We start from the raw sequence: 144,179 nt of genomic DNA on the forward strand, positions 1-144,179 counted from the left end.
TCATACTACATAAACCATTATCAGATGGACAATTTTTTATGTTATTTTAAGTGCATAATAGCAGTACAGCACATGCACTTTCACTTTAAATATATTATGGCACACTAAGCCAAACACTGTGCAGAAATTGCTGCTATTATAAGACATCTTTCTCCTTGTGCTGTGTGAAGATCTCTTTGAAGCCTTAAAAAAGCTTCAAGAGAAGGTCTGCAAATTATACATTATAAACAGCCAATGAGTCTCACATAAATCTTTAACTGTTCTGCTCTTGTTTCATTTTTCTTATCCTTTTAAACCATCATTGTTATATTATCAAATGCTACTTCTGTTAGAGTTGAAATTGGAGAAGTATGTTTTGTAGGTCACCATAAAAGCTTTTCACAACCCTTGAATCTACTGTGAGATGCAGTGAACTGATCACCACTGTTATCTTTTCTAAACCTTGGTCTCATTATTAACCTTAATCTGTGAAGGGCACATCAATAAATTAGTAAATAAATTCAAAGATTTACAGCTGCAGTAAAACCCATCAGATCTTAAATTTAACTGCATCATTCAGTATTTTAAATACTATAATTACATCTAACATCCCTTACTGACTTCCAATTTGGTCATATAGTTCACAAGAAACATTAGCACCAGTCATAAAATTTTACAACCATTCTAACAACATTCAATTGTAAAGTATCTCCCCGGATCACCATGGCAGTTTCAAGACTACCAAAACACCGTCCTTGGACAGATTCAGAATACATTTCAGCCTTAGATTACATCATGAGCTTCAACATAATCTACTGCCTTCTTTTGCATGTAACCTTCTTCCCAGATATTCCCAGTGAATCACAAGTGCAAGCAACATCATTCTTGAATCATCTAAACATTGTGCTAGAATCTTACCCATTATAATTATAATAATACCAAACACATACTGTATATTGTAAAATCTTTGATCTTAAAGAATAATACCTTACAGATTAAACTCAATTTATGAATTGTTCATATTACAAACATTTAGAAGATACATTTCATTTTTTTAATCTTTACTTTTAATTTACTATGTTTCGCATTTTAATGTTTAGTATTATTTCTGTGTTGTTGTTATGACTTGATAGTCTAAATTCAATTTTTAAGTTTGTGGTTTACATAACAGGTCTCCACTGTGTTAGACTAGTAGATATTATTATAGTTTACATTCCTACAATGTATTAATCTACTGTCCATTTATAAAAAGAAAAAAATAAACTTAAAAAAAATGTTTTATGAAGTCTATTGGCTGGAATTTCAGTTCAATGCTATCCTCCCACAGATCAATAAATGGATACATCACTGGCATCTGAAAAAAATTAACAGCATGATGAGATTTATGAAGGACAATTGGAAAAATGTCAAAGAAGAACTTGTGATGAACAGCGGAAAAAAGTACCTCAATGATCAAATGCATAAATAAATTGATGGTAAGATTAAGGGAAGGTCTGTCAAATAAATTAAAGAATAAATGAATCAGACGACTCAGTATTCATCTAGCTTACTGTATAAGGTATTGCAGCAAGAGGTCTTTAAATCTGCACTTGGCAGCAGCTTCCTTTGATCTACTAACAGTTGTGAAGCTAATTAAAGCATGGGAAAAGAGTGATCTATAATCTTATGTCTGCCATTACACTAATTTAAAATGGCAAAAAGCAAAAAAGCATTTACTCGTTCATATACAGTATTAACATTTTACCTTTTGTACATGTTTGCACAGACAAAATGTACTTTTAGAAGAAAACTTTCATTCTTGGTCCTTTATTGAATGGGGTACAAAGTGCGTTTACAGAATATTTTTTGTAGTAAGCTACTAACATGTGTCTTTTGAAGAAAGAACCACGAAACCCTGGTGTATAATGCCTAAATCTTAATGCTATTTGAAACCAGTAACACAAGGACTGATTGCACAGGTCCAGAAATTTTTTGTATGGAATGAAACCACTACCACTTTCTCACAGTCATTGACATCAACTCTTATCACAAAGCAACTCTTATTTATTTCTGCCTAGGATGCTCCACCTTGGCCTGGCATTGTCAGAATACCTTAGATTGTTATCATAAGATGCCAAAGAAACAGGAATATAGTACAAAATTTACTGCATGTATATACAGTACAGTGTATATTCATGTCTCTTCTTAAACCAGATTTAATTTCCTTTTTGTTTTTTATGACTATGTGTTTTCTGCAAAAGAAGACACTATGGTGACTCTTCCAGTCCTCCAGTTTTTCTTAACCCTTTAATGGGTATTTTATCAGTTTATTGATGTCCTTCCATATATTTCCTTAATATGATACATAAAATAACACCACTCTTTGCATCATTTCCTTCACAAACCAATCATGGTATCTAGTGAGGTCTGTTGCTCAGTGATGGGTAGAAGTGATATTCAAAAGTGTGACGTTCAGACAGGAGTAGCGAAACAAGTAGGTTTCAGCAATTAACATATTCAGTGTAAAAATCAAATAAAAATAGTGATTGTTTATGGGATAACTGGGTAAAACTTGAACTGCATATTTGTCATAACATGTTTATCAACATACTGTATGTTTCATGTTATGAAAGCCAGGTTAGCCTCAACTACAGCTATAACCTAAGTGTGTCTTTTCCCACCTGTCTTCAGTCTTTTATCGTTTTTTTTGCTAAATGCTTTTTTTTAATACACTTGGAAAGAAAACCTGATGCAGACACACTTTCAACAGTGGATTCCTGAATTGGTAGTTTACCTCCTCTTCTGGTGTGTTTCTATAGTAACACTGTAATAACTCTAGTAGCTTTGACTTATGTGACAGCTACTCTAAGAAAGGCCTCAAAAGGTGAAGGGTTGCATGTTTCTGTATGACTTACAGTATAAATTACTTTCTGTGACTCATGTAATTACATTTTTCCTTGTTGATTTTTGTGCCTATCAATTAGAATGCACCAATAAAAAATAAGACATAATCTGTAACAGATACAGTATGTGACATTTGCTTTTTTGCACTTCAATAACTGATATTCTTAATAAAACATGACTCACAATTGATCTCTGCTTGTTTAAAAATATTCAAAAATATTAAAACCAAATTAATTTTTGGAGCGGCAGTCCCAGGTAAGACATATTGCAACTTCTTACATCAACAGTTTAAGAAACTGAACAAAGGCATTGATAAAGGCTATAATAATTAATTGTAACATGTTTACATGCCTATATGGGTACATGATAGACTGTTATTGCAATACTTCAATCATTTAAAGGCTAATAAGTTAATAAATGTTTGTGTTATACTGGTCTACTGAAAGCTGGCACTACACAGTAACAGTTTGATGAGTATATCACCAAAGAAATGTAACTGTCTCACACCATTGTCAGATTTACAGCAAATTGAATTATATTCTAGTTTTCTGGAGGATGTTTTGAGGGACCGTACAGTACATATTTAAAAATGTGTTGTCCATTCTGTTATGTATGAATATTCCAATTTCTTGTCATATTAAAAGTTTTCTGAGTTTTAAAGAATGGTCACTTTTTTAAACACCGAAATTTTAAATAACTTTATAGTAAATAACTTTATAGTTATCAGGCTTTAACCTTACAGATTCACGCGACACATCCCTGATGAAATCAAGCACTAGGGCAGCAATGGGCAGATGTGACCCTAGGAGGATGCTATTTTTCTTGAAGTAAACACATTGTTTTTGGAAGAAAATAGCTGGTATCTTGTACCCCAATAAAAAGTAAAAAGATTGAGAGGAGTAAGCCCACCTATCCATCCATTTTCACTCCACTTTATCTGGTGAGGGTTGCGGTTGCAGCAAGACGAATGGATCAGCCCAGACTTCCCTGTCCCCAGCACGGGGTCTCCGCCCAGTGGGACATGCCCGGAACAGCTCCAGCGGAAGCCGACTGGGGGGGCATCCTAATGAGATGCCCAAACCACCTCAACTGGCTCCTCTCGATCTGGAGGAGCAGCGACTCTACTCTGAGTCTCTCCCAGATTGCCGAGCTCCTCGCCCTGTCACGGAGAGTCAACCCAGCAGCTCTACAGAGAAACCTCGTTTCTGCCCCTTGTATCCGCGATCACGTTCTTTCGGTCATTACCCACAGCTCATGACCAAAGGTGAGGACAGGCACGTAGATCGACCGGTAAACCGAGAGCTTTGTCTTCAAACTCAACACCTGCTTCACCACCATGAACCTGTACAGTGCCTGCAAAACAGCTGATGTTGTCCCGATCCGCTTGTCTATCTCACGCTCCCCTCTTCCATCACTCGTGAAGAAGATTCCTCATTTATCACAATTATTTTAACTCATGTAACAAATCCTTCAAAAAGTTTTCAAGAGTTTAAGAATATGATAATGAAATTTCATCATTATAAAAATTAACTGTTATCAGATCAGGTCACTTTATTGGCCATATACAATTTCTTGTATTAGGAATTTGTCTTTTCGCAGACCCCAACTTGTTATCCATGAGACACACAGACAGGGAGAGAAGCTTGGGGTCAGAGCGCAGGGTCAGCCATTTATACAGCACCCCTGGAGCAGTTGGGGTTAACGGCCTTGCTCAGAGGCCCAATGGAGTAGGATACCTCTGCCGGCTGCGGGTTACAAACCAACAACCTTCCAGCCACAGGCGCAGATCCTTGGCCATTTTGGAAAAGCCGTTAGTGGGCACCTGTGGAACTTTGCAGGAATGGTATTTTTCTTGTTTATATAATGTTTCCCAATGGTACACAGTGGATTGTAATGTTCTATTTATGGTTGAATTGTCAAGAAGTATTTTATTCTGTATCTGCACTCAAAAGGTGATACTCTGGTTATGTATACAGATAGCCAAAAGCATTTTTTTTCTATTTTTTATTTACAGTCTTTGAAATTGATGGTTTGATGCAATATTTTTATTAAAAATAAAACCCTTTCTAATGACAAAAAAAGAAAAGATAGAGCCTTTTGAGTACTGACAAAAAAGTTCTAGGTCATAGGACTAGGTCTAGGGCATCTATCCAGGAACGGATACTGGATTAATCAAATGAAGATGAATGAATCTAAAAAGGCTAGTACAACATACAGTACTGTAAGTGAACATATCTTTTAATTAAAACATAATCAACGGGGTCTCTTTATGAATGTGTTTTTTATTATTTTTACATCTTGCTCATTATTCTATAAATGTTTTTTTTAAAAAAAAAACATTAATCGTATTATAGTAACCTAGCAAATGCCGTGATTGAATTTTTGTGATTTCATAAACTATTCTATGGGATTAGTGGCAGAATGGGAAAGGTGTTTATAATATTAGAATGACAAAAAAATCTGTAGCATTTGTACAGTACCTGCTGAAACTGAGCTATCAAGGAAATGTAGTTTTGTTAATGATTTTAGTAACAAAAATATATTTATTTTCTGACAATTATATGGGTTGATGATAGGGTATATTGACACCTTGAAGATGTCAAATAGAATTAGATTTTAAAAAAGTTGGGAAAAATGCACACCTCAATTATATTGTATGTACAGGCCACTTTTCCATTTTTCTGGTGAGATGTTTGCAAGTTGTAACACATAATCAGCTCAGGGAATATTTACTGGAGAGGAAAACTGAAAAGACAATCATTACTCTTGGTAAAGGTGACACTGACGGTGACATTGACTCTGATTCCATGGTTTTGCACAACAATGAGAGAGGTCAGAGAAGTAACAGAACAAGGCTTTTCAAGGTCTGTCTTCTAATATTGATCAAAGTAAGTTTTTTTTGTATGTTATTTATCAGATGTTTGACCATTTGTCAGCAGACATACAGAAAGTGGATGTTTCAGCCTATGGATGCAATATTGAAAATAGTTTTGGTTTGCCTTAGGATTTACTCTCTAAAACAGCCCTCTATATTCTGACAGACATCTTCTAAAATAACAAAAATGCCAAACAGTTTAAGCAGTTTGCTTGAAGAAAACCTCAATTCCGGTCGCACTGTTAGTAGAGAAGAATCCATAGTATTGTAAGGATGCAAAAAGTCATAAGAAATTTGGGAATTTAATAAAAGGATGGGCCTTTCCAGAGAGCTCCCCAGAATATGATTGATGTAAATACAATAATTTTTACAGGCCTCTTATGAAATAAAGTACATAAATATAGCCCCGTTCATCCTCTTGTGCAACCATAATTGTCAAGACAAGCACAGAACATATATTTAACCACAGAATGTAAAATTGCAATAATTCATTATATAAGTTTATTGTACAACAATCACATATTCATATCATATTCTATCAATATGTGATTGTTGCATAGTGATTACAAATTCTAATGTCCAGATATTCAAGAATATCCCAAATTAATTCTGTCAGCTAATCTAGTCACAGCCAGAGTCAAACAACAGGTTTGCTATCTGCTTTTATCTGCCTGATTTTTTGCCGTAAAGGATTTATACTCCACGTTATTTCAGTCTACTGTTGCATCTGGAGGATAATGTGACTTTTACAAAGTGTAGATGCAGTCCCCACATTTCTAAAGTTGAAAAAGCCTACCATTTAAATTTGTGTTTACTGCAGCAGCTTGCCATTTAGATCCCTTGTGTGGAACAGAAATAAAGTCCATACTACTGTAGGTGGGAGTTGGCAAGTCATGGATCTCCATGTCTTACTGTACAATGACATGGGACCTCCTTGTCTCTATGTACTTCACCACACCCCCAGCACCATTCTTGTTGTTTTTTGACTCAAGTATTGATTGTAACCCCCTTACCTTACCCATTGAAACATAAGCAAAATTAATAAGAATGTATGGTCTGAGCAGATAATGTAACATGGGATTGATTTAAAAAAAACAGAGGCACAAGAACAGATCGACGATGACATTTCTTTAATTTTCATACTCAGAGAAGACACACAAACCTCAATTTCTTCTAGGAACCCATTATACTGCTTTTAAACCCCAGAAACTGAAATGTAAAACTTGAATTATGCATAGGGTTGCATCAATAGTTTAATTTTTATATTTCCACAAAACATATGACTGCATCACTTTTCAAGGTTCTGACAGGGTTTGGCTTTGGCTCAACTGTCTTTTTTGAAAGGGATACAAATCTGTGCATTCCACAATTTGTGACGGGCTTGCATTCTTAACAGCTGTGGGGTAGCAAATATTGTGCAAGTCAGGAAGAGTGCTGACATATGAGCTTGTCTGTCAAACACAACTTCAAAATGCTGTTACACTAAAAAAACTTATAAAATTAAATTTTAAATACTGTTTTTGTTGTAAGACGGATTGCAGAATATTGCATGTACATTCTTATATTCTGTACACTACCCTTGTACACTTTCTTATTATTACAATTGCAATCTGCTATTGTTTAACACATTTGTAAACAAATGCCTACACACTTTAATCCTAGCTATTTTTACAGTTTTAATAATATCTATTAAAAACTAAATACTGTGAGCCAGAGAGACCATTAAAATAGAGTAAAAAATAATTAAAATGTTAATCAAGCTGCTTGATGAAAACAGTTTAACTCCCACCTCCATCTCTATGGTGAATTTCTCCAGAGGTGAAAATACAGCTCTGCTTCTGGTGCCAGCTGCCTTTATCACATAAATCTGATCTTCCTCAACAACACAAACTAATATGTTGGCAAAGAAGCCTGTAAGTTCCTGAGAAACAGCAAGTCAATCCAGACAGACACATTAACACAAACAGCATTAAATTAAACTCCATCATAAAGCCTGCCTGAATTGTAAGATTCTTAATATGTTGGCTTGAGCTGATCGCTTTTTTCAAAACAACAATCTGTCATGCAATTTTTGACACCCCCCCACCACTTCCACACACCTCCCTCACTGGTCATTTGGGTTAGCTGTGCAAAATAAATTAAATATGAACCGTTGAGCATGCTAAATGGCTTGCAACACATAATCATTTAAATAATAATGAGGCAATCATTTAAGTGACCTAGATGGATCATGTATGCATTTTATACAGACAAGGTAATGGTGCAAATTTTTATATGGGAAAGGGAAAATGCAGTTTTTTCTTCCTTCTTTTACATTATCCTTTCTGTTCTTCTGAGACCTACAGAGAGAGTGTTGTAAGGACAATGAAGTGATTAACCTAATCAAAGCCATAGTGAGATGGAAGGACTGATGCTGTGAACCTTGCTTTTATCCTTCACATGGCATTAATAATCACCTTGAGCATACGAATCACGTGCTATTTGGTATACCCATTTACTTTAATGAACATTATTCAAAGTGCTGCAAGTTACAATGTGCAACCCTCGAGTGTACTGTATGTTTTGGGCATTAAATAAAATATTGCTGTATTATGTCTAAGCTTCTTACCAGCCAGTATTTATCATTCTTCTTAATACATATTTCAAGACACATTTCATTCCCGCATGAACATTCACTACTTTTCCTCTGAATATTTTATTCTTGCTATGTTAAGACAAGTGTTAAGCTGTACATTATAGTTCATTGATTTTAAAGTAGAAGAAAAAAAAGTAGAAATAACAGTACCTCAAAATGGGTATTCTTTGGAACTTCTGTGTGTCTATACATGCATGTAATAAGTTTGAAACATATTTGGCATCACATTTCAACTCTTATTCTTATAAGGTGCACAAGGGATCATCCCTACACAAGTGGAATACTTCCTGTTAGTAGTTCCATTAGGAGATATAACTTATCACAATCCAAAGAAAATACAAAGGGCAAGCCTGAGTACAGCATAAAAAATTCACTTATAGAAGAATAAGCATTGGAAAATGTATTGTACATTCAAGCCTTGGTAAGCTTTCACAAGGATGATGATACATTCTACATTTAAGCATACTGTACCTGAAATTCATACAGTAGAAGAAATGACTTTGTGGCTGACACAGACCACAAACTGGGCACCCGCATGATGATTCAAATATTTCTCATTCATATCATAATATTCTGTTTACAAAAAAAGACTTTGTACACTTTTGCTGTTAAGTGAAATGTAGAATATACAGTACAGTCTCTGTATTTGTTAATAGGCATTCATGTCATAGGCCTCTCTGACCAGCAGGGGGTCTCAAAATACTGTATCATTGTACAGAGGTTATAATAGATTCGGTGTTGTGCAATTACACAATTATATATGAACCCATTTTGCACTGAATCTGTATAAATTAATAGGAGTGTGTACTAATAGTATATTACACTTTAAATGAGTTTCAATTCAATGTGTTCACATTTAGAAAAGTCTTGAAAAATGTATGTTAATGGTTAATCATTTAAAAATAAATAATGTGATGCATTGTTTTAAACATAAAATAAATTATGTGGAAAATAACAACTATGCTACCCCACATCTAATCTCTGCTATCTTTCATACAATAAAACTGCAACAGAACAGTTTTCAGTGATGAGTCTGCAAGAAGATCCCTTTGCAGGTATAGGAGAGATTGCAATTTTCTTACATACATGATTTTACACATTTAACAGACAGACACAAATCACAGATAACAGTATTGGTGGCATAAAAATACTGAAGACAAAAGTGAGGCTTATGTTAAAAATGGACAGCATGCCCTCTTGTGGAAATGATTAAAATTGTATTTGCAAGAAAGAAAGGAAAAACACTCACATGGCCTTCTCTAAAAATCATCTCGCTTTCCAATCTAAATAAAAGGCACTCACTGAAATTGGGGGGGGGTGACATTAACCAAATTCAATGCGCACATCAAGCCATCATGAAATTCCTTAAGTAGCCTCCACAAGTTTTCAAAAAGTATTTGTAAAAGCACCAGTTGCATACATTCACAGAATATAACTATTTTGTTTCGTTGATCTGACAGGTTTATATTTTGGTTACAGGTAAAATGGCTTTAGCCTACATGTAATACACACCTTTGCCCAACTTTAACAGGAGAAAGCTAGGAAATGTGGGTTGCAAAGATGCAGATAGCAGCATGTTTGCCCCTAACAACAGTATCAGGGATACCATTGTTCAGGATGAATCCAGAGGATTGATGGGGGTCAAAAACACATAACTTCACACCTTGACACATTTTAAATGGGACAAAATAAAAATGCAAAATCAGTGACAACTTTAGTATTTTTTGATAGATACTGGATTATTAACCATTTATCAAAGACGTGTAGAAATCACACAATGATCAGGTTCTTGAGGTGAGCAGGAAAGCAGAGCTTTTTTGTATGCTTACAGGAGGCACAGTTCTGCCTGTAGCTCAACTGAATACAGCAATGTTTCCCTTTTAAAACAGTGAGAGTTACACTAATTTAGCCATACAAGAGGACACCAAAACAAAAGCAGATATTCCGGCAGAAAAACATCTACAAGATATGTTCCTAAGCAGTTTCAGGTGTTTGTGTACTAAGAGAACATTTAGTTTCACAATGGAATGTCTATTACAGTATCTGATAAAAGAGAGTCATGAGTGATTGCAGCTATCAGCCAGCTACTCGCCAAGGCTATGGATAGTTATGAGACAGAGCCCATTGTTCTTTGCTCAGAGCACAAAATTATTAACCCTTTAGATTTCCTCAGAAGGAAAGGGGATCAAACATTCCACTCTAAGAGCTGTATGCATAATTAGGGGCATCACAAGGGAGAGGGGGAGTTCAATAACAAAATTAAATGAGAGCAGAATATTCCATGGCTGTAGGGAAGACAGTTACACCTTTAGCTTATATGGGCAGTTTTAGCATAATTGAGATACTGCACATTATTTGCCTCCAACATGTCTGGCATCAATATTAAAAAGCAACACACATCGTTCATTTATTATGAGAACTTACAATTTAACCAGTTTGGAATCAAACTCCACCACAGGTGACGTTATATTTGTCACTGTTGCAACAATTTGAAATGGACGTTTTTGAAAGTCCTTTTTTGTCAGTTACCAACATATCATTTTAAAATACTACAGCACTTACTGTAAGTGCTTAAATTGGTACAAACAAAGACAGAAGACAGTTATAGTCTTCAGTATAGTTTTGTATAGAGTTTTGTATGTATAAATATTGGAACTGTTATTGTCAGTTAAATATCAATGATTAAAAAAGTTAAAATATGTTTCATACTTATATCAAATTTTATGATGAAATATTCTCTATTATTTGCATTGATGTAACGTAAAATTATCAAGATTAAGTAATGCGATGATTCTCTAATGTATATCTAGCACCATCTATGGGCCATTCAGAGAGTTTTTTTCTGTGTTTCCATAAATTTATCCTTAAAAAAAACGTATTCACACTACGATATTTCAACTTTGAAATCCATTAATCTTTAAGTGATGCTATTAATATTATTATTTTAAAATCTCAAATAAAACCAATAGAAAACTGGTTTGCATGTTTTTTTTTAATTTTGCATGTACAGAAGAGCAGTACAAAATTTATATGATGGGGCTTATATATAATCGGGACTAGAATTTATTAATACTTTATGTATGTTTAACAGATGGTTAATGAAGAAGTTATACAATATACAGAATATAAAGTAAATGGTTAAAGTAATTAACTTGGTAAGAATTTTCTGACAATTTCTCCACACCAGTAAGTACAATATTTATATAAGCAGTCCTTTTCATTACAACATAGAATTTATATAACATAGATTTGTCTAAATCTTTTAGTGTGCAAAAACAATGCTATCAAATGGGATAGAAAGAAAAGATGTTGATGTGAATTTGTGAAATGAAGTGCAAATAACTACATTGCAGTTTTATACATTTTAAATGTATAAAGCTACATTCAGTCATTTGCTTTACATTTACAGTAATTAATTTACAGCTTTCTAAAATTATATCTCATGTGGTATACACTACCAACACTGCCATCTACTGCTTCTTTCAAGAAGTGCTTAAAGTGTTGGAAATAGTTATGTTCCAGTACAACGGTCATTCTTCAAAATCTTGAATAGCTTCTGATTAACAATATGCATCAACATTTAATCTTTTCTGAAATAGACATGACAAATGCATTGCTGCTTTTTAATATCACAAAATCTGTATAGGTAAACAACACTAGTGCAACAAAAATTTTAAGATGTGCCTCTACATATGCAATTTGCTCTTGAAGTTCTCCAATTCATTCTTTAATGAGTGCAATGACAATAAACTTGAACTTGAACTTGAACTTTAAAGGATTTCATCATTATCACACATTAGGTCAGGGCTAACATTGGTAACATTGGTTTTGTTTTGGCTGCAACAGTGGTTGACTGTGTATCTTTGGCTTCACTTTTTCTTCAGAGAATTTAAAACCTTACTAGATCTGCCATGTGATATTCTGTAGAGAGTTGACCGTTTTGCTGTGTTGCTAGGCTTTTCAATCTACTTTTTCTCTCCTACTGTCCTTCTTAACTTTATACCAAAGCCGGCCTTCAGAAGGCCAGTAGAGCTCCACTTGCTTCTGCAGTGGAGAATGTAGTGTGTTTTGCTCATGAGGTTTCACTAAGATCTAGTTTCTTTATTGACCCCATCCCGAGGTTTCAGAATGTCTTCACACTCCCAAAAAAATTATACTTTTTATGTTGAGGCAGAGATTATTGTTTTGAAGACATGGCAAAGTCTCAGTCTTCACTACAAGCTTCTGCTTCAAGGAACCTGAAGCTTTGACACTCCCTAACCTTGCAAGTCCTAGTCCTTGATGACTGGTTTCACATTTTTTCAGTGCACCAAAGACTACTCCTGAGCAGAGTTTTGCGCCACAGTTTAGTAAAGTCCCCATTTCATATGACGTCTTTGAGGTCTTGCCAGGCTATGATTTTCTCCCAGAATAAACAACATTGCGGTTGTCTGCTACATGAATAACCACTGTACTGGTTAACTCTCTTTATGCATCACGGAGTGTGTGGCTCAGCCCCTCCTTTATGAATTTACACTGCTCCCTTATGGGAGATGCCTCTGTGTCCCCAGGTGTAATGGTAACAGACTCAGGAAATATTTAATGCCCTCAATAATCCTACTCTCAAACAGTGTAAAATAACTCTCCTGTCTCTCCCAACACTAATTTACTGACTTATGTTTTCCTGGCTGTGTCTTATTGTTGCATTGGACTATGCCGTAAGACAAATTTCCACCCAGAAATAATAAAGCTTGAACTGAATTGAATTATAGTCAACCTCAAGATCTTCATGTGGACATAAAGGCGTTTTGACTTGTGGGCATACTTAACCCTGCAGCAGATCTTGTGTTTCACCACAAACTTTGGTTTCACCCTGCGGTCTATGTGGGTCCTAATGCCCCAGTATAGTGACGGGGACACTGTACTGTAAACAGGTGCTGTCCTTCGGATGAGACGTAAAACCGAGGTCCTGACTCTCTGTGGTCATTAAAAATCCCAGGGCGTTTCTCGTGAAGAGAAAATTTCCCATTGGCCCTTATCAATCATGGCCTCCTAATAATCCCTGTTTATGAATTGCCTTCATTACTCTGCTCTCCTCCCCACTAATAGCTGATGTGTGGTGAGTGTTCCGGTTCACTATGGTTGCTGTCGCATCATCCAGGTGGATGCTGCACATTGGTGGTGGTTGAGGGGAGTCCCCATTACCTCTAAAGCACTTTTAGTGGAGTGTCCAGAAAAGCACTATATAAATGTAATCAATTATTATTGTTATTATTATACTGTATATCCTGTTGATTGGTATCTCTTAGACTGATTATGTACCCAATATATTTGGTGGTGACGAACTCTATTTTCTCCTTTCTCCAGAATCAGCTGGCTAGTACTTCCTTACAATGTTACAGGTGGGTAACCCAACCCTAAACCAAGAAGAGAATCCCAGTTTGTGTGGCATCTCCATTCTTGGTTCACGTCCTAACAGGTGTAGATTGAAAGCTGTCCCTAGTATCTGTTCTGGTGGTTCTGGTTCCAACTTTTTGTTTGTTTCTGAGAAGGTGTCACAAACACCTTGGAACTAAAATGAAAGAAAGTCATCTCTGTCCAGATGTGATGTATCTGGGCTCTCCTGGGAGAAGGAGTTATGGAAATCTGGGAAGTCTAAACTGGTTAAAAGAAAAATGTGAAGCAGTGAGGTAACTGACTGCCTGACAACTTCTCCTGCTCACATGAGGTAGGATTTATGTCATATTCAGAGTATTATTATATATGGGGTTTCTATTTTTGTCCTGATCAACTTATGCATAAACTGATGCATACAATGCTTCTTTTGATGCCCAGTACAGTATGTTTTCACGGGCAAACTGAAAAGCAGGAGCAAACCCTAAAATGCTCTTCTTCAGAATATGGGCAGCTTTTAGGCACTTGATTAATAAAAATCTTATTTGGCTCATACATCTTTATTAAACAACTTCATCAATTCTGTTGCCATGTTTCAATATAAACATTTTCACATTTCAAGTTTTCTAAACTATGTCTACAGATTCATATTTTTTATCCCATTTCACCTGGCATTTATTTATACTGTAGGACTAACTGATTAGTAGCCTCTTTGTAGGTTTCACATTCCTTCTATGGTGTCAGTTTACCCAAAGTCACCCAGCAGCCTTTTCTGTTACTCTGTGGGAATCCACAGAAGGAAGTAGTTACTTTTACGGTATTGTCAAAGAATGTACTTCCCACCTACACATACAAAACCATCAAATATAGGAAAGGAAACCTGGTGAGCTTATTGTGAAAACAGCTTTTCAGTTTCAATATGTACTTTTTTTGTGGGGTTTTATCCTCTCTGTGGGGAAAAAGTATAAATGTTTCATGTAAAATTGCTTCAAAACTCTAGTTGATAAAGAAAAAGTATGTTAAGGTTTACTAATGCAGACATTAAAAAATACCAGTACTGACAGGCACCTTCCATCATTTGAGATTTTAAATTTGTGTACAATTTAAAATAGTGTAGAAAGTGAGTGTGCTGCTTCATTACTATGAAAAAGCGCAATGCTACAATTGTTCTCTCAGGATAAGCGTTTAACATCTGTTGCAAAATAAACTGCTTTGGTCATTGGGCCCAGCATTCAATTACACATACTGTACATCTTGATTGTGGTTTTTAATTAGCCTGAGAGTTTTCTTGTACACATCCATTGTAGACTACCTCTACACAGCTTTAAGTATGCAATTAATTTTTAAAAAGTAGGTGAAGATTTTGGTTAATTCTAGGCTCCTATCCCTTCTCAAATACTCACTCCAGGATCTATGATCTGTAAGCAGTGCAAAATGCATGATTTAGAGAGCTTCTGTACTGTCATACAAATAATAACAATAAAACATTAAATCATTCAAAATTGTAATTTTAATCATTAAAGGAAAATAAGAGAAAAATGCTTATGAAATACCCTCATCAAACACAAGAGAACAGAATTAAACACTTGGGATACATACAACATTTTAAGAAATAAAAATGACTGATCCTAATTAATGTGAACACAATAATGACTAAAAACACAAAATGAGGTATACAATGCACCATGTTAACCATCTTTGAACAAATCTCACTTCAGCATGAAGCCATAGCATCCAGACTGCATTTGTGGTCCTCATTAGGAAGGCACTGTAAAAAAAATGCATTGAGTGCCTTATCCACCACTGGTATTGCTGATGAGGGTGACTCATTTGTAATGGTGGCAATCGTACATCTTCCTCTTCCAGGCTGAAAAGAAGTCCTCTGTAGTATTGAGAAATGGGGACTGCGCTTTCAGGAATATTGTGATGTACTCTGGATGTGCTGCAAACTACTCTCATACTACTGATGCATGATGGATGTTTACACTACATAGATCATGATAAATGTACAGTAATTGCAGCCATTAGATTGGTACTCACATTAGATTATATCCTTCACTGAAAAAAAAGATTTATTCATATAGTATGTGTTGCTTGGTTTTACATTTGAAATAATAATGTTCACACCCCTCCTTTCGTACTATTGAACATAGCTCACACACCACAAGTACAGTATACCTGTATGCACACAGTTTACAAAGCATCCTACTGTTCATACCAGTACTGTAGTACCTACTGTACCTAAACTATAAATAATACCTTCACTAATTTCTTTGAACATGCACCCAATATAATAAATTCATAAGTGTCTGGTACCTTTTCCAGATTTTCCCATTTGTGCTTATGCAGATGGCATCTTTTTAAATGTTGTTGTGTGTAATGATGCTGTACTAGATGTCTTTTAAGCTAACACAATTCAGTTTCAGCAGCATTTTTACTACGGCCCTCTTCTGCTCTGCAATTAGAATATTTCCACTGATGTCTTTTGTTTCAATGCTGATAAACACTGCAATGCAAATACAGAAATTTCACATCAAGACTACAATAATGTGAACCTTCTTTCAGCAATTTCTGTTATACATGTACTGTACGTTATGTGCAATTTCAGAACCAATATTTGACTTACCACCAATTCTCAGTCTGAAATATTTTGGTAATCGAGGTTAAAGCTGATAAATCAACAAATCTAGCTGCCCACATGAGACTTCTATGATATGGTCAACAGTTGCTGTATTTTCATTTGAGATCTCCATCACAACCATGTCCACATCCAGCACCCTCGTCTCCTCACTCTTGTGTAGTAATGTAGTGATTATCAATTCTGATACCTTGCATTCTCAAATGGGCAAGGCCATTTGTGATAAGGAACCATAATTGTTACAAAAAGATAATTAGTTTTAGGTATAAATAGTAACTAACATTTCAAACAACTACAATACTTACGTGAGACAATATTATTCAAAGAACTGAGCAGGTGATGAAGAGGTTCACATTTTCTATGGAAACTTGACATATTGTGTAAGATTGATAGACCATTTTACAGCGTATTGTGAAAAATGTGTTGAGTCAGTTGTTAAAAAACTGTAAAGGGTTTCACCATGAGCACTCTGTTCATAATTCCTGAAACAGGGTACAATATAAATATTTTTTTCACAATTTTGTTGAGCCTATTGTTCATTCCTCTCTAGTTCTCTGCAGATCCCAGTACCTTCATCCTTAGCGATACAGTATATAAGCTTCCAGGGATGGATTTCAATCAAATTTATTTTTGCACTGAAAAAGTGTATGCATTTTCATATTTGTAAAACACCTGAGCCCACTGACTTTTATTTACATTTGCAGTTTTCCTTAAGCTAAGCCAAAAGTGGATCATGCAGCAAAATGATGATTCTGAATGTATACTGTAAGTAGATCTACAACAAAATGGCTGAAGAAAAATAAATTGAGCATTTTGGCTTTAGCCAAGTTAAAAAGCAGACCTAAATACTACTGAAATGTGAAGGCAGGGTCTGACATTTTTATGTTTGAGGTCTAAATTAGAGTACATGAGAATACAGATCAACCTAGGGAGTCCACAAACCTTTTTCTGCACTTAATGTCTTATTTTACTGATAATTTCTATTGAATTGTATATTGTACAGGTGAAGATATTTTTAGCATTTTGAATATGAAACAATCCTGGGTCAGCCTATTTCACAAAAATGTAGTAAATAACTGCCACAAAAAAGATCAAAACCTTTTCCTTAAGTATTATTTTTTGTCCTTTCTTCACTATTTCTTAGTTGCTAAGGAACTGCAATGTTTACGTATCAACTAAGATTTGATTGACATAAGACCTAAAGGAGAAACTGCTTATAATCTTCTATGCCTCACTATTTTCTCAGCCTAAGGCTGTGCCTCATTTATTGAAAACATTATTACTCATCCTAAGACTACACGTCCTACACTTCATACAAGCATAAGTGCTCCTTTTATCTAACGTTTATGATATTATCATCATGCACACAGTAGTGCTTATACTGTCTCTTCAGTGTGCTAGATTTTATGGGATGCTGTTTTTCTGTATTGATTCAACTACAGTACATTAGTGTAGTTTTGTTTGTAACCTGTCATAATGTATATCCGGAGTCACAAAAGACTGCTATTACCATGTGTTGAAGATTTTTCCAAACTAAGTGTACAGTATAGTCTGTAAAGTGTCTAGTTAATGTGTGGTGAGCGTTCTGGCACACTATGGCTGCCATCGCATCATCCAGGTAGATGCTGCACATTGGTGGTGGTGGAGGAGAGTCCCCATTACCTGTAAAGCGCTTTGAGAGGAGTGTCCAGAAAAGCGCTTTAAGTGTAAGCAATTATTTATTATTATTATTATTATTATTATTATTATTATTATTATTATTATTATTATTATTATTATTATTATTATATTCCAGAAGATTATCATGTCAGGGTTGCTTGCTCACCTTTAGAACTTTCTGACCAAAAATAAAACTCAGTGGTCAACATTTGTGCATAGTTCACATGCATTTCTTTCCATTATAGTCTTCTGATAACAATTTTTTTTCCATTTGAGGCTTGTCACTTAATTTCTCCTTAATGTCTTATTATTTTTAAAGTCACACAAAATATATTTTATTTAACATACTTACTGACCTGGCAAGTACAAGAAATATGCCAGGAATTCCCATAAGAAAACAAAGCTCCTACATGTCCTGATACGATTTTTTGCACCTTGATAACTTCTTTGTCTAAGTAACACACTTGTTTCCCATCTAGAGATTTTTCTAAAGCACACCCTGAAAGAGTTTCCACAAGGACTTTCAGTGACTCCTACTTATTAGTATAAATTCATTCCAATCCTATTCCTGTAAGAGACAGCCATTCACTGTACGTCCTTTCACATACCAGACTTTAGCATGGAAGAAGCATATTTCCTGTTTCATTTATAAAGTGTAGCATAAAAACGAAGATTTGAAAGATGACACATTACTGGATTGAGTCCAATACACACATTTTCTTTTTATACTGATCCTAACTCATAAAAAGACCTATCAAATAAGGTTAAATGTAATTGAAATTGAATTATTTCTGGTTATAAACCTACTAAATTGAAAACATTTTTGATTCATAAAACTATTCCTTCTATCTTATACATTTGAAACATTATAGGGAAATGTGCAGTAATAATAAAAATCCTGGTTAAGGCTCCTTAAAAGCTCTCAGATCAGCCAGGACTGTTTCTTGGGAAAACTGAGACTATATTTATAAAGCTTTTTTTTGAAAGTATATAATAGAAACTATAGCTGTACATAACATTAACCAATGACCAAACAACATATTGTTTTCAATTTTATACCAAGAGGATTTATCAATTAGAATATTTGAAAACTAAGGCTTGTTCCACTTTAACAAGAACAATATTAGGACTCTCTAATAAGGTATGAGACAGTTTTGTATTAAAAGTTTGGGTGATGTCAGAGATGAAAAGCAAGTAGATTCCTTGCTGGAGCATATAGAGATACAGTAGCCCTACTGTATGTGTTTTGTTTAGTAACTTTGCATCTCACATCCATGGATAAATGCATCTTCTAAGGAATTGTAAGAGTTGTGAATTATAATAATTCCTTACACTTATATAGCGCTCTTCTGGACACTCCACTCAAAGTGCTTAACAGGTAATGGGGACTGCCCTCCACCAACACCAATGTACAGAATCCATCTGGATGGTCTGGATGGTGCAGCGGCAGCCATAGTGCACCAGAACGGTTACTACACGGCCAATGGGGAATCTGGCCAGGACGCCGGGGTAACTGGGTAACCACAGAGAGTCTCATCCAAAGGATGGCGCCTTTTTACAGTATAGTGTCCCCATCACTATACTGGGACATTAGGACTGCAGGGTGAGCACCCCCTACCGGCATCACTAATACCTCTTCCAGCAGCAACCTCAGCTTTCCTAGGAGGTCTCCCATCCAGGTACATATCGCTACCAATATGTGTTACATAATAAGCATGACCTTATCTACACTTGGCAAGGAGTTGTAAGCACATTTTGCATTGGACTAGTAGGAGAGATCAAAGGTAATGCATGCTTACCATATCAATCCATTGAATCCATTGTGGCCTACGCTTCTATACAGTATGTTTCTATTCTTGTGTGATAATTTGTGAGATAATTCATTTCACAACATTTGTATATACATACAAAACACATCTGAACTTTGACTTTCAGCAGCAATGTTTTATTATATAGCAACATGTATGGAACAGTTTTGAGAGGACTGTTCAGAGAAATTTATGTAGATGCTTTTAAAAAAGACCAATCCAATTGCAACAAAGTGCCCAATCAACATGTCCTGAACAGGTTCACATCTTGGACATGGGATTTAATTGGAAAATGTTTAATATCTGAAGTTGATTTAGTTCCAAAACTAATCACCTGATTATAGATAATCACCTATTGCTACTTTAAAGTCTCATGACTGCAAGCTTTTAAGGCATCAACATCTGAAAACTGTCCGAGGGTATAAATATTTTTGCAATGCACTGTCCATATAATCAAATAAAATTAACTATTTAATGTGATTATTCAAGTAAGACTGGTGAACACATTTAGCCATCCCCCTCGGACCACACCTACACCATCACCATCTACCTCATTGTAATTTATTTATTGTACGTCTCCAGTACGTCTGTATTGTTTACATTCAAACTGTCTGCATGTTTACTTGCACATTGTCTATTGTTTGTTTGTAGATTGTCTTGATGCACTGTTTGCACTTTGTTTTGTTTTTTACACTTGTTTTACAATCGAGAGACTTTCTGTAAGTAAGAATTCCATTGTACCAGTACCAGTTACATATGGCAATAAAGTTCAAGTTCAAGTTCAAGTATATTCAAACTTCCAACATTTTTATCTCCAGAAAGATTTGAATGAAACAAAAATATGTTTAGTCTTCACAATATGTGTTGGGAGACAAGAAAAAGAAATAAAAAGCTTTGACAATCAGTTTGTATATGTTTTTGTGCCTGACCTATCACTGCTCCTGCCAGGGTTATTCTTTTAAATGATTTACATCTGCTAGAGATATTTTTTAGAAAGGAAGTAAGTGATGGAGTAATGTTCTGTCCAAGTACACGTCAGTGTGATGAGTTCAGGGAAGTCTCTTTTGGCATGGCTATATCTCAGTCACACTCTACTTACTTTTAATTACATGCAAAGGCTAACAGAAAATTACGCTTATGCCCACACCCACATAGCAGGTACAGAACAAATTGAAACTTTATTCACGTATCTACTTGTTTCCCGCATGTTCTGTTCAAGTTTGCACAATTCGGTCAAATAAATTATAATCTTAGAAAATGTACTTTAAGTACAAATTCCTAAGATGAGATATAAAGTTACAAAGCAATAAAAATAATGCTCCAGAACTATGTCTGACCATAATTGGAATACTTCCAACCAGTCTCCAAGCTGTCTTATATGTAAGTGTACTTCTAGTTAAGTGAATGCTTTTTAAACTGAAAGGCCATTACCTCTTTATTTACTATCTATAAGAAATATAGCATTTCTCACATTGGAACACAGACCAGAAGGAGCTACACCCTTAAAGCAGTAGTATTTGAGACTCCTGGTGTAGTATCAGTCTGAGGTTATATAATACATATATTAGGCTACACTTAAAATATTGCATATGATTCTGATTGCCACATTACAAAGAGGGCATTAGTGACTGTAACGTCTTAAAAAAAGAGTAACCAGAATAATTCCAGGTCTAGAAGGATTGTCAAATACAGACAAATTAGTTGAACACCTCCAAAATACTAAAGAGGCAAAAAATGTCCCCTGCTTGCCAGAATGTTCTCTCTAATTTTATGTATAAAATACATTCTTTTTTACTCCTGCTTACCTTTTCTCAATTTTAACAACAGAAGGTGATCTTTGTCGTCATTACTGTTTGTCACATTGATAGATGGACATTTGTTAAAAGAGGTGATTACCATTGAATACATATCAGTATATTGGTGTTCTAGCTTTTTCTGCCTTAAATGCATCAAAACCAATTTATAGTTAAATACTTTGCATTTTTTTAATTTACTTTACAATGACATGTCTAACTGTAAAATATAATTGGTGTTCATTTTTCCTTCACATGATCCGAATATATCAAAACTTATGTATTGCCTCCTGAATATACATAGGATAAATTACCATGTTTAACTAGAACTATTTACAATACCATGGTTGCAATTATTATGCAATTTCCCTCACGGGATCAATAGAGTATCAATCTATTACTGTATATACTGGATATATTGTACATAATAATACATACATATGCACATACCATATTGTACAGTACATCAGTAAATTGAAGAACTGAAAACAGAGTTAAACGGGCTTTATGATTAGTGATCAGCAGCATCTCCGTGAAGAACTAATAAGGACAAAACAATCACAAGCTCTTTGACTGGTTGCAATGTTCAGTGAAAACCAGCTTACTTTCTTTCATAAGATAGGATCACTTTATTGGCCATATACAGTTTCTTGTATTACAAATTTGTCTTTTCACATACCACAACCACAACACACAGACAGGGAGAGAAGCTTGGGGTCAGAGCACAGGGTCAGCTATTTATACAGCACCCCTGGAGCAGTTGGGGTTAAGGGCCTTGCTCAGGGCCCAACAGAGTAAGATTCCTCTGCCAGCCACGGGGTACGAACCGGCAACCTTCCAGTCACAGATGCAGATCCTTAGCAACAGAGCCACTAAATTAGCAAATTTAGTGTTTTTAATATGGAAAACAACATCAATAAGTGTCAAGATTAAAGAGACATTAGAGTGTATTATGAAATGTAAACACTGAAAATGTTTTTGAAAATACTATCACCTACCTGTGTATTAGTACGCATATATTAAATATTTATTATTGAAAGAAACAAGCAAAAGTTACTGGTAAAAATATCTGGTGGAATTTACAAGACATGTAGTAGGCATTTATATATCTGATTAAACATATGTACTGTACCAAGAAACCTTGATTCATTTTCTATCCATTTGGTGCCAGCATGCCAGCCATAGAACATATATGTGAATGTAATAGGTTTCTGCTTCATTAAATGTTTTCCAAAAACGAATCTGACAAGTGGTTTATATATTTAAATGATTCGATCACCTTTATGATAAAAAACTGTTTTTCTGTACGCCGTGACTACTACTGTGAGACCCACTCCCTACCTCACTATGAGCAATCAATGTACTGTAATGTCTTTATTCTAAAAATCACTGATGGAATTTTGATGGGTTAAGGATAAATAATTTCCCTTCATATTGTGGTGTTTTAGAATCTAACATTTTTGACATTGTAAGAATAGGTGTTATACTGGAATTAACATAAAATTATAATTTCATTTAATTTATTTGTGGAAATATACATTAATGCATTTAATGTGGAAACTCCATAAGAATGGCATCACCATCAGAGAGAAAATATAATTATTGGTCATTTTAAAGGCAATAGACTTTTGATTACATCTTACATATACAGTAGACATGCAGCAAACATAAATCAAGCCTAAGGCTGGAAAAGGTGTGGGTGATGTAATACACTCTTTTTCTTGCTTTTACTGTACATAATCTCATTTTCTAAAGTACAGGAATTCACAGGATTTACTTTCACTTTTCTTCTAAGACACCTGCTCAACCTGCTCCACTTCCTTGTTCCCAACACTTGACATAGGTTTCATTACTCTTTGTGACAAGACAGTACAGCAGGTCAGACTAATTTAATAGAAATGTAATAGAGCTGTTTTAAGTAAAAGCTAAAATATCATTCTGATTTTCAAAATTGCATTTGCATATTAGGACCCAATATGGTGAGACACATAAAACGCAACTAGTTGTACTCCAACCTAGATCTTTCTGACATTACTTATAAAATTGAGCTTGTCTCCTTTCATGTATTGTCAGAACGTTTTGCCTTTGGAACAAATATTCTGCACATTTTGTAAAAGTTATTGCAAGTGATTGAAAGTGATTATACCAGTACATGTTCACCGAGAGATAACACTAATATATGAAAAATATGAATATTTGCTCCATGAAAAAAAAACTTTAACTTTGCTGGATTAAAAAGGGTTTAAAAATGACAAAAAGGAACATTTAAAGGGAGAAAACAGGAAAAACAACGCTAAAAAATGAACCATAGCCTATGTACATGTCCATTTACTTTTGAGTCACTGAGAAGTTGCATGCAATGTTCCAGAAATAATTAATTGTGTCAAAATATACTTTTGAATTATTGAAGTTTTTTTAGAGTTAACTTTTTCATAAGCTTTTCTACAGGTAATCTAGAAGAAGAAGCTTTTCTTCTGCTTGTTTTATTACTAATATTATAATAATTGTTAATTATTGTACAACTACAGCATGCAAATGATTATGTTAATATTTTCTTAATTAATTATGAATATTAGTGGCAGTTGTAGAAATTGTGATTGTAAATGTATTGGCAATATTAGTGTAAAAATAGCTGAGGATTTTTTTTTCTTTTTGACAACTTACCTTTATTGCTTCAACTTCTGTAGATCTGAAAATGTATTTAAGTTACATTTGCACACAGGTGACTTGCCAACCAAAGTCTTTACCTGACTTGACCTAGTACTAATATTGTAATAGAGTCTTATGCTATAAAAATGTGGAAAACAAAATGTGAAAGCCTCCCACCTACACAGAGTTTTCCACTGTGTGGGCATTTTACCTGGAAATAACTGTTCCTGCCTAGTGCAAAGTGACACAAATATGTTTCATTTTGTGTAAACCTAACAGGTGCGGTGTCCCCTTAGGGTTGACAACATGGTATATAAGAACTACAACAGTGCACAGAATGGCAACAAAGATCAAGGAAAGACATCCAAAACCAAAGATCTTCACCTGTAAGGTAACCTTACTCTCTAACCTATGATGCGTTTCTTCTTACAGTTCTTACAGTATTCTTGCATATTTTAAAGGAGGATGACTGAATTCTCTATAGGGGTCTGTGTTATTTTAATTTAGGACAATTTTACTTTTATCAATCATAAACTGACTTTCCTGTTGTTGAATATTCCAACTTATTTCCACATAATCAATATATAATTTGCATATTAATGATCTCTGATTGTTTTACAAAGCTAGAAAAATTCAACATCAAAGCAAACAGCCATGGACAGCTGTTTCATCTTTATTAAGGATCATGATAGAGCTATGGTATACTTTGACAAGAAAAAAAAGAGGCTTTTGAAAAATGTTATTGTAAATAAAAGAAATTTACACCCAAGAACATTCTAAATATGACTGAGTGATGAGTTAAGTAAGGGTATAGTTTCAAGCTTAGGTAATAATCCAGGCAATAGAGCTGAAAGTTCTGAGGACCTCTCGTTATTCAAATATAGGCTTTGTGAGTGTTTTACTAGATGTCAAACGTTTTACTAAAAGTAGTGTCTATTACAAGTTTAATATGTATTAAAGATTATTTCTGCCATCTCCCATTACAATATAGTTATGTTATAAAGATTGTTTTGTTTATGTAGATTTAGGTTTTATTGATAGATTTCTGTGTTGTTGTTTGATTTTCAGGAAATATGTGTTGGATCAGAATTGCGTTTCTTGCTGCCCTCATCTGCTTTCTCCTCCCGATTCTTCAAGCACACAAGCATTGTTTTGAACATATTAAATGGAGGGATCTATTGTGGGATCTGGACAATCTGGTAAATAGTTATTTTTCATTCATATAACCGATGTCATGCTGATAGAATAAACAATTATAAATCAACTTGTTCTAGTTACAAATTATTTTTTAAAATAAATTTAATTAGCTTTTATATATTTAAGCAGCACACCAATAAATATTATATGCATTTCATATGAAATAAAAAATATATATTGTTCTTCTTGGGTTTTTCTTACTAGAATACAAACATCTCCCCAGAATGTGAACATTACTTTGATGATGCAAATCTCTGTGATGTCACTGCAGTGATAAATGTGGTAAGTTAAAAACAGTTAAACAGAATTTAAATTGTTTAGTTGCAATATTGTTAACTTTACTCTGTTTCAATGTAAAATGTATCAATTGATTATTGATACAAATTAACAAAAAATATTCATATAGCATTTTTCTTTTCAGGTGAAACATAACAAAATGCTGCTCACCAACATCATTGATAAGACTGCAGTGATTTACCGGAAAGAAAATCCCTTCAAGAACTCAAAGAAATTTGTTGATGGGGTGGTTCATACTCACTCTGTGCTTAGTCCATGTGTGAGTACTTACTTTACATTCCTGTAATATGCATCTATACATACTGTATATATATATACTGTACTATATGTAAGATACAGTACCTTAGCTCTGCTGTTTGTACACTGGGCTTCCAGTGCACAAAATGGATATGGCTTTAATGGGTAACATCTTATTAAAATAATGGCATTATTTTAATTCTCAGATGCACTCTCCTCACTCAACACACCATGAAGCAGTAACCACATGCTTTGACAAACTTGAGACCTTTCTAACCAACAAGGTAGGTCTGATGTTTTGTTAGTTAATCCTATATTCTCACTTATATTGAATCACTCATATTAGTACTTCTTGCTTCTCCCAAGCTTTTATTTAATTTGTTTATTATACATTTTAATTACTGTGTGTGATTCTCTGTCATATTAAAAAGGCACAGGTGTTATAGTGTCTAAACCATATATAATTGAAATATTAGGCAAATTAACAGTTACAAAGCATTATTTTCAATAGCATTAGTTTAAAATTATGACAGTATTATTTATTTAGGGTGTTCTACAGTGTTAAATCACAATTATATACCTCTCATTATAATAAGTAGTCTTCATATACTGTAAATATATTTTATTTAGCTTTAGTATTTTAGCTTAAGTATTTAAAATATCATAGTTTTGATTATTATATGCTACGTAAATATATCTGTTCCCTTGAAAATTATATTCTTAAGTCATATTGATCAACAACTGCCAAAAATGAATGGACAACTCTTTGTAGCCAATTACCTTTTGCTTTCACTCAATGATTTGACCATGCTCCTTATTTTTAACATCATGTCAGAAAACTAATATTGATAAGACTAACACAGAGCATTTTTGATGAGTGAAAAGCAATTTGCCCTTTCTCATTAATAGCAGTGTTTTGGTGTTTTTAACTGGGAAACAAATGGCCAGATTAAAGGGAAATGTTGAGACAAAATGTAAACCCCAAAAATACAGAACACTATTTATTTGCTAAGCATCAGCTATATAAAAACAGCATTCAATTCACTTCTACAACTATTGCTACATATTTCTCCACTTCTTTTTCTTCTGTAACATGACTACAAGGACCTTATCACTATTTTCAAAATATTCTTTTGAGATTTAAAAAAAATTGTATAGATTCTCTGACATCAAAGGGGGTTCAGTTATTGAGCTTTTCTCCAAAATTAGGAGGTGGATTTGAGTGAAGTGAGTGCCCCTGTCAAACCTTTTAAATCGATATGATACAGTATGATGATAACATCAAGCAGGGGCACTCTGACTGGATAAAGGTAGAGAACCAAATGGTTTACAGTATGTGGGATTCCTAACCAATGGCTCTGATCTCACAACTGTCACTCAGGCTGGACAAATGATCTTGGCAGGCCATACACAACACATAGGCCTTATGCTTGACACCTCTGAATTAGAATCTATATTAATGTATTTCTTTATTTCCCTTTCATGGTTTGAATAACCATGGCAGTTTGTATTTAGTGCAAACATGTGCACTTCCTGAAAGCAAGCAATGAAAGATACTTTTCAAGAGCTAGAGGTAATATCCCTAAGGATAAATCAACAGAAAATCAGGTGAAATAAGAGAATCAGGTGAAATAAAAATCCTGCTAAAAGTTACACTAAAGTTGAAATTAATTATTTTAATACATTTTAGGAGAACACTATCAGGACTTTTAACACATTTTTACTTTAGATGGGGAATCAGCTTTAGTTCAATATCTTTGAATACCACTGAATAAAATAAGAGAACTTGTTTTTCTAAATAAAAATGTAGAATTTTACTTGCTTTAATTTTTCTGAAGAAATAACTAGTTTTTGTTTTTGTTTTTTACTTTTTTAGGCCAACAGCAAGTGTGCTTGGGAAATTGTGCATGTCAAAACAAGAGAGATGCTTCAGAGGCTTGCACATTTCACTTCAAGACGAAGACGGTGAAACTTGATTACAACCACTGGCTCCATTTATTTTATTGTCAAATTCTGTCCTGTTGTGCACCTATCTAAAAACAGTTGTTGATCTAACAGATCAGTTGTTGAAAGCAATAGAAAATGAAACAATAACACTACTGTACTTTATATATATATTTATATTATCAAAACGTATATTTTAAATGTTTTTTTTCTATTTACTATTTTTATATATTATCTGAAATAAATATTAGAAAAATATTTATGACTTGTCTAATCATTTTTTAATCTAATTCAGTTTTCATACATGGCTTTCAAGACTGTTTTCTTAATACATTTCTTAAACCAATGCATGATCTGTTAGCTTGAGCACAATACAAGTGGTGCACATATACAGGGTCCTGCTATGTCATACAGAGTACAGCATCATTGAAGACCACATTTAACACTCATTTAAGAATGATCAGCTCTCAAAATCGAAAACCCATTGTATACAACCTATGTTATGATATTGCATGGATGTTATAGACAATGCAAAGCAGCTTCTTTGCAACACCTTTTTTTTTATTGGTGTATTGTACACATTGCACTTGTCTCAGCTATGCTTCCCAAATCATGTCACCAAGGCCAAGCACAGTGAGCAGTCTCACCAAAGGTTGCACACTTCAAAATTTTTAATAAAACCTGCTTTATATATCAAATGTCTTCCACATTGATCCTGAATAACAATCATTCTGAGCTGTAACACATCCCAGTGCATTACTATATCATTTTAAATAACTGGTTGGCTGTAAAAAATACTCTCTAGCTTTCTATATTAGGTTACATTTCAGCCTTGATGATAGGACCTCTGTCAAGGTTGAACAAAAAGGAGGTTTTGTAATTACTTGAAATCCAGCAGTGGCATCTCGGACAACTGTCTACAGTATGTTCTTCCTTCTGTCCATGGAGGGTTTTTCTGGATTTTCTGGTTCCCTCTCACTTCCCATGCAAGTTTTGATTAGTTATGTATCCAGGGATTATATGTCATAGTATGTTGAGTACTATGCTTTCCATGACCTTTACCAGAATAAGTACCTTTCTGATAATGAATGCTTGGAGAGTCTAATTAAATATTGGCTTTAAGAAAATTCCTTTAAAAATTTCCTCAAAAAAAGTTAACTATAAGATTAACTCATCATTATGATTATAGCCCCCGCAGTTATCAATAAGCACTTTGGATTCCGATTCTGTACCTCAATTGCTGCAATGATGCATATATTTTCCACAACCTAGAAACAGTATGTGATTTGAAAAACAGGTATCACTTTAACCACACTGCTTTGAAAACAATGATGGATTGTTATTGAAACACATTTTGTAATCATTAAACCATTGTGGATCTGCTTACCTGTTCATCATTAAGTGTTGCTATTTTGAATGAAAAAATCTGAAAATATTATATTATGAACTTTTAATCCATGAAATGTTAAATGAAGGAGTAAACAGATCTCATCCAGCTTTTGACTTTGCATTGTATTGCAAAGAAAATAACCAGGACATATTTCCATTGCATTCCTGCCTTAAATAATTTATCAGTTGGCAATGGGGTTAAAATTGATGTTACAAGCCTTATTAGTTTTGAATGTCTATATTTTAGCGCACAAAATAAGGTATTACATAGAAAATATGTTTGATATAGATAAATCATTAGCATTATTGCATCTTTGATTACACAACATTTTTGTTTCGTGTATTCCACTTTTTTGTGAAAATTTATTTATTTTTGAGTTGTTAAAGATTATATATATTTCATAATAGGTTAAATTGCTTAAAGATTTCAGAGCCTAAAAAGTAGCACAATCACAACTCATTAAGATTGCTGCAAACTTCGTTAAACAAATAAATCATTTAAAGTTATACACATCTGTAGTAGTTATATTTCTTACTGATGTCACGAGCACGGACTGAAATCTGTGTCAGATCTTGTAGAAGACCCTATGCGATGCGGTAAGAGCTGGAGAAAACAGGAGGTGTGGTTAAAGGGAACACACAAGGGTTTAATAGTGCACAAAATAATGGTGACAGTCCGTGAGACAGTGTATGGGGAAGACAAAACTGCATCCAAATCCAAACGGGTCCAAGGGCAGGTCAAAACCAAGTCCAAGAGTCCATCAACAAGGAATCCATTCTGGGAAGCGACAAAATTAAAATCCCCAGGAGGGGGGAACACACGGACAAACAAAACATGGAGGTCCAAGGGTGACGGGGCAAGATCCTCCAGACCCCGGGCTCAGGAAGCGGGAGGTGTCGGGGATGAGGCCTATGCCCTCAGGAGACGGACGTAGGGTTTCCTGGTGCTAGGCGGGCCTCAAGACATCTTACCCTAATGATGAGCCCCGAGGACTGGAGGAGCTGGTCTTTAAATAATAACACTAAAAGGGTACACCTGGAGAGCTTAATCTCACGAACAATAATCGGAGCAGTGGAGCGCCTTCTAGGGAGGGATGTCAGGCGTGACAACTGACTCACACAACAGGCTAATTTTCTTCAATAATGATGGTGATTATCTACAGTTCCTCATTATAAAGAGCATACCTTTCAAATACTCTGTCCAGCCAAAATATTTGAATGTTACTGTTAATATACCAACCTTTTGATGAAAGATCAAAAACATCAAAAGGAGATTGCAGAACTGAATGAAGCACTCACAAGCTTTCAAGACCAAAAAAACAAACATTCGTTTTTAGGAAGATGGCTATTCCAGACACGGTAATTTCTTGTTGCTGGAACTCCCTTGAGACATACTGGCAGTGACTAGAGTAATTTAGATTTTCCAGCCCCTCAGTTACTAAGTTTCTGTAGTAGAAGCGGGAACAGTCTTTGGTTTCACATGGAATTGGAGAAGGAATCTAATATGTCGGTTCAGTCTAAAAAAAGGGAAAATGCCCCTAACAATTTGTGACTGTAGCACTGCACATCCCATTGAAAAGCCTAGACAAATGACAGTATGAAACAACTACGTAGCAATTCAAAAAAACAGGAAACAGTCTCTTGCAATGACAACGAAATATAACACACTGCACATCTACCCAAGATTCACATTCTTGATTCTTGATCCTAACAGACAGACCTTAATTCATAAGAAGTGGAAGAACATTTTTTCTAGTAAGAACAAACAGTCTTGGAAAGACCAAAGTTATATCTTGAAAATGGTATGTCTTTCATGTCATACACATTATGTGAAATGAATAGTGCCACTAGGTTTTGGAACAAGACCACAAATACTAGCATACTGTATGTAGTGACATTAAGGAAAACAATGTTCTGCTAACACTGGTGGATTTTAATAGTAAAGGCACAAACATCTGCTCCCATAAGAACCTACCAAGCTGCAAAGGCGGGGGTGTAAAATGTAATCACTTGAATAGTGATACAAGTACGACACTGATAAGATGGCATTCACAGAGTACTAACCTCAGTTCTACATAATGATGCAAACTGCAGAGAACAATTCATCTGGCTGCAATAGATAGTGCATACGTATTAATGAGCAAATGAACAAGTAAAGATTTATTCCATGCAGAAAAGAAAACAGATAACACTTCTTCCGAAGAAGGCTCCACAGCCGAAATGTTGTACTCTTAACAGTGCTACATGAAAACTAAAGCTGGTTTCCATTGTTCACATGGTAATTCATAGCATTTTTGTTTTGTATATCCCACATTCTTACCATGTATATCATATCTGTGATGTGAAATATTATTCATTTTTTAGTTGTAAAAGATTATATATATTTTACAATGTAACGCAAATGTGATTTTCCACAGAAGTGTACAGTATATGGTTAAATATTTATAAAATCCAAAACTAACACAACTACATTAAACATTTATAACAGAAAGAAATTAAAAATGTCATATTTGTTTATCATAGGTATTACTGATTAAACAGAAATGTATGTTTGTCTGTCCTGTAATAAAGTTAAACAAAGATTTAAAATAAAGACAATGAAAAGAAAATGTGTATTTGTTCATCTGCAACCCTTATCTTTTGTTTTCTCAAAAGAAATGACTTATTCCTGCTTAGTTAACCATGATGCATTGTTCACAGCCATTTCACTTCCCTAGTTTCCCCATGATATGTAGAATTTGTACCAGATCGTGATTTTTAATGATTTTTTAAAGTTGCTTCTTGTATTTGCTGCAATACTTTCTATAGTTTCAATACCTTTTAATAGGGAGGGCCATTTAGTGCAAGAAATGTAATTGGGGCAAGGCAAACACCAGAAAACTCCAGGGTTTTGACTACAAATGCCCAAATATATTAAACCAACTTAATGACCTAATGTCTGACACAACACAAACAAATCTGACATGAACAGGACAAATTCGCCAAGTGTGACTGACATGGGTGAAGTGAAGGATGCAGTCACACTGGTGCACTGAATTTTGCTTTGAAAACAGAGACCCGTATTTGCAAAGTAGCATCAGTAAGAAGGTATTCCAGCCAAACTGGCTTTTCCTTTTAGTACCAAATACCACCAATTCGTTTCTAAATTCTTGACCAAATACAGGGTTGCAGGGGAGTCACAGCTTCGACAGTAACGTATACAAGACAGTGTACACCCAAGAGACACACCAGTCCATTTCAGGGCACACACAAACACATCAGGGCCAGTTTTTTAGAGCCAGTTTACCTACCCGTATAAAGTCTGCACCAGCAGCCATATCACCCTGCAGCTCACAACTGGCAGCCCACTGCAGCTAAGCAGTTGTGAGCCTGGTCAGTACCTGGATGGGGGCCAGCAGGGGGTGCTTACCCTGTGGTCTGTGTGGGTCATAAAGCCCCAGTATAGTAATGGGACACTATACTGCAATGCTCTGTGGAAAGCAAAGTGCATGACAAGGCACAGAAAGGCATCATGCCCCAGTGCAACTGCTTTCCTACTTCCAAATGCTCTCCTGCACAGGTTTCTTCGTGCAACTCATCTTCTAAAGAGATGTGCTGCACAAAGTACAACTGTTATTCACATTGTCTGAAGGAAGACACCTGGAGCAAGCCCACACAAACACAGGGAGAACATATAAATTCCCCGTACCCAATACAAATTAAAATAATTCACGTCTAAATAAAATTGTAAATTCTCATTTTCAGTAATGACCAGGAACCAGGACCAGGTTCACTTTTTTCCAGTAAAGCACATACTGTATAAAGCAATCTGTGTGAAGTAACTTCCTCCAAAGTACAAAAGTAGCATCACACACAAGATATGACCAATTAAAAAAACTGCCTGACATAAAAATTTGGATGACTCAAAACTTCCTTCATCTTAACTGTGACAAGACTGAAGTCATGCTTATTGGTACCCCCCATCAACTTTGTAAAGCCAGTCCTGTAACCCTATCTGTAGATGGCTCTGTACTTGAGCTTCATTCAAAATTGAAAAACCTTGGGGTTATATTCGATTCTGGCTTAACATTCGACCCACATGTACAGCATACTGTCAAAACATATTTTTTTCACCTTAGAAATATCGCAAGACTACGCCCTATGCTATCATTAACTGTGGCTGAAAAGCTGATCAACATATTTGTATTCTCTCGAATTGACTACTGCAATGCTCTACTCGCTGGGGTATCTAAATCTACTCTGAACAAACTGCAGTATGTCCAAAATTCAGCAGCCAGAATCCTGACCAGGTCTAGTGCAAGTGTTCACATTACTGGAGTCCTTGCACTGGCTTCCGGTCAAATTCAGCGTAGACTTTAAAATCCTCATGCTCACCTGCAGTATAAGGCTTTACATGGCTTGGCACCTCAATACCTGTCTGAACTTTTATCGCCCTACTCCCCACCTCGCAATCTTCGCTCTTCTAATTCTGCTCTCCTATATCGTGCCAATGTTTGTATACTGTACCTTGCAATGGACAAACATCCCGGGAGGTCTCTTATCAGTAATTATCATCTTTTTAATAATATATTCATTTTACAATATAAACAATGTAGATTCATGTTTTACATAATTGAAACTTATACAGTATATGGAAATAGATTCAATACGTGGACAATAATCATAAAACCAATGGTTTGCATAAACAAAATCAAGATCTCAATCTAAACAATGAACGAGATCTCACTTTGAACAAACTAACTCATTAATGAAAAAAATCACAATATTCAGCTTTTGGAATTTAACTCTATCAGACATACTGGTAGGAAGCGAGTTTTAAGAATCTTATCAACCACCTTTCTTTATGTTTATGAATTAAACAGGAATTTTAACTTTTTTGTGAGCATGTATAGCAGAATGCTTTCCATCAATCTATAGATGCCCCCCGCAATGGTACAGTATATATCTCTAAGTTTTTGCCAAAGAATCCCTCCAATTTACTCAGTGAGATGCAATAGAAATATCATGAATAACCTATGATAGAAGTAACAAGCACTAAGTATTTGATCACATCATCTACCAAGGTTAACTACAACCAGTAGGCCCTGCTGTAATAGGAGACCACGATTTATCAAAAGTACGTGGTGAGAACAAGGAATATCTTCATTTTGAACAATGGACAAAGAAGAAGAAATATATTTAGAAAAGATATTAACATCTGACATGCACAAACAACCCTGCAGATTGTACTTCTACAAGGATCATCGGTCATGAACAAAACTAAATTATTTGATGATTAGGACTTTTGGAAGCCAAATTTAAATATACAAAGAACCTAAAATGGTTACAAAAGAGATTTTTTTTTCTTTTGCCAGGAGTGTCAAAACCAGGATTAGTAAATACCAGCAGTGTCCTCTGAGGTCTAGTCAAGTATTTGAAAGCATCATGTTAACTTTTCACATGATCATGATACATACATTTATATCAAACATCTCTGGGAATATTGGTGAAGTTACCACTACATTGGTTTTGAATGCATTAATTAAAAAATTGGATACCCCCAAAGTTTTTGAACCTAAATTCTTTTTAGATAGAAGTATTTATTGAAGATTCACATAAACAAATTAAATGGTCAAAAACAGATTTAGGTAACTAAGGTCTCATTTGAAATCCCCAAGTGAAAAATGTTATTAGTTTTGACTTTAACGTTCTTTAGAATTGCACAAGAAAATTACAAAAGTAGGCTAACAAACCCTGTCTCCCTTTCATCCATTACCGTAACACTTTTTGCTGAAATTACAAAACAAACCCTATCATGTATGCTTGCACAACATTCAATCCCAAGCGTCCGTTCTGTGGCAAGAAAGAGAGCAATTAAAGTAATTCTAAAAGGAAAAAGAAAACCCTGGAACAATGGAAATATGTGATCAACTGAATTTGTATTGATAACGCTTAAAATGAAACAAAATGCTTCAGAGGTTGCATGTTTATGCACAATATTTTTTTTTCTTATAAACAATATACAGTGTTAGCACCGCCCATCTGCGCAGTACAGCGGCAACGCATTTTCACCGGAAGTGTCGACACTGTAGTCTTTAGGTATTGTTGCAAGCAGAGAAGCAGAGAGAAGCACTGAAACCTTTATGAAAAAGGCCTTCGTCAAAGAAATATATATAGAAATAAAAAGGTATAGTCGTATTTTTATATTAAATCTTTTTTTCAATTAAAGTTGACCTTATAAATATTTACAGTATATGTAAGCCAGTGCCTATTAAGCATTCATCTCGGTAAATTTACCAGTATTCTTTGATTTTATAAATCTAGGTAAATTGAAATCCCTTAGCAATCAGTTAGTCCCCGATGGACAATTCGGGAGACAGCATATTAATCTTCCTGTATACGATCTGTAGATCTAGTTTAGATATTTATTTAGGTTTATTAACAGGTTAATGACAAGATAGTAGAAGGAAATATATTCAAAAACCGTCAATCTGGAAGTTAAAACAATTTTGATAGCTGTAATATTAATCTACCAATTAATATTGTATAGGGAATACTGTATAGCGCCCCGCTAATAGTTATTTTTTGTGGTGTTTTTATTTTCCTTGTTTAATTCGAAGGAAGCCTTTTCCTACTGGAAACGTCGATTTCCCGAAAGTAGCCTAAACAAAGTACGCTTTATGAAGTTATATTCTACAGTAACAAAATAACAAAATAATGGATTTGCTAGTTTTATTCTTTCACGTTGCTAATGAGCATTGCCACCCATCTAAATGAGGAAAATAGTCATTTAAAGCGCAAAACTAAAACCATGACCAACTCAAAAGTTAAGGATAGATGTACTGAACTTCCTCTACTTAATTTTTTTTTAGGATTTAGATTACAAAGAAAAATGGTTGATTCTTGGCAAGAATGCATGGATTATTGCATTTCTGTGACTAGAGAAGCTGGGAAGGTAAGTGCCCCTGCCTTTAGTTTTTCATTTGTGTAGAGTGAGAGGGCGAATTAAAAACGAATTGATCAGGGGTTATCTTTAACGCTTTCTGTATATAATATATCCCATAACATTTAAGCGAGTCTTACAAAAGTGATCAGAAGAGTCTTACAAAAAAGATTACAAGTATACTCAATTATATTGTGGAAATGCAGAAGTACTCTAAAATGTGAACAATTACAACATGCAATCTAAAGCACCAATCTTCACGTAATTTATATCCAAAATAGTGAAAAGTATATAAAGTTTTACTAGAGTTTTGCTTCAGTAATAAAGCAATAGCAGTTTGCTGTTAGTTTTTGGAATGCACACTTTACAGCAAATTGGTCACAATGCTTAGTACTTAGTATAGATATTACATCTAACACTAGTTTAGATGTTATTAAAAGTATTCAGTTTTAGTACAAAATACAGTCAAATGCATTTAATGAATTATTTAAAACTGAAATGCATATTGTATTCTATTTATCATTCAGATTAACATAATCAAAAATACAAAGTGTTTGACTGTAAAGTGAAAATAACTGTTTTGCTTTTGTGTCCCCATATTTTGAAGGGTACTGTAGTAATGAGTAATAAAATTATTTCAATGAATGTTCATTTTATAAATAATGTAGTTTAATTTAAGTCTGATTATCCAATTTGAAAAAAAAATCATAATGGGGTACAGGCTCAGCAACAACAATAATTAGCTGAACCATTTTAAATAAAACACATTCTCCTAAAAGCTGAAAGTAATTCAGCTTGCGACTAATACCAACTTGTTAAATTATCAGTCTCAATAATACAGTTCTTATTTGTTCACTTTAACTGCTTTCAGGTTGGACAAGAACCAAAGTAATGCCCTATAAAAGTACTTTAAATTAAATTCCTCATTTATGCCTCATTTCATTGATCTTTTTTGGCTAAATACCTCATTAATACTGATGAGTGCAGCAGATTTGTGTGATTCTTCCCAGTCATTTAAGTAACGAATTAAATAGCTTGTGATGTATCTGATTTCTTTGGATACAATTGGGTATATTATGGATGACTATGTGTACACTAAGATTTTTCACTTATCCAATTAGCTATATTAAAGTATGCATGCATATGTTTTGACCTTTTGCCTCTTTTTATACTTTTGGAATTGTAAGAAGAAAAATTGATTCTCCTTGCAGGTGATTCGCGAAGCGCTAAAACATGATGTTTCAATAATGTTGAAGAGTTCTCCTGTAGATCTTGTGACTGAAACTGATCAGAAAGTGGAAGCTCTAATTATATCATCAATCAAGCAAAAGTTTCCATCTCACAGGTAATAGCTTTTTTTACATTTAGTTTTTTTTTTTTAAAGCTGCTTTATATAACCACGATTTCCCCAAATGGTGTCTCACAGTTGAAAACAAATGAAAAACATGTTGCTTCTTCAGTCGGTGATACCTCTCCTGTCAAGAGATGTGTTTGCAGGAGAGCATGTTGGAAGAGCATGTCCATGTGCTTCTTTCTGTCCCAAGCAGTAAGAGTGCCATTGCCAAGTCTTAAAAACAATTGGTAATACCACATTGGGTGGTTATCTAATAAAAAAAATTATAAAATGAAACTGTATATAACGGACACATTTAGTGAGCATGGATAGAACTGAAACACACAGGGAACAAGTACAATGGTGAGAGTGTAAAATCCCGGTTTGTAAAAGTAACAAGCAATAAAAACATCTTCAAATGAAAATGTGATGGGTAAGAAAATGAATGTTGGTCAATTAAAAGTACATAAGGTTTGATTGTGGTTATGGTGCTTTCACAAAATGCTTATCTGGGGACACATTTTTATGACAATCTTGCTAGTGCAGTGTGTAACATGTATTGTATAATAACTTTAATTTTTGTTTCATTTCAGTTTTATTGGTGAAGAGTCTGTTGCTGCTGGAGCACCCAGCATTCTGACAGACAACCCCACATGGATAATAGATCCAATTGATGGGACTACAAACTTTGTACACAGGTATGTCACTGTGATTTGTACTTTACATTACTCTTTTGGCCTCGCCTACAGTACGTAGTTAGCATTCTTCTCAATTGTTAACTTTAAAATGTTATTACTAATGGAAATTAAATTTTAATAATTCACATTGAGTAGCTCACCCAGTGAAAGTATTTTTGTCTACAGAGCACAATGAGATCCATATGTTTCTGGTTGTCCCTTGGTGATAGTCACTGGGATTCCTTGGGCACTGCTAAGGTAAACTGGAATAGATTCAGCAACAGCAACACTTTCATCAGTGACAGATGCATGGGTCCTCCAGTAGGTACTGACACTCCACTAGGTCAGAGTGGTGACAATGGTGGAGCATGTGCACAGTATGGATGGGAGTGGGCTTATACGTACAGAATTAGCAGCAATTTATTCTCTGTGATTGCAATACTAGGATATATTGGTAGACGAAAAAGAGCTGAAAAATATTTTTATTAAAAAATGTAATCCTGCATTTTACTAAAAAGATCACTTAAAAATGAGCTACTGTACAACATCCCCTGCATTATTTTTAATTGAAATGATTGATCCATGAAAAATCAGACTGTGCACTTTCATTCCAGAAAACACATAAGAATGCCTCCTTCTGTGGTTTGTGCTTTTAGAAACATGCTGATTTTAGAATCAGACTGTTAGCAATCAGAGCAGAAGAACAAAGGAAGTCAACCCCATGTTTTTTTTATTGCTTATATGGTCTGCTTGCCGAATAACAGGTGGTTCATTTTAAACTAATTGTCAAACTTGTTTTTTGATGGGTAATGTCTCTTCTTTCGGAGGACCACTACATAGTCCTCTTAATGGTCTCTTTTTCTGTAATGACTTCATCTTGCTCTTTGTTGTATACAGTGCACGTACATGATGCGCAAGGAGAATAAATGTGCCTGCCTCTCCATTATTCATTATTAAGACAAACAAATGCTACAAAAATGAAACAGTGTGATTCTGTATTAAAATACTTTAACAAACAAAAGCAGTGCAAAGCAAGGCACAGAAATTGGGAAGTTCCAAATTGTAGTAACAGTGCAATTTCCACTTAAAGATATTGTGCCAGTTTTTAACTTTACAGTTTAATGTTGAGAATTCTACTTTCACATCCTAAACAAATACCAGGATTTTTTAAGATTTGCTGTATAACATTTCTTTTTCAGATTCCCATTTGTGGCTGTATCTATTGGTTTTGCTGTGAACAAAGAGGTATAGTTTATACTTTTAAGTATCTCTGAATGAGTTAATAGTGCGAGTCATACCCACCTGCTCAACAGATTTAAACATTCACCTGCATTTTAATGTAACTGCTCTAAGCAAAAATGTGATTTTTGTTGATGCTACAGTACTCTTGCCTAATACAGAAAGTTATAGACGGTTATCCTTACTTTACACTGGGAAAGAAGTGTCATTTGTTAACTGCAGACTGGTGTCTCTGAGCCCCAAATAGAAGGAAAATTATAATAGAGTCCATCACCTTTCCTTAAAATGGTTTTGCTTTAAAAACAGATGGAAGTTACCACTTCTAGCCAATTGTTGTTAGTTTTATTAGTGGACCAGTAGATGTCATGCTTCCCTCATGACCAGCATTTCCAAAAACACTGCTGCAGTATGGTGATCTGGGGCTGTGATATAGAAAGTGCATTTCTTTGGATAAGGTGTTTAACGGAGTGTGGCCTGGACTGCTTGGTCATTTACTCTTCTTAACTCCACTGTATCCTTGAACAATCTGGCCTACTTAACACTCCTGCCTTAATCAAATTTGTGAAGCAGTTTTGTACTCGTCTACCTGATCTGGTGTGTAGTAGGGATTTTGGCACATAATGACTGCTTTTCAGGCCCTGGAGCTGCTTTATGTGAAGTGCTTTGAGATCTTGTGGAATAAAAGTGTAAGGGAAATCATTTTATACTTTATGTGCATTTTTTATATATGATGATGAAATTTGTTTCTGCATCGGTTGCTCCCTGGTTTTCACATTATACACTAAGAAGTCATTTTATAATACATAAGTATTAAGAAATGTTCTCTTATGTTCAGTTTCAATAGTAATACAGTACTGTATATGAACTTCAGTTTCAATATGTGTGTTAGGATATATTTGTGTAGGATATTATTGTTGAGATGATGGTGACATTTGAATTTGGGTTTGCCTGGCCTAGGGCCAAAGCTGAAATGAGAGAGTGGGCATTAATGTAAAATACAAACTCTAAGGATTCAATTTATCACGGTAACCTACAAGATGACGTATTCAGTGTCTGAAAAATAATAAATAGAGGAGGCAAGATTTATGTTAAGTAAAATAAACAAAGCTGTATAATAAATCTTCAACACTGTGACTGAGGTAAATTGATTTTGTGTATATTAGCAGCTCAGGTCCTTTGGCTTTTTTGACCTCTTGAGTGAAGCTGGCAAGAGGTTGAGGGTGCATTCTGTAGCCTCACTGCTGAGTGAATTAGTGGTTGTGAATTGAGTGTAGGAGGGTAATAGTGTAATGAATTGTGGGATAGATTAGATTAGAGACCTAGATTACCAAGGATTGTGAATCTACCTACTGAATTTTCATTATAAGCTCCAAATAAATAAAACATTCACAACATTAGGGTTTGCTGACAATTATGGAAGGGCATACTTTTATCCCTTGCTTATTAAGATAATTGCTTCCTACATATTCATTATGTGTTATTTGAGATACTAAAGTAGTATTTGTGGTAATATATCTGTGTAAATTAAATAAAAAAAATAACATACAGTTAATAATATATTATTGTATTTGGTATTACTCAGCATTTACTCAGTGTTAAAATAAATACTGAGTAAATATTGAGTAGATCTGGGAGTCTGTGACCTTTGCCGTGGTAATACAGGAATAAGGAAACCTATTATGACATCATTATGACATGTCAGTGTTGATCAACTACAGTAACACTACACATTACTACTGTAGCAGACAGAATTTTGTGTTATGTAATCATAAATGTGTTAATAAAAGGCAGGACCTCCAGAATTAAGACAGAAGAGCTCTTTAGAGAGATAGAGAAAAGTCTGTCTCTTGGCTGTCCTTCTCATTTTTGAGACAGAGATGGTGAGGATAAGAAGAGCTCTTGACCTGAACCGATGCACTGCTAAACAGCTCGCTCATTTGTCTGGCATTTCTGTACACAGTGCCAGAAAACTAATCAAATTTAGAAAGAGACAGAAAAAAAATGCCAAAAAGGTGGAAGCAGCAGAACAATCCCTGCTGAAGAGAAAACACAAACCAAAATCGGGAGAGACAAGCAAGCATCGAGCTGCAGTTGTGTCTTCACCAGAGGAGGCAGGTCATGATCAGGCTTCTACCATTCAAGATTTGGATTCAGATTCCAGGCTTTCAAAGCCAAATAAGTTAAAAACAATTAAAAACCCAAGTGGGACTATAGAGAATGAAATTGCACAGTTTGGTGAGATTGAAGGACACAAGGAAACCAGGTCAGTTGGAAGGGGCAGTGGTACCATTCTCCTTGAAGAAATCCCTGTCAAAGAATGGCCTGCAGATGTTGCTGAAACAAGAAGAACAAAGGATTTTCAGACCCATTTTTCTGGCTGTAAGTCTCAAATGGAACCCATTTGTGGTCCTTACAGATGTTTTAAAGCTTATATTCAGTATTTAGTCCAGGAGCACTCGCCAAATCATTTCAGAAGTCCTCTGACAGCACTTCCTGAGACAAAGAGTAACAATTCAGAACTGTTGGAACCAAAATCAACTTTGCCAAATGCACCTGCAATTTTACCTCAAACTACTGCTGAAGATTCAGTGGCCCAGGAACCTGAACATTTCTTTCAACCTTCCTCACCAGAAAGCAAGGACAAGCAAGGTCCTGTGACAAGTTTAGGGTATGAGCTATCTTCTGACTGTTTCCCTGAATTGTCTCAGCATCTTAAACAGGATAAACAACTGGATGATAAGGGGAGACAAAAAGGCAACAGGAAGCACTGCAAGAACTGTGGAGCTCGTAAAAAGTATTCGGTGAAAAAAGAAAAAGCACAGGGGACATATCATGCCCCCCATCCAAGCTCATCAGAAAGAGCGAAGCTTCAAATGTTTCAGAAGAACCACAATCTTCTCAGGAGAATGGCGAAGCACAAAAGAGGAATGAAGAGAAGGGGGTCCCCAGAAATAGATGTGGAGAGAAAACATACTGTAAAAGAGGTGGAGGCGGATTCAGGACACTGTGTAATTCTCTAATCTTCTCCACCTTCAACACAGTCAATCAAAAAAGCCAACCCAATTGATCTGAAGACTGATGATGGCTAAAATCTAATTCAAAGGACCAAAGGCTTTTCAATAAAGTGGGACCTTCCCATTCTTGAACAGAAATTTCACAACATGTAGTTGTGTGCTTTATGTTTACGCAAATTTTAGGAATGGGTTTACATCAAAGTAAATCTTCCAAAGGAATTCCGGAAATAAATTTTATATGAGTCACAGAAAGGAAATGGGGTGCACAAGTAGAAGTTAATGTGTATCTTGGCCTGGTGCAGCTATAATAATTCAAACTGTGATTTGCATACTGAAGGTGGGCAAATGCTTATTCAGATTCAAATGTTGATAGAGCTTTTTGCAGAGACTTTTCTACATTCTGATTTTGATAGAAGGAACTTAAAATGCTACTTTTCAGAATCTTTAAAGTGACTTGCTGCTATGTTTTTGAATGTAAACTATGTAAGACAAAACATGAATAAATGTGTGGGACAATTATCCAAGGTATGCAAAGTAAGTGACAGCTTTTGTGTGCAGATAATTAATCTTTTTGGGCCTCCTTGGCATCTTAAAACTGAAAATGATAGAGATTAGCGTAAAATTGGTGGATAACACCGTTCCAGAGATATAAGAAAGACAGAAGATGGGTAGATGTAGCATTATATACCAAAAGAGTATTAAGGCTCAGGAACTAAAGCTAAAGGAATCATGAGTCCCTGAATCTATATGAGTCATACAGTACTTGTCATTAAATAATCTATAGTGTTAGCAGTATGCTATAGACTGCCAAATGCAGATGTTGCTTTTAATTCAACCATGTATAATAAAATTAATATTATATGTACAAAGCCATATCAGTGAAATAACTGAATACATGTATAAATAGATATGCTAGGTATGGAATCAGTTGAGAGCTGATGGGAAGAAAGCACAAAACAATTTTTTTCCAAGAGTGGGTTAGTCAGAATCTAAATAACAGTGCCCCAAATTGTTCAACAGATCAGTTATACAAGGGAAAATTAGTCATTTTAGAAAATAGTTTAAAACAATAGGATCCAGTTAAAGAAAAAAAAATGAACTGCTAGCACTTGCAGACCATTAAGTCTGACTTCAGTTGCATTTAAGGTTATGGAACCAATAATATAACTAAATGAGAGTATGACTTATATGGAAATGTCCCTAGGATTTTAAGTTAAGATTAGTTTACAAAATGCAGGTCTTGCATAACCAACTTTGAAGAAGCAGAAACCATAATGTATACACAGAGAGCTTATGACATTGTGTATTTAGATTTTCAAATAAGAGGCAGTAGGCATTTGGTGAAATGTTTGTAACTGGATTGACAACTTAGGTCTAACAAATGGTCTTCCATTGTCCTCACAAGTCTCTTTTGAAAGTTTTACGCTTTGCTGTAATTAGCTAACTCCAGGGGCAATATGTTCAGGTTTTGTCTAATTTATGAACCCTGTAATACACCTGGGGTTTGATTAAAAAAAAGTGTGCAAGAACACAAAACAAAACTCTAAACTCCTCTTTAAACCTTTCTTTCTACCTTCTTTATATAGTCCACCAGGCAAAAAAGTTGTAAAACATGTAATGTGGCCAGGAATAAAGTGGGACAAGATAGTTTTTTTTTTCTTTTAAATCCAATTATCAGTACATGAAAATGAAATGATAGCAACTGAAATCTGCCATTATCCTTGTTGTGTGTTCCAGATTGAATTTGGAATAGTTTACAGCTGTATAGAAGATAAAATGTATACTGCCAGAAAAGGAAAAGGAGCATTTTGCAATGGGATTAGGATACATGTATCAGGACAAGAAGGTGGGTTTCCCATTTTTATAATCACATTTCTTGATTAAAATATTATCTGATATTTCTCTGTGGTAAACCCCTTTGCATTTTAAATTATTTTTAATATAGAAGCATAGGACACCAAATCTCAAACGTGATTATGCTGCTGGGGTCTCATCTTAATAGACTTGCATGATTGGAAAAAAAAAACTGGTGAGGTTAACTAGGTTCACTGCATCATAATTATCTATTTTAAATCTTGCGATGATTGGAGGTACAGTATGTGGAGATCGGTAATTCTAGCTTTGTCTAATTCCATGTTCGCTATATTTTAGTGTATTATTTAACACTAATCTTGTTTTCAGTAGCAAAAAGTTCTGGAATCAGACTAAATTTCTGCTGCCCAATGATCCCTGTCTGAACAGTCTTCTCTGAAAGTATTGTAATGTAATGTAAAGGAGGACTCAAAATCCACTCATCCAGTCATGGACTGGTGATTGACGAACTCTAGTTGTAGATAGCTTGCCCACACTCAAAGCAGAAACATAAGAATTGGTTCCTGTACAGGTTAGTCCACCAAGAGCCGCATCACACTCACTTTTGTGCACAGTGTGCAAATCGGTCTGTTTGTTCCCTCAATTTCATCTTGCGGTTAGTACACATGACCTCATGAAGTTGGACCATGTGAGCTCAAAGGCTTGTCTGAAGCAGTCAGTAAAAGCAACTCAATAATGTCAATTCATCTGGATTCAGTCTCCCATTATCCATGATAACACTGCATATTTATATTAGTTTATTAATGATGTGTTAGACATATTATCAATCAAGAAGGAGAAAATGCAAATAAATCAGTGATCTGTGCAGATAGTAATAAAAGTGTATTTTTTAGATATATCAAACTCACTTGTATTAACTGAAATTGGATACAAAAAGGATCCAGAGCATTTTAAAACAATGATGACCAACATGCAAAGGATTGTGAGCATCCCAACCCATGGGTAAGCACATTTTCTTTCATGCCTGTTTAATTTCATTTTCAGTAAAGCCGATAGTTCATAAACGAATAAGTGCGTGGTCCAACAAAAATCATTCCTACTACTAATGCTTCTTCTAAAAATTGCTGATTGTTAATGTATAATTGTGTGTATTATACATTGTACTGCATTATGGATTTGTTAATTTTTTAGACTGCATCACATAATTCTGCATTCATTTTTTGCAGTTTAGATGTTGATTTTTTTAAACCACCTTTTCTTAATTTTATTTTGTTTTTCCAAAACAAGAACAAAGCAATAAAAATATGATATCCCTCCCTCTGTCGGTGGTACACCCCTTTGAGGCTGTTCCAAATAAATTAAGTTAGTCAGCTTGGATAGAAGCATGGTACAATAAGGATTAAGAATTCAAAAGCCTGTGACAGTCCAAGGCTGGGTCATGACACTATGTGGCTATGGCGATGATTTCCCAATTGCAGGGGCTAAGGGCTTTCTCATCTACCAGCGAAACATCAATGATTTCAGTGGGGGATGCAGTGAACCTCAAATACATAACTATGGAGTTTGTAGCATGTCAAAAGATGAGCGCTTCACCATGCAAGTGCTCAGTGGAGCCTGTCTGCACATCCTCATTCTCCCTCTTTGGGTCCAGAGGTTGTCGCTGTGAGCTGAGATATAAAAACAGTGTGGAATGCTGGCTAGGGCTCGAGACTCATCCAGATACATCAGTAAGATTTCAAAGACGCAACTGACAATTTTTAGTTTGGTATGTAGTAAAGCATAATCGGCATTTCTTGAATTCAAAGTATTTTTGCAGTATAGCTATATGGAAATTTTTTTGACGCCAATTAACTATAAGAGTTCACATCTTTTCAAAGCTTTTTAAGTCATTTTGTCCTCTTGGTAATTTATACACTTTAAAATTGTTGAAGCCCAAAAGCCCCCTCACACCATTCTCTCCCTGTCCCTCTGTATGTCATTCCACCCACATGTTTCCTGGCCTTGCCATAATTAGCTATGGTAGTATTATCCTATAGGAAACATTGCAGCTTCATAGGAAATAAGATCATGTTTCTGTTTTAACCTAATTACCTCTGCAAGAGGTGGATCCATTGAAACTAGCAGATTAAGATAATTTTAATGTTTTGTATGTGCAGGAGTACAAAAACTACCAATTTTGACAATTTTAATGGAGATTAAAAACAGGAAAACTATGGTGTAGAGCCTACAGTGTATACTGAGAGAGTCCTGCCATGAATGAGGTCTCCCTCCCCCACAAAACTGTAGAAGTATTTTTTAGTTTGTCTTTTCCAGAGGACTTACATGCTCACTGTATAAAGTTCAGGCTTCTGTCTTAATGTCTACATCAGGGCCTACATGTTTTAAACTGACAGTACAACTACTTGACAAGGGGGTGTTTGTGGCATCTCCATTTTGTGCTTTTTTGTTTGTTTGGTCAGATGATATATAGTCTTTGTCTAAAAGGTTGATTTTTTAATGGGTCATATGTTTGTACATTCTATGTTTTCCATAAGCAAGCATGAGATTTTTACTTATTTTTTATTTCCTCCTATGATTCACCTCAGAATCCGGTCTCCTGGAAGTGCAGCTGTCAACATGTGCCTTGTGGCTGCTGGAGCAGCTGATGCCTATTATCACATAGGAATCCACTGCTGGGACATGGCAGGAGGGGCTATCATAGTAACTGAAGCTGGTGGAGTGATTATAGATATCAGTGGTAAGGAACTCTTTGCATGGTGGGTGTGTCACATTAGTGTTACCAGTTGTGTAAATTCAAAGTGATGAATATAATGAAGTGATGCATATGATGATGATGATGACTATTATCATTTTTACTAGTAGTAGCTGTAGTATTAGTATGTCAGAGACCAACTATGTTGAAAGAAAGTACAGTGACAAGGAAAACAGAACCAGTTCAGAACCACAAGCACAAAATGGAACAAACTACAGCACATTCAAATTTGGAAGCTAGGCTGGTAAGAATGCTGCCCTCAATGCTACTTTTCAATCAAAAGGCTGATACAACTTATAAAAGTACATAAATATATGAAAATCTGAAATTGCACTACTTTGATAATTCTACTATTACAGTATTTTACAATGAGGTTACTGTCACGTTTCAGGGTATAGTTTTATTATATTATAGGACCCTTCAGATAACCTTTGCTTGTTTTTTAGGAGGTCCTTTCGATCTGATGTCTCGGAGGCTGATCACAGCGAGCAGCAGAGCTCTTGCAGAGCGGATTGCTAAGGAGATTCAGCCTTTTCCCTGTGGAAGAGACGATGAAGAAGACTAGGATACGTTTTACTTAGGATACTTATACTGTAGTGCCTACTGTATATTTGGTTATTTGATGCCTGAAGTTGGTTTTCGTCAAAGTTATAAATTAATGTCAACGTTTGCAAAATGACTTGGGACCCACAGGTTTAAATTAAAAAAAACTTTGGCTGTTGAGTCATCTTCAGGTTTTTTTCCGCTTGTCAGTGTGGAATTAGCCTCGGCTTGTTGCAGCCTGCATGCCTACCAGAGGGAAAGTATACTGGTTAAATGTCTCCTACCTTTTAAAAAGGTATAAATAACTACAGATTTGTCTAAAGTTAGAAAGCTCCAGAAATTGATACATTTACTGATTATAAGAAAGTCTTTGAAAATATTTGAGAGATCACATTCCATATGCAGTACAACAGCGCTGTTTCTAGGTAGTACCTCGTAATTTCTTCTGCTGTGCAGGATGGGGTTTTGTGAAGGCACGCAATCAACATCAGGTTTGGCTAAAAGAAAATCACCAAAAAGGACAGAAAAGATCACAGAACCCTTTGCATTTTGCATGCATCACAATATACTTCTTATTTCTTTCTCTTGGTCAATATTTGCATTAGTTTATTTGACTTAATCTTAAGAAGATACATCAGTTGAGATTGATTTTTGTAATGCATAAATGTTATCATTCCAAATGATAGAACATACAGATATTTTAGAATAAATTCAAATATTTTAAATACCGTACTTTGGTTATATGTGGATAAAGAATAGACAACTGATTCACTGTGATATGGAAATGCCACTGGCTTTGTCTCTACTGACAACGAGCTTATTTGTTATGGCAGGTGTTATCAGTTTCTATTACATCTTCTGTCACAGTTGTTCACTTGTGGATTCATGAAGGTAACAGTTTGGAGTTTGTGATCTGAGAAAATCACAATCTCGTGCTGGAAGCTTCAAATGTTTATACTTTAGAAATGTCAGATTTACTGCCAAGTATTGATGTAGTCTTCATCCTTGGATGGCAGCTATATTTAAGATTATGGATTATAAAATACAAATGTTTACCTGGTGCCTTTAAATTCAATATTTGTCTGGGTTATTGTGTAGTCAAAGAACTAACGTGATCTTGATTAACGTAACTTTAATATACTGTATCACAGGTGAACAGTTGAATTTCTCAAGGGTATCATGTGTATAAAGGTGTAAACATTCTGTATGATCTACTGTAGTATGGTACAATATTTAAAGATTATATCATATTTAATAAAAAATGTATTTCTCTGCAGTGTGTTCATTTTATAGCAAATGTATACAAGACTTTTTATACAAAGCCTTACACTAGAAAACATAAAGCCTTAAAAACATAAAACAATGCTTTATTTCGAATTATCTTCAACACTTTATTTGTATTTTACTAGTCTTATAGTGCACCCAAGATGTTATTATTGTATTATTCTGAAATGTTTACAATGAAGGCCAAAATTCTACTAAATACAATGTATTGTTATTGTGTCTGCATTTCTTAAAATAATTTCTTAACCTTATTTTGAAACTTTAATTTTGTGATTTTTAAGCCCCCAAAAATAGTAAATGGTATTACTACTTAGTACAATATTGATTAACTTTTGTGACCTGTTGCTGTGTCATGTCTGCTCTTCCATTATGAGACTATGAGAATGACAGATCGGGCACTGCGATGCTCAAAGTTTTCCTGGAACAGGACAAATTTAAAATAAAAAACTAGCCTGTCCATAGCCACAATTTCATGGACGTCCGTGGTGTATGGAAGAGTTTGTCAATTCTGGTCCTGGATTCACAGTATGTCAACACACAGTACAGAAATTAAAGTCAGCTACACATTATTTTTGCACTAATTAACTGATATAACAATATGATTCCAATTTGGTATTCCCAATACTGCATATGGTGTGTTTGTTACAATACTTGAAAAGGTTTATAGGTGCTCAGAGGTTCAGTGTGACTACAGAGAGAAAATGATAGATTCTGAAGTAAAAAGTGATTTTAAATATATTTTATATTAAGAACCCTAAACTGCAAATAGCAGAATGTTCATCTTTACCTAAGAAGCAAACAAAAAGAAGGAATGAGGTGAGCTGTTACCCACACAGGAAAATGTGGGCTATCTTTATTTTTAGCCCAAACACTCATTATCTCCAGTCTTAATACATAATCTTGTAGAAAACAAGAAAATTCTCTTATTTCTCTGTCTTACAAATGTCCAGGTATTATTCCACTTATAGTGGTGTAGTTTGGACACATTTTATTTTTTGCATTTAACAAAAAGATTTGTATCAAAATCTTTCATATAACCACCTCAAGTGAATAGAGGCATGATATTAAAAATTAAAATAATTTGCTCACGTTCCAAATGCAGAACATCAAATACATCTGCAGTCTTATGAAATTTCACACACTGCGGCTATTTGAACTTTATATTGATCTTGCTATTTGTCAAATAATTCAGGAGCTGCTTGCAGAAAAATTCAGTTATGGACTGGATTGGAGTGGGCAGAAGCAGCCCTGACCTTATACATGATACTCCTGAGGGTTTCTCATTTTAACCTATTCTTTCCTTTTACACACGCTTTCCAATGACTAATACTGTAGATTTTGCAATTCTGAATGTTTGACAAGACAGTGCTGCTGTAGTGACGTTGCCTTGCATGACACTAACGAACACAATTATGGACATTACTGTCCATTATGGGTGCACTGCTATACAGCTGAAGCTACCATCATTGCTTCTACTCTGCACAGACTACTGTTTACAGTCTATGGTTTAGTAATTGATTAAAAACAAGAGGCAAATCCTACACCAAATCAAATAAAACTACAATGACTTGCTGAAATGCATAATGCACCATATTATACACTACGAAATAAAGTATTTTCTTTGAGGTGCTATACAGGCATAACATTATCCTTGAATTTAGAGACAGGAGATTCCTCAAAGCTGAGTTGTAATTCAGAGGTCTCCCATTTTATAAACAGCTTTTACCAGTTCACATAGTATCATTTATATCTATATGCTTCCCTTTAAGGTATTCTATTTTTTTTCTTACTACATGCAAATAAACTATTTTACTGTCTGTTGCATATAATTTGTTATTTGCAGTGTTTGCTGCTGTTTATACCACACTTAAGTATTTGACCATTTCAGTAATCTCGTTCCCTCTTGAATTATAAGCGTAGTTTCCAAAACTGCAAAACATTTAAACAAAATGACATACAATTACATCTGCTGCTGAAAAACTAAAGCATTGACATTCAACCTCAGTTCGATTATTGTCACTTGCGGAAGCGCAACAATCATCTTTTGAAAAGCAGAGCACATTAGTTAGGTTTTGGAGTCCATTTGTTCAGTTGTCTGAAGCTGCAAAGCAGTACATGCGTGTGTACACTAAACACTAGTTGTGCCTTTTGTTTAGTGTCCTGTGATGTACACCCTGTGATATTTTCTAAAATCATTTAACTAGTCCGCACCTCAGACATTCATGTTATAATACCTAATAAAATCAAACTGATGTGATTGTACGGAGTGTACTACATAGTACTTGACGATGTACTTACATGTACTGTAGGTTACCTACTCATTAATGTTATTGCAAGCACACATACAGTATAAGTTAGCCTTTTAAAGTGGCGTTACATTCGTGTATTTTGATCTGTCAGCTGAGTACACGTTAAACTTAAAATTTAAGTAAACTTAAATCTTTTTCAGCAGTACGTACAGTAGTACTGTATGTTTTTACATTTTACATTCGGTGGAAACCCGCGTCTTACGTTAAACGCTGTTCCGCTTTAAAAAGGAGTAATCAAAGTAACACATTGTCTAGACTGTACGTTTCAATCTTATGTTTTTTAAGAGATGTGACTCCTTATCAATATTTTGAATTACAAAGACCTCTACCAACTGTCACTGTTTCCGAGTTTATATTTTCAAAGCCAAACGATACTTAATTTAATGTTCGTCCTTTAGATTAACGTTAAATACGTTAAACACATTATCGTTATTGACACCCACCTAAATAATACACTGATTGCAGTTTGGAATCTCTTATTGCTATCTTCTTTGCATAGTTTTTTATTGTCCTTTTAAGACAGTTTTAATTGCACAAGCTATGTGAGCCATCAGGCACATTCGGAGTACATTTCCAAAAGCGATAACACAATTAGTACAATAATTACCATCGAGTCAAAAAATGTTCCTCGTGGGCATCCAAACTAATCATTAACATGGTGTATTCGTCTACGAGCTCTCTCTATATTAGTTTCCTTGTCTTCCAAGGATTGTTTTAGTTCTTCGTTTTTTTTTTAGCAGATTAATAATAAGTTAAAAGGGGTACGTTTTGTAAAGGCTGTTTCATTATTTTTGAGTGTCTTTTCCCTAAATTGGAGTTCTCGGCTGTCGTATTGCATATTAAAATGATAGATTGCTATAGTCGTAAACTGTGGTACTTTCGCCTACTACACATTTTTCTCCTCCCCTTTAATATGAGAATAAAATTGCCATAAGAGATCTGCAGTTGTAGTTCATTCTTCTGTTGAAAGGCATACTACTGTAGCTATCTTACAAGATGAGCTTCTCATCAGGCATTTTTTTCCCCACAGCACCAAAAATGGCAGATGTCTGGCAAGACTGCATGAACTTTGGGATCTCAATTGCATCAAGTGCAAGAGAGGTAGGCTTTTTCTAAATAAACAATTTATTGGAAATGATTTGAGTTATAGAAAACCTTTATACTAAGCTTGTTTGTCCACAGACTATTCTTGAGGCTTCTAAAAGCAAGAAGACTGTGATGTTGAAAAGTTCTCCAGTGGATCTGGTGACTGAAACTGATCACAAAATTGAGGAGATGATTATATCTTCAATCAAAGAGAAGTACCCAACTCATAGGTGAGATGGCATCTCTTCTCTATAATGACTTATGATCCATAAATGGTTTTATAGTTAAGACTTAATAGTTTGCTTTTCTAGTCAGTCCTAAATGTTGTGTACTAATGAGGCAAAATGTAAACTGGGGTCTGGGTTTGCTTGCCATGCTTAGTGAAATTTCCTTCTGGCTTTGAGGGTTAATTTACAGTAAACCATTGTGGACCCCAGCTTTAGTTTTCATTGTATGTTTTTGTTTCCCCCCAGTTTTATTGGTGAGGAATCTGTTGCTTCTGGAGAAACATGCACCCTGACTGATAACCCCACCTGGATTATTGACCCAATTGATGGAACTACAAACTTTGTGCACAGGTTGAATTTCTTATCTTGAATTGAGTAGTGAATTTACATTTTAGTAGAGTGGGTGTTGAAATGTTTCTCCTTTCCAGGTTTCCATTTGTTGCCATTTCAATTGCCTTTGCTGTTAACAAGCAGGTAAGCTGAAGCTTTGAAAGCCATTAAGCTTTCAATTTAGAAGTCCTTGCACACTCTGATGGATAATTCTCTCTTCAAGACGGAGTTCGGGATAGTTTACAGCTGTGTGGAAGATAAACTCTACACTGCCCGAAAAGGAAAAGGTTCTTTCTGCAATGGAGTGCAATTGCAGGTCTCTGGACAGGAGGGTATGTAGCACAAGACTGGTTTCTTCACTTTACTAAAGTGTATAGGCTTGTACCTAAATGCACCTTCTGAGTGATAAAGCCTTTCCTGTAAGTAAAGTATACAATATGAGTACGGTATTGCTCATTGTCTAGATCTACAGTGAACTTTGTTCTGTTAAACAATGCCTCCATACCCTTTTCTATTTCAAGATATAACACAATCACTTGTTGTGACTGAAATTGGAACTCAACGAAAGGAAGATGTTCTGAAAACACTAACCTCAAACATCTTCAAGCTGCTGAAGATCCCAGTTCATGGGTAAGCAGCCATTCCGTTCTACCGCTCATCACAGTTGGTATTAAAGTCCTGCGGGAAGCACGGTTAGCTACATACTCGGTCCCTTATCTCCAATTTGACTTTGTGTGATTCAGTATCCGTGCTGTTGGTACTGCTGCGGTGGACATGTGCCTGGTAGCCACAGGAGGAGCTGATGCTTACTACCATATTGGGATGCATTGCTGGGACATTGCTGCTTCTGCTATTATTGTAACAGAGGCTGGTGGTGTGGTGCTTGATACTGATGGTAAGTTGGGTTTTAAATTCAGATCTTTAATTGTGCAGGATCTCCTGTTTTGTTCCATTTAAGGCTCATATTGATTTAATAAACCAAATTGTTACCCTCCAAGGCTTTTGCCATGAGATAATTGTCAATATAAAAGAAAACGAGGGCAACAACTAGACTGAGTTCTTGTAATCCACAGGTGGCGAGTTTGATCTGATGTCCAGAAAGGTTATTGCAGCGAGTAGCAGAGCTGTCGGAGAGAGGATTGCCCGAGAGATTGAAGCCTTTCCCTGTGAGAGGGATGATGGGAAGCCCCAGGGTGTGAGTGGGAATGTAAATGGTCATCCCAGTGGGGAAAAATGATGTACCCTTGCTTTATAAATGTGAAACTTTGACAAGAACTTTCAGGTTTTCACTAAATAAAGATCTATATTGGAAGGAATTTTGTGCCTTTATTTGGATGCTAATCTCTATTTACCTCTCCTTTTTAGTGTTTTTTTTTTGGGGGGGGGGCAGCAGCACTTGCATTAAGTTAACGTTTTCAATACTCATTCATATTCTATTACTATAGTATTTGATTTTCTCCTCCAAAGACCTGTACTTGTAGTTCCCATCTTCTGGTGCTAGTTCTTTTTTTTTTTTTTTTTTTTTAAGCCTGACGTCTAATCCGTTAAAGTAGATAGTGGTGTCAGCATGCATAGGCTGTTAAGGTTTATTCCATGCTGAAAAGTATGTTTTGTTATGGAGCCTTCTTTGGGTGCTAGTCAGTTTAATGCCCTTGCACTCGGAAGGTGTTGGGGCTAGTGTGAGAATTTCAAAACGCCCTTTCTTTCAGTGTTCAAAATGTAATGTATAGTGTGGGGACTCATTCCTACTGGTTTGTATGATTTCTTAAAACATAAATGCATTTAGTTCAGTCATGAATTAATCCAAATAAGTTATGACTGCATGGTGTCTGGCGAAAGGCAGAATTATCCATTTTGTCATTTAAATGGATGCAATTTTTCCAAAGAACAGCTGTAGCTATGTTGGTAGGACTACAGTCCTCCTGCAATACAGTAGTGGTAGTGAGGGTTCCCAATTCTGTTCCTTGAGAGAAACTATTATGTGCATGGCCCCAGGTTCCCTGTGCTCCTTCCCATTTAGAGGTTGGAGATCTAAATGTTGAAAGCATGAAGTAAAAGTTCAGATTTAAACCCATTGTGGTCTATGAAGGGCTCAATTATTCACATGATCAAAAGGAAACAAAACCCAGCAGGTATGTGGGTCCCTAGGATAAAGATTAGGAATCCCTGTGCTAGTCAGTTTAGTGTTTGTAGATGCAATAACATTTTGAGCTGATTGGCAAGTTCCCATTTACCTGAGTGAGTAGTTGAGTCAAAAATACCCCACACTTCCAGTCACTATTTTTGTTTGATTATTTAAATTTTTGGTAAACATTTGTACAGGAAGAGCTTTTATTTGAGTGTTTTATTTTTGTATAGGTCCTGCCCTCTACTGATCCTTTTGCACTGTTTTTCCAATTCAAAGTGAAAAAGCAAGTCAATACAGAAATGTCTGAAGCATGGTTTACAATAGGGCCCCCCCCCCTTATTAAATTTCCATATTCAAGCTACCGATAATAGTTGAATATCCTGTTTGAACTGATCAGTGCAGCAGCTGTGTTTTTATATTGCACAAAGTATAGGTATCTGTCAGTGACACGTTGTGGTAAGGAAAGCTACTATTATTTTAATTTATTAAGTGAGATGAAACTTAATGCTTGAAATGACAATATAACCTATTGTTGTGGGAAATAAGTTAAAAAGATGAATGCTGTTAATTTTATTTAGGTATCTGCCACACTGACAAAGAGCCTATGACTGTTTAAGTTTAATCTATTAATCAAAAGCTTCAGCTGTGTTTATGAATAATACAATTTTGTTTTCAAACACTTTTCAAGAATCTGAAAGAAATATTTTCTGTATTATGAGAAGTTAATATAAGCTTTAGAATATACTTCAAGGTTAGGAGGAATGCATTTTAGCCAGACCTTTTTTGGAAAAGGTGATTCTGAATTAATTTTTTTCTTTTTACATTGATAAAGAATTTATAAATCCTGTAAATTTTGTGGTGACCCAGAGCAAAGAAAGTAATAATGAAAGTCACTTCAACTCAATGGCTAATTTTGTGCACACATTCAGATCATAAATACTTGTACTGAAGTAAAATATGTTATTAAGTGAAGGTAGATTTTATCAGCCTTGAAGCTGCATGTTTCTGGGGAATAACAGCGTTAACCTTTACAAATCCTGTTTCCAATGTGGGAAATATTTTATTCCTGGTTTTCTCCTGGTGAAAAATGAACTTGGTTCCAGAGATCCAAAGCAGCAAGTAAATGTGAAAGACCTCCAGTAGGAGAGACGGACTGTGTGCAATGTCTCCCCAGGCTGGAGAAAAAATAGCACCTGTACAAATTGTGGACAAATTGTCTAAACAAAGACAAGCAAGACAATGTGAACCAGAATGGGCCTGTGGGTATCCCTCAATTTTTTTTTAAGGGTGCGTCTGGTGCAGTGGGTTCCAGCCAGGTCAAACTCAAACAGGAAAGTCCGTATACTGGGTTTCCCCAAGACTATTTTTTTTTTTCAAACTAGTGTGCCTTTAAGGACAATGTATCTTCCATGATGAAAAAGAGAATCGTGGAGTTCCCACTGTACAGTCGGTATAATCCCACAGCCCTCAGAGGAATCCTACTCTGTTGGGCTCCTGAGCAAGGCCCTTAACCCCAACTGCTCCAGGGGCGCTGTACAATGGCTGACCCTGCCCTGCACTCTGACCCCAAGCTTCTCTCCCTGTCTGTGTCTCATGGAGAGCAAGCTGGGGTATGCGAAAAGATAATTCCTAATGCAATAAATTGTAAAGGGTTAATAAAGTAAAAGTAATGAACAGTAAATTAATAATTCAATTTCACTTAAAGAGGGTACATTTTTAAAATGGAGATTTTGCAGAATTCAAAGGAATTCACTCTCCACCCTAATGAAGGCACTTACAATTGTGTCTAATTACTAGGAAAAAAACACTAAATGTTTTTAATCTCGTTGAGTGTGGATTGTAAAGCAGGGGAGTTTCATCCAGACACCAATTTTCTGGAAAAAATACGGATTATGGCTTTTCTCTTTAGTAAGAACGTCCAGGTTGTTTGTTCGCGTGTGTATTTTGTAATCTTGCCTAAATGCATTTTCCCTTTTCCCAATTTTGTCACTCGTTTCAAAATTGTATGCAGATCTCAGATCTATAAATGTATTATATTAGTCGTAGCAGAATGAGGAAACTAGGATTTTGCAAGTGTTTCCTTTAAGACAGCAATTTAGCCGCATCAGACGAACTCGTGACGTGCTAAACAGGAAGGAGAGACGGAGGTAGGAAGTTCAAAGCTCGTTGTGTTGTGATTCTAGCTTTGCTCGTTAACTCGACCTCATATCCCTTCTGTGGTTGTCTTTTTTTACCCCCAAAGGCGGTAATGTAAATTATACTGATGAATATGAATCTATTATTGTGATAGTGATTTCCCAGTTGTCTGGCCTTCGATTAGTTTCACTGCGGAGGCATAACTAGAGCACTGAGAAGTACAGTAAAGCTGACCACTGGACCAAGGAGGACAAAACTGCACTGAAAAAGGTACAGTACAGTATATGTCTGTAGCCTGATACCACCAGCTGAAACTCGCGCACAGCAAAGCTGAATTAGGTAGTTTTGTGCATCTTTCAGTGATGCTTTGATATTGTAGTCTATATACTTAAAGAACTGCATTACTCTTTGCAACATGAAGTTGATTTTAATTACCTACAAATACGGGGTAACTAGTTCTTAGTCTGTGTTTAAGTAGGTATAGTATATGTCGAGTTTATGTGGGGTGTGAGCTACGGTGTCTTAGATCCTTAAATTTGGAATATTGTGGATACACGTTGTGGGTAATATCTATATCCTAATGCTCTTATATTTGCTCAGTTAGTCTGTTTTATTAGGAAGAAGTGTCTTAGGAACTCGGAAGTCTGTGTGCGTGAGAAAAGTCAACTAAATAATCTTATTTGGCCTACAAAACTAACTGAAATTGTGAAATAGGAATATATGTGTAAGTTGAGACATAAGGAAAGCTGCTATTATTAATAGTGCATAAGATGCACTCACACCTGATTTTACATTTTGGTGTATCTTTTTTAAGTTTAAGTTTTTCTGCTTATTATTTTAAAAACGGTCTAAAATGAGCACATTATTATTTATTATGTTATTACTTTATATTTACAATAAACAATATTGATTTTGCTTCTTTTGCTCTTGAATTGTATATTAATCACATTAAAGCATACCAATGTGAAACTAAAAGGATTTGTTTTTATTTATATTTAGCAAAATTTAAATTTCAGAGACCGCTTAGAATTTCAGATAGGAAGCAGGCTAGATACATACTGTAAGTCAGCAGTCAATGACAGTATCTAATGATATTGTGTAATTTAAATGATCCTACATTTAATCTTTATGAGTTTAATATTTATTTATTTTCAATTTTGTATTTTATAAATGTTGATTTTAGATAGATAATATTACTTTATTGGCCTTATACAATTTCTTGTATTAGGAATTTGTCTTTTGGCATACCCCAGCTAGCTCTCCATGAGACACACAGACAGGGAGAGAAGCTTGGGGTCAGAGCGCAGGGTCAGCCATTTATACAGCACCCCTGGTGCAGTTGGGGTTAAGGGTCTTGCTCAGGGGCCCAATAGAGTAGGATTCCTCTGCCGGCCGCGAGATACAACTGGAAACCTTCCAGCCACAGACACAGATCCTTAACCACAGAGCCACCGCTCCGCCCTTTAGCAGTTATTCCTGAGATTTATTTTCCTTTACAGATAACAGAATAAGAGTCATTTTGTAGATTTGCCATTGTCAAAGGATGCAGTTCAGTTTTTTAGTTGGGATTCATTTTAATGTTTTAATAAGAAGTCATTTATTCATATATTCATTTGACATTTAGAAACTTTGGACAAAATGGCTGACCCTTGGAAAGAGGCAATGGACCATGCAGTGGCTGCTGCAAGGGATGCTGGAGGAGTGAGTTGTCGGCTTGTACTTATTTCACACATAACTGTCCAAGCAAGTATAACCTGTCCCTCCCAGATGTATGATATTTCAGTCTACTAGATTTTCCTGCTAACACAAAATTAGAACACTTTCGTTTCTTAGTAAGAAATTCTTAAAAATGGTATTATGTGTTGTTTTTTCTAAAATGTGCCTTCTTGATGTTTATTTTGAATTAAAAAAGCAACCTTTTTTGTTCACTCCAGGTTATTAGAGAAGCTTTACAAAAGGAAATGAAAATAATGCATAAAACTTCTTCAGTGGACTTAGTAACAAAGACGGACCAAAAAGTGGAACAGCTGATTATAACAGCTATCAGAGAGAAGTATCCATCCCACAGGTGGGTATTCACTAAATGAATTTAATTGGTAGTTAGAACAGCACAGAATAATAATGAAAAATAGAAAATATAATTAGAGTTATATTTTGCTGATTAATAGAATTATTTTTTTTAATTGAATATATTTTCCCATGTGGCTGACCATTATTGTGTTGATAGCTTGTGCTTGAATTCTATACTATGTTATATTATTTCTTATGCAGTTCCCAATACCTTTTGAAGTCTTATTCTTCTTTCTCATCTCACTGTGAAAGATAGTTTCTCCTCCACAATAATGTCATCATTTTTCCTTTTCTGTTCATTTCAGTTTTATTGGTGAAGAGTCTGTTGCTGCTGGACAGCCCTGCATACTGACAGACAATCCCACTTGGATCATCGATCCAGTCGATGGCACAACAAACTTTGTGCACGGGTTGGCATTTAATCTATAGTTCTACTGTTCTAACTCTTAATTTATTCAGTGTCTACCTGAGGCCTTTTACTGAGTGAATGTTTTGCCCTTACCTTAACTCCATCTTTTACCAAAAATCAATATGTCTCAGTTTCCTTCCTCATCTTTTCATATCCCATGTTATCTTTTCAAAATGGGGTTATGTGGTATGCTTTGGTTTTTAAATAGTTGATGTCAGTAGTGCATAATGTTACATTGTTTCTACATTGCCTTGGCTTCTAATAATGCTATTGGTGTAAGGCAAGTATCTGAAAAGGAAAAATAAAAAACCATTGTGTTTTAATTGGTGAGTCTTCTTCAGATGTCAGAAGAAATATGTACGAGAATATGAAAAAAAAGTATTTCCTCATACTCTTCCTACTTTTGAGTGTGGAATGAGTATCTACTTCTTCCTTTGAAGTCTACAGCTGCCTACCTCTTCAATGTATCTGAAATACTAGTATTGAGTAAGGTCTCTGTGTAGGGCTAAGGCTTGTTTATATTGTACAGGAAGTTGCCAGCTTACAAATGTGTTTTGTTCCTTAAGTTCCAAAGATGTAAGTTAGTTGTTTGGAACCCATAGAAACAATGTTATAAGTGCTGGGTATGTTCCTAGGCTAGCCCACAAAAGCCTGTTTAATCTTTTGTGGGCTAAAACATATTGCGAGTGATGTGTGATGAGCTGTGCAAAGTGAAATATTACAAAACAGTACGGTTTAAATACAAGTAATTAAGTAGTAGGACAATAAAATTTAATAGTTTTATTTACCTTGATTGTTGGTGCCACCTTAAACTTTGGGAGTGGTACAGTATTTCTTGTGGAAAAGCAAGTTTCATAATGAAAGGATGAGAAGGACTTCTGTGGAGGTTCTGAAGGGGAACTCTGGGTGCTTTCAAGGACTGGTTCATTTCTGGTTCACTCTGGTTCATTTGATGGGGGGAGGCATTTAAAAATCTGGGGAAATCTGGACAGTAGCCTTCTTTTTCTGAAATTCCTTGCAGCATCTGAGGGCATTTGAGACGTCATCCGTTCTCTGAACACTTTATGATGTTTAATTTCACGTCAGAGCTTACAAATTTCCATTTTTCTTATAAAACTGTATCACTAGCATTCTTCATTTCATCATCCATGATTAGTGTCATTTTCGGGAGACCACACAAATTGAAGGAAAACACAGTGTTTTGACTCTAAACTTACATACTCTACATACAGTATGTGGCAACATAGTGAACTAAGTGCAATTAGTAGTTCCTGAAAGTGACTGGTTCACATGTGTGGGCTGGTGCTGCTATATCCAAACAACTCAAGTAAAATCATCTTATGAAGCTTTGTTTATAAGTCAATTGTAATTTTAGGAGTGTCTGCAAGGTATCCACTTGCAGCATTTACAAGTAGTAACATCAAAGTTAATAGAAAACAGCAGGTTTTCAAATTCAGGGGCCATTTAGAAGTTCTAATTTGTCTGTATGTTCTGTATTTTTTATTAGGTTTCCCTTTGTTGCAGTGTCCATTGGGTTTGCTGTCAACAAGGAGGTAACAATTCTTTTCAATTTCAAAGCAAAGCAAAGATGTCCTGGACGTGAAGCTGAATTAGCTGCATCTGAAGCCTATTGAATAATTCACATTTAGTAATTTAATTCTCTGTTGCGTTTTTTTATCATTTATAATTTTGCTCAAATATGAAAATATGAAAATGCATAAGTAAGTGCAACACAGAATACAGATTTAATCTAAAAGAGCATCTAAGACAGTATTTACCTTTCCCTCAAATAGAATTTAAATCTATATACATGAATGTTATGTCATTTAATAGCTGGGAAGTTTAAGATATTTTAAGATAAAAAAAATATCTTGAAATGTGTTTTGCAGCTGGAATTTGGAGTCGTTTACAGCTGTGTTGAAGATAAAATGTACACTGGCCGGAAAGGGAAAGGGGCATTTTGTAATGGTGTCAAGCTGTCAGTATCAAATCAGGATGGTAAGTGGGAAATATTTTAAACACGTAGGAGACATAAACAAGGAGGAATTCATGACAGAACTCAACAGCTTTACGGTTCCTTTAGTACTGGCAATACAGGCTCCCAGAATATGTTCTCAATGATTGATTTAGCATGGGGTCACTGGGGAGGTCTAATATGTGACTAATAACTACAAAATTAAGTTTGAAGTATTGTAATTTATTTGAGGACTTGAGTCCTGTTTCAGGCATATGGGCAGCAAATGACCTAAAAGGCTGTGCTCCATGAAGTAGCTTTTATAGTAGATAAACAGGATAATAGATTAATAGATTTTCTATTTTTCTTTCATAGACGTTAAGCAGTCCATTATCATCACTGAGCTGGGATCTAACAGAGACCCAGAAGTAGTCAGCAAGATCTTCTCCACCATGCAGAAAATCTTGTCCATTCCAGTACATGGGTAAGTTTTAGTGTAGTTTTATGATTCTTCACGTTTTTGAATGATCATAATGCCAGAACTGTGTAGGGGAGAGTTGACAAAACATGTATTTTTGCACACAACAGGCTTTTGTTGGGGGCTGGTCCCTCTATTACAGGGTAGTTCAAGTATGACTGGGTACTAGTTTCCTCTTCCGCTTGACCTTATTTCCATTCCAGATGAGTAGTCCCAGAAGTCTGTTGTCTATTTTCTTAAATATATTTTTTCTAAAAATTATCTCCTGATTTTTTTTTCTTTATTGCGCATACACATTTGGAAGGTAATGAAACAATATAAGTTTACTTCTGCAGCGTGACTGTCTTACTATACGTGTACCGCCTTCTTCTCACAGTTTTACTTTATTAATACATTCTGTTGTTTCTCCCCAGTCTGATGTGCATAACATATACATGCTTTATTAGAAGTACTTTCTATTTTTGTTACAGTAACCTCAAGTTGATGAAAAGATTGTAGGGTATAGATTTTTTTTTATGTGGATGTGCCTTTTGATTTTGAGTTGCTGTGTGAAAGTCATTTCCTTGATAGTATTGAATGCTGCTTTCTCAGGCTTCGAGGGGTGGGCACTGCAGCAACAAACATGTGCTTAGTGGCTTCGGGGGCAGCTGAGGCCTACTTTGAAATTGGAATCCACTGCTGGGATGTAGCAGCTGGTGCTGTCATTGTGAAAGAGGCTGGTGGTATCTTACTAGATGTGGATGGTATGCAAAAATTATTTTCCCTTACCTGCAAATAGAAATGAAATATAACATTTCAGTGAGAGAACTATTATAGATTAGACATGTTAATCAATTTCCTTATTACAAATATTGTCACCATTTTTAATGGTATATGGCTGGTTTTAGATGATGCAGCAGATTGCTGTCTTCCTAAGTTTATAAGGTTTATAATTTAGATACAAAAAAGAATAACTGTCAAACATAATGCTTAATTTCTTTTATATATAAGGAACTGTTTAACTCTTTGAAATTCTATGCAGAAATATCTATTTCTTACTTGAATTTACAAATACAGGAACAAAGCATAATGTAGGTACTTATCTAGATATAATTATAATTCTTAGTACTGAACACCTTGTAGTTTCAGAAAGTAATTATGTGTTAGCTTCAAGAATGTTGTTGTCAACATCATCTTGAAGACAGCAAAGGTAGAAAAGGTTTCTGATGCCTTCAATATGTTTTATTTTTCAGGCGGGCCTTTTGATCTTATGTCCCGAAGAACATTGGCAGCCAACAATAAAATAATTGCAGAGAGAATTATAAAAGAAATTGAAACGTTTCAAGTTGAAAGAGATGATGTATGAAAGTAAACTTATTTTATAGTTTCTCTTTGAAAGACTTAATTAATATTTTGTGTTTTAGCTTGAAAATACTTTTTATTTATTTCTTAAATTGGCATAGTGGTTAGGACAGTGGACCCTTGATTAGAGGACTTTAAAACATACTTCAGTCAGATTGTTCCAGTAAATGCCATAATATGAAGCATAAATAATATTAAAGATATAAATTATTATCTTGGATGTCACCAAAGATGTGTAATACGTTACCTGTTTAGATAGCACTCATGTTCTTTGGATTTTATATATGTTAAATTAAGCCCTGTCACAACATTTTTTTTACTGTGAAGAACACATCTGTCATTAGTGCAGATTCATGCTTAATTAAACATTCTGCATTTTTTAAATTTGGTATACAGTTCATTTACTCTGTATTTCTGTCAGTATAGTTTCTGGAGTATTTCTGAGTGCTGATCACTCAATACCATGTTCTGTTATCAAGTAAAAAAACAGTGATGACTTGTTAAATCACAAACATATGCTATATGCTCAACTACCCTGATTTGGATGCAACAGTGCAAAGGTGTTTTTGAAACAACACAGTTTCTTTATGCTTTTATCTTAAATTCAGAAATAAGTTTAATAGAATTCACTGTTCTGGTTCAGGAATTAAAAATAAATTATGTAAAATTATTTTTTTTTCTTTTTGAATGTACATGAATTATTTGGTATTTAAAAGGATCAAAGAACACAGCTAAGGTAAACGTCATGCAGTTTACATTATCTTAAAAGAAGGAAAACATTGGTATCTTTGTACCCAATTAGAAATCTACACTATTTTTTCCTATTATAATGTAATCTATTATAATGAAATCCCATATATTACTTACCAGTATGCATTTTTATGTGTTTTTTGAATTCTTGATATATATTAAATAGGTATTCATTTATTTTTACTTTTGCTCTTTTACTCCACCTCATGGAATTGATCTCTACTTGTTCCTTTGCAATATGCATGTTTATGCACCTCTGCTCCAAACTCTTCATACAAATTTGATAATTTCACGGGTGTTAGTTTTGGTGCTTTGTGTTCAATGATGTAGTGTAGCACTTATGCTGTATTTGAGTTATACTTAAAACTTTTAAGTGCAAAATGTATTTTATTTTGTAGAATAATGAAAAAGTTTTTACATCACATAATGTCTCCCAACATCTGAGTTTGAAGCCACAAAATGCATTGATGTTAAAGGACTATAAGTTTTCTTTTTTCCTATTTAACTTGTAGACCACATGCAAAACTCATTATCATGCAGTCTGTTTTCACATTCAAATTGTTTTATTGACTATGCTGCATGAAATAATCTGCATGAAAACAACAGACACACACATTGACTATTTTACAAAATATCAGGTAATTCAACAAAAAGTCAACATCTCGTATATGTAATTTTCCCATTTGGACTGAATCTATTGTGTATATAATATTTAGTGAAAGTATTTTCAAGTGTCTCTGTGACCTTGAAGTGGTTAGAAGATTGATATATTTTGAAATGTTAAAGCAAGCTTACTTGTCTTAAAAATGTATAAAATTAAAACTGCACAATTATAATGCCAGGATTCTCCGAAAACTTACCAAAACAGAAAAAGTACTATTTTATTCATATGATGATCAAAATAGTTGTAGATGGTACCAAATTTACACCATGCAATGAATCCATAATTTGCTGCCTCATTAATGAAAGCTGAGTAGCTAAAACAGGAATAACCCATTAAACAAATGATCACAGGTTTCTTGCCGTCTAAAAATGTTATTTTAAGACATGTAAAGAAACTGTATTTTTTAATTGTTTTTTAAAAAATATATATTTTAAATAGAAAATTACCAGCATTAACTTAAAATATGCATGACACAAGAAAGTATTTAACAGTTTCCTAGTGGAAGAACTAATTAAATAACATTTATTCATTGAGCACCAGCAATTGCAAGTCTGTAAGGAGATCATGCTGCCTCCTCTCTGTTGAAGCAGCATGTGCAGACTCAGGGAACCTTGTAGATGAAAGTCCTGATAAGGTCTTCTTCAGATTTCTCTTGTCTGGCATTAACTTCACTTCCTGAATTAGCTTCTGTTGGATTAAAAAAAATGCACAAATTACTAAAGTCTTCATGTTTTCTGCAAATACCCCCACAATCCCTCGGATTCAAGGTGTATTCATAAACTACAAAGCTTTTCTGAGTATAATGGTAGACTATAGAGTCATGGAACTTGATTACAAACTTTGAAACAGATAAATGTTAAGTTATGGTTTCGAGGGTAGAATTTATAAAACCTTTCTAGCTTCAAATAGACTGTTGAGGTTTACCAAAATGGCAATTGATACCTTGTCCGCAGGGGGGTTAGGGTTAGACAGAGCCTAAGCCTGAAGGCATAGAGTGCAAGGCAGGATCGTACCACAGACTGGATGCTGGTCCACAAACACATGAATTCAACTCATGATTGAACTTCGACACAGTGCTTAACTGTAAAAGTGCTTAAGTGACTAAATATTCACAATTGAAGAATTATGGTAAGAATGTGTTAAAAATGCAGATATCTTTATAACTTTTATTCCACAGTGTTGTAGAGTCCTGGGCAAAAGATTTGTTGGAAGTGGTGTTCTATTCTTGAATACCTATAAAATGCTACTTGTTACTGATCTGATGAGCTTCTGTGTTACTAAGCTGTTGAACTGTTATTTATGTTGTAAAGTAAAGGATCATTAGTCTGCTGTACACTTTGTAGAGTGTGGAAAAGAATAATTATGCCATTGAAAGAAATGATTTATGACTTTGTTTACCATACATTTTGCAAGGTCCTTAAACTTAATGGTTTGAGACTGTGTTAGTCGTAAGAATAACAGAAGTAGAAGGACAAAATCTAACATTAGTAGCAGATAGTAGTTTTGAAGATAAAGGGAATTTTCTATACTGTTTCCGCAGATAAACCAAGTACTACACTTAGCAAAGGTTTTCCTCTATTTTTCATTTGCTTTACAATAGGTTAAAAACACCTGTCACCCAGTCAAGGAGGCCCAGGAAGCCTAATTATTATGTATACCTTTTTTTGTTCATCTAATTGGCTAAGACCTTTCTCCAGGGAAAATTTACTGCCACATTATAAACTTTCCTTTTTCTGTATGTATCTAAAGTAAACTTTTATTATTGGACCCATGAGAGTTTTTATGTGAAGTTAGTTTACTTACATAACCCTGGAAGTGGTTATACTGATAAACTCTTATATATAGCCTACTACAGTAAGCAATGAATCAGTGTACTGTATTGCAGTGCCCCAAAAATAGTCTAATTCCAACAGGTTGAAGTACTGACTGTAGAAAAACTACAGTATATAAAAAGATCTACAGTTAGTGCTTCATAATTACAATATTATTAAACATAATATAAGGAAGTTGTTAAACTGTTGAATCTGCTTCAATGGGATGAATAGCAATGTTTTGCAACTATTCTGCATTAGGCCAAGCAACCAGTGATATGGTTCTATTTTATCACAGTAGTATAATTACTTCAACATTGATCATTTTCATAAGGCGATATGTTAATTATTGCACTCCACTCTCTTCATGACAATTTTTTTTAGAAGTTCTCTATTCATTGTAGGTTTCATTTCACACCTCTCGTCTGTCCCCTGCTCCCGCCTCTCGTTCCTCCTCTCTCCAAGCTTTTGTTCTCCTGCTACATTACCTTTGCTTACTGCCGTGTCTTTCGCACACCTGGAGAAGGCTCCATGGCCGAAATGTTGTGTTTTCTTTCTTCTCTTTTCAGCATGGAATAAACCTATTACTTGATATGTTAATTATTTTAATATGCTGCTCTGTTTGTGGACTACAGCTTCATTCAATCTGGTGACATTAATACTGGTTGTAATTCAATCCTCAAAAATTTGTCTCAGTAAACATTAGAAATATCTTACTCGTCTTAGTCGAAGTTGATAATGTGCCGCAAGTTCTCCTTCCATTTTCTCAGGGACAGAAAGTTTCCAGCGCTGTAATTCAGTAGCAATTTCATCAATAGTGAACATCACTGCAGGATCCAGGGAATGGTTATTTATGAGCTCCACCAAATATTCTTTATAATGCAGTCTGAAAAATGTTTTAATCAGGAAATGAATTAGAATAAAAAATGACATATTAAAATATACCACAGGCATGGCATATTTATATTTTATACAAGCATTCTTTTAATAGAAATGGAGCTTTACTTATCATCTGAAGGTCCTTCTACATAAACAAAGATTTTATCGGAAAAGTTACAACGGTGTTATGTAAGAGCTGTGGGCATCACTTTTTATCCAATCCTATATTTGGGGGTAGGCAACTCCATTGATAAATCACTGTTGGTACTGTATGTGATCTATTTAGCATTTAGTATATTTGTTTTATATAGCAGGTCTCTGGATAAGTAAATTAATAGATGCACATAAAGGGACAAACTGTTTTATGGTACAAAAAAATGGAAATTTAGAAATTTTAATGAAATTCAAATACATCAGTGATGCTGAAACTTACTTGCAGTATCCTGAATAAAGCACTGGAGCTCGTCTCCCACACTGCTCCTCTACCACCCCATCACTTGTTTCTTTATGTTCCAAAACAGTGCACATTCCTTAAACACACACCAAAACACTGAATGCAGTCTTACTTCTAAACATTTAAAGAACATATTTTCCACAGATGATCTGTAAAATTATATTAGTGTTTGTATGTGGCCATACAAATCAATCACTAAGCACAACTGTACTGCAATCTACCTATGAAAAACATCCACTTTGGGCATGACGTATCAAAATAAGTAAATTACTTCAATTCACACAAATGTGAATAATCTATTTAAAGCCTGGTGCAAAACAGTACAGTGCAATACCTGCACTTGGTTTTAGGAAAAAGAACAGGGGTCCTAGACTTGCTTAAACATTCTGCAGTTCCTTTAGAAAACAAAAGCTTCTCCTTTTATCATTTTGATCACTGATTTAGAATAACTTTAGCCAACACTGTTGTCTAAACCGTATGTCCACACTTTACAAACACACAGCACTCATAAGCCTCGTAATAAAACTTCTACTAACGGTGAACACTACCTGTGGAGCTTCTTTTATCCTCAGCTCTGTTTTCAAGAGAGTAAGGTATGTTGTAATTCTGTAAGAAAAAAAATGTTACAGAATATTCCTTTTCTGTCTCAAGAACCAGCAAGAAATAACTGTAACAGCACATACCCTAAGAAGCTGCTGCAATCGTTTCACAGGCCAGTCTCGTAGATGGTAGAGGCAGTTTCTGGGGTGATGCGCATGAAGACCCTTCAAATGGCATTCTTTTGAGAAGCTGCAAGCCTGACGAATGAGGACAATCACACACTGAAAATAATGTTTCTTTCACGAATGATGCGCAATTTAAATGTTCTCTATTGTCCACATTAGGAAAATAATTGTTCAATTAAATTCTGCTTTATTGGCACATACTTTTTCATTAAAAATAAACAACAAGGGCCCTTCATATTTCCCTGTACTGAGGTGGCTGTTCAATATCTTCAGATAGTAGCAGAGTACTGATTATGTAACGGATCAGACAAAAAGCTGAGAAACTTTAAAAATAGCTTTTGTAACGAGAAAAAAGTGAATTTCTTAATACTTTTATAGACAATGCCACGGATATATAGTTTTAATTGAAAACAATTTGCAACAGTCCTATATACTGAGCATTCAAATACACATTCACTCATTTTCTAACCGCTTCATCCAATTCAGGGTCCTGAGCAAGCTAGAGCATATCCCAGCAAGCAAGGTGGGGTATCCCAGAGGGGGGCACCAGTCCATCACAGGGCATACACACACCACAGGCAGTTTTCCCAGAACCCAATTAACCAACCAGTAAGTCTTCGGACTGTGGAAGGAAACCGGAGCACCCTGAGCCAACTCATGCGAACACCGGGAGATCATACAAACACTGCTCAGACAGCATCCCAGATCTGGAATTGAACCCAGGACCCCAGCTCTGCAAGGCAGCAATGCTAATCACTGCGCCTCCGTGCCACAACAAAATAAACAGATCACTTATAATTGCAACAAATCCAAAACATTATAATTAACATAGGAAAATAATATTTTTATACCACGTAAACTGACACTTTGTCTAACATACTGTAAATGGCATACAGTCGGTAAATAATTATGTTGAAAAACATTCGGCATTAACAGGAGAGCTGCTACTAGTCTCTGACTTTCATAGTAGAAGTGACCACTGCTGGAAGCAATACAAGCTGTACATCTGTAATGCAGCCAGAAGCCAATGGTCACATGTGTGAATATGCATTGACAACTATACTCATCCCAAAAGCACTGAAAGTAAAATAAACCTTTAGACAGATGAATCCTGGTGCATACTGCTCATTCTGAATGAAAAATAAAGTAGCAGCAGCCCCAGAAAATGTTTCAAACAGCAGTGCCCTGTCCCCGTTGTTCAGTGTAGAGGTGGCAGTGTTGTACTGTTAGTTTCTTTCTCTTAGTTTGGACAAAGGCTGAGGTTTTGTACTTCACGAAATTCAAGAATTCAATAATTTCACAGCTCCCTTAAGAGTCAGAGTTAAGGACAACTGAAATGGTGAAATGAAACTGAGATGGAATGGAACTGGGAATTGCAGATTACCAATAAATGAGTTCATCATGCAGTAATGAAAACTTGCACTGCTGTACAATGACACAGTACTTCTCTAGCCATCTATCACCTACTATCTATTGATAATCTGTCTACAAATATTTTGCAAACAGAAGTCTTTTATGTTGTCTACAGATTCAGATCTTTCAAGAACATGTAAAAATGCTATCAAGTACTAATAGGTGGCAGATAGCAATCCATTTGAACTGGAGGGAGGCTTTAAATTCTAACAGTATATACATCTGCACACTGATTGTTTCAAGGCTATTTTATATTGAAAGTAAAATCAAGATTTAATATTTTGCAGAATTTTCATACATCTGTAGTACTTCTACAACCCTTTTTTTGTGAGGGACGAAAAGGTAAGTTAAAATCAACACTGAAAAGAATATAAACAAATCAATCACATGCATTTCTACAATTCTATTGCTTGTGCCCAAAATGGTGGATAAGACACATAAGAAATCAGCACCAATCTGAAGAACACAACACCTACAGATCCCACTCTGAATGGCTTGTTGCATCCTCCACAAAACTCATGTTGGCATTGGGTGCACTTGAAGTGTAGACAGCCTCCTTTTGACAGATAGAATCGAAATGTACAATTTGGACAATCTAAAAAAAGAATAAATCCTAGTTAATATTTAACCTTAAGCTAATTAGAAAAAAAAACACTTCAAACAGAGCTAAAAATGTTCACCTTGCTATATAAAAATTGGGTAAAACATATTCCCCAATAAATTATTTGTTATTTAGATCTAAAGAAATCAGGCTTTCTGGTAACTCACAAATCTGTGAATATCTATATGTAGAAAGAAACTGAAGTAATTTAATGTGAAATGAACATTTGTTTTATTAGCTTTGCTGCATGGTTATTACTTTATTGCCAAGCTATTTAAGTAAAAATTAAAATATATCATCTAATGCTCAGTATTCCCTGCCTATAGGGAATGTAATTATTTTTACCTTTTATAATTTGCTTTCCATAGCAAGCTGGGTTCAGAACCCCGTTTTTAGATTAATTGATAATTCATATTTTGCAATTCTTACACATAACATTACACCATAACAAAAAAGTAGCTTTCTTGTCAGAACTCTATATTAACCTGCAAGTGCGATGTGCCACAGTCAATTTCCCCTTAAGCTGTGCACCTTCCATTTCTCTTGAAAACAAAAGACTCCTAAATTGTGCCAGCATTTACTCTTCTTATGAGATACAACAGACTACATATTTGATTGCTTTAAACCACCAGCTTAACTTCAGATTGCTTACCTATTTCATTTCTGCTAAGGAAATGCTCAAGACGATCTGCTTGATATTCAGGATTGTTGTAGAGCTGCCATTCTCTGAATTTCTCACAAGTTATTCCTTCATGCTGTGGAGCCCACTAAGAAAAAGACAAAATAAATTAAAATGGAACTCCTATACATTCTGTTACACTAACCATGAACAGAGAATGGGATTATAACTGTAGAATTAGAGTGACCATGGCACATGTATAAACCTTTTGTTTTTTCAGGTTTTGCATGGCTGTGTGAGGCTGGGTTTAGGGTTATTACAGCATAACTCCAGTTGTTCAATTTATCATGAGCATCTTAAAAAAAACTTATCACTCAATTAATCAATTATTTGTTATCATCAATCATTAATTAGCATAATGAATGTAACTGTACCATTTCTGATCAATACAATTCAGTGTATCTACTACAAAAGATAGTGATGTTCTTGATAACTTAGTGAATTTGTTGCAGTTTTAAGTGTTAAGTTTCCTTTGATGCTCATTATATTTATTTAAACAAATTTAATAAGGTTGAAATTGGAGAAAATGCCTATGAGTTGGTGACATTCAGGTCACTCCATAAAGCCAGTTTATATGCCAAAGTGACAAGAAGGAAGCCATTACTGCAAAAAACACATCACATATCCCACATGGAGTTTGCAACAAAGCATTCACAAAACTGCATAACTGTGGGAAGAGGTTTTGTCAGATGAAAGAAAAACTGAATTTTTCTGGTCTCATTTCAAAGTGTTACATTTGGTGCAAACCCAACAAAGTCCATCACTCATTCAAGACCATTCAACAATCATACGGATTACTGTCAAGCATGATGATGGCAGCACTGTGGTACAGGGCTGCTTCTCATCAACAGGGAGTGGGAGAATGAGAAGAGTGTGAAGACTGAGACAGAAACGGAGGGAGTAAATTACAGCAAACCTTAAAGCAAAACTTGTTTCAGAATGCTAACGATATAAAACTGAATTAACAAAAATTCACCCTTTGGGAAGATAATGACACAAAGCACAAGGCCAAAGCAATACTGCTGTGGCTTAACAAAACAGAAGTGAAAGCCCTCGAGTGGCAAAGCCAAATGTCTCAATTGAACAGAACATCTCAAGCAAGACTTTAAAATTTATTTTCATCAAAGATTTCCATCAAACATGACAGATCCTGAGCAAAAGACTCACTGCTGTAATTCATGCTTCCATCAGGTTTTAATTTAGGGGGTGAATGCTTCCACAATCAACATACAGTATTTCAGTTTTTGATTAAAAATATTAAACAATACAATTTCTATATTTAGTAAACTGGGTAAATATTGGGTAATTATTCAGAAAACTGATATAAGGATGCCATCAAGAACTGTTATAGAAGAACAGAATAATGCCTAATTAGACCATACAGTATCTGCAAAACTGTATATGGTTTTCTACACTATTAAACAGATCACGAATATCTAGAGAATAACAAGTCTCATTCCAAGACTTAAGAAGATGAACTATGAAGACGCACTAAATGAATTGAATCTTTCAGAATCTGTAAAAGATACCTAAAGGGCAATCTCATTAAGGTCTTCAAAACGTTAAATGGAAACAATAAGGCTGATCCTTGCTGTAAGTATGAACAGAACCTTGGGACACATTCTAATTTTGCACAGAGAGTCACTGAAACATAAAACACATTACTGGAACAAATAGTGGAGGTGGAGATGCTGGGAATTTTCAAGTCTAGACTTGATGTTGTGATACTGTGTTAAAAATACACATTGATGGGTAGAACATCCTGTTCTCCTAATCAAACTTTTACATCCTCTGAAGCTCACCTGCAGTTATATTCAATCCAAAATGTTGGTATTCACATTAAAAAAATATTATTTTGAAATTTAAGCAAAAAACAAAATGCAATGTAAGAAATTACAGTTCATTGTTTTCAACTAAGGTTGCTTTGGATTGAAGCACTGCATGTATCTCCTGTAAAAAAATCATCTTCAACTGGAGATCACAAACTGACAGCAATGTTCAAAACATAGAAATCAAACCACATACTGTACCTGATTGAAACCTTTGTTTCAGTCACATATTGTCAAACATTCTTTTAAACTTGAAATGTATAGGAAGAGGAGGGGTGGAAATTATGCTTCACAACCAGATTTTCTGCTTCCAGTTTAGCTGCACAAACCTTTTAATGTCCTGGACAAACAGGTTTGTCTTCACAGTGGAATGTATTCCAATTTAAAAATCAATTCCTTTTAATTCACACTAAAAATAATACAGTTATTTATACAGTTACAGTTAATCTTAATAACTTTTTTGACACTGCCCTGCCAATTACTATATCCCTATTTATGTGAGCATATAAACAAAGAGATGTTAATTTCCTTAAAAATCTATGGTCAAAATTTAAGAAATAAATTGATTGTTAAATGAGATGCCAGAATACAGACTGGAGTTCAAGAATTTCTGTTTTATTCAGACTTACAGGAGACTTGCATTGATAGCAGGTGCTTTTCCCACAAGAAGGACAGTCCATCCGTAGTCTGTCAGCTTCGTGCAGAAGTCCAAATGAACACTGGAAGGAAACACAGCACTTTGTAACTTTAGTTGTATTCTGTGTTTTGCAGAGAGGGAAGAGTAAAGGGGGAGGTTTCCACAACATTTCAACTTGATCAGATTGCAAAGAAACTATCACCAGGCTTAAAGCACACCTTGAAACAGTAAAAAATAAAATTAATTACAAATCCAGTTATATTTCAGATCACTTCTGTTTAATTATAAAATCTAACATGAGAAAATGAGTTCATTTAGTCACATACTTTGGATTGAACAAGTAATGAAAAAGGCCTTCTTTTCATTACATTATATAACTTACCTGTGCATCTCTACTAAAGGACCAAAGAACTATTACAATACAAGATGAGATGGCCAGTTATAGCCTCAAATATCCTAAAATAATAAAAACATGCTGAACTGTATAGAAAAAGCTAAGCTATAGAATTTTTATTTAAATAATACAAAAATATTGACACACGACTATTTTTTATACTTAAGTTCCCTGTAACATACTTGATATGTTGTGGATTTTTTCTTTGATTTTGATTCAATTCTTCATTTATTTTTTATATAGTTCCAGTCTATCATTTGATGCTAATAATATTAATGTTATTAAATAAAACAAATAAAGATAGTCCTCTGTTGGTCTAAACATTAAATAAATTCTACAGTCCAGACATCACTGGCTTTAATCTAACCTTTCACATTATTTGACTGTAGTCTTACCCTACAAGAGGTGCACACCAAACGCTGTCTATTTTGTCCAATTTCTAGTAATATGATTGAAAATGTTTACACACTCTTCTAATCAGGAGTCTTATATGGAAAAATTAAAATGTGACTTTTTAAACAAAAATAACTTATTGTTTTAAAGTCAGTCTGGATAAAGGAATAAGTAAGCATGATCTTCGGTGAAAATAAAGCCTACATATAATAAGAAGCAGTTGTATACAGTATATACACATTGAATATGTTTAAAGAATTTCCTACTTTACAATTTTTTACATTTGTGATGAAAAAGCAAAACATATAAATCTTACAATTGAACTAAATATTCAAAATACCATGCTGAAACAAGGAACTGTTAAAAAACTATGCAACAGTGTTTAGTAAAGAAGACAGCAGAGAGTGGCGAACATTTTCAAACGTTTTGAAAGAAAGGAGTTAAAACAGAAGGCACTTACATGTGCACACCAGCGGAAGTTGGGCATCTCTTGCAGTGTTCGGTCTCTCAGTTTTCTTTGAAATAACTCATGAATTTCTGGTTCCAAGTAATGCCTGATCTGTTAAAGAAACATTTTGCTGTACTGAAATGTTACCAGATTTTCTACAAGTTGCAGAAGAACAATGAAGTACCAGAGACTCTTAAATACTGAAACATCCTTAATTATTACAGGTTTGTTTATAAGACAAAATCAATAAATTACACATTTATTTAGATCATTTGTACTTCATTTCTAATATATCTTAATATTCCAAAAATTCTGATGTTCGCAGATGGACTCTATTAACATTTCCTCAGAGTTCTTCCTCCAGCAATTTCACTGCAATGTTTACAGCAATGTTTCCATGTGCACCACAATGTCAGATTCTGCTTTATCAATCAGAAAGAAGATGCTTTAGTAGTAATTGCTTAAGCAGAAACAAATTATTGATTACTTCACAGTTGATCAAAAATTATTATCACAATATTCATATTAATTATATTGGTATATTCATGTTATTGTTATGATTTAATATATTGACTAAGGTTCCAAAATGTTACACTTCTGTACAAAGCAGGTACAAGTTACAAAGCAGGTCATTTTCTATTTTTTCATAACCTTTATTAAAAAAAGCATTTAATATAGATTGTATTAAATATAACTGCATATTATCAAGACTTCTGTCCTTGTCTATAATAGTGAAATTGTTGAATTCCATAGATATGTATTTAGACAATTAGCACACAAGGATTTTCATTTGATGCAGTAGATACCCTTTGTAATATCTATCAGGAAATGTGCCCCAGCTTCAGGAGCATCCCTTATAAGCAACTCTGACCTGTATGTCCAAAAGATTGAAGTAATCCATCATATCTTCTGTGCATCCGCTTCCATTTACATTAGGCATGTTGCAAATGGGGCAGACCACATTCACAATACTCTTTTCCTTAATGACCGAAGAGAAGTAAGCCTTGAAACAGCCTTCGCAGATAGCACAGGAACAGTAGGTCATGGTGACGATCTTTTGAGAAAAATATGAGAAGAATTTCTTACAATGAGGCACAAATGGGTAACAATGTTGCCTTGGATAAAGCAGAAACCTTCCATCCATATGTTAACTGGATATGTCAAGATATTTCAGAAATCAACTTCCTAAGGGGCATGGAGATTTAATTAACCTTTTAGTGCAAATAAGATAGCCCTTTAGTAAATGAATCTGAGATATGGAATCAACATCATGGAAAACCATTCAAAATCCTCAAGGGAACCGACAAAGTCAACACAATAAACGTCTTAAGAATGAACAGTGAAACACAAACCAAAGCACACAAGTGGAAACTGCAGTATGTGGAGGTGCAGTTAAAACTGGAGCAGGAGTCATTTCTTCGTCCAAAGAGTTGGGAATGGGAGTACTGAACAAGCTACCCAGTCAAGTTGTTGAACCTCATACCCAGATGTCTTCCAAGAAACAGATCATTGGATAAATAAGATACCAAACAGGCTAGATGTGACAAATGGCCTCCTCTCATTATATCCTTAAGAAAAGCACAAAGGTTTTCACTGCATACAAGACTACTTAACAACGAAAAAAACTGAATATCTTTTTAAAGGGCATAACCCCCAGCTGGACAGATGTCAGCCACGGTACACCACAGGCGTCATTTTTAGGTGTACTGCACTTCTTCCTGATCAATCCCAAGGATATTGATTCTGGTATGGTTAGAAAACTTGTTAATTATGTCTTGGACATAAATATGGACTGGGCTGACACCTGAGAAATGAAATGTAAAATGATCAAATGCAAAATGACCCACACAGGAACTAGGAGTACACACTATGTATCTTGCATGTATGATTCTAAGAAGTAGGAAGGTATCCATAAAAGGGATCTGATTTCTGCTCCATGGTGTTCAGCCAAATGTCAACAGAGATATGACTGAAAATGGCACAAAGTGCACTAAAAAGCATCCTTCATTTTGAAATTTAGACTTGCACTTTTAAGTGACTCCAAATTCCCAGAGTCTCTCTAATTGTGATTAAAGTGCACCAGCAATGTAAAAGAAAACCCAAATTCTATAACTATTTGAACATCTTAATGTAAATGCTGAGAAAAAGCTGGGGCGCCACACACATTGGAGTCAAGAGTCTCCATAGAAAGTAAAGGCTAACTGTACTATCTGTAATCAGTCACAACAGTGGCAATTTATAAGAGTTGCCTGTTGCATTTACCTGCTGTTTGTGCACCCACATCTGAACAACATTCTGATTTTCAATCAGTCCTTCACATTATGGGAAATGACTGTTACCTTCAGACAGTTGAAACTAACATGATAACATTAGAAGTTCCACCTTCAGGCCATACCTTATTGAATGACACCTGGTCACTGCAGATGGGACATTCATGTGAGAGGTACCTAAGAGCAGAGTCATAGTCTCTACTGGATTGTACAGCCTCCATGACATCTTCTACAGAGAAGCTTCTGCCATCCAGAGTCAATAGGCTTTGGAAGATGTGAGACTTCTCTTTTGAAACACCTTCTGGAATTGGTATATTCACCTGCAAGGCAAGCAATTTCATAAATGAGTAATTTGGGATGCATAACCATACAGTACTGTAAGAAGGACTGGTGTATGGTGATACTTATTTCCAAGCACTGAAGTGCCTAGAATTATTCAAGCAGTACTAGATTATTTTGGAAGTGATTTGATGGGGAATATCACACTATGTCCAAGCAACTTTCTAAACATGACATTCATGGCAGATATGCTTAAACAAAGTCTTTTCTTTGCAAAATTCTTGTGTTTTTCATAACATTTTAATCTTTGCGATGATTCAGATTTTTGTAATTCCAAGAGAGAAGACAAGTGGAAAAAACACAACAGTTTGTTAACTTCAATAGACATGAATCTCTGAAACAAATGCAATCTTGGTTTGCTTTCTGGGCCCTCCGTGGATCTTACAGTAATCAGACAATTGTGAATGAAATGACTAAATTACTGACATCACATCTCTATGATGATTTGGAATTAAAAAAACACTTCTTTAGGCATAAAATTGCTTGATGAATGTTGATTATTAACAATTAACCTCTGTGAATCTTACATTATGACAGGTTATGATGTGCTTGTAGAAAAAGTTATAACTAATTTTCCCTTTCTGTACTCAAAAGACGGAATTAGAAAGCAACCACACACAAGTATGAAGTGTATGTCTACAGTTAGTAGTAAGATTGTGTGTATAAATCTTGATCATTTGTATGCATAAAAAGAAAACCTGTAAACCTGAGGTGTTGTAAGCTTACATCTGACAGGGCATTTGTCTTTAATATCACTCTTCAATATATAAAATTTCAGTGATGTCACTGGTAGCACTCTAAGGATTTTTGTTTCAAAATATTTCTTTTCAAAGTAATTATATTCGTTAGAACAACTCACTTTGTAAAAAGAACAGGTAATTGCAACCCCTTTTTAGGTTGATCTGGATAAAAGTATTAGGTAAATAAATAGTAATAATACATAATAATATCCCTCCGTATTCAATGAAGGATGCCATTTAAAACCTCAAGTCCATTTAGTATATTAACAATTATGTTAGCAGTTAATGAATAAGTAAATACTTTGAGAGCTGTAGTGGTAGAGTTTTTGAAGATTAGCACACACAAAACTTCTATCCTCTATTTATTAATATTATTTTATGAATATCATTACCCTTAATAATAAGTTATCGCATCAGCTATTAATTTAGAGTTTCTGTGTTCAAAGACAATTTTGCACGGTAGGTTTACCCTTACATATGGTAGAACAGGAATAAGTGTTCTTAATTATTAGAGGATAAATGTGTTATCAAATAATATTTGCACGTGCCTCAGACAGCTTCCCCATGAGAACGAAAAGTAGTAGCTTAATATTTATAGCTAATGTATCAACTGAAAATACTAAACATGATACAACATTATCATGTTGTTGTTTGCCTCAGCTAACTACAGTATTAGGATTATTTAGAAGATACATTTAGATACATATAAATCTGCAAAATAGAAAAGTAAACAAAACCAACAAAATATTGAACATGTAACAATAATTGAAATCAGCACAAGGTACAGATGTCATTGCAAAGCTGATGCGTATCTGAAAGGCAATCATAAACCCCACAGCTGTGTAAATGCCTTACCTCTGGTCTTTCATATTTCTTTACTTGAAGAGGAAATTTCTGGTTGTTCAAAGTAAGGACATGCTCCTCCTTTCTAGCCACACGCTCTGCATCTGAGAAGGTAAAAATCACACATTGTGTACAAGTCATAGCTAAGGTAAGGTACTGGTAACCTTAATGTTCAATAAAAAATTCAAACCGAAAGGATGCAAAAAAAATGCCAAAGTGCATTTGGAAATTATTTATTTCCCTTGTTTCATTGCACTATTGCCAACGGTTGTTTTAAAAAGAAACAAATCTGCAATGCATACAATAAATATGAATGTTTGTTGTACAAAAGACATTGAGAATCCAAACCTATTGTTTCTTTTGCAAATACCAGCTCCACTGTAAGCCATCGGTGAAAAGTTTGAAACTATGAAGATAACTTTTAAAAACAAAACTATGGATTAAAATATAATGAAAAGTAATTCCACTGTAACAAACTGCAGTAGAATTCACCTCACGTGTTCATCAGATCTGCCAAATTTGATCACCATATACAGTATTTATGTGACAATAAATACAATCATCAGCAGACATCTGATACATACAGTAGAAACAAATAAAGTAAAAAGATTAAATTAACACATTGATGTGTGAATTTCAAGGAGGAATTAACTTCTACTTGTTCTGTTGCAGTTTGCATGCAGATGCAGCTCCCCACTTCAATCACTGATACTCTGTTCTTTCATGCAGATGATAACAATGCCCAAACCTTTATTTCAAACTTACATTGCTCATGTAAATTGAGATGAATTCTACAGTACTACAGATTTTTAAATATAGCAGAAATATTCAAATAGTAAACCATTTTGAGTGTCAAAATGTAATTAGAACATGCAATTGAACTACCAAGGCCTAACTAGAGCCATGCAGAGCATTTTATTTCAGTTTTTTTTTAATCTGCCTATTCTTCAGTACCTTGAGGGTTACAAAATGTCACATAAGCCTGGTTGGGTTGGTCAGTTGGATACTGGACATCCAGAACTTCTCCACCTCCATTAGGTCTTCTTTGAAAGTAAATGGTGAGCTTGTTTTTCAGCTTGTTTTCTGGGAAGCCCCCTGGCAGTCTGCTCACTTCGATCTTATGTCTATTATCCACCAGTCCCAGGTCTTGGGCAAAGGGGCCATTAAGCTGCCTTTTGCCAATGCAGGTGGTGATGTCTTTAAAAAAATAGGGTTGAATTCACTATCATTATCTCAGTATATGTTACTTGTGCTAATTTTCCTTGATGAAACTAAAATAATGATAATCAATTCAAAAGTACAATTAAGTCTTTTGAAAGAAGCTAATGCTGTAGTTAACAGAATATCATTTGTGGCTATTCTGGATTTGCAACATCCTTTAAAATGATATTGTCAAATTCCTTCATTTCAAGAGTTCCTTCATTAATTCCTATCTTCTGCAATTATATCGTTTAGAAAAGAAAATTGTTTTTTTAGTTTGGTGGTGAAGAAAATAATTTGTGAAATTCTTAATGAAACAGAACATTTACTCCATGTTTTCTACTTCTAAATTAAATTTCAAAAACATGATGAAGAGATAATAAATAAGCAGTTAGATTTGTTAGACTTCACACTTCATATTTTATACTTTCAGAGAACTGTAAGCAAATGTCACCACTGAAACAAAACTGAAAATCACTTTGAAATAAAGATATATTTGCTTTTCCTAAAGCTGTTTCTAGAACAATGATAAAAATAATACAAATGCTATGGTTTATTATTACTGCCTACACACATAAATTAGTTAATAATGTGTTGGAGCCCATCCTGGCAGGATATACTTTGAGCTGGATGCCAGCCCATCACAAGGCACACACAGACACGAACGCACACACACACAGGGTCAATTTTCCCAAACGTCAATTGACCTACCAGTACTTTGGACTATGGGAGAAAACCATAGCATTATACATTCTGTTTAGATTCTAACTGTGAACAGAAAGGTCAAAACACTTTTTTACATTTTTATCATAAATGCACACCACAGAAGCAGCACACTATTTTTATAGGAAATATTACATGATACCTTGAAAACAGATGGAACTGAGATTCAATCATTAACTGTGAAAAAAAGTTGCCAGGTTGTCAACTTTAACTTAAGAAACACTTGGATTTTGACTATTTAAAAAAGAGAAAATCACAGGATTTTAAAAATTTTTAGTCTTTTTTGTCTAAAAGTTGCAAAAAGAAAAAAAGGTTAAAACATACCATTCTCTTTTGTGCCTAACTTGTAAATATTTATAATGTTTTCAAGCTCTAAACTCTTGAAAACATCATCAACATCTGCTGCACATGTGGGACTTTTTGCTGGAACTTCAGCTGTGAATAGATAAAAAAAAGTTTATCAATACTATATATATATTAGAAATTGTATACTGCACACATACAGAACTGCCTTGAATTTGGTCTATTTTGTGACAATCTGCAATGGTCTGGTTTTACAGCCCTTACTTTATGAGCTATGTGTAAGCATCCCTCTAAATCATTTTTTTTTTTAAATGAGTGAAACAGGTCAGATATATTTGTAAATTTGTCTGTGCAGTCATGATAAACCTGTAGTAACATCAGGAAACAGTAATTGCAAACAACTAATTAAAGTTGTACAAAAACATTAATACGAGTATTAATAAAAATAAACTCGGAAAGATAGATTTACTTTTCTTAAAGCTTCTAGAACAACAATACAAAGAAAACAAGTGCTTTGGTTTATTATACTGCCCACAAACATACTGTAAATTAGTTAATTAATTATATATTCAAGATAATATAGATACATTTAAGCATTTGTTAAAGATTTGGACACCATATATTTAAAATATTGTTATTGATATTAATAGTAATTAAATAATAATGATCTAAATCATGTCATTGAAACAGGAAAGGAGTAATCAATGATACTATAAGAGCTAGGACGAACCCTTTTTCTCAGAAACGTAACAGTGTAAATTTCTATCTTTTGGATGCTGCCAGTTCTTCCAGATTTATGGTTGAAGCCAGGCTAAGATTAATTTGAATATCATCAGAAAGAAGGAAAAGTGTAGGACTCAGAAGTCCCTGAGCACCCCACAGTTGTGAAAGATACATAAATCCAACTAATGATTAATAATAGAATTACAACAATCTATGTAATCTGAAAGTAAATCATATTTAAAATCAGTAAATACTGCACTGCAGTACTGCACACTAAAACTGAGATTTTATTTTAAATAAAATAGAATTCAACGATTGAAAATATTTTCAGTAATTGCTCCACTGTTACCCAGTGTCTTAATTCTACAATTTCAAATAAAAGGAATTAATTCAGAAACCAGGAAGCATTAAAAAGGGTCTGGGCACAATGACAAGAAATAAACAAACATAACTGGTACAAACAAAAACTATAATTGATTTAAAATTACTGTTACATGTATTACATGTATTTTAAAATATTCAGCTTGTTTGCTTTTAAATTTGTGGACAAAATGACTATTTCCACATCTTTTCAAATACCAAATATCAAACTCAGATGCCACTGCCTCCAGTGCTGACATTATTCAGAACCTCTCTGTGACTTACGTGCCCTCCTATGAAAAAGACTGGCAGTTTTACCTTTATTTTAAAGGCCAATTGTCATTTAATTTGTCTAAAACATACCTTTATTCTGCTCAGAGGGGATAGAAGAAGAACAGACTTTGTTTTTGGCAGGTTGAAATGCGATTCCCAGATCCATAAGCTTGGTAGCATAGGACTTCTTTTCCTCGTGCTGTGAACTTTGCTCTGGTTTTCTCACATGCTTTCCTGGTAACAAAAAGTAGAGTGTATTTTAACACAGTAATAGAAAGTGAAACCTCTAAAGCACTGGTCAACTAAACAGGCAATGGTGTTGCCAAAGAAAACTGTAGGTAATAAGCCTCAATTAAAGTTCAAAATTAATATTAATGTACATAACATTAATTTAAGACATTGACAATAAATACAGTTTTACTCTGCAAAATTAGATGACTATTTCTACAAAAGCATTAATTATTATATTATACTAACCCTAACCCTAACCCAAGAATCATACAGCTTCATTATCACAGTGAGCTAAATTCAAGACTCATATACAGTAGCTAAACATTTATAATTATATCTATGTAGTTCATTGAATCACATTAAAGCTGAAGATTAATAATAAATTAAGAACCAAGGTGCATTTTGCATAGCACATTACACTTCCTATATATTATAAAGCTGTTCATGACACAGAGCTGTGCCTTTTTAGAATTGATCCCAGTTATAAACTTTCAGTTTTGTTTATTCCGTTAATAATGCTTCAAGATCTTACATGTTCAAGATGGTCTGAATTATCATCTCTATGCTGATGATACTCAAATCTTCTAAACCATTGGTTCTCAAACTGTGGTACGCGTACCAGGAGTGGTACGCGGAGTGCCGCCAGGTGGTACGCCATATGACCCTGGAACTGTGTTGTGTGCGCTGAAAATACGCAGCCTACGTACTATGGTACAGCGCACGCTAATATTTGAGTGGACGCAGAGTTACGATGTAATTCTATACCACTCTATAGGAATGCATGCTATGAAGTAAGTGGCCAATTGTATTTAAAAAAAGCTATCTCCAGCAAATAGGGAGGGAGGAGAACGTGCGTGATCTTGGAACACCACCAATCTTGTAAGCGTGGGAAAGTATAGAAATGCATGCTTCGAATTTAAGTGACCAATTGTGTTTAAAAAAAGCTATCTCCAGCAAATAGGAAGGTGGGAGAATGTGCATGATCTTGGAACATGCCAATCTTATAAGCATGGAAAAGCGTGAGAGATAACAGAAAAATATTTAAGGACTGTTCTGGGTTAGTTTGAGAAAAATACATCATGTATCTCTGTTTCGCATCCATGCGAATGAAAGAAAAACTTCTGAGACAGACTTCTGACTGCCTTTAAAGGGGAAACGGGAAATATTTCTCCAACAGCGCCACATTCGTCAACAATTGATTGAAAATGAATACCTCACAAAAATCAAGTATTATGTCCTGGCTGAAAGGAATAGACACCAAGAGTAATGATGCCAGCTCCGAAAGATCACGCACACCTGTTGAGATTGAGGAGGATTATACATCGGCCACCGACACAAACTCTGCTGCTGAACCTGCTAGTGTTAACAAGCGTCGGAAGACAGCTACAAGGCAGTACGATCCAAATTATCTAAATTTGGGATTTACTTACACCGGGACAGAGGAAGAGCCAAGACCACAGTGTGCCGTGTGCTGTGAGATTCTCAGCAATGAAAGCACGAAGCCAGCATATTTAAGGCAGCACTACAACGAAGCATGAGCTCTTGAAGGATAAGCCTGTTGATGTTTTTCAAAGGAAACTTAAAGATCTGAAGCAGCGCAAGTACACCATAAGGAACAGTGCCACTCCAATTTCCAAAGCCCAAGAAGCATCTTACTACACAAGCTTGCAGATTGCTAAGGCAGGTAAGCCCTACACTATCGGTGAAGAACTTTGTTTACCGTTGGCAAAAGAGCTGATACTTATTATGTGTGGAGAAAAAGCTGCTAAATAGTTCGACCTGGTGGCCCTTTTGAATGACACTGTCACTCGTAGAATTATTGATAAGGCGCATGATGTCAAAAGTACGCTGATAGAGCATGAGGACTTTCTGTTCTGCAAGCCGCTACCAACAAGAACTACAGGAGAGCACATATTTCAGCTTCTGAATGACTTTATTGAAGAGAATGGCATTGACTGGAAATAATGCGTCAGAGTTTGTACAGGCGGTGCTAGAGTGATGACAGGCACACACAGCGGTGTAGCTGCACGAATTAGAAAGGTTGCTCCAGATATGAAGTGGATGCACTGCAGCATCCACCGCAAGGCCTTGGCAGCCAAGAAAATGCCTGAGGATTCGAAATCCATGTTAGACTCTGCTGTCAAAGTTGTGAATTTTATCAAGGCTCGACCAATGAATTCACGTCTGTTCAGTGTGCTTTGGAACGAAATGGGCAGCGAACATGTGCAGGTTTTGTTACATACCTGAAGTGAGATGGGGCAAGTGTGAGGGGCAGAGTGCTCACGAGGCTCTTTGAGCTGCACTCTGAGGTACACATGTTTTTGCATGACCAGCAATTTCCCTTGGCAAGTCTATTTGATGATCCAGTGTGGCTGGTAAAATTGGCCCACCTGGCTGATATATTCTCAGGTTTGAATTAGCTGAATATGGGGCTCTCTTTAACAATTTTTGATGTGTCTGACAAGATCACTGCTATGAAGAAAAAGCTGCAACTTTTTGTTAATAAAATCAATGCAGGTGATGTGTCTGCTTTCCCAACTCTGGAGAACCATCTGCACACATATGGTGTGGAACTTGATGCTGCTGTTCGAGATGTGATTGCAGTGCACCTCTTGTCATTGAAAGAACAGTTCTCAGAGTATTTTCCAGTTGAGGCAACACCAGAGTGGATCAGGAACCCCTTTACTGTTGATGCCGAAGGAATACCCAAGAATCTCTTCTGTGCTGAGCAAGAGAAGTTGCTCAAGTTATCATCTGATGCAACTCTGATGTCAGAATTGAAACGACAGTCACTGTTGCATTTCTGGATCCAAAGACAGAGTGAATACCCAGCCCTCTCATTAAAGCCTGTGCAATTTTTGATACCTTTTGCTACTACCTACCTTTGTGAGGAAGGCTTCTCTGCTCTCACTGTAATCAAGACAAAGTACCGCAGCAAAATGGATGCTGAGCCAGATCTGCGTTTGAAGCTCACTGCCCTCATCCCTGACATTACAAGGCTTTGCTCAACTAAACAAGCTCACCACTCTCACTGAAATGGTAAGTTCTCAGTGTTATTCTTATAATTGTTTCTATTTTTATTATATGTTTATGTGAGAGTGTGTGCGAGGACTCATGTTGGTCATTGAGATTTTCTGTGGTTCCTATGGGAAGATGACTTGTAGGTGGTACTTGGATGCTTTGGTTTTATCAGTGGTACTTGGTCCAAAAAGTTTGAAAACCACTGTTCTAAACCATACTAAACCTGACCCGGACGTGGCTGCTTCTGCACTCTCTAATTGCATCTCTGACATAAGATGACTCCAAACTCCCTTCACTTAAACTACAACAAGGCTGAGGACATGCTTCTCGGCACATCTGATCAATTATGTAAAGCCAACACAGTAACCCTATCTGTAGACGGCATTATACTTGAGTTTCAATCTAAATTAAAGAACTTGGAAGTGATTATTGATCCAGGCTTGACGTTAGATTCACACGTTCACAATATTGTATAAACATGATTTTTCAATTTAAGAAATAGAAATTCCAGACTACGTCCTATTATGCCTCTGACTGAAAAGCTGGTCAAAACGTTTGTCCTTTCCAGTATTGGTTATCGTAAGGCCCTACTCACACAGGTTTCTAAATCATTAGTATGTCTAACATTTGGAAGCCAGAATCCTGACTAGGTCACTTGCAAATGATCACATTACTCCTGTCCTGGAGTCCTTGCACTGGCTTCCTATCAGTTTTCATGTGAACCAGTTCTGTGTCTGCCCCTTGCATCTTTATCTGCTTTCTTAACCCTTGTTTTGAATTGTAATTTTGTTACCTCTTCTCCTTGTTTACTTTTTTTACTGTAAAGCGCCTTGAGTTACTTTTAAAGGTGCTACATAAAATAAAGTTTATTTTTAAACAAAAGAAAGTCTGTAACCCTTCTACCGGAGTAAACAGATATACTTACGTGTATCAGTTGAACACTGAACTGGTGAAACATCGTACATGCTTTGACTCAGTGTGGTATTCGGATCAAAGATGACGGTCCCAGAGTAGGTCAATGTGCTATAGAAAACACAATGGAATATGTATAATTGAGTGGCTGAACAGGCATTTTGTTCTCAACCAGGATTATAATGACAAAATATTTCATTTTGCTGTCAGAACAAGAATTAAACATACCATGTTCCATCTTAAGCATCATATACTGTAGGTACATTCCATTCTACATTGAGAAGCTTTGTACGTCACTGCATTAAAAAGCAAAATAGATCAATAACAAACAGCAATATCTGTAGGGCAGGGATGGGTTAGAGGATGTTTTCTGGAAGTTTGCCTTTTTTGTTCACAAACACAATTTTTTAGCCAAATTTATGAAAGTATATAAAACTAGGTAAATGTTTCTAACAGGACAGAAAATTATAATAAAAGTACTATATTTCTAAGGAAATATGCAATTGTAATACCTCCTACACGTATCTGTCATATCTCTCACAAAAATCAATATACAGATGATGTACTGTTATGTACCTATTTATTCTTTTTGCTTTATTGTTCAGTACTTCATGCCAATCGATTGAACAGTTTAGTTAACACAAAAGCACTTACCTGGTGTCAGGAATATACTTCCTGGAAGGTTCATAATATCCTATAGGTTTAGTATTACCTGTACAAATAAGTAAAACAGAAAAATGCCATCACTGATAAAGCAACACTAGTCTTCCTAAATATGATAATCTAGCTATTTTAATCAACTACCAGTAACAACTCCCAACCAAAAAAACAGTTTGTGAAAAATTCCAGATGTCAGCTATAGATTAAGCAGCACTGTACAATGAAATCCACTGTTCAGTCATTGAACATTAAATCCTGCTTAACATATTTCTCTGTATTTCTTTACATGCAGCCTGAATTACATTTTTTCCACTAACAGAATTTCAGAATTTTCAGGTATAACAAAAAATTTAAAAAGACATTTTAAAAAATAAAAAATGCAAAGGAAAGGGGGAAGATGGCTTTAACTGCCTGATTAAATGTGAACCTTTTAGACCCATAATGAGAGTCTGCTCATTAAGAGAACAGCCTGCTAAATTCATAGCTTTGTCTTTATAAAATAACATAAAGTGCAACTTTCTAGACAAGTCTTAAACACACTACAAATCCACAAAGTAAGTTACTTAAATGATTCTTAATAAAAAGTTAGCTTTATATCACTCTTTTGGGGACTTTTGGTATAATGTAATATAATTAAGTAAACATGATGTGGGGTTAAATATAGAGAAAAAGGATCAAAAGGAGCTGCAGGCAGGACAAAGCTAATAAAATAATAAATGAAGCTTTTGACGGACTTTCTTCTACAATTCTATTACCTTTTTGATTTCTATCATGTAGCACAAATGATAATAAAAATGATTAATACACAGCAGAAATAAGGTATATGTAATAAATATTAATGTTGACGTTCTACAGTCACCTGGCTGGAGTAAAGATGGCACTAGCCCTTGTGAAGGTAATGCAGAAAACAATGGTGTCTCACTCTGGAAAGCTGTCCTCATCTCCTCTACAACTCCTAATAAATTAGATGTTCCCTGTGGTCATAAACACATATACAGGCAAAACCATAGTCAGTGTACTGAAAGACATGTTGCCAGACAGAGGAGGATTGATTTGATTACTATAGTGTAACGGTCAGACTGCATTTTCTCATGAAATCAGTATTGTCTCATCAACATCAATATGTTTGTCATATGAACCACACTTTCAATATGAAGATGAGTCAGAACTTGCAAATTCAAAGAGCCTTATAATGAATTTAACTGATACAATGACATAAAAGGAATTATGATCTGAAATAGATCTCACTGTAATTCGTTCTATTTCAATAGCTTTACAAAGGACTTTGTTTGATGTGATTACAACAGTATTTCCAAAGGCACACTATATTCAATAACAGTGATACCTAATTGGCCATGTGCTGTCAGGATTATACCTAAGCACCCGAATTATGACAACTCTTGATAAAAGCATGTAAAAAGGTGCTCCAATCCAATGTATTTAAAATTAAAACATGACAAAAGCCAGAAATTATTCCACATGTACTTAAAGCCAGAATGTGCAGTCTTTATTAAGACCCAGTAAAAGTCTTGTACCACCTGAAAATAACTATAACCATACCAAAAGTGATATGGATATTCTAATTAATTTGTTTAATAAACAATCAAATACTAAATGTCAGTTATAATATAAATATACCCCTACTAACCTTTAAAAATTAAAGATTCCAATTTCTTACATTAAACATTTGCAGCCTTTATATTAAAAGAGATTGATTTTATACATTTAATAAAATATTTTATTTATTTATACAACATATTTGTTAAACATCCTGTGTCAAAACTGACACAACTATGGAAAAAAATGTCATTACTGCAATCTAATCTACATTAGAACCATTATATTATTTTGGACATTATTTTCTATTGTCAAAACAGAGTGCTCCTAGAAAAGAAAATATCTATAGAATCATGTTTGGTACTGTACCATGCCAGGTACTGCAAGCAATTTTAAAAAATGTAAAACTAACATCATGCAATCTGTAACTTAACATTCACCAGTGTCAAGCAGACAAAGTGCAGAGCAAAACTAGTATTATGCAATACTGTATAAAAAGATTTTACTTACATGCTTCCAGTTACAGAGGTAATGGAGACGAACATGCCCATTCTTATCTACATAACTGCTGTTTGCATTTATAACCATACATGCTGAGGGATTCACAAAGCATTTAGGAGGATTCTGAGGGTGTGTGTTGTGCAACCATATGCAGACAGGTATATTGTATGATTTACCTAAACCAAAAAAAAAAAAAGAAACTCAAATAAATGTGGATTAATTCACATATAAAGAAGTGTATGTACAATGCCTTGCAAAATTATTTGGACATTTTCTGTAGCAAAATTACAAAATGATGTATGTATGTTCTTTAACCTTAAATTGTTATTAAAAACTTGAATGCTAGCAAGTAAATGTTAGAGTAAATGCAGTAGTGAATGTAGTGAATGTTAGCAAAAGCTAATAGTTAATACTTGTGAAGTTTGGTGGAAGCATCTTTGGAAGCCATTGTAGCCACATCTATTTGGTGTCTACCAACATGGCACACCAGCTCAGTGTGATTTAAGTTTTCTTGGCATATTGGCTGAAACTCTCTCAAGATGCTTGGGGAATTGATTATAGACAACAGTTTTTCAGTTTTCTATAGATTTACAGTAAGTCATTTGACGGAGCTACAAGGACATTCACTTTCTTATTAAGCCACTCAATTGTAGCCTTGGCCTTGTGCTTTTGTTCACTGTCCTTCTGACAGGTGAATGTTTGGCCCAGTTTTAGAGTCTGAAGCAAGTCTTGCTCCATCTATGTTCACATGAGTCTTGACAACCTTCAACAGTATCTGTAGGTGCAGAAATTTAACATGCTGTCAGCACCTGACAGTAGGCATGATGTTTACTGAGTGATGAACTACGCTGGGTTTGATTCTTTGAGTCTGATATAAAGCTTTGCATTTACACCAGAAAGTTACAACTGGGTCTTGTCTGAACATAAAACCTTTTGTCACATAATTACAGTATCACGTAACTGTTTTGTCACTAACCCTGTGCATGATTTGAGATGGTTTTTTTTTACTCATCTGCTGAATGCTCTTTTTCAAAGTTCCTGGAGGCCTTATTGTGGCATCTCTACCTAGTTTCCCCCTTACCAAAATGCTCAGCTTAAAGAGACAGCTTCAAGCTTGATATAGGCAGTGTTTGGTGTCTTCCACTTCCTAATAAGCAACTTCACAATGCTCAAAGAGATATCAAGGGTCTTTGAGATGCTGTTATTCCCTTCTCCTGAGCTGTCTTTATACACAGTACTACCTGACAGATGAACCTTAAAGAGATATGATATCAAAATAACATCACCTAAGAACCATTATTACTGCACACAAAGGCCACACAACTAATTGTGTGGCTTGATAAGGTACTTTTGTGCATGTAATATAAGTTTGCCACAACAAAGTGTGAAAATTCCTCAATCACTTTTCTATTTTGCTTTCATATTATCTATTTACTTCGTTTATGTTTTGAATATGTGGAGTAGGCTGTGTATATACCAAATATTAATTATTCCAAGTCATGACTGCAAAAGTTAAAGCAATAAAATGTGAAAACTATCTAAGTGGCTGAATACTTTTGCAAGGCACTGTATAAACAATAATGTCTGTATTCACACAATCCACGGGGCCTTTAGACAAACACGATGCAATTTTTGAGTGATTTATTTCTGTGACAAACATAATACTCTTTACCTTCATATAAAATGGGAACAGTGCCACTTAGATTTACCAGCTGCTTCTTCTCACCATTGGCATAACCTGCAGAAAGCAAGACGTTGGATGATAAAGACAAGTCACAAAGAAAATAACAACACTACTTATTTAAACTGACAAAAAAGCAATTTTAACACTCCATGCTCCTGCTCAATCCCATCATAGCACTAGATGCAATGCTCAATCTCTCAATTACATCTTTTTTCATACACATGAAATATGTAGGAGACAGGAAACCAGCCCAGGTCCACACTACATACCACTCCAATGCAATCTGATTCAACTTAGATTTTCATTCTCAGAGCTCAGATTTGTAAAATCAATCTCTGGACAGGCGACCTAGTATGATCAACTTGATTTCTTATGCTAAATTAAAATAAAATAAATATAACTATTTTCCCATTCCTTGCTGGTTTTGATATATACAGTACAGTATATATATTCACCTTTATTACAGGAATGCTATCATGTAGAGCAACCTGTAAGGAAGATCATCTAGTCAAGCCTGCTTTCATTTTAAGGATGTGAAGAATTCTCATTTTAAGATTCACTGAAAATAAGGAGAGATCTTAATAACCTAGTAAATAAAACATGACGTTTGTAACTTAACATGAATATGGGGTGGAAGACTAGAGTTAGTGAAATTCAAAGGCATAAGTGCTGATCTCAACCAATATGTTGTTGTGACTTGGGGATAACTTGGTTAGCTACTGTAGATGTTTGCAATTGCCAGCTTGATTACCTTATTTTGAAGATTTGAAACAATGAGTACTGTCTTGTGGTATCTACACAGTTGTCCAGTAGGTCTTGTGACAAGTAAACATGGTTTGATATAAATGATCAAAGGAGTGTACTTAATAATCAGATTACAGTACATTAAATCACTGTTGAATCATTAGGTCAGCCACATTATAACATAATTATTTAACAGTGACCTGACCATTATAGCGAAGTCATTGGGCCACCCTCCTGGAAATGGATCATGGGACAGAATTATCCTCAGGGCAAGATATAACACAAGTCAAAAGAAGAGAGAGGAACGAAGAAAGAAAGGCAACGTCATCATTAATCATCATCACGAAGAAGAAGAAAATTGTATTGTGTGGGACTTCTCCTTTTTTTGCTTATATGAATTCAGCTACAAAACTGAATCCTATTCCTAATACGTGTACATATAAATTACATATAAAGTGAAAACAGGTCAGACACATACAGTACGCTGTAGCTAAATGAATGCACCATCACTGCACCATCTCTGGATCATTACTGGACTTGCTTTCGAGTGAAAAAAAAAATGACCAAGAAAAATACTTCATGTAATATGGCCATATTAAATCAGTGTTAACAGGATAGAGATACAGTATATAAGTAAAGAACATACATTTGCATACTGTAAATGTTTTGAATAGAGATTTTATATTTTCTATATTTTTCCTCCTTGGTACATTTTCTCTTAAAATAAATTGTATCAGATTCACTTCTGTTGAAATGAATGACAGAAAGTTATAAGTCTTTTAGAAGTACTCACAATAAAAATCTATATACAGATGAAGATCTCTATAGGCGGCTTGAACACTGCTGACATCAGAAATGACATCCTGGGGAAACTGATAGTGGCACTGCAGGTAAAAGAAAAATATATTAACTTGAGCCTGATCTCTTTGGTCATCTACTGTAGCAAATCATTCATACCTGTATTTTTAAATATATTAAAAGACAATTATGTCAACATTTTATAAGTCATTTATAAATTGTATAAAGAAATTTCTAAACTGTTTTATCCATTACACAGGTCAAGGGGAAAACGTAACTTGGCAAGCAATGGGTGTGAGGCGGGATACATTCTTGACTGAAGGCTATTCCAAAGCTGGGCACACACAAACACAAATACACACACTTTCACTGGGGCCATTTTTTTACCGAAGCCTATTATCCTACCACTATATCACTGGACTGTGCACAGAGACAGGTCACCAAAACAACTGGAGGAAACCCATGCAGACACAACTTGGCAGAAATAGGACCCCAGGAATTGAACCCAGGGCCCCAGCTACACCATCCATTCTTAACTCACATTGAACAAGATTATTTTAAAATCTGATTACACCATTTCAAGGTATGCACAGCAGCCAGTATGAAGTGTTTTAAATATTTGAAAACCTGATTACACCATTTCAAGGTATGCACAGCAGCCAGTATGAAGTGTTTTAAAGAGCTAAACTATGACATCAAATCTATTACCAATCAAATCTACAGTGTTTCTTTGCCAGGACAAGATTTCTTGAAATTAACCTCATTTGGATTTCTCTACACTTCCATGACACTGTAAGACTACGTTTTCTCTATCATAATCAATAAAGAATTGTTTTAAGCAGAAAATGACTTATTACCAAGTAATAATAGCAGAAGTTAGCAAAACGTCTAAGCTTTTTTGCACAAGAGTGTGCATAAATGTAAAATAATATATAGGTAAACACATTATGTTAACAAAATAATAAAACAAATTCAACCTATATTAACGAAAACATATTTTCTTATGTATTTGACTTATTCCTAAACAATACGATTTATTTACTATTAAGTTGATTCTATTAATGACCTCTGAATGAAAGTCCAGTATATCTTAGGTGTTGCATCACATTTAATTAGATGCGTTGACCATCTTCCGCACTGTCGCAATTATTCACTTATGATTTGACATTTTTAATACCGTTAAATTATTTGACTCGCCTTCCACAACAGCGTGGTATTGTTAATGTGTATTTAATTATTTTGTAAACAAATAAAAACAAGCATAATTGCTGTAGCCTTACCTTAACTAGAGCTTCATTTCGTTTATCAGGATACACCCTTGACATTTTCTGTCAAACTTTACGAATAATGTACATTCGGCGCAAAAAGCAATCTAAAAGTGCTGAGAACCGTGCATTAAGCACGCCACAACAGAATGTGTCACATTTAAAAAACTGAATTTTTGGAAACTACGTAAACATGGCTCTCAGCATAGAAATGAACAGACGTCTGTTAATAGTTTGCAAACAGGAACTTGTCAATAACATTTGTGTGGAAGAGGTTTCTCGCCATGTTGTTTGTGTCAAAAAGAAGCAGCTGCCGTGAGGCTAAGAGGACGCTATCCTTATATTAATTATTAAAACGAAAGTACAGCAGGTCTTGCGTGCCTCAAAGGTTTAATGGCAGCCTAGGAGTTGTATTTTCTTCCTCACCAGACTGCATTATGGTACCTGTAGTTCTTTGACTGAAATACTGAAAAAAGGCGTTTTTTTATCCAGGGAAGTATGTTTTTAATTATTAAGGCAACCCTTTGACATTATTATTTGTGTGGGACATGATTTTGTTAGCCATTGCTTGTTGTTTTATTTTTGAGATTGCAATATTTTACTTTGTAAAACGCATGGTACGTTATCTTAAGTAACTTCTTTAGTTCGTTTTATTTAAAAATGAGTCTAATTCTTGACGAATACCTGTGAATTTTACTTTTTGTATGACAGCTTTTCCCAGAAATTCTTGCTGGTAGTGTTTGAGAGATTAAACTCAAATATCAATAAAGCATCTTCCTACAGTATATTCTTCTTAAGATCAAACAGCAAATTTGAATACAACGTGTAAGACATCCATATTTAACATGACAACGTACCACAAAATGTTATCTCAAACGCTTCTTTGGCTCAAGGGTATCCCAAATCCCCAGTTTAGCACAGTGTGTTTGCTGCTTGTTGTGTACTGTGTCTTAAGTGCTTGCAGTTGTGCCTGTGGGGTGGTTTGAGTTCAGATTAAATTTTTAATAGTACATCTTTAATGTCTGTATGGTGCCTGAATGGTAGTTAGGTCCTACATGGAATTATTTCTACATGTGTTGCAAGTATAAATAGGCCCCTGCTGGCATTTAATCATAGCCACTCACAGGTGTCCTCACCTTCAGAGCCAACCAGCACTAATTTCTAGACAGTGGTGAATTTTGCACCAGAAGATGTGGTTCCCTGTGGAGAGAGATTTTAACATTATCTAGAGAACAGGGGTGTGATGTCATCTTCAGACTCTGTGCCACTGAGCTTTGGCACACATACTGTACCTTTAATCCCACTATTCCACCACATTTATGTTACGTGGATAAATCCTCAAAGACATTATTTGTATCTCAGCTTAGTTTTACGTCTTCTTTTCCTTCCCTGCACTGCAGTGTCACTCTAAATCCCATTTGCATTGTAGGCATTACATCACAATTGTTCCATAACAATTACATTGTAATATTGTCTAAAGATGACTGCCTTTGATGGTCTAATGGTGCTGTTGATAGATAGATACGACTTTATTGATCCCAAAGGGAAATTGAGGTGTTACAGCAGCCCAGCCCAAGAAAAGCAAAAATTAAAATACATACAGTAATACAAAATTAACATAAAATAAATACATAGGTGTGTGCAAAATATGCTCATAGTCACTGTAAGAGCAATAAAATATGTAAAAAATGTACATAGGTATATACAGATTGAGTGTCCAAAAAAGTTCAATAGTGCAACATGCTGTCCATAGACGAGCAAATGAAGGGCTAACAGTCCTAGCCTAGGGCAGTGTTATACACCCTGACAGCCACCGGGAGGAAAGACCTGGGGAAACGTTCCATTGAACACCGTAGCTGGAGCAGTCTGTTGCTAAAAGTGCTCTGCTGCCTAATAACAGTCCCATGAAGCAGATGAGAGGTGTTGTTCATGATGGCCGTGAACCTGGTCAGCATTCTTCTCTCAGCCACCACCTCCAGGGGGTCAAGGCCTCAGCCCCAACACAGAGCCAGTCTTCCTGATGAGTTTATTAAGCCTATTTGCATCTCTTGTCATGATGCCGCTGCCCCAGCACACAGCAGCGTAGAAGATGGCCGCTGCCACCACTGATTCATAAAAATTGTGTAGCAGTGTTCCACACACACCAAAAGACCTGAGCCTCCTAAGAAAATAGAGTCGGCTCTGATCTTTCTTGTACAGGGCGTCAGTGTTAACAGACCACTCCAGCTTATCATCCAGGTGTACCCCTAGGTACTTGTAGGACTGCACCCCCTCTATGTCCTCACCCTGAATTGAAACAGGGTTCAACGGAGACTTATTCCTTTGAAAGTCTACGACCATTTCTTTAGTTGCTTCCACTTTGTTCAGAACGTGTGCCATGGAAAGTTATTTTCAGCCTGATGGGCTCACCCCCGCACACCCCACTTAAGATACTTTCATACTTGTGTTATTTTTGTTAATATGATGACTGTTCTTTATCATTGTAAGATTCCTCCTGTTTTTCTTTTAGCCCTGTTCATTTCACCGGTTGTTTAACAATATTGTCACTGACTCACTCTTTTTAAATTTCAGAGATTGTGCAATTTATATCCTATAATCCTATATATTATGTAATAAGATTTATTTCTATATAGGGTACAATCCTATGATTATATCCTCATTTGTTTGCACGTGTTTAACAAATGGTCAACTTTTAAAGCATACTTATCTGGCCTTTAGTTCTTCCATAAATTACTAAACGGTCATGCCATTAAACAATTTCCCATAAGCAAATAAATTATTCCCAAAAGGACTCCAAAGATCTGAAATTCCTGTGTTAGCTTTTTTGCCTATAACCTCAGGCATACTGTAGGTAGCACTTTTCCTGTAAAAAACACTGTTTTACTCTCATAACCTTTTATTAAATCTCTCCTTTTTTACTTTCCCAGCTTTCATCTCCTCCTTCAAGCCTCCTTTTTCACATATGCATGTTTGATATGTTTGATTTCACTCTAATGACAAATCTAATTAACCACTTCTATCATTCTGTCTTTATTTTAAAGTTGGATGAACTACTGAAATGGAGTTAAATGGAAGTTAATGGAAATCTCACACTTCATTTCACGTAAGCATAAGTATCAAAGGATAAGATTAGTGTCTTACATGCCTTTGCTTGTCACTTTGCATCCTTCTCTCTGCACCAACTACACTCTTACAGCAGCATCCTGGCTCTTGTTATGATGACCTCATCCTTACCGTAAAACTGTCACTCCTTGCCAAGCCAATTAAGCTAATTATCAAAATCCAATTAATTACTTCTATCATTGAACTGTAACTGTCTGACTAACTGAATTTGTCACATTGTATACACTATGACATTTTTGCATTATTTAATGAGGGAAAAATTTCACTTTAGGAATGAATTTATCTATATAACACACATGGATTTATTCCATGTGTGTTAACACACATGGATTTATTCACATGTACAGTAGCACAATGAAGCTTTCAGGCCCAGAGTGTTGTGATTACAGCGTACTTAATTTTAATTTTCAAACTATGTCTATTTCAGAAATAACATGGATAACAAAGTTACACTTTTAAATACGAACAAAATTAATAAGATTTAAGGACATATGGAGAATTAACAGAATGGCGGTCACAGAGACAATGCAAACAACAGTAAAAGGAATAATGTGTTCCCCTGTCACTCCTGAGGAAGAGCACTCTTAACTATATACCGTTTTTCAGACAGATACACTGAGTAGTGCATTTTTAAATCCCTCAAGTCTGAGACAATATTTAAAAAATTACAAAGAAGGTATAAAATCACCGGAAACATGAAAAGTTTTCACTAGGTATTTACCTTGAGTTTTTAAAAAAGAATAATTTTAATTATGTGCTAATGTAATAAAAAATGATAGAAGAGTCTGAATTCATGTTTAGTAAGTATTCCATAACATGTTTGGAGATTTGGTGTTTTGAAGCATAACTGATATTCTTCTCAATTTACAAATTTACAAAGTTAAAGTACTTACTGTAGCTTTTTTCAAAATTACTTTAACTTTTTTTCTAACTTTGCACTAAGAACTAAGAATGGTTTAAATAAAGTGGTTCTCGGCATTTTCAGATGTTAATAAGAGCTAGAGGAAGAGGAAGAGGTGTTAGTGGGGTCAGCAGGGGGCGCTCACCCTGCGGTCTATGTGGGTCCTAATGCTCCAGTATAGTGATGGGGACACTATACTGTAAACAGGCGCCGTCCTTCGGATGAGACGTAAAACCGAGGTCCTGACTCTCTGTGGTCATGAAAAATCCCAGAGTGTTTCTCGAAAAGAGTAGGGGTGTAACCCTGGCGTCCTGGCCAAATTTCCCATTGGCCCTTACCAATCATGGCCTCCTAATAATCCCCATCTATGAATTGGCTTCATTACTCTGCACTCCTCCCCACTGATAGCTGGTGTGTGGTGAGTGTTCTGGCGCACTATGGCTGCTGTCACATCATCCAGGTGGATGCTGCACATTGGTAGTGGTGGAGGGGAGTCCCCATTACCTGTGAAGCGCTTTGAGTGGAGTGTCCAGAAAAGCGCTATATAAGTGTAAGCAATTATTATTATTATAAAAATAAAAGTTGCAATTTCCAGTTATTTATGAAATGTATTAAAAAATCTACCTGGATTTTTAGAATATAATAATAATATATAAATAATATATACATCCACCTTGATGGATTAGAGATTAAAGAGCGATTAAAGAAATAAAGAGATTCAATATAAGAGATTAAAACAATTCAATTACAAATTTGAGGTTTAATCACTACCTTTTATTTTAATTGACACATTGGCCTGTTGTGTAAGTAATTAAATGATTTCAGCTGATTATTGTAAAATAGAAGTAAATCTTTGTATAAATGGTATGTTCTGCAGTTTTTTTTGTATTCATCAAAACTTGTGGTTAATGGGAACTTTAATTTGCTTTTGTTAACATTCTGACCATGAATGAAAATGCTTACTTGCATGTAATCAACAGGCAATTTCAGATTGGTTGAAAAGGTGGAACATAATTGAATATTAAAAAAATAATTACAAAACATCCTTAATAAGACTTTAATCTCAAATTCTTCATGAGTAAATACTGCCCAGCAATACTGTATGTTTTTTCTCAAGCCCCACTTGGTTACCATGTGCAGATAGCCTCTTTGATCATTGTTTTTCTAATTGATCAACATCTCCTGGCATGATTTATTGATTCTAGTTCATTCTAGTTAATCTAATTATTTATTTATTTCAGTTAAAGGTTCAACTAAATAATGAAAATTAGCATCAGGAAGAGGGAGGCCCTTTGCTCGATCAGTGTTTTCCAAATTCAGTCTTAGAGAAGCTTCTATAGCCCAATCTAATAAAAAAACTCACAAACTTGAGTTGCTGGGGTCTTTCGCTGAGAAAGGCATATACAGTATTTAGTACAGTAAATGAATAGAGGGAGAAGACCATCTTTGGCATTTCATGCAGGATCCACTGTTGTAGATCATATACTGTAGATGTGTAACAGAACAGGAATCATGTAAACAAAGATCTGACGGAATGGAGGAATTGAATTAACATCCAGATTTTCTTCTCTTTCATTAAAACATTTTTAGAATTTAATTCACAAAAAAAATAAATACAGCTCTTGATAACTCAGTGACTTCTAAAAGGGTATTGTGTATTTTTGTAATAATCACATTTAATTTAACACCTCACAGGAACCCTGTGTTCTGCTGTTATTGAAAATGAATGGATGGATTATTTCAGCTATAGAATCTTTTAATGCTTTAAAGATCTTTATAAGCACTAGAGGTACTGTATGCTGCAATACAAGTTTTGATTTGTGTGTGAACATCTCGTTCTCTTTCAAAAGCAATTACATTTTAAGCACTAAACTGAGGCGTACCAAAACACATGGCAAAGATGAAATAATGGAAAATCTTTAATTAAGTTATAGTTTTAAATTAAATTTAAAAAGTGTTTTGAAGATGAAAAAGGGCTCAGATCTGGGAACATATAATTTCAAATTATATTTTAAAATTAGTGTAACGACTTGCATGGAGATATGCTTTCTCTTCAGTCTTCATGCACTTCGTTTTTGAACATATGGAAAGTATGGAAATGCTGATGCTTTTATTTTATATGTTGTTATTAATATTTTTATTTTTGACACATTATTTTATTATTAAGATATGTAATGATTCATACTTTATATAAAGTTTACACTCCAGAAACATTTTTAATCATCACTTTTCAGAATACATTGGAAAGCAAACACAGATGGACAAAATGTCTTGGAGTACAATAAGACAGGTTCAGGAAGTAAATATGACATCCTTTATGGCCACAGTGTTTGTCTCTTTTAATAAGTATTAATTTAAGACCTGGAAAAATTATTTAAACTTGTCCAAGCTAAAACTAAAAATGGTTGAATTAAATAATCAAGTAGATTGGCCGAGTGTTCTTTTGTACCTTGCTGTATAAGCATGACTCCTACCCAGGTATTTATATAGTACAAATTCTGATGAGGTGTCAAAGCAGCTGACATTTCAATTCTGAATCATCTGTATCTTTATTTTTCTTCCAATCTATGATATTATTTAATTAATCTTCATCTAAAGGTTTAATTAAACCAAAGCTTTTGTAGATACTCATTCTTTTCTCCATTAATTTGCTTGTTTCGGTTTTGCAGATACCGATTAACTCTATTCTTGGACAACTCAGTGACCCAATGTCAATTTGGCTCTTGGCCAGGTCATCATAATTCAGCATTTGAGAATTTGTCCTCAACTCTTAACTGGTTAAGTAGATGATGGTGATGATGAGAATTTCGATATCCTAGGATCAGTGCTAATCAGGATTTGCAAGACTGATTTTGGTCAGCTGTGAATTTAAACAATTACTTCTTTGGGAGTCCCAAAAGTAAGAATATTAAAAATATGTATGAAGGTATCAGCTGTGTGTTCTCATGAGTTAATTATGTGATAATTAGTTCACAGCTGAGAATGAATGTCCTTGTCATTTGCATATGGACACCCCTGTTTTTCCTCTCACACAGAGCAAATTTACAAAGCTGGCTAAGCAAGATGCTACTCTGCTACTCCTGCATTCTTAGGCTGTAGGCGTTAGTGCTATAGAAAACAGAAACTGCCATACACTTTTTCTGAACATAATCTGTGGCCTTTGGAGATAAAACCATAAGCTAATGGAACACCATACTTGCCAACATGGTTCCTCATAATTGGAAGGCATACTGCAAGATTGAATTTAAAACTCCGTCACACAATAAAACACATTTTATTATTGAATAAACTTTTTAAGAAAGTGTAACTTTTCAAAACACATTTGGTTCAAATCTTTTGTTGAAACGTCCATGAAAAATGTGCTTATACAGACATATGCCTTCATATGCCTTCAATAGCAAGTCACCTCTGACAGTACAGGCTAAGGTGGCTGTGTTCAAAGGTAAATAGAGTATTAGCACTTAAATGTAAGCTAATGTAAATGTGAACCAAATCCATTTACTTAATTAAAATCACTTTATTATTTACATTTATTCCCCAACACACCTATAGTTTGTTTGCCTGGGATATAAAATTACAGTTGAGTTGTTGTATAAGTACAATCTTTTCAATTAAGTTTGTATGCATGAGTATTTATATGTTGAAGAGTTTCTTCTAACAACTTATTTTAATCAAAACAAAATCATGCTAACTAACCCATTGCATTGCTCATTTGTGGATACTTGTGCTTGTAAGGTCAACAGAATACAGTGGCTTTAAGCAATTTACACTTTTTTAGTTTTAATTCAAATGGTTGTTTTTAATTTAACTAAGATCTTGAAGGATCTCAGTTACAGATAATTCAGAATTTAAAAGTTGGCCTAAGTAGGCCTAATTATGGCACATTGCCACCACAATGGATGTGTTGAGCTTTATATAAAATCTAGGGCCATGATTTAATATTAAATGCCTTTAGAAATGTAAACAGATTTTAATGTTTACATTTGCTGTGCAACTTCCTTTTAAAACAAATATGTATTAGAGGAAATTACTTTAGTTTTTATTTTAAGAGTATACATTATAAGTATACATTTTCTTGAGTGCTTTCATCAAATTTGTATTTCCATATAATTGTAGTCTTCATGCTCATAAAAAAATGAGATACCTCAGCAACACAGTCCTATTATAAAAGATATGACTGTGTTGCAGAGGTACTACAATGGCACTGAAGAGAAACATCTGACACCTGACATCTGATCAAGGAAACCTTTAAATGTTGTTGCTTTCTGGTCATAAGCCATAACATTGTAATGTCTGCATTTATGAATCAGGCTAACAATGAGTAAAAATATGAATATGTTATCAACTTTAACAAGAAAATAAATACAAAATAAATACAAGTGATGAACAGCACATTTGTGAAACACGGTTGAAAATTATGTTAAATCTTCTGGAATTAAGAGTTAGTCCTGTAATGTGTTATTTAAAAGTAAATGCTTGATTCACAACTCTACTGTATATTGTTCCATTGCACTTCCAAAAATGAGAATGTTATTTTACATTTGATTTAGTTTATTTTATTTACATGAATACTTTGAGGACACCATGGAGAAGCAGTGGTTAGCACTGTTGCCTCCCAACACAAGGGCCCTGGGTTCAAACCTGGGGGTACTGTCTGCAAGACATTTGTATGTGTTTCTGGTGTTCCCATGCCTCTCTGCTGTTTGCTCTGATTGCCTTCCACAGTCAAAAAATATTGGTAGGTTAATTGGCTTCTGGGAAACTTGGCCTTGTTGTGCTTGTGTTTGTATTTATGTATGTGTGGCTTTTGATGGACTGGCGTCCCATCCCGTTGTGCCCGTTGCTTGCTGGGATAGGCTCCGGCTCCCCTGAGGCACTTTATTGGATAAAGCAATTAGAAGATGGATAGATGGACAGAATACTTAAATGTATGAATACATTTTCTTATTTCCTCTTTTTGTTCTGGAATTCCGTTAATTATGACAAATATGCCCAGTTAAGTGAGCAGTGAGACACATTATGCAGTCTTTAACTCATTCTGCTATTTGATCGTTTTTGTTTCTATGGCATTGGGGGTATGGATAAAACTGGAGGACACTGTAAATAAAGAAATTAGTGAATACATTTTACCAAATGTACAGTCACAATACTTTTGTCTAGGATTATTGTATGGTCTGCCATCATTGCATTTACCAATTTTATGACTTAAGAATGTGATCATTCATTATGTATCAGTTCTAGCCCTGCTGTGTAGCGCTTCTCTCACAAGGGTAAGGTTGATAAATCCTCTTTCTAATTTTTCTCGAGTCTCTCATCCATCTTTTCTCATCACTCTGATGCTTCCTCCATCTTTTATCTTCAGGATTAAGCCAAAAAAGGAAGCTGGTGCTTTGGCAGGTGATTTCAGGGTGATTTCAGACAAAATATAGTGCATTGTTGAATAAGTTGCTAACTCTGTTCTTCACTCTCCACTAGTTTCCTCTTAGAACATGGCCATTAAGGTATAAGAGTTTAAAATGAACTGTCAGTTTAAATCTTTGCACCTTTGTGCTTCTGTATTTTTGTATATACTGTAGTGCACACCTGTGGAATTAAGTGTGTACTGTGTACTGCTTCCTAATACTGCATTTTGGCGGGGCTGGGGAGGATTACTAAAAGAAACATAAAAAGAAGAAATTTGAATTCTTCATGGCAAAGGAGGTATAGAGCTTAGCCTTTTAAGAAACCTATTTTTGTTTTTTGTAAAATGGTTTCATAGGTTGCTCTTTTACTTTGGTACAACCAATACAGGTTATGGGATTAGAAGAGAGTAGAAACAAATGAGATGGATGAGCCAAACTGCCTTCCCTAGTACTGTAGGTAGAGAATTTATGTTTCAATATTATTTTGCTGGCAATTTGTCAAGATTTCTAGAATGTATATACAATTTAAATACAACAATATTACTTGTTATAAATAATACTTGAACATTAAGTATGCACTGTATCAGGGTAAATTTAAACTTTTAAGTTTTAAATTTAAAACAAAGCAGACATTTATAATAGCAGCACAAAAGGTTATTTTTAATTAACATTTCTGAGTTTATTTTAATACAGTTCTAAAAGATTAGAGTCCTCTTAATTAAACAGTATAAGTACATTTGCCTTCTGATGAGAAGCTTAGCTCACATTCAGAATCATTTCAATAAAATATTAGAATATTAGAACAAAGTTGTATTCTTCACTAAATGTGAAGTATTTTTATTTTTTTCTGTGTCGTATTTAAGAATTCAATATAAATGTTTCGATTGAAAATAATAATGATGGATCATTTAAACCTCAGCTGACCAGAAGTAATTTTTTTCAACAAAAGCCACATAAAAATTATTTTCAAGCCTTTGTTTATTTACGACAACATTAATACTATTTTCAAGCCGTATTGTTAGACTGATGAACTTTGTCCTAATTCTGCTTGCATATTAGTTATTTTGCATCATTAACTAATTTTTGTACTGAGATTTTCCCTTATTCACACTAACTTTTATTTCCATTCAGATACATTTGTGCTACTTATCCATCACTAGAGGTCAGTATTGCACTAACATTTAACATCAGGTTTCTTTTAAACCGAGCTACTGTAGTAATAATACCAACCAAATTTGTTCGCTGCAAATTTATCTTTTTCTTAAGAATTTAACTGGAATCTTTTCAGCTGTTTACAGCAAAAAAAAGTCACTTGGCACAGTGTGACAAAAGAAACTGTAACAAATCTAATTTTCACACTGCCAGTAAAGCACTCGTTGGAACAGCAGCTTGAGAAAGTCTTCTTTCTGCTGATGGCAATAAGTCCCACTGTTTCTGATTACGGTGTGAAGGTGACCTCTAAAACCAGGTACTACTGGCTACAGCTTCAGCTTGTTGGCATGATAGCACTCTTCCCATAGAACAGTGACAAATGTATTGCTTAAAACATGAGGCAGAATGTTTTTTTGGGAACACAATGCTTGGAATATTCATATAAAACTTGCAGCTTTAGGTCCTGCAACTTATTTCCTGATATCCTCTTGATAGAGAACATCAAACATAGAATTCAGTTAGTGATGTGAATTTTACTGAATTATATATACATGTTTTATAAGACAAAAGAAGTATGATACTGTATGATAAAATAAACATTTGAAATATTACACTACTGAATTCAAATTAAATGTTTCTGATGCAACAATTAAAACACTTTTGAATTATTACTGAAAACATATTCCAATAAATAAGTATTGTAACGCTTACGGCCGACAGGCACTGTGTAAGAGCCGGCTTACCAGAGTGGTGACATCGCCGCCCTTCCCTGTGATAGCAGGACCACAGCCACTGGGCTGTGGGGAGATCTCTCTTTAGCTCACCGGGTTGGGTTCCTGCTGAGTGACGCGGGAGTCCCGGGTTTGAGCCCCTGACGGTGGGGGGCCGACCTAATGCGTCAAGGGCGCCCGCCTGAGCCCCCGTTGCGTTACAGTATTATTAAGGTCTGGCATGGTGATTAGCATTATTGCTTCACAGCACCATGACCCAAGTTCATCTCCAGCTTGGGACATCTGTGTGGAGCTTGCATGTTCTTACTTTGTTTGCTTGAGTTTCACCTGTAAGTTATGTCTGTTTATTCTCAAGAGTCCAGCTCAGTTTCAATGGGGATTAATACTTTGGGTGTTAATGCTTAATCAGTTTTACTGAAACACTTTTGAAAAATACTATATCACAGGATTTTTACCTGTAGATTTAAATGATATGGATTTTAAAAGCTTTCACACATAGTTATGGATAATCATCAAAGAGGAAAAGAGCCTTGCGTTTATATGTCATATTTGTTGGCATTGCTAATAACCAACTACTGATTTGGAAATCCTAAAATCTGCTGATTTCTAAAATACGCATGGCAAACAAAAAAGCCTGTGACACATTTGACTAAGATCACTAATTTTCAGAGAGAAAGGCCCTATTTGCAAATTATATTTAATAGATATTTTAAAAAACAACAACATTAATGTCAGTTACTGTGAAATACAGAGACTCTCCCTGCAAAAATATTCAGATGTTTAACTTTAAGGGATAGAGAGGAAATCGAGAAAATGTGAAATTAAGAGAACAAGAAATGCTAAAGAAAATCCAATTTAGATTATGGGACTGACAGTAGCACAAATAAGAAAATCTAATTATACCATTGTACATAAGGTACAGATGTGCAACAGCTCAAATGAACAATATGGGAGTAATTTTAAACCATGGCAGCCCATGCCACCAATTTTGCAATATGGAAAAGTTAATCTCTTAAATTCCCGTTGCAGGTAAAATGAGACATTTCTCTTACATGCAGAAATCACACAGATGTTGAGAGATTACCTGGGGGCAGCCAGCAGCCTGAATCTTATGTCAAATCTTTGCCTGTGACCAGACTGCAAATGTAATTTTGTTATGATCCATATCAAACATGACAGACATTTGTATAAAAATAATATATTGAAATAACATACTTTCAAAGAATGATAGAACAGCTAGAATTAAACAACATATAGGGGGTTAATTTCCAACGTACATGTATGTTTCTTTGTTTTTTTTTCCATTGCAGACAAGCCAGTGGCTTTTAAAGGAGGCTTCGGTGCTACCCTTTTAACAGGGGCGAGTTTAAAGGAAGCTTGTCAAATCCACTACTGCTTTCAGTGATGTGGCATTTAATGAACTGTGTCATCTGTTAATGACTGCTAGGAGTGATTAGGCTTCGGATATCCTGCAGAAAAAGAAGAGATCCATAATGATTTAGAAGTCTTTAAAAAAGACCTGCAGGGATCCTTCAACTACAAGCATTACGCTTACTGTGAAAGACTAAGAGCAACAGCAGGAACAGCACACAGGAAAAAGCAAAAACGAGCATTTGCACAATCTTCTTTTAAGCCTTAAACATCTTTTTTTTCTTTTAGAAAGATTTTCATGACATCTGAGATTCTTTATTGCAAAGAAAGGTAATCCACATTGAAATATGGTACAGAACTGAAACAAAATTGAAACAGTATAAAGAGTTTGAGTATGATGAATGTACAGTAGCAGTTCTTTAACAACCCTCTCTTATTATCACACTTATAAATATTATATTTCTTTTTTGTGTATAAGCAGCAAAACTCAGTAAGTTGAGTAATATTTTGAGTAAAGCATTTTGCATACTTGTTTAAATACTCAGATTATTTGGAATTGCTGAATGCTTTTGCTTTTCTGCCCCTTCAGAAGTATATAATAAGAGAGTTTCAAAACACCTTTTAGTCAAAAGTTTAGTCAAAATGAAGGGAGATTGCAACAAACATGTTAATTGCAGGATAGGATTGATTTAGAGATTGTTTTCAGTATCCTTCACTTAGGAGGAAAGCATTTTGTGACAATCTGAGATAAAGAAATTTATCTCAGTAAATTTAAATATGTCTTTAAAAGCTGTGTCACTGAGCATCCCCTTAAGATCTCTAAGTCACAAGGAAATGGCACTTGGCTGTAACTTATTACTGTAACACCTATTTTAGCTACAGTATACTTTATGTCTTAGAAAAATAAAGCAAAATCTTGCTAAAAACAAGTGTAAATTCTACTTCAGATGTTTGTGTATTTCTCAGCAAGAATTCCTTAAATATTTTTATTTTCACGATTATTTTTTGACTATGAAAAATTAACCTTTATCAAAAGAATGAAGAAAAATTATTGGAAATCCACAGAAATTCAAGTAGGAAACCATTTTGCTGTAGTCCTCAAGTAAATCAAATTTATTAAAAACATTGATTCTACACCAGACAATATTATCTGATTATGTTTGATTCAAGAAAATATTAACTTAAAGCAGGTCAGTGTGATTATTCATGTAATTCTATTCAAACAGCACTTCTATGACTCAGTTTACACACATGTTTCTGCCATGGACTCTTTTCAGTGTCCTGCTGTAATCATATATTTTAATGTGATGAGATCCTTGCTGCAGATTCTTACGCCTTGAAAAGTGGTTGTGGGCAGTAGTCTCCCATGAATCACACTTCCTTAAGTTGTCCTTCAGGAGATCATTGACGTCCTTTCTCTACCCTCCTCTTGAATGTATGCAATGGCTAAGCTTGGAGAAGAAGACTTGCTTTCAGTGCCTGGAGCCGATTATCCAAACATGATAATTGCATCAATGATCATTGTGTTTGATTGCTAGAGATTTCTGGTTTGTCTGTCATCTGCCAGTATTCAAAAAATATTTCACATACAGTATTGTCAACACTCTAGCACTTTGAGGTGTCTTCTAAACGTTGCCCAAGTCTCAGTTCTATAGATGTACATTATATAATGTGCATTAGACCTAACTTTATAAATAACACTTTAATGATTCATAAGAAACAAGCACAATATCTTACCAAACCTGAGTTATCGATCCCTACAGAGCAGCATGTGTATTATTGCTACAGTATAAGTATCTCTTTTTCTCTTGAAGTGTGTGGAGCCAATATCCCTTTGTGCTTTGTAGGAAAAAGGAACACAGATAAGGTTTTCTAATTTACAATTTACATTCTTGAAATGTAAATACTCTTTAGCATAAGTGAAATTAACGGTGCCACTGAAAAATCCACCAAAATAAAATATATGTGTTAAAGCCTGATCTCCTCAGGATTAATTCCATTTTGTATGCAGGTGATCTGAATGATCAGCACCATATTGCTGGTGGGAGTCTGATTCTGGGAGGTTTCTCTTTTCTTAGTACCACATATTTATTTGTACAAATTGCTTTGCTTTACATGACAAATGATCTGTTTTATTCATTAGCCTATGTCAACATCCATACCATGTACACTATTGAGCTAAGAGGAAAATAAAAACAACAGATTTCTCACAAAATATGTTTCTTTCCTTGCTTTTTATGTAAATGGTGTACCTAAACACTTTTCCATAGAAGCATCTTCATCAGGTCCTATATAATAGATGACTTAGATCAACCAATTGATCTACCTATATGTCTATCACCTTTTGTTTTGTCAATCAATATCGTGTAATTTGAAATTCTTAGCTTCTCAGAGCCACTGCCAAGATCAAAAAATGTTACCATATCATCTCTGAATGTAACTATTGACTCTACTATTCCAAACTTACAGCATTTAGAAGGATCCAAAAATAAGTTTGAAAACACAGTGTGAGATGAAAGAAATCACAAGCCAGAATCAAAACAGTAAATTAATCAGTGGTGCTATAAGCTGCTAGCTATGTTTTGGTACTGTTGGTAAATAATTTAGATATGAAATATCTAGTTATTAGTTTTACAAAATTATGGGGAACAGCCCACTGTAAATAAGTTAAAAAATACAGTTAATATGTTTTTATGCCCTTCCTGTTTCCACATGGGATGCTAAATCTACTAAATACAGTTAATGTTTACCTTCTTATTTATTTAATTGTTTATGTAGCAACTGTAATGAATACCCCTAGCTAATCTAAAAAGTTGGAAAAGGTGGAATGAGGAGATAAATAATAACAACCTAGAAAGAATACAAACGAGAAATAAATGTTTTCTAATTTTTTCAATGGGCTGCTATATTTACTTTAAAAAAATAATACATTCTTTTTTGACAATTAATAACCATCTCATCACTCATGAACTGTGTATACAATTCAGGGTCCATGTAGCCCGGAGCCTATCCCAGGAAGCACTGGGCCCAAGGCAGGATACACCCTGTTTGGGAAGCCAGTCCACGGCACGCACAAACACAAACATGCACACACTCTCACCAAGGTCAATTTTCCCACAGTCAGTTTACCTCATAACAACTGGAAATGTTAACAGCAGTTTATCTCAAGCAGGGCTCCCCAGCTCTGTTGTCCTGTGATCCTGGAGAGACTTAATCCGGCAGAGCTGCATACTGTAAATAGTCTTTAAATTACTGATTTCTAAAGAGTTTAAAGCCATTTAAGCAGGTTATTTCTTATATTACATAATTTATAAACCAACTGGGACTAAAATGTTTGTAACCTCAAACCTCAAGGGCCAGAGTTTTCTTAATTTAAAAAAATGACTACCCATTCATCAATAACTTACAAGTTGTTCCCTAGCTTTAGAAATAAGTGACCTGTAAAACAAACTGAATTGGTGCTCTCCAGGACCAGAACTATAGTAAGTATAGATTGAAAAAAACAAAGTTGGGCCTGTAGAAAGGTTATGATATAATGTCCAGAATTGAAACATATTTGGCCTGAAACGTTTGATACATTAATAATAATCTCAGCATCTGTTATTGTTTAGATCACATGCAGTTAACTCTTTAGTTTCCTCAAAGTGGCAACAAAGATTTTTTTTCTTACAGCATGGGATGATGTTATTACAATGTTTGTTTCAATTTACTGGATTACAGATTTTTCTGTGCTTCCAGAAAAACAGGTATAGAACTTGATGTTGCCCTTCTCTCTTGCACTGCACTGCTTTAGCCTACAGGTGCATTTGATATTAAGCCACAACCATAGTTTCTTGTCCTGGTTCTGAATTAGTTTCCTCTTCATTTTGCCTGTCCTCCTGGACCTTATATTAGGTGAATTAAAGTTCTGCTGATTTTTTGGGTACTCTGAAATCAGGTAAAAAGGATTTTTAGGAAACGTCTTTTCCCCAGTACTAAAGATTTACTAATGATCACATTTAACCTTAAAACGTAACACTTATGCTTTTTTGTTTTGTAAAGATTAAAATTTATTTCCCCAGAACTGGCAGCTAAAACCACTAACTGCAGTTAAGTTATAGATGGCTGTAAAATAAAAAAACAGAAATGAGCATTATTTTTCCCTTTAAACTCATATATAACCTTAAATCCATAGAATTTACAAGGATGTAGTAATCTCAAAAGCCCAAGTTCTTCCCTGGCTTCTGTATAGTAAAAGACTTTCATTCTTCAGTCTCCATGTTGACTGGACAGAAAAGCTCCTATCCATAGATAACTGACTTACAGCTGAGATTCATAGATCATCAACAGCAACTCAGAAACTGAAATTCAGAAACTGGAATCTATTTGAGGAGACTCCTTAAACAGCCTCAGCAGTATCTTCCACTGGAAATGTCCTAAGAATTGCATCGTATGTACTGTACTTCAATGTGCCTGGAAGAAATTTTCTGAGATTTTTTCTTATTTTGATAACTTAATGCTAAGCACAGTACAGGAGCCTGACACATGAATCACATGAATGAAAAATGTCATACAGTAAATTACGGGGAGCAGTAACACATCAATCCCCCCAATATTTTTAATTCAAATTTGTTTTATCACAAAAACACAATGAAACACAACACAATGTTTGAATATAAACTCAATTTTTAGGTTCTTGTAGCCTGAACTACATTTCTCTTGGTGTTTTCTTTCTTTGCCCACCATCATCTCTAACCCTTGAGGCTATCTGGATTACCACTTTAGCAGGAACTGCTGTTGCCTGGAGTGATACACCAGAGGCATATACACTAAAATAGTCTACTATTGCTTTGTAGTCCTCAGTAATCATGCGACATGCCTCATGCTGGGCAATTCCTACTACTTTGGCCAATATGACTCACTCCTTAGAAAGAAACCATTCTAATAACGAGATACACATGATCTCTGAAAGAGAGATTTTATTTAAAAAAAAAACATACTGTTTTATTTCACCATCAGGAGATCCTTCAGGATTGTGCAGTTATGTGATTGCATGAAACTGTTTTAACTTTTTAAACAAAATATGCCCACATCATATTATTAGGTCAGAAATATTTTTTATTGTTCAAATCACAGCATTTACAATAGTAAAAAAAAATTCTAAAATGTCCTCAGAACCAAAATTATACTGCTCAATGATGTTAAGTTTATACTGTATGTGACCTTTTATACCTGCCCCTTTCCTCTAATTAAAAAAAATCAGATAGTTTAGTTAAATGTCATGTATTTATTTTAAGATAACAGGGGTAGTTTTGCTTTGAAAAATAATTGCATCACATACTGTAGCTGAATGGATGTGTTTACTGGATATTAGTACATAAGATTTACCTTTCAAGATAAATGCTGTTAAAAATTTAATGAAGCAAAAATATTGTGAAGGGTGGTTTAAAAGAAATATTGCGGGGTCAGTGGGCTCTAAATAAATCATTGGTTTTACAGAGGATTTGTGGGATTGTGAAATTGCCTAAAGCCTTTAATTAATCAAGTGTGCATTGTCTTTCTGATTTGCTGATTGTTAATCAGTGCAGCATCTTATTTTCACTGCATATGACAGAGGTATGCCTGATAGTTTTCCTTTTCAACAGTTTATTCTAAAAAAAAAGTTTGATGCATACGTTTTCTTTTCTCTTTCTACAGAATAATGTACTTAGCTATAACACAGCTGGCTAACTTTTAAAAAAAATCTCACTTATTGTTTTTTAAAAGCTATTCATTTCAGCCAAATGGAAGTGAAAGACATGATTAAAAGGTGCCCTCTATCATTTAAAATATGAGGTGCCAAAGAATGAGGTACATTCAGGATACAATCATCATTTACAGCTGCAGAAAAATAAGTAACACCTAAAAAACAGCATAAGCCACAACGTAAATCATCTGGACACCCTCCAGAAAGAACATTTCTGTGTTCTGCTCTTTAACTGTAAAACAATCCATAACATGACACATGACATGGGCTCTAAATCTGAACAGCACTAGTTCCATTAAAACCGTTATTTTTGTAAGACTGTAAATAGTACACTTAGAATTGCAAAATATCTTAGAAACATCTGTTGTGCACTTTAGTAATAAGGACCTTTTAAGATAATGTCATATTAACACATTTATTATTACGAACTTGATGTATATCATTTCTACATCCAATAAAGTGACATTTATGGCATTCAATCCCACTGTGGTGACATCACCAGCATGGATCACTCGGCACAAGAAATGTTGTAAGAGAATGAATATTCTTAGGTGCTATTCTGAAAATGTTATCAAATGGTAACTGAAATAGCATATTCCTATGAGGATTATGTTGTTATGTGAGGTATGGATTAGACAATGCATTGATGTCATGTACTGTATAGGTTTGCACATAGTGTATGCAAACAACATAGCACAGATTGATGAAGATGTTGTGCACAGACTGCCATTCAATCAGTAAAGCAACTGCGAGATCAGAGATGGTTTTTGATAGTGTTCATTTTTTTAAGAGTACGTTTCTAGAATGTGCAAGCACTGTACAATAGAATAGATATGTAGGGAGAAGGGCTATTATTTACCTTTCAATTAAGTGATATTAAGTATTTCTAACAATCTTTGTGTGCTTGGAACAGTCTTTGGCCTGTCACAGGAATGTAGCAGAAGAGACCCATCTCTGTGGCCAGCTACAGGATGACCTAGTGGTCTTTGCATGTGAGCAAGTAAGGGAGAAGACCTTATCTTTTTGATAAGAATCTTTCCCAGGACAGTCCAGATCCATTACCAATACTCTGTTAAGATGGATGTCCACTGCTGACACCTGGATGTCTGGCAGAGGGACATTAGCACATCTTGAGATATCACAGGCCATGATCAATCATCCAACAAGATGACCAACCATTAGGGACCTGCAGGGTGTGGGTACCCACACCACCTGGTAGCTTCTTGAACAATCACCAACCGTATTTTCCCCAGTTAAAAAGTGGTGCATCACCTCAAACTCCACTGCCCTCCTTTCTCCATCGAACCAACTTGGTTGACTGACAAATAGCACCACGTGCCTGCCACACTTGTTGTTTGAACTTTGGGACTTCTGCCCAAAGGCTAGCCTGCAGTTGGACCTTGTGACCAGGTAGCTACCACTTTGCTCCACGTTGATCACCAAAGTAATACAGTTTGACTTTTCACCTACATGCCTGAATAGAGCATTTTTCATCAAGAGTCGTTATGCAGGAAGCAAACCGAGTTTCTCCCCTTTTTGTGTAACTCGCCCCAACTGAACAGTCACCACCCTGTGCACAGACTTCTTCCCAATTTATCTCGATGCTAACTGGACAATCATTTTTAGGGAACCATCTGCCAGCTTTCTCCCCAATACCTCAAGCTGCCTCAGGACAACAGAGCGTGGATTGAACAGTCCTGCGACATACCCAGTCAGTTGTTCCCCATCCTTATGTGTGGGATTTATGGATCCACGGTTGTGGATGAGTATAGTTCAATATTCACCCTCTCAAGAAAAAAATTGTTATATCAGCCACATTAATATGAACTGAATCCATTTACAGTAAGTAGCTGTTTTACGTTTATTTTAAGTTAGTGTAATATTTTCTGCATCAGCTTGATATTTAGATTTTATGTACACATTGTTTTTATGTATCGATATGTATCGATTCCATGTGTTGTAAATCCTTGTGAAGACTTCTTATTGTTCTTTTGATTGATTCCTAAGAGCAGTAACTTCACAAAACCCCTATACATACAGTATAATATAGAATTGAAGCGAAAAGAAAGTATAAAAACAAATAGGAAACTGAGTTACTGTAGAAAGAATTATGCCTAATAATAAAGAGGAATACTTAAGAATATACATAAACCATGATATAAATAAACCAAAAAATCATGCATTTTTGCCAAAAGTATCCTTCCAGGTTTTGAAGATGTAAAGTTTTGAAGGTGTTAAAGGTTGCATGCTGCACAGTAACCTACAAATGTCTTAATATCCCATATGACATAGGAACAATAAGAATTAAATACTAGAAAGATTAACAGATTGGATGTTTCTTGCTTGAAGAATTCAAAATATATACAGTATCTATCCATTTTCTACTCCACCTATCTAGCACATGGGTCACGACGGGAGTGGAGTCTAACCCGGCAAGTATAAAATACAAAACAGGATCCAACCTGATTGGGATGCTAGTCCGTTGCAAGGCATACATAGACACAAACATGGATACACTCAGTCAATTTTACAGAAGCCTTATCTTTTGACTTTGGGAGGAAACCCATGCAAACATACCAATTTTCACACAGTTAGAACTCCAGGATTTGATCTTAGGGCCCCAGTGCTGTGAGACAGCAGTGCTAAACACTGTACTTCTGTGCTGCCCATGCAAAGTCAATTTGTCATAAATAATAAGTCCAGAAACATGAGGTCCACATTTATTCATACCACTGTAGTTAGTATTTGTAAATTCTCCTCTGGCAGGGATTATACTTATTAAATACCTACTATTTACAGTACATTACACCCTTGTATTTTGAGATATATACATATTTGCATACTAGGCCCAATTTTAATGACAATGGTGAGAAAATTTAGAATGTTTACGCTGCATGTAAAACTAACGTTTCAGTGTACATTTTCAATGCAAGGAAATGCAGAAAACAACAACAAAAAATAGGCTGTAGGAACACAAGGCTAAGGGTAAAACTTCTATGATTAAGATATGTGAAAACATTGTGACATTCCTTGAAAAATTAAAGAAAACAGGAAAGGCATAAACAGGCTGTCAAATTAATGGTAAAACATATTTTTCAATTTTATAAAAACTAGCTAAATTAATTTATTGCAGGCAATTCCTTGACAGCCAAGTATTTTCATGTGCTTTTATAAATATAGATATCCAACTGGCATGCATAAACAACATTAATCACTCCTTAGTTTTAAAACAAAAACAAAAAATCACAAATCACCTTGTTCAAGTCTTGTTTTAAGAATATTTGTTTTGTTTATTTCAGTAAGCATTCTCATGTTTTTCAAAAACCTTCCACTTTTTGAATTGAATCAATTATTCTAAATACAATTACTTCTATATATAACTCCTCAGTATCTATGACTGTAAATTTAAAAAATCACAGTAAATATAAACATTAATATTATACAACTAAATATTAAACACTAAAAAGGAAAGAAGAATTGTTTGTTTAATTTCAGAACAATACTAAAATATTCAAATTTATATTTGAGTAGATGTCAAACAAACTCAATGATTACATTCGTATCCAAGGGCAAGCTGTAAATCATAGGAAAAAAATGAAAGTGGCAAATATATAAATGTATAAATTCATTGTAATGAAAGGTTGCTGATGAAGGTGTTTAAAAATAAGTGACAAAAAGACATACAAGTCTTTTGGTTACTGTTACCTACTTAAAAATAAAAAGAATACCTGCATTAGTGGGGTAGTTCACCCTCTATAAGTAATTACAAAATGCAACATATCAGGGCATTGGTTTCTTGAGAATTTCACTTTATATAGATGTTCAAGTGGCTATATTAGATTGGTTGTGTAATTTATCATGTTTTAATTTGGTTCTGTACCCTTAATCGTGCCTCCTTTTTGTTTTTCTATCTGCCAATAGCTGCAATGGAAACACTTCATACATTAGCCAGGACTGATGTTGCCTTGAGGCCATTTACATCAGCCTTCTTTCTCATGGTTCAGCACACTAAGAAAAAAGCTTGGTTTGCTTTACATGCTTCATGGCATGAACAACATTTTAGGATTAGATCACCTGGCTAATGTAGTGGATAAGCTCAACCTGGCTCAGGCAATGTTTCTGGAGGCAAATTCATTTTCCACTCATCTCCTTTGCTTCAAATCTTACCTTGACTTCAAATACATTTTTGCACTGGCCTGGTTTAACAAATCTTTGACACTGGAGGGGTGATAACACTTTTGTCTAAAATTGAAAGTGGTTTTTAACACTGAAATTTGTATATTTAACAACATTTATTTTCTATATTACAGTACATAAACATACCATGTGTGGGTATAAAGATGATTCTATTGCCATCTTACTGACATTAAAAATAGAGTATTTAAAATATCTGGTTTTAAAAGTCTAATCCTGTTACATATCACCGAGTCCAAATATATAGTCAATTTGAATGTGGATGAGAATTTAAATTCCTTTAAAAAATACCACATAATGAGATATATACTGTATATGGTGGCACAGGTAAAGCTGAGAACCATGGTGAGGGTGTCATTAAGAATTTCTAATCCATTATACATTATTCATCATATTAACCACTCCTGTGCACAAAGGGGTCTGGAAGTGCTAGCTTCAAAGACACTTTTCATATCTTTGTTTATGTAACCCTTGCATACTTAAATGGGTTGAATTTTAAAATGCATATATTAATCTTAAACTGTAGCTGACACAGCAGTACTGATCCCAAAAAAAGAAAGGCCTTACTTAAAAAATATTTCCAAGAAGTGAAAGAAAGTTATAAATGTTACTGAAATAACTCGGGAACCCTACTGATTATGGAGCATCATATCTGTTTATTAAAGCAGTTCTGGATTTCAAAAGAAACGGCAGACCAAAAGTCAAATTGCAAAAAGGCAGAATCCAAGCAGACTTATTTACTAAATGAATTACAAATCCTGCTTTAACAAATTGTTGACACTGGAGGGGTGATAACACTTTTGTGGGTATACAGTATCTATTCATTCATCCATTTTCTGACCTCTTCTTCCTGTTCAGGGCTACAGGGGAGCAGGGCCCTATCCCAGCAAGCAAGGCCCCAAGGCATACAGTATATCCAGGGCTGAAATCGATCGCTCAAGAGCACCATTCCACTTTCAGCCACAGTTTCCGGTATCTTTTAGATTGAATACAATGGAATCATTCATTTTGTACAATATATAAAATAAGTTGGCACAGGGATGTGATTGGCATTTCTTTCTATTTCTTCTGTCACACTTTATCAATGTGCTGTCGCTGTTGAAAAGTCAAATTTAACAGGTCATCTGCCTATCATGTTTTGCTTTCAAATGTTTCAGAACAAAAAATAAGTGTACTGTATATAACTATAGAACTTAATATCAAATATATTGGGCATCAGCAATTACCATGGTTTAGAAATGTAATATATAAGAACAATATAAGGGTGTACCTTTTAATGGTTGAGCAGAGGGGGCAAAAAGGGGTAAGTATTCAAAGATGTACAGTTCTGAATTTGAGTAGCTAACGTATCCTCATCCACCAGTTTCTGATTTGATCTAACTCACTGGATAAGAACATGAAGGTAGTTATACTGTATGGTGTATACAGTACATAAGGACATTAGCTACATCTACAGAGTAAGCACTCTGTCTGACTGTGGCAGTGGGCAGTGAGAGTGGTGCGGAGGCTGAGGACCTGGAGGTGGTGCCCTCAAAGGTGAGAACCATCAAAAACTGCATTCCTGCTTACCTGGCTGCTTGATTTCACGTCCACATAATACCATGATAGCACCCTCACTATGTCTTTGAGCAGGCACAGCATATTGATGGCTGGTGCCTGGAAGATCATCAGGTAGTAAGCTTTCCCCTATTTGTTGTATATTAAATGGCACATTATACAGTATCCATATCCATACACAGTATCCAGTACCCATACGCCCACAACTGTTAATACCACAGAGTCTTTGAAAGCTGGTGTTTCAGGAGGCTCACCATAATTCCATGGCTTACTACTTTTAAAAAGAATAGGCACTGCAGACCCAGGTAAGGCATAACAATGTTTGCTAAGTCAACCCTTTAAAAACTTTGGAAATAATGTCCAGTTAAGATCCAGAATTATTAAATAAGGTTCTGGTTTTGTTCCTTCCTTAATTATTAAGCATACTGTATACTGTATATCCTTGAGGTTGGGTTTACAGATGCAGCCATTCAAAGTGCACGGTACAGACACGTACCGGAGGTAATTGGCTACGGCGTCGCGCATCGTGACGCAAGATGACGCGGGGTACCGCGGTACGTGATTGGTTGACCGACAGGGGCACTCGTGGTCCGTTGGTCTGTCGTAGAAAGATTTACAGTAAACGTCTTTACTGTGCCCGTTGTAGTATTTAATATTTATATGGAATTTTACCACTGAAGGGAAATCTTAGTGCCTGAGCATAAAAAGAATAGGAGCATACTGCAACGCGTGTGAAGGCCATAAACGATATTAATTTTGGAACTTAAACATACAGTATATGGCTGGTCTCGGTACTTTAAAGAAAACATAAACACCAGTATTCCATTTCTCCCTAAACATTTTAAGCATCGAAGTCTTTAACTAATGTGATACCGGAGTCAACAAGCATACTTTTAGAATTTGATTAAAAGGGAATATAATATGGAATCGCGTATCTCAAGAAATTAATAACGATATAACTATATTCATGTTGCAAAAAAACTGCAACGGACATAAAAACTCCCTTGCTTTTAACAGAGCGTTCCATAATTTCTAACTACGAAAATGATTTAAACTGCGACACTTATCATTCAACCAGAGCTCGAAATATCACAAGGATCCTCTAGAGCACAGCAAAGACTGTATTAAAAGAACCGCGTATCTCAAGAAATTAATAAGATATAATTATATTCGTGTACTGCGACAGGGCTGTGTAGGGTTGTTTCACCTCTGTCTTCATGTGACTCGATTCAAAAGCCATTTAGCAAAGAGGGGATGAGAAGAGTGACAAACTAGTATACAGTACAGTACTTCAGATCTTTTTTTCTGAACCGGGGAAAATCTGATCATGTTTCTCTATAACAACAATAAAAAACATTGCCACACCCGGACTGTTAAACCAATGCATTAGCACGTCAAAGCCCATTGAGGAGCCGGGCGCAATAAATGTTTTGTCCCTTGATTTACTGATCTGCATTAATTACAGAAATCGAGTTCCTCCTCTTTGCAGACGAACTGGTCCTGCTGTCACCCACAGAACAGAGGCTGGAGCAGCACTGTCAGACCTGGGCGCTGACAGTCAATCTGGACAAGACCAGAGTTATGGTTTTCCAGAAAAAAAGCCAGACCCCCATTAGTCTTCCTGAGATCGTCGGATTATGAACGAATAAAAGCATCTTATTAAAAATGCGTTTGCTTTTGTCTGGGTATTTACTTTGTAATCTGTGATTTACATGTACTGTATTGTTTTGAGATGCCACTTTTAAAGGTAATATGTAAAATAAAGTTTTTTATTATTGTTATAGAGAAACATGATCAGATTTTCCCTGGTTCAGAAAAAAGACGATTAAAATCTGTAATCTTTCCACTTGTATGTCATCTGAAAATACAAGAAGTTTCTGCTTTGTGTTAAGACATTAACGAGTACACCCCCCTCTCTGCGGGAGGGCTGGCTGTGACGAATTAAACCGGTTTCACAGTTAAAAAAGTTTAAAAAAAGTTATTGTAATTTAGGATGAGAGCTAACACTAATCCTAAAATGGGGATTATTGAGACAGCAATTTTTCAAGGTTAAGGGTTCCCCTGGAAGCAGAATAACAATTGCTGTATAAGTGTAAAAGTGTAAATAACTGTATGTGTAAAAAGTTACACTTTTTACAGTTTTTGGAGAAATTTCTATTGATGGGTATGATATTAATTGAACTGTATATGGGTCTACTCAGCTTGTCTACCCAGACAATCCTCCACCTCATCTCCCTGCTTGCTTCACTTAGACCTAGAGACTCTGTTTGGATTCACTCAGACTTGGATTCCTCAGCCTCACAGCCATGACATTCCTCAGGTCAGTGCCACGCCGTAAGTATTGGTTGTGTTTCTTCCTTCTTTAAAAATAATAATTCTCTCCTAACAATGCTACAGGTTAAACATTAAACTTTACCTTTGGAGAAACTGCAAGTGGTGGCCATAATACATACTACATAAGACAAATTAGTTTGCAAAGAAAAGCAATGTACTGTATGATAAAGTTAGTATTGAATCCCTTTTAATTTTAATATAAGTAATGTGAAACAAATGCTCTTGGAGATGTATTTCAAGTAAAAACCTAAAACTAATCCTAAATCAGAGCTCTATAAGACTAGCAATTACTACATAAATTTGATTTTTTTATGTTTTCTACTTGTTGCTTAAGCATATTTCTCCTCTGGTTTGGGCTTATGTTAAAAATTAAGCTTTTCACAATTTTTGGAGAGTGCTTTTGATGGGTATAATTTTAATTGTATATGCAATATTGTTCTGCAAAGTAACACAATATAATAATTAAAAAAATGTTATTGAAAATGTAATTCATGCTGAAAGCAACCTTGTATTGGAGAAATATCAAATGTGTACTATATCTGCAAAATTGGATTGCGGAGAAAGACAATATATTGTATGAAAAAGTTAACCCTATAAAAACCTTTTTGTTTAATTCTTAATAATATAAAAATATTGTTATTGCAGATATAATTAAAGTAGAACAATCTGTAAAACAGTGTTTATTAAGAATTTGGGAGGATTTTTTCAGAAAAAAAGGGTATCACTGGGATTAGATTAACAATTATTAAAATGTTAAGTTTAGGTTTTTCTCCTCTAGAATTAAAACTTTGACAATATTTGGAAAAAATCCTATTTGTGAATTTGGCAAGGGGAAGAATGCCACTGTAAAGGACACTTCCATCCCCTTTCTGGCCAATGGTTCCATTGCAGAGACTGGAATTTCTTCCATCTCTCACACTGAAATGAGATCATATTAGAAATATTTAAAATCAGTTCTCCTTCAGGTTTCCCAAAGACTGTTGATTAAGCTTGGTGTAGAGGTCTTCCTTAGTTTTGTTATTTCAATCTGAATCTATAATATGAGTATTTATTCAAATCATATACAGTACTATATGCATATTGTTTCCCTGTTAACTGGAGACAAAGAGTCCCAAAGCACTAATTGATACAACAGGGATCTTAAGAAGATGATTTCATGATTTCATTATTGAAGGCAAATCCAGTTTCTTGAATCCGTGTACTGTATGTTACTTTCTGTCTCTGATTTTACATTCCCTATGAAAGTATAGCCACTTATGTGAACTGTCCTTCTCCAGGTCATTCTTTTTCACTCAGTACAGCAATGTTGATGTTAGACTTCTGGAGTTTGGTAATTTAGTAATTGTCAATTATTAACAATCCATGAAGGTTTGAAACTTTAGGTCCCAAATTGTGATGCTCTCTCCTTTTTTCAAATGCATAAAGGAGAGTTCTTTGGACATTCATTTTCTCCCAAAATGTGGTGAGCAGATTGAATCCTGACAGTTACCAATACCGAAATATAGTCCCCCCTCTGTTTTTATCTAAAATAAATGTAATAAATTTGAATTATTATTCTATCCGTTATTTTAAATAATTCAGAAGAGAGTTTTCTCCTCCCATCAGTTGAAGATAATTTGGATCATTTTCAAGATTGTTTTATCAATATTGTAAACAAGCATACACCATTCATAGCTGAAGAGTTAAATATCACAATAGTCTTTAGTTTAGCCCCATGTTGTCAACTTTATTGAAGCAAAATAATTTAGCTTGGCAACCTGCTAGGGCCATTAAGTGTCTTACTTATTGGCTTTCCTTCAGATGAATAAAATTTAATTCGTACAAGCCATTAAAAGCTCCAAAATTTGCTATTACATATTTATGGAGATTTATGGAGAACAAATCATTACCCTCTCTACTCCCAATTTAATTTATGTACACAAATGTTAAGGTGACAGATAAATAGTTAATTCATACAATTATCTTTTCATTAATGTTAATTATGTGTTTGATAGATTTATAAATAATACTGATTCAATTAATTTTGTGTGGTGAAATTACTGTGTCCATTTGGTTCTACAATACAGCCCATTACTGAATTAAAGGTATTGTGTAAGCTTTGTAAAATTGACAGTAGTATCCACTGTCCACAATAGTATTGAAGCAATAAAACATTGATACTCATTTAATGTCAGTGTCTATTTAAAAACAAAACTAAAATCTCAGTAATTCTAGACAGGATGCCCATCCTTGTTTTGTCTTTTTGAAAGCAGTGATAAGGTGTTAAGTCTGACCCTAACTGCTATAGACCTACATCTGTTTAGTCTTGAAAAAATGTTAACAAGCACTAATGCTCTTTTTAGACAACAATTATATTTTATTTTATATATAGTGTGGTTTTGTTTGGGCATGAATGTTACAACAGCCTCAAAAGTTCTCAACAATATTAAAAGCTCTTGTCAAAACTCAGCATAGCTGTCTTTATGAATTTATATAATCATTTTAATGCTTGGATCTCCTTAGATGGACCTCCTTGCACAGATTTGACATCTCATGCAAAACTGTATACAGTGGTCAAAGTCTGATGGATTTCACAACCTCTTACAGTTACTAAGGTATTCTCAAAATGTTCTGTCCAGGGCTTTACTTTTTCCATCTACATTAACAACATTGCTTAGTCAGCAAAATACTCTCATATCCATGTCTATACCAGTAATACCTTCTTATAGTAAAGTGGACCATCTTTGTCAGTAGTAATGACAGGCTTCCTGTCAACTGTCATATTATAAACTACATGTTAAAGTATTATTTTAAACTTAGTACTATATTTTGTAATGTCTATACTTCCAATGATCATGTTGTTCACAGAGTAGCTTCTAAAGCTGTTCTTGAGAAATGTTATCATTGGAGCTATCTTTGTACACTCAACATCATAACCTTTCTTCTTAGATTTGTTTGCCATTTCTGTAATCTAGGCAGAGGTGTTATCAGTTTTTAATGGTTGTTTTTTCATTTTGCCATTTTCTAAAGAGGGGTTGTGTTAACATGGGTACCTTGACTAAAGTCCTCTTTGGGTTTATACAGTCTGGCCTTCCTAAAGTTTCTCCTAGATTCAATTGGTAAAGCAGTTTCTCGCTTTTTCATGCTGTGTTGTGGGGCTACTGATACATAAAGGTGGTGTTATAAATCCAGGTGAATGTTATAAATCCTTTGGTTTAAAAAGCACTCCGTAAATACAAGTAATTACAAACTATTAGACATTCAATTCACTGCGTTCAATTAATTTACAGGATTCAATGTTTTAGGCACTATTTGTATGGAGTTTGTATGTTCTCTGTTTCTGTGGGCTTCCTTCCACAGTCCAAAATTACAGTATGCTGGTAGGTTTTACAGTTTCTGTAAAATTGGCCCTGATGTGAGTCTGTGCCCTGCAATGGGTTGGCTTCCCATCCAGGATGCTTCCTGCAATGCACCGATTATTTTCCCATGGAGGGCTCCACTAGGAAATGGACGGATGGATATTTACAGTATGTGGCAACACACCTTCCTCTCATCATTATTTATTGCAGTTTTGTGTGCCATTATCAATTAAAGATGTACTGTAATTGTTGTGGTTATGCTATGGCTTACATAATGAAAGCGCAGGATTTATTCAGACTATTCCACCTAATATAGTAAAGGATTAGGTCCTTTCAATTCCATAGTATGGTCTCCAAAGCACAAGATTAAATTAGTCACTGAGAAACTGTGGAGTCAATGACAGAGAAGGGGACACAACATTCAATCCTGTTAAAGTGTTTATGAAAAAATTACAAGAAGAAAATATACAAAGATATAGTACAGTATATACCAGTATCTCTTCCATAATATTAATAGACATTACAAGAACACTGAAATTAGTAACAATTCTGGTGAAAGCACAAAATAATATTAAACACAGTATCTAAACTTTCCATACAGTTCAAACATGTCAATGAAAATATTTTTCCTATGCCTTATAACCCTACCTTAAAGTCTCACCATCACACATTACACCTGAAAAAGACTCAATAGCTGAAATATGATTTCTACTTTCTACTTTTCAGCGTGGAATTAACATGTACCTTTGCAGCCAAAGCATGCTGATTTACTATCCAAAAAGAGAGTTTCTAATATGGTTATTTGTTAGTAAACACATTTATGACATACCGCATAATTGAAGTTTAAATTAATATATCTCCTTTATAGCTAATTAAATTATTATGTTTTTTTTTTCTTTATTGTGGTTTTCCTTTGTTGCAGTGGTTCTTGAAAATATCCTACTGTATATTTATATTCTGTTATCCTCTTTTGGCTTACTGCAATGTACAGATTTTATGTTGGTTTTGGACACTTTTGTATATTAGATTGTACTCTTTATTTCACCTATTGGTTTTTATACATATGCTTAACTTGTTCTGCACAGCACACATTATACATTAGAACTTACACTATTGACTGACACTTATTTAGTAACTTACCCCAAGCCAAAAGTCTTAAAAACACATATTTCCGTTCCTTGATTTTCTCCAAAGTAAGATTTTCTTAAGTTCAACATATTTAAACCTACAGTATATTTTACAAGATGTTATTTTGCTTTGGAAAAAACAGTATGTTTTGATCACATACCCAATGTTTCCCCATGTTAACATATTTTATACTGATTTAGTTTGAAGCCTCCAAATGTACAGTATAGTTGGTACACATTATAATTCTGAATGCAGTTATTAAAATGAATATGACCTATTTACAGTGGTGATTCCCTTTTTATACTGTTACATGTCACTGGTATGAAAATGATAACTTTCACTGTACAGTACCTCATTCATTAAGGTTAACATAATGGGAATTATTTGAGCGCATGCTCAGCTATCACTGACAGCAGCCAAAATAAAGATGGCTAAGCAATTTTGCTAATATTTAATAGTGACCTGGTGACCAGATCATTCTTAGTGAGGTCATCAATGTAAACTTCCTGGTGATTGTACAGAGGAAAACTGGACCTCAAGACTGAGAAAAACAAGAGAATCATTAGCATCATGAGATGACTCATCCTTTGGTAGAATATGTAATTTGAGCACTAAAGAGACTGAGTCCAGGTCTTGGGGCAGTTGCCTTACACTGTAATTGTGGAAATAGTGGTGTCCAGCAGGCTAAAATAAATCTCTTGTATGTTATTGATGCAATATTTGGAGAACTGACGAAGTTCCCATTCATTTAGAATTCATTTTAGGCAAAAAGTCCAGAATAGGATATTTTATTTCATAAGAAATAGTAAAGAATAGTAATACATGTTTTGCATTTATATATTTTTGTAAACAAATATATGTTTGTTTTTTTGTTTGCTGTCCAATTCATTAGTCTGTCACCACGCTGTACCAAAGAATAAAATAAATGTGTTCCTTTAAGTTCTACTGCTTTGTATTTCCTGACTACAAGGGGGTGCATAATTATATAATTATAGACCTGATATTTCTATTTTGTAATGTTAACACCTTTATTAAATTATTCACACCCCTAAGTTTATTATAATACTAAATTTAAGATTCATCCAATCAAACACTGGTCAATACCAATCCAAACATAATTAGAATTTATCAAGTGCATGACTGCTTCAAGCTAAAGTAAATTATTCAAATGTCCTATACTCAAAGAGATCACAGCAAATGACTGAACAATTTTTAAAATTTAATTAAAATGTGGATATCTAATAAAAGAGTCTACTGCAATTAACACTGCAAGCTGGTTTTTCAGGAGAATTTCACACTAACACTAGCTGGTTTTGTGTCTAGTATAATCTGTCAGTGACCAATATCTCCTCCCATACGTTCTAGTAAAAGAACATTTACAGTATGATTTTATAGTGGCTGCGGGCCCTGTGGATTTCATTCCACCTCTGAACAAAATTACTTAAATAAGTTAAATTTCAGTGACTTCATTACTGTATCACTAATTTAAGTTAACTTAAATTGCTTAGATACATTACGTAACCTTATTTTCTAGACTTTAAGCAGTTGGTAATGAAAAACAGCTATAAGCCTCAAAGACTGCAGTTACACATCTATTACAAATATAAAATGGAGAAAATAAGTAGCAAATCTATTGAAAACTAAACAAATGTACAGTAAAAGTGTCACTATCCAACTGCAAGAAATATGGAGTTCTTCAGAACTATTATAAAATGTTTTCATTGTTTACTTGAATTAATTACTGGCAATTTCAATGTGTTTACCTGCTTCAGTGTAGGAAAAAAGCCAGTTCTGATTCTCAGGTCAAATTTATTAATATCTTTTAATCCAGAGCTAATGTAAAAGCCAAACTGATGAATTGTAAAAATGAGCACACATTTTCTTGATTAATATTTCTCTGTGTCTTATAATTTAAAATGTCTTATAAAATTGGTCTCAATCTGTATAGGTATCTGATCACATAACAGATGTTTTTCCTCAATTAAGAGGGAGTACTTTACATCCATTAAATGTTAAAAAGAAAATTATTTTTATTATAAAATTGACACACCTGAAGAAGGCTCCACGGCTGAAACGTTGTGTTCTCTTTCTTCTTTTTTTCAGCATGGAATAAACCTATTACTTGTTCCTTTGCAGCCTACGCATGCTGACGCAGCTACCCACCTGAAAAATAAAATGATATGCTTATAGAACAAAAGTATGCGTTTCTATTAAGATAATCCAATGAGCAACACTGAGGAACTGATGGAACATAAAAATGCAAAGTGATTGTCAGTATTATTCTCTTACAGTATATTTTCACTAAATTATATTTTTTATGTTTTAATAGAATATGATTGATGCCATATCTTGGTACACACATTACTCAGCACCTGGATTTTAGGCATGCACTACACTGATATTTTACAAAATGCAAGGTTTCACATCATTTGGTACACACCTAGTGCTATTCACAAGCTAAACATTGAACAAATAGTTTAATTGATTATTTGAGTAGTATTTGGTCCTTGGGATAACACAATCCTAAAGTAAAGTCAGCTGATTTAATAAAAATGTCACGCTTAGTGCTCTGTATTGGAGTTCAAATAGCCAAAATGAGTCAATTCTGAATTGGCATAAACAGCCATTTTAAAAGACATGATCTTAACACATTGAGTGCCATGGATGAGATAACTCATTATTTCGTATAGCTGCAAGGCCACGATAACAGCGATAAAGATAACATATTACCATACAAGAGACAGTACAGCATGAATGAGTGGCAGCAGTATACATTAAAATAATGAAGAATAGCTTCTGCTTAGGTGATAAAGTTAGCTCACGCACCAGGTAAAAAATAATAACTTCGAGACCGCACTTATCAGCCAACAGACTGATCCTGAGTTGTGAAGTAGCACTGAACAGGCTAAAAAGACTGCCAGTGAGCAAAACCTACATAGAATTGCATCAAGGAATTCTTACACAATTGTGTTATTTTTTCATGCTCTTATAATTTTGTGTGCTGGCCAATACTTTACAATGTTTGGATATGAATTTACATTCCTATCCAAACAATGTTTAGTTTAGTTTTTGGCATGATTATTATGAAGGGGGCCAAACAACAAAGTTTTTGAATAAGTATTTCAAGTACTCTTACTTTTTTTGCCTGAATTGTCAATGTCTATAAAACACAAATGTAGACATTGAAAAATGAAGCTGACAGGCTCCATTTATCTGCATCATTCTGTATATTAATCACAAATTTGATTTTTTTTTTCCAAACCAATTTAAGTACAGACAAAATACTTGGAATAAAAGTAATATCAACATTTGATATTAGTGATATCAAATTTCAAGAGGGTATATACAGTACATGTGTACTGTATAGTGCTTTGCAAAAGTATTTGTCCTCCTGTAGCGTTTACATTTTATTATTTTCTAAGCTTGTGACTTTGACATTTTAAAATCTCCTCCAACCCTGAAATGGCTAAAATTAAGCAATTAAATGTAAGTTCTTGAAAGAAAATTATCATTCTCAATCGCATAAATGTGCATAATCTCAACAATTTGCTACAGCAACCCTAACACAGTCCAGATGGGAAAAATGGTGTCAAAATTATTATAATGGTTTCTATTTGTGTGTAATCATGTTCAAGTTCACATTTATTTGTCATTCCAGCCATATATAAGTATACAGTGGAATGAAATATCGTTCATCCTGGTTCACGGTGCAAATACAGACAGGATAGACAGGACACTGACATAGATATTGTAGACAGGATACACATAGTGCAAAGTGCAGATAGTGCAAATTACAAGGCAATACATAATACAATATACACAAAACACTGGGGGGATTTAAACTCTGTTTCAGGAATTCTAGGGTGTTGAGAAGCCTGACAGCTTGCAGGAAGAAGCTGTTACAGAGTCTAGTGGAGCTAGCACCGTACACTGCAATATCTTTTCCCAGGTGGTAGGAGGGCAAAAAGTTGATCATTTACTATGCTGCCCTGTGTAAACAGCGTTTGTGATAGGTGACAGAAATGGAAGGGACGGAGGTTCCAATGACAGAGGTTTGCCCTCCTCAGTCGCCGCAGGAAAAAGTGATTTAGTGATTTAACTTGATTTCGGAATAAATGTCTCTGCCAAAGTGGTTTAACTTGACTTCAGAATAAATGTCTCCGCATCATTAAGTTCTATCAGAGAGATATTGAATTTCAAGCCATAACCCACAATAGTGAGAAATTGACCATGGAGACCAAAGAACTTTTGAAAGAAATCACGAATAAGGTGATCGAGAGGTAATGATCAGGAAATGGTTAATTATTCTTTTGAGTACAGTAATGTTCACCAATAAAAGGTGAAATGTGCATACTGCCACCAAGACACTACCTAGATCAAGCTGCTCTTTCAAACTGAAAACAGTCAAACAGAAAATGGTTTAGGGATTTTACTAGAAAGGCAACACAGAATTTGCAAAGTTCTGTGTCTGAAATAGGACTTACTTTTATATGTCCTGCTCCCTACATAGCAGGTGTAAATGGTTAAGTGACAAAAAGAAAGTCTTTAAAAACATAGATTAAAAAAAATAATACCAACATTGGGGTGGAAAGGTGACAGTAGTTAGCATTGCTGTGTCACACTCGAAGAAGGCTCTACAGCTGAAATGTTGTGTTTCCTTTCTTCCCTTTTCAGCATAGAATAAACATTTACTTGCTCCTTTCCAGCCTATGGATGCTGATGCACCTACCTACTTGAAATACTGGTAAGTTAATTGGTTTCTGGGAAATACTGGCCATGGAATGTGTGTGTGTTTGTGTCTGTGTGTGCCGTGCAAAGGACAGGCAGCACAATTAGGGTGTAGACTACACTGCACTTCCCAGCATTCCTTGGACCCTATGGATAAAGCTGTTAGAAAATGGATGAATGGAAGTGCAAAGTAATATATATGTCTTCAAAATGGGACATTAGCAGGGGTGAATATTTTTGCATGACACAGTGTATTTATGTTTATTCTAATGACTAATGACTAATCCCGGGGTGGGATTGGTGTCACAGGGCCGGGGGGGGGGGGGGTTCTTGTGTGTAGTGGTGGTGGCAGAGAGAAGCGTTAAGGTGATGAAATAGCTACCTAACTGACCGTACCTTCTTCGCTTCTGGTTTTTACAACAAACCTTTCCAAAGACCGTTTAAGTGCCACGTTTCTATTCTCCCTCTTCTGCTTCCTTTTTCTGTTCTCACACCCACTGTTGTATTTTCTAAATTTGTCCCTATGTCTGCTTGTGCTCACTGTTTTTCCAAGCTAGTTTAGTTATGCAGCAATAACTTTTAGCTTGCAACTGTGGCCTATGACGTAGTTAGTGCGGGACACACCTCCAGTTCTGAGTAAAGCATCTGCTCTCCTAAATTTAGATTTCATCTTGAGTTAAAATCAGAGTTTTGTGTGTCGCCCCCTTTGCCCCCTCTTTGAGACGGCCCTGCTAATGTGATAAGTGATTTGAGAGCATTCAGAACAACCTACTACAAGCCTACTACAATCACATTTTGTACCTGTGGTTTACATGCAGATATCATACTGCAGTATGTATCTGTAATAGTAGGTTTTATACTTGTCAAAGCTATACAGTATAACAGTTTGGGGGAGTTAATGAAACAACTGAATGAGGGTTGGTTATGTGACCTCGCAGTCATATAAGACCTGTAACCTTTCTTTCTGGTCAAATTCAAACTTTGTTTATGTGTCCACAGTAGTTGTGAACTAGGTCATGTTTGCTGTAAAGCACAAATGGGAGAGAATGCCAATTTGACTGTGACTTTTGACATCCCCTAAAGATAAATTTAAAAGCTAGCTTATTAATTTATAATAGTGCAGATAGGGTTAAGAAACAAATCATCAACATCTCTGCCCTGAGTAAAACACATTAAGCTGCAGAAAGGCAACTGAAGGGCCTTGAAGGTACTTTATCTGTTTTCTTTTAGAAGAGCAAATTAAAGGACAATTGTGAATGAAACCATTAAATACTTTGATAAGTTCAATTTGGGAATCAATGAGCAACTCTTGATTCTTTGTCTCAAATTAGCAGGGATCCAATATGCCAATGTGATTTCCACAAATACCCCAGCTCTAGATAAAACAAAGACACTTTCTATGCCAAACTCCATTACATTTTTGAGGAATCCAGAAGGATGACATATTTATCTTACTTACTGACTTCAACACCAGATTTGGAAGAGATGGCAATTTCTTCAATTGAACAATTGGACAATAAAGTTATATCAATTCCAGTGGCATTTGTGGCATTTTTCTCTTCATCAAATACAATGGACAACATTTAAAGTCCAACTATGAACTAGATCCCTGTCCATGCATAGAATCATAAAGATAATGTGACAAACTACCCAGCATGAGCTGTCAGTTAAGTAAAAGAAAAATGCATAAAAGATCCTTTTAATAAATGGAACAGAATAGGTGCAGGTTAAATAAAGGAAACCAAACCAAATGGTGAATCTCCATTTCAAGGAGTGAGTTAACAGGCTCTGTAACCTGAAACATGATGGAGGAACAGACAGACACAAGACAGTGTTAAGCATCCACAACAGGAAACCCACAACAAAATACAACAATACATTATATTTATACAACAATAATTATATGAAAATACCAAAGCAATAATAGTCACTACAAAAAGGACTATATACAAATGTTCTCACAGATACCCTTGTTACCAGACCAATAATTTGAATGTGTAGTTTGAAGGTTTGTTTAACCATATAACCCACTAACAATAATGATACTATATTCAAATCCATCCCACAACACCAAAGAAGCTTGGAGCTCTACCAGCACTTAATGAGGTGATGACAGTCATCGTTTGAAAGAAAAACAACATGACTGCACAAGGTGATGGAATTCCCTAACAAATGTGGAAGAGAAAAAAATTGAATATTTGATTATTTTGACAATCCCCAAGAAAGGTACCAAATATGACTATGGAAGGAATATGGGGGGTTCACTACACTTCCGATCCATCAAATACCTCTTGTTGAAGAGTTATTCCCCTAATTATAGTGTGGGTTCAAAATTTCAAGAGGTGCTTCTGACCATCAATCATAGAAAAAGTGCTGGTAACACTTAATGACATGTGAAAGCCTTAGCATACAACAACAAAGCAGCAGAAGGCAATGGAGTTCCCAAACAGATGTGGAATGAAGAATTAAATCTAAATTAATTCAAGGATGCCATCATTATGACAATTTATATTTAAGGGAACAAATCTAACTGTGGAAATTACAGAGAGATTTTTTTCTGCAGTCCATTACAGGCAATAGCGTTTTCTTTCTAATGGCTGGAAAGCTTCTCTCAGATTGTGGGTTCAGACCATTCAAATATTGATACACAACCTGCCTAAATAGCATTCACCACCTCGATATTGCTCTGCAAGTAAAACGTTTATGAATTTTGCAGTGAAGTGTTTTTCTGGCTGCCTTCTTACTAGGCTCCAAGTTGTGTTTGGTTTTGAGATGTTTGATAGATGGAAAGTGGGCTAATTGTCTTGGCAGACACCCCATGACTGTCTATTTTAATTACTGTTTGGGCTCTCGCTGTTATGATTGTAAAATCTGTCAACAGTTTGTCATTTGTTTTCTTAGTCTATAGAAAAGTGAATAAATAGCAGATAGCTGAGAGCCTTGGGGTACAGTTTGTTGGGATATAACTAAATGAACAGTCAACAGTTTTCATCTTCTTTAGTATATCTGCTTTAATTTTCAATAAAGATTTATTTTCTTTGAACCCACTTTACCTTCTGTTAGTGACATTATTGCCCCGAGTGAAGAGATCTTTGCTATAATTATCATTAGTCTTCCTGCTGCCAGGATTATATTTACTTTTTTATATCCATAAATTGGTGACAGTATGTAAATGTCATTGTGAAGTGAAAATAATTAAAAAATAAACATCCTTTGAATTATTTATGATCTGTGACGTGTTCTTTGTGTATATTCACTTCGTCTCATTTTATTTTTTACAGTTTGCAGTTAATTGTGCATAGGTCTGAACTAACCTCCCTATTGCTATTGTTATGTATTTGCAATAACTAGAAGGCAGTTATTGAACCACATATAATTTAAGCTTTTAAAGGCTCCTCATGCACTCTCATGCCTACCTTGACAATGTATCCCTTGGGATGATTCTTCTACCAAAAAGACTCATTGTACTGTAGAAAAAAATACTATACTGCTATATCACAAAGGGGCACACTTTGTGAAATCACTTCAAGCAAAAATCTTACTTTTCACTCCCTTCTGCTTCTTGAAATGTATTTCAAGAGAAGACATTGACTTAGTTCAGTGGCCACAGATGTGCTGTGTAATAAACTGTAAAAGATTAGCACAATGTTGGAAGAAGAAGACAAAGCCATCTATGCTCCTGTATGAAGTGTCTGTTAACAGCTGTTTTGAAATAACATCAATTCAAGACCCACCCTGACAAGTATAACAAATGTCTGATTCCTGAACCCATATTATCTCAGTAAAGTTGTTACGGTAGCATTCACCTATGGACTTAACATTAAAATTCAAATAGTTTGACTTACATTTTTTTTTGTGATGGGGACTGGTGCAGTGGCACAAAAGATATAAAATGCTCTTACTGTACCTGTTACTGCCAGATCAACGTTCTGCAGGATTTCCAGCAGCTGGTGCCTGGCAGGAAAGAGTAAAGTAATGAAGTTTTAAAATTGTAAAAAGATAATTGTTTAGTTGACTTTTTAATTCACAAGCACAAGGTCATTACTTAAGTTATAACCTGGGTAGCCATAACCAGATGGCCTCAGGACAGTTTCCACAGTGTCTTCTTGTGGTCTGGATGAGAGGTTGTCTCCACTTCCAACTAAATACACTTGTGCCTAACCTATTTTTAAAGCAAATATAAAACACAAAAAAGTTATTATTTATTTTTAGCGCAGAAGACAAATGTTATCTGTAATGTTACTGTTGTTTAAAAAAGGGAGGTTTCTGTTTAAAGGTCACCAAGATTTCTCTTTAAAAGTCAACAAGGGTGTACAGGCTACCAAAATAAAAACAAGTCTCTCAAGCCAATTACAGTAGCTAGTTTTCTTGCAAAATTTAGATGCTGTGATTCATTTGCTGTTTTTTTGTTGATGGGATTGGAAAGCCAGTTCCTTAATTTATTCCTTGTTCTTTGTCTGCAGTTCAATTCAACTTTATTGTCATTAAACTTACACAGGTGCATAGTATAATGAAAAGTTTTTCTCATTAGTCACTCAGGTGCAGTATATAAATAGGACAGAAGATAAGACAATAGACAGTTACACAATAGCAATAACAGTAACATGTAATAACATAACATAAATAACATGTAATCAATTAATCAAAACTGCAAAATTCCGTAAACAGAGAAAATTGAACAGGACAAAAACAGTGCAAGGTAATTCTTGGAACAGTGCAAAAAAAAAATAGTATAGTATGGTTAATTAATAAATATTAAATATTATTATGCCTGTTACAATTTTACTGGGCTATCGAGGGGACAGTACAATTTTGGCTTACATGTGTGTGTGGTGGTGTAGGAGTACAGTGGTTGTGGTTACAGGAGGATGTTAGGAGAGATCATAATAAGGTGGAAGGGAGTGGGGGCGTCACTAACTTGACAGCTCTGGGAAAGAAGCTATTTTGGAGTCTAGTTGTGTGCGACTGGAGTGACCGGAACCTTCTGCCAGATGGTAGGGGAATAAACAAGTTATGACTGGGGTGAGTGGGGTCAGACATAATTTTGGTGGCTTTTTGCAGACTCCTGGTGTTGTATATTTCCTGGATGGATGGTAAGGCACTGCCGATGATGTGTTGGGCAGTTTTGACCACCCGCTGTAGTGCCTTACGGTCAGATGCGGTGCAGTTGCCGTACCAGACTGTGATGCAGCTGGTCAGTATGCTCTCTACCATACATCTGTAGAAGTTGGTGAGGATCAGTGGGTGTAGGTGTATTTTCTTCAGCCTTCTCAGGAAGTACAGCCGCTGTTGTGCATTCTTGATGAGACTGGAGGTGTTCAGTGTCCATGTAAGGTCCTTAGAGATGTGAACGCCTAGGAATTTGAAGTTATTCACCATCTCCACTGAAGACCCTTCTATGTAGATGGGGGAGTGAAGTTTTCCTTGTCTTCTGAAGTCAACAATCAGCTCTTTGGTTTTGCTGATGTTGAGACATAGGTTGTTGGTTCGGCACCAGTCTGCGAGTTGTTTTATCTCCTCCCTGTAGGCAGTCTCATCGTTGTCAGTGATCAGGCCCACGACTGTGGTATCGTCAGCATACTTGGTGATGGTGTTTGTGCTGAACTTAGCAGTACAGTCGTGGGTGAACAGGGAGTAAAGCAGTGGGCTGAGCACACAGCCTTGAGGGGCACCGGTGTTAAGGGTGAGTGTGTTGGAGGTGAGGTTGCCAATCCTGACAGTCTGGGGTCTGCTGGTGAGGAAGTCTAGGATCCAGCTACAGAGGGTTGTCTATAAACCTAGAGCCCTGAGTTTGGTAGAAAGTTTTATGGGTATGATGGTGTTAAATGCTGAGCTAAAGTCAATGAAAAGCATTCTTGTATAGGTGTTCCTTTTATCCAGGTGGGTAAGTGTGGTGTGTAAAGCTATAGAGATTGCATCCTCTGTGGAGCAGTTTGTGCAATAGGCAAACTGGAGAGGATCCAGTGTTTTTGGATCCTCTCGTTATTTTGCTTATTTTGGGTTCAAGCAGTCCGCTCAGGAGAAAGGGCACTGTGATATAATTTAATTTATGTAATTTATATTTTCATACTTAAATGCATTTTTTTTATTCTAGTTTTGTTAACTTATATTTAAGTAATGCCATCCAGTTAAAATAAAAATATTTTTCACTACATTACCATGCATGCATCAATGACTGTGCATAGGTTAGGTGCTCCAGGCATTTTCTGAGTTTTTGAGTACCTTTGGAGTCACTATGAGGAAGGTGATGCCGCATAGCAGCTGTAACTAACAGTCAGTAGTCTGAGGGAGAATTTTAAATTTGGTGATTTGAACTGTATTTGACAAGAATTAGCCATTGCATATTTTTATTAGGATAAAAGCCTAGCCTTGAGATAATTCCAAAGATTCTGGTATTTGATCTGTCGAATACTCAGTGAATAACATTCATTTAGAATGTGTAGGTGTGCAAAGTATTAACAGGATTTTTTCTAAGAGACATCCTTTCCCCTAAGAATCGTTTCAGAAGTGCAGGTGCACTTTCAGCTCAAGAGTTCTCCGAATGATCCATATTCATGAAAAACATATTTGGACCTTTGGTATAAAAAGCCTTCTTCATAAGTGTTTTTATTAGTCTTCCTTATCCTTTTGTCAAATTTCTCCAAACTAAAGTTTTGTGTAATAAACCTGTGTAGTGGTCTGATGTAAACAAATGTTATAAATTATGTCCCACTTTGCTTTCTTCATGCAGTCTGCAGAATTTTATTTTTAATCCATACAAAAACCTATTCCCTGTAGCCTGTAGTTCCTGAATGTACTGTATTCTGTTTGATAATCTTAAAGCAAATATTCAGATAATTGCTTATCAGTGACATGCATTATAGTAAACTTTTCCTCCATGCAAAGCATTAGCATCTAAAATGAATTTTTCAGTTTTTCAAATAATGCATGAAGTGTTATCAGTTATTTGGATTTGGGATATAAAATTCTTATGTGAAAATAAAGTCTCAAACAGCTCATTTACATAGCACCGAAAAATGGTGGCAAAAATAAGATATCTTCATTTAATTTTGATACTTATCACATCAATGTAAAAAAAAATAGATTACAACTTAAATTTTTCATGACCCATAGTTGTTTGTTTGTTTACACCTTGCATATTCTCTCTGTGGATGTGTGGGATTTACTGGGTGTTTTTTCCTACAAAAACAGTTTTTTTAGACTATTCCAAATTTATCCTTTCTCCTATTAGCCTTGTATGAACTGTTGTCCCATCCATAGGAAGAGTAATTTGTGCTTTCAGAAGCATTTTGTGCCCTCTACTTCTCTGATGGATCTGGATGGCTGGCAGAGAAGCACCAGGATAAGCAGCTTACTGATAATGGATAGATGGATAGAAATTTCTCATATCAATGACAAATCTCAACTTGTTTTATTTTTCAGGTACAGTAGTTATGTACTTGAATTACTTAACCCTTAAAAATAAGTTATCTATTTTAAACAGTCAGTAAGGAAATTTTAGAAATGATGATGTATTAATGAGGTAATTTTGCCTAGTTTAAGCAAAGTACAAATACATCAGCTCCTTTAATTATTAATAGACAACAGTACGTTTGGAATTTAGACAGCTTAATTATGGTTGGATACAGTTTTAAAAGTTGGAAGTTAAGAAAAGGACAATGTCACAACAATGGTTAGCAAGGTCAGGTGGAGCTTCTCTTTCTATTAGTTGCTGAAATACAAGCACAACAACAGCAAAATAATACAATTTGTATAATGTTTTTTTCTTCTGTGGTAACAAAGAGTAGGGGCAGCGCAGTAGCTTGGGGAATCCAATATTTTGACTTTACGTTTGCATATAATAGCTAGCACTGCTTTTGGAGTTTTTGTGTCGTCTTGCTTCTCGTTGTTTGAGCTTCCCTTCTATCAATATTGTTAGCACAAACTGTAGGGCTGGTACCATTTGACAAAGAGTGTTTCATAGACACTCATCAATTACCACATAGTTCAGAGCTGATGATGTATAGTAGGGTAGTGAGACCAACTTAACTAGTTCTGAGACTGAGAGAGGAAAACAATAGACAATGCATCCAGAGTCCAGAGCCCTGGCCAGAAAGGGACTTTAGAAGTCTCAGGCAGAAGGATTCAGCAAGAGAAGCATTTGGGGGATGCAGGTTGCACTGCTGGAAACCTCCTCCTTTCCCATGTTGGACTTCCTCGTTGCTTGGCATTAGGATCGGTTGTCGAGAGGCTCACCTCACCAGGTCCCCCCACGTCCGCTACCTGAGGCCTTATGTTTCACTCCAACTCCACCTAATACCTTGAGCCCGGACAAACCCTCTTGTTTGCTCCGTTCCTACCGCTACGCTTAGGGTCCTACCGTCCTGCCGGTCTCTCTCCACAGCTAGAACCCGGCTTCTGTGACAGGAACAGGAACGTTGTGAATGGAGAGAATGCTTTGGCCATCAAAGGACTACAAAGAGATTCAGTCTTTCTTTGCTGTGGCGGAAGTATGCATTCAAGGTTGTCAACTAAAGCTGTATGTGGAGAATAACTCAACTGGAGTTTTCCTTTGATAACTGGGATCCATGTGGTTGTTGTGATGGTCTGTGAGTGTATCCCTTGTGTACACTTTTTTGTGTGTTCTTTTATAAAGAGATATTAGCTTGTAGTTAATAGAGGAATTAAATTACATTTGTGTGGGATAACTGTCTTGCCTGGTTTGTGGCTGCACTACTGGTTCCAAAAGATACAAAGACTTTGTTGCATAGGAAAAGGGATTCTAGTGCCTTTCAAATTTTTAGGTGGGACAGTCAGCTACAGGCTAAGAAGTATTCCTAAAATTATTGGTCACTATATTATCTACTCATGAGACTTATTCAAAATGATCCCAACATGCTTTACATGCTCTCCAATCTCAGAACTCATGAAGCCCCAGCCTAGCTTATCTTCTGAGATCTGACAAGATGAGGCTACAAGATAACGTTTCATGACAAAACAATAAATGTTAAGAACAACAAATAAAGTATATATTAAAAGGCTGTTTTTCTGTTGCTGTGCCCACCATTGGCATCCTTTTATTAATTTTATATTCTGGATTGTGGTGTTATTAACTGTCTTAGATTGCAGAAATTTCAAAATACAAGAGTACTGTTGGTTCCATATATTTTAAGGGACAATTTCTGTCCAAAATCTAATCAGTGATTTTATTTCTAAATAATTTCCAAAAATCATTGTAATAGTTTTTACTCATTCTGTATGTGGGCAACACCTATCCAGTTTTAAAACAATCATTACATCAGACTATTTCTATATACTTTTTAAGAACAAACCTCATAAGGCACTGTACATTAAGAGAGACCAAAATTAGATTAATTGATTCCAGCAATATATTATTTTGTTTGAAGTCTCCATGACCCTGAATTGGAAGTAACACTTAGAAAATGGATGGATTGATTATTTTATCTTAAATTCGTAGATCAAACAACACAATAATGCAACATTTCCCTAATAGATCATTTTCTTTCTATTATTTGTAATTTCCATTTGAGTTAATCAAGTTGGCTTCTTTGCCGCCATCTTTGATCCTGCACAGAAAGGATATGGATTGCACTGACCTTTTTCCAGTATGCATATGGTTATAGCAATCGGTTTATTCACAATGCAAAATTCACAGCATTAGCACCAGACGTAAAATACGTTGTCTCCAAAAGTATTCAGACTTTGCATATTCTTAACATTTTATTGCCTTAAAATGAGTTGTTATAGCACTGTTACGGATAGGCTCCACATTCCGTCTCTGCTATTAGGTTAGACTATATGACTCAATGTAGTAGGCGGGCCATCATGCATCTGGCAATCTTCCAAAGCTGAGCCCTGAGCACTGGAGGCAATGGGATTAAATAGGGGGAGACAAACGAGGCACACCAGGAGAACATACAAACAATCATACAGAACTAATGACAAGAGTAGTGGAGTTCCCTCTAGAGGAAGGATGTTAACCGTGACAAGCACATTAAACTACAGTAGCAATTAATGTTTCTTATATTTATAACCTACTCCACATTCAAAATAAAAAAGCTAAAGAAAGATGTAGATAGAGAAATGAAATATGTATAATGTATTTGGAGTGTCTATCACATTTATTAATATCTAACTGAACTGATTGGCATAAAAAGGCTTAGGAAAATGTGGATCAATAATATAATGCAAATTAAACCAGATATCTGACCTGGTAAAGAATGTCAATGATGTAATTAATAAGGGTATGATTGAAGCAGGTAGAACAAGTTTTCATTTAAATCATCATCTACTTGAAAGTTTTTTTTTTAAAAAAAACTCCATTGAGTAGAGCTGTATGCTACTGTATATTTACCCAAACTTGAACAATTATTATTTTATTTTTAGAAGAAAAACAAGTTTGCATTTACATCTTATAGAACATGTGGGAAATCTCAAAATTTCAAAAATGCAATTCAACCAAATTAGCTGTCTAACCTGACTATTTGAAAACCCTTTCAAAACCTTCTTATGAACTGCTCCATTAATTCAATTGAAATTTGGCAGGTTTCATCAACAGCTAAAAACATAAAAGCTGCTACACTTGATTTTTACACCCTTAAGGTGTCATAAAAAACATTTTTGAGAAACACGCTGCCCATCATATAAACTGCTTCTACTCAAAATGTGTTTGGCCAATTAACTCCAAGCTGAAAGGCATACTTCTAATTTCTAATTAATAATTCTATTTTTAAAATCACAAGATGCTGTGATAATTTCCCTGTTCAGATCAACTACTTATATGAAAATATGAAATAAGTGTTATTGTGCAAAAAAGGAGATCCTATTGACTTTTATTTTTGCTCTCTTTTAGATAATCCCATACTCCATACTGCCCTTGTGAAAAAAAATGTTCAGCTAATTAATTCTGAATTTGGTAAATATAATTCTAGGGATAGCACAATTAACGTGTCACAGTGGGAATCCTGACAAAATGTGTAACATCACTGTTTTAGGAAGCACTACACTGAATGGGTTGAAACTGGGCAGGTTTCATCATAGTAAAATGGCTCGTCTTCACAAATTGTTGGGCCAACAAGCCTCAAACTTCATAGTTATGATTTAAGTTTTCTCTTAGTTTATTTGTATTTCACTCACATATAGTACAGTAGGTAGAGATATGCTTAGAACCTTTTCAAAATGACTTCAAATTTAAAAAATTTACGTTTAGTAAAATGAAAGCAAGACCATATACAGAGAGAGTGCAATAAAAATATAAAATATAATACACAACACACTACACTTCTTTGGAGCTTGTTTAAAAAAGTCACTTGTCACACAGAAGTGCAGATTACAAAAAAGTAGAGTTTTGTGATCAACAGATGAGTGAAAATAAGCCTGGGTTTCATTCTACCAAACCACGGCCAATGAAGCAGAATGCAATAGTAGCAAGAAATCAATTCTTAGATAGAAATTCAGAGAACGGACTGAATATGTTTTTTGTATGCCTTGGAGTGGTTGAAGTGCTTCAAGTGATGTTCTACCTTGCCTTCCCCTTACTTGATTGAAGAGGTTACACACTACTTAAATTCATCTACCATTTTTTGCTCTAAAAATGGAGCTTGTGATTTACAAACTGCTGGGTTGTGTATCTCACCTTGAAAAAAAGAACAAGCCATCTACTATTTTCCTGTTAAAGGCTTTTGAAGCTACATCAGTCATGCTAGGTGGTTTGGTATTTTTTCATTTGCTCTGGTCTGAAACAGAATATTCTTCTTTTTTTTCACAATGTCAATATTTGAAAACTATTGTTCTGCAAAATAAAAACATGTAAATGCATTATAACTGAATGAAGTAACCAGCTTCAAAATACAGATATTGATCATTCACATGTCTGCATACATTAAATGATTAGAAGCAGCCAGATTCATAAAGGTCTTGAATTGTCATTTATAACAATATTTTCATGAATTCTCTCATTATCTAAAACGTATACTAGTATCCCTTCCACTAAGAACATCTTAAATTTGAAAATTAAAAATGTCACAATATTTTAATTATTACTTTCATATTGAAGGGGAAGTTATACATGTATCACAATTCACACTGAGTTCTTTACATAAAGCCAGAAACATCTTTCTTGATCTGTTTATTAGATTTAAGTCTAATTGTGTAAGCACAATAGTGCAATGATTAATTATATAGCACTGATCATTTATTTGCAAGCATATAGTTTAATGAACTCACACAAATAGGAAATCTAACTAAAATACATTTTTTTAGAATTTCATCTTTCTCTAATATTTGACATAAAATTATTATATAATGTGATGAAAGATAACTATGCTGTGCCATTTTTTCATTTGCTAATACATTCTGTTTGGTTTTATTTTAAATCAAATGTGAATTCATCTTCAATGTCAAGTCAAATGAAACAAAAATTACTATAAAATAAATTTAACATTGTGTTGGGTTTTAAGGAGATACATTAATTCATTTTAAAAGTGGGAGTTACAATTCTAGCTTTTGATTCAAAAGCATGTTCAATCATTTGCAGTGACTTAATTGTAAAATCCAAAAAAGTCTAGATTTTTGTTCAGTCTTTTCATTCTAGATGGAAACAGTAAACAACACATAACAGCAAAATTAACATATTGCATATTTGCTTAATAAATCCAAAAATCTTATATAGTAATTATAATACCATTGTATAGAGCAAGGTCATACTGTATTTGTCCTAAATACATTATGACATTTCAGAAAACACACAGGGCCCATTTATTCTGTGATTAATATTTTGTAAAGCTAGCAGGTAATACTCTGACTGTTCTTTGACGTTCTTGCACTTCAGAGGGGAAATATATGATCGTTCCTCTATGTCCTTCAGACGTTTTAGATTCTGTTTGTGAACTGCCATCTTGAGTTAGAATCCCAAATGTTTGATTGAATTGAGGTCTACGGGTTGTGAAGCCTAGTCAAGAATGATTTGTATACATTTAAATGTTCCTTTGACTTTTTGGACATTTGCTATGGATCATTGTTGTGCTTGAATGTTAATTTTCAGCCAAGCTGGAGCTTCTTTCATTTGTCATTTAAATTGTGTTTTGCAAGTCTGGGTCACCCACATTTGTGGTTTGGACTTAGAAGAGGATTCTTCCTTGCAACCTTTCTATGAATGAAACATTCATTCAGGTGAATGAATGGTTGTTTTTGCCAAATTATATCCTGAATATTCCAGTGTGTATTGGAAGTCTCCCACTGTTGCATTTGTATTTATGGTTGCTTCCCAAACCACTAGTATCATAGCCTGTGTTGCCTCCTGTTCCTTGCAGGGATTAAAGTATACCAGTAGCCTTAATTTATTTGAAATGCACAGTACAGTAGGAAGAGGTAGATTCAGCTTTTTATAGCCATCCTACCTTTGTGGTGGTCAACAACCTTTTTGCATAGTAATATTGTACTATGAAGAGATCTCTTACCTTAATTGTGATACAAGCTGTCACTGTATTTTTTCTTGTATTATCTTTTATATCCTAGTGAAACAGGAAACCATTGAAAGCCTCTATAAAGTTTTTACATTTGTTAAAAGTTTATTTAAAGTAATTCTTAAAGTGTTAATAATTGTGACCATCTTGTTTTCTGGAATGCAACAAATAATTTATGAAAAATATGACTCTGCTCTGTGCAATACTATAATTGAATACAACATCATTTTAATATTTGAAGTGAGACATATTATCCAGTCATTCTGCTAATGATGTTTCCTGTTTTGTTCCCACTTCATTAGGGGTATGAATACATTTGGAGGGAACTGTATTTAAAAGAAAATAATTATTTATATATTTAACATTGTATGTAATTAAAAAAAGTTTCAAGGGGGTTGCAGAGGAGCTGGAGCCTATCCCAGCAAGCAATGGGCACAAGGCAAGATACACCCTGGACTGGATGCCAGTCTATTCCAGGGAACACACAGACACAAACATACACAGAATCACACCAGGAACGTTTTTCCAGAAACCAATTAACCTACCAGTATATATTTGGATTGCGAGAGGAAACTGGAGCACCCAAAGAATACCCACACTAATACTGGGAAAACATATAAAACTCCATACAGATGACTTGGCAGGCTCCCCAGAAATTGATCCAGCTGTAAGGCAACAATGCTAACCACTGAGCCATTGTGCTGCCCCTAAAATAATTACAATAATTAATTTAAAACATGTGAAACAAGTTTTTCTGAATCAAAATGTCTTGAGGAATTTTAATATTAACAAATTCTAGACTAGGAAT

At 35.0% G+C, this 144,179-nt stretch overlaps 5 protein-coding genes across 10 annotated transcripts; 4 read left to right on the forward strand and 1 right to left on the reverse strand.

Moving 5' to 3' along the window:
* Positions 1-19,449: 19,449 nt before the first annotated feature.
* Positions 19,450-27,992, forward strand: LOC138239375 (uncharacterized). Its single transcript, XM_069190824.1, has 4 exons — positions 19,450-19,551; positions 25,911-26,045; positions 26,230-26,307; positions 27,900-27,992. The coding sequence occupies exons 1-4, from the start codon at positions 19,450-19,452 to the stop codon at positions 27,990-27,992; spliced, it is 408 nt and encodes a 135-aa protein (XP_069046925.1).
* Positions 27,993-35,413: 7,421 nt separating this feature from the next.
* LOC102698220 (inositol monophosphatase 1-like) lies at positions 35,414-48,924 on the forward strand. Its single transcript, XM_006634425.3, has 9 exons — positions 35,414-35,522; positions 36,208-36,290; positions 37,490-37,623; positions 38,205-38,309; positions 39,488-39,533; positions 44,279-44,387; positions 45,247-45,355; positions 46,939-47,090; positions 47,552-48,924. The coding sequence occupies exons 2-9, from the start codon at positions 36,228-36,230 to the stop codon at positions 47,668-47,670; spliced, it is 837 nt and encodes a 278-aa protein (XP_006634488.2). The 5' UTR covers positions 35,414-35,522; positions 36,208-36,227; the 3' UTR covers positions 47,671-48,924.
* Positions 48,925-51,930: 3,006 nt separating this feature from the next.
* Positions 51,931-54,200, forward strand: LOC102696578 (inositol monophosphatase 1-like). Its single transcript, XM_006634505.3, has 9 exons — positions 51,931-52,002; positions 52,272-52,342; positions 52,424-52,557; positions 52,801-52,905; positions 52,983-53,028; positions 53,108-53,216; positions 53,406-53,514; positions 53,628-53,779; positions 53,958-54,200. Exons 2-9 carry the CDS (start codon positions 52,280-52,282, stop codon positions 54,119-54,121), a joined length of 882 nt encoding a protein of 293 aa, XP_006634568.2. The 5' UTR covers positions 51,931-52,002; positions 52,272-52,279; the 3' UTR covers positions 54,122-54,200.
* Positions 54,201-57,140: 2,940 nt separating this feature from the next.
* On the forward strand, positions 57,141-63,916 carry LOC102698019 (inositol monophosphatase 1-like). The gene is made up of 9 exons (XM_006634424.3): positions 57,141-57,418; positions 58,773-58,849; positions 59,083-59,216; positions 59,524-59,628; positions 61,135-61,180; positions 61,517-61,625; positions 61,957-62,065; positions 62,651-62,802; positions 63,292-63,916. Exons 2-9 carry the CDS (start codon positions 58,787-58,789, stop codon positions 63,402-63,404), a joined length of 831 nt encoding a protein of 276 aa, XP_006634487.1. The 5' UTR covers positions 57,141-57,418; positions 58,773-58,786; the 3' UTR covers positions 63,405-63,916.
* A 601-nt stretch (positions 63,917-64,517) lies between these two features.
* On the reverse strand, positions 64,518-94,637 carry LOC107078305 (E3 ubiquitin-protein ligase RNF31). Of its 6 annotated transcripts, XM_015354862.2 has the most exons (22): positions 94,240-94,636; positions 92,955-93,045; positions 91,406-91,471; positions 89,743-89,909; positions 88,535-88,649; positions 87,670-87,727; positions 87,029-87,126; positions 82,942-83,085; positions 81,517-81,627; positions 80,224-80,466; positions 79,282-79,373; positions 77,473-77,667; positions 75,949-76,131; positions 75,090-75,188; positions 73,835-73,924; positions 71,350-71,464; positions 70,573-70,691; positions 68,642-68,755; positions 68,507-68,564; positions 67,938-68,034; positions 67,343-67,511; positions 64,518-65,501 (listed from the first exon to the last, which is right to left on the reverse strand). In XM_015354862.2, the coding sequence occupies exons 1-22, from the start codon at positions 94,282-94,284 to the stop codon at positions 65,337-65,339; spliced, it is 2,634 nt and encodes an 877-aa protein (XP_015210348.1). In that variant the 5' UTR covers positions 94,285-94,636; the 3' UTR covers positions 64,518-65,336. The 6 variants fall into 6 exon arrangements, with proteins under 6 accessions (XP_015210348.1, XP_015210350.1, XP_015210351.1 ...); XM_015354864.2 differs by lacking the exon at positions 80,224-80,466; XM_015354865.2 differs by lacking the exons at positions 89,743-89,909; positions 94,240-94,636 and adding an exon at positions 92,367-92,395 and having other exon boundaries at positions 92,955-93,013.
* Positions 94,638-144,179: the final 49,542 nt, after the last annotated feature.

The sequence above is a fragment of the Lepisosteus oculatus genome, chromosome 6, assembly GCF_040954835.1.
Source record: "Lepisosteus oculatus isolate fLepOcu1 chromosome 6, fLepOcu1.hap2, whole genome shotgun sequence".
Taxonomy (NCBI): domain Eukaryota; kingdom Metazoa; phylum Chordata; class Actinopteri; order Semionotiformes; family Lepisosteidae; genus Lepisosteus; species Lepisosteus oculatus.

Coding starts and splice junctions, on each gene's coding strand:
- LOC138239375 (XM_069190824.1), top strand. CDS start 19,450: ATGTACAGAATCCATCTGGATGGTCTGGATGGTGCAGCGGCAGCCATA. Junction 19,552..25,910: donor AATCTGGCCAGGACGCCGGG/GTAACTGGGTAA, acceptor TTTTCTTTTCAG/GTGAAACATAACAAAATGCT. Junction 26,046..26,229: donor ACTCTGTGCTTAGTCCATGT/GTGAGTACTTAC, acceptor TTTAATTCTCAG/ATGCACTCTCCTCACTCAAC.
- LOC102698220 (XM_006634425.3), top strand. CDS start 36,228: ATGGTTGATTCTTGGCAAGAATGCATGGATTATTGCATTTCTGTGACT. Junction 36,291..37,489: donor TGACTAGAGAAGCTGGGAAG/GTAAGTGCCCCT, acceptor TTCTCCTTGCAG/GTGATTCGCGAAGCGCTAAA. Junction 37,624..38,204: donor CAAAAGTTTCCATCTCACAG/GTAATAGCTTTT, acceptor GTTTCATTTCAG/TTTTATTGGTGAAGAGTCTG.
- LOC102696578 (XM_006634505.3), top strand. CDS start 52,280: ATGGCAGATGTCTGGCAAGACTGCATGAACTTTGGGATCTCAATTGCA. Junction 52,558..52,800: donor GAGAAGTACCCAACTCATAG/GTGAGATGGCAT, acceptor GTTTCCCCCCAG/TTTTATTGGTGAGGAATCTG. Junction 52,906..52,982: donor ACTACAAACTTTGTGCACAG/GTTGAATTTCTT, acceptor TCTCCTTTCCAG/GTTTCCATTTGTTGCCATTT.
- LOC102698019 (XM_006634424.3), top strand. CDS start 58,787: ATGGCTGACCCTTGGAAAGAGGCAATGGACCATGCAGTGGCTGCTGCA. Junction 58,850..59,082: donor CTGCAAGGGATGCTGGAGGA/GTGAGTTGTCGG, acceptor TGTTCACTCCAG/GTTATTAGAGAAGCTTTACA. Junction 61,626..61,956: donor GTCAGTATCAAATCAGGATG/GTAAGTGGGAAA, acceptor TTTCTTTCATAG/ACGTTAAGCAGTCCATTATC.
- LOC107078305 (XM_015354862.2), bottom strand. CDS start 94,284: ATGTCAAGGGTGTATCCTGATAAACGAAATGAAGCTCTAGTTAAG. Junction 93,046..94,239: donor GAAATGAAGCTCTAGTTAAG/GTAAGGCTACAG, acceptor TTTTACCTGCAG/TGCCACTATCAGTTTCCCCA. Junction 65,502..67,342: donor ATCAACTTCGACTAAGACGA/GTAAGATATTTC, acceptor TTAATCCAACAG/AAGCTAATTCAGGAAGTGAA.